This window comes from Astatotilapia calliptera, chromosome 9, assembly GCF_900246225.1.
Source record: "Astatotilapia calliptera chromosome 9, fAstCal1.2, whole genome shotgun sequence".
NCBI lineage: Eukaryota > Metazoa > Chordata > Actinopteri > Cichliformes > Cichlidae > Astatotilapia > Astatotilapia calliptera.
The window spans coordinates 18306320-18415354 of NC_039310.1; the positions used below are offsets into that span (position 1 = coordinate 18306320).

The following is a 109035-nucleotide window of genomic DNA, read 5'->3' on the forward strand; positions in this document are numbered from 1 at the left end:
TTAACATTCATAGTTTAGTATGTTTTTTTTTAAATATTTCAATTTAGTAATACATATTAGATATGTTAGATATTTACATATCTAACATATCTACTTACAGTTATAAAGTTATAAAGCTGGAAAGTTATATATATAAACAATATAAAGTTTTTAAAAAAGGACAAAGACACTAATCCATCAGACAAGAGGAATCACTGATTAATGTTGCAGGTTTTTTGTATAAGTCCAACATCCCACCTTAATTTTTTCTTGCAATGTTTGCAGCAGAAGCACGCTTTGTGAAAAAAGTATTTGTCTGCAGTTATTTTTTCCATCTGATAGACTGGCTTCAGACATGCTGAGCACATCTCTCGAGAAGCCGGTTGAAACTGAAGAAAAAAAAACAAGACTGACCTTAGTGGAAATGTTTTTTTTTGTTTTTTTTTTAAACCAAAAGCATTTATAGTAAACCACAGTGAAATGAGAAGTGAAAATCAAATATATATTTTGATTATAATGCAAATCAAAGACAGTTTTTAAGATCAAAATAGATACAAAAGCAAAAACCCAAACTTTAAGCCTTATAATTGATCTCTTTTCATACACAGTCATATATGTGACAGCTTTCACATAACGAACAGGTAAAACGCTGCCAATGTGCTCCTATTCAGGCACCGATTTATCAGTCTGATTGATTGGCAGCTTCACTTCTGGGTCTGTGGTGACCTGAATTGTAGATGGACTGATTATGACATGCCTTGTGGACGATGTCACTGTTTCTGTCTGAGAGTTGACCACAGTGGAGGTCCTGGAAGATTAAAACTTTGTTCCGGATCCTTCGGTCTTCTCATGTTTGTCGGTGACTGGTTTAGTTCCTGTGACACAGTCTGTCTGAACCTCGAGCGTGCTGAGCTGTCGAGGACTGAGTGGGATGGAGGTGGATTGTTTCTGACCTTCTTTTCGTGGGTCATTTCTGTTTTGAGCAGGGCTGTTGCATATCAGCGTCTTTGTCGTCCGAAAAGTCTCCTCCAACTTTTGGCTCTGCTGACACGTCGGGCAGATCAAAGCTTCTGGTGGTGCCAGGTCGGTTTTATTTGTCTTTCTAGCTGCTGATTGGATAGTGATAAACGCAGGTGAAGGTGGAGGATTCGACTGAGGTTTCCCAGAGGCTTCATCAGTGCTCGCATCTTGCCTTGCTGAATTAGTTGTGTTTCCCTGCATGGTAGCACTTTTCAGTGATTTTGTTCTGCTTGACCCAATGCTAATTTTATTATCACCGCCAGAGGATGGGGATCCTTGTATAACCCCAAAGGATTCTTTGAACAGACGTGATAAGCCAGCAATATCTGAGTCAGATTTCAGTGTAGAGACGGCATAAAGTGCCTTCTTTATGGCTTCCTCTACATCGAGGATTCTTGCTAAAGTCTCCTCTTTAAGAGTCGTGATTTCCACACTCGCTCGCTCAAGATCTCCAAAAACGTGTGCCATCGATGACTTGTTTTCAGCGCTTTCTCTTGATACTGGCAACCTTTCGTCTTTGTTGTCAGCTCTGACCTTGTTTTGTTTCTTTTTGTTAGAGCTGACAACCCAATCGGGGACGTTCTCAAAAACTCTCCTCAGAGACCTTACATCAACCTCACTTGTGTCTTTTTCAATTTCTTCAACTCGGCTCAGAAAGCTCTGCAGTTCCCGCTGTTTTCGTAAGTTGTCAAATATTTCCATTGCTGCTGGTATGTTCCCTCTCACGATCTCATCCATGTGAACTGACAGTCGCTGTCGGCGCTCGTCGTCAGTCTCAGTTCGCCCTTTCTTTTCCCTCATCTCGACTTTGCTTTCTTGCTTCTTGATTTCTTTCTCATGCTTGTCTCGACTGTCAGTGGTTTCTCCACAGGTGTCACATGATTGATTGCTTGTAATTTCTGCCACATCTGGATCCACATGTGCAAGAACAGACATTTCTTTATTTCCAGCCACTGGTTTCAGGTTTTTGTTGTCTGGTTGGGGGATTTTCAGTCTTTTGGGCTTTACAGGGGCAGTCTTTGTCTTTTTACCTCCAAATTTCTCAAATGCATCATGGAAATCTATGTGACTTTCATCTGCTTCACTCGTATCACTTTTGGCTGCTAAATCCTGGGTTCTTTTCTCCTCTGCCTTGATATCAGAATTATTTTGGGTTGACTCGTTATTGCTTTGTTTCTCCTTCAGATGTTCTGGTTTAGGTGGAATGGCTGGTTTTGGACCAGTAGGCTTTTTGCTTTTCTCTAAAATGAGTCTCGTTGTTGGGTTACTCTGGGTTTCGTTTTGGTGTGGAGGCTCTGGATTTGCTGCAGTTGCCTCTTGTTTCACTGATATTTGACTTGCTTCATTTTCAGTCACAGTGAAAAGCTCGTCAGCACTGGTCGTTTGAATAGACACCACATCCACGTGTTGAGCTTTTTCTCTGTGAGGCTTTGAAGAGTTTCTGTATATCATAGCTCCTTTAAAATCTCCTCTTGTGACATTAACGTTAGATCTTTCTAAAGATTGCAAAGCTGCTTTAATTTTACCATGAAAAACAACTTCCTCATCCTCCTGTTGTGCAGGACTTGTTTCCAAACTTTGTGTAGTGACCATAGGAGTTTCTAAAGGTTGTTTCTGCGCCCCCCTTGCACCTTCCTGACCTTTGTTGCTGCACGATTCAGGAGTGTGTGTTTCCTCAGGAGTAGCATCTTTGTGGCTTGTTTCTATATTTTTGTGCTGGTAATCTGTTTTCTGTGCTGAGGTGAAGTTTTCTTGAGGAAATTCTTCTTCTACTCTTGAGCGTTTCACAGTATCTGCTGTAACCGAGGGAAAGAGCTCCTCAGATGATTTCTGAATAATAGTCTTTTGTTTTTCTTGTGATGACTGATGCAGTGCAGTTTGGAGGTTAGAGATCTCTTCATTCTGATCTACCACCTTGACTAATTGAGCTTCGTGGGCACCAAGCTCGTGATCTTGTTTCTCAAACTTTTCATAGGACTCCTGCGTCGCAACTTTGGGACATGCTTGCTCTTGTGCTTCATCAGTGCATTCACTGCTTGTACTATTTTCCTGCACATGAGACAATACCCCAGAACTGCATTCTGTAGAGACATTTTGACCTGCGTATATATTTTTGTGGATCTTTTTCTTTGCTTGGTGTTGACTTGGGTCTCCAGAGAACATGCTTTTAAGCCTCTTTACATCCACGGGTACCCACTCAGTAGTTTCCTGCACTTGATCACTTTCCTTTTCATGAAGAACTTCCTGTCCAGCCATAGTTTGGTTTTCAGGGAGTTCTTGAACTGCTTCTTCAGTCTGAAGACTTTTTAAATACTCAAAATCTCCCTTTTCAATGCAGCTTTTGAATAGTTTTACACTCCCCTTTACTTTCCCTTCAGGTGTTATTGATCCTGGGCATGTTTGTTCTTGAGAGAGTTCAAGTAGATCACCTTGGACTGACTTAGTAGCAATTTTTATTTCTTTATGGCCTTTTTTACTCATGTCACCCCTTTCCAGCTCTGATTGATCACATTCAGCACATTTTGGAGGGACGAAGCTCTTCACATCCTTCTCATTATGGTATTTGTAGAGGGAGTAAACAATGACTTTGGCACAGTTGTTGTCATCCTCTTGGATTACCACTCCTTTTCTCAGAGAGTTATCTTGATTGAGAATATCCTCAACAAGCTGAACCACACTGGCAGTTCTGAACTCCGTGTCCTTGTTCGCATTGAACTGATGTTGTTGAACAGGTGCCGTCACCGCCGTGGTCTCGATATCCCCTTTGCTGTCCTCCTTTAGGTAAGTGACCTGAGGTTTTAGGTTTACCCGTGGTAGCAGCTGGAGTATGAAGTTTTGGGCACCGCCTTCAGCCACCTCGTCATGTTTTATCTCAGGCCCACTCTCTGATAGTGTAAACTTAGCTTTTTTAGCAATCATTGTCTCATTGACCTCAATGATAAAGCCAAACGATTGGATGACTCTAATCTGGTAGAGGAAATTCAGCGTTTCCTTGATGTTCTCCACCATTGTCTCAATTTCATCCTCGTTCTGACGTCTAATTTTGTCAAATGGCATTGATTCAAAAAGATGGGTTCTGTTTTTAACATTGGTGGTCGTGTTGTCCTCACTTGCACCGCTACCGCTTGTGATTTGAGTTTTTGATGTATGCACAACGGAGGGCTCTCTTTGTATGTTGGTGGAGATAAAGGGGTTGTTTTGAAAAAGAGCTGCCCTTGTTTTAATAATTTCATCATTCTTTTCCAAATCGGATAAGCTTATAGACTCCTCTTCAAAGAGTGCTTCCTCAGTGGAAAACTCATCATTACATGAGAAGTCGCGTTCAGTTCTTTGACTGACATGAGGACATGGTTGTTCACGGGGCTCTGTTGCTAAATCATTGCTTGTGCTTTCATTTTTTCTGTGTATACTCTCACTGCAAGCCATTTCAAATAGCTTTTTTTGTTTTTGGACTTCCTTTGTCTCATCCCCGTTAATAGAAACCTTTCCCTGGATTTTACCCAGATTTGGCCCAGACATGTTCACAGACTGACTCTCAAATATCCTTCTGGTAGCCTGAACGTCTAGTCTGACCGTCTCTTCCTCACACTCTCTGTCAGTGTCTGGACTAATACCAAGAGATTTTTCAGCTTCCATAACCTCTTTAGCACTTTCTGCACGAGGCGTTTCTTTTGTTTCCTCCAGAACAGCCAGCGTTTTACTAAAATCACATTGTTTCTCACGTCCCCCTTCCATGTGCATCTTGGGGGTGTAGTGAGACACTTTGTTACTCGAGCCACAGTTCTCAAATATCAAGCGTTTCGAAAGGACCTCTCCCTCGTATCCAGTTACGTCAGCTGTCATCCTCTCTGAGCTCAAAACTTCAGCAAGCTCTTCATCTACAACATCATCCAGCATCTTCACCTCTGGATGGGTGTGCTTCAGGAGACGCCTCAGTTCACATTTCTGCCTCTGTTGATATAACATTTCTTTGGAAAGCTGGGGCAGATTAGGTTGCGGAGAATTTGTCCTACAGCTTTCTTCTAATTCTGGCTGATGTCTTGCTGAAGGAGGTAATGGTAAATCCTCTTTTTCTTGGACACTTGAGTCTTCTGACATCTTAGAAGAACAAAGGAATGTTTCTTACTGTTTCATCCATTCAGAGAAATTCATGCTCAAGAGCAGTCACACCTACTCACAGGAATGAGAGCCATGCCAGGTGATTTGTTTTCCTCATGCCACGCGTTAGCTGCTTAGCTGAACTCCAAAGCAACCAGCAAGTACAACCACAAATGCAACCACAAAATGAGTAAAAAATAAAAGCGTGAGGAAGTCTGTGAAGGGAATCTGTTTCTTTATTTTGCAGGTAAGCAGCATATTTTGGATTTTTGAGCCAAAGGGAACACGATACTGCTCGCTGTGCAAATTCAGTGTGCACAGAACAATGTGCATCAATCACAACATCATGCAACACCACAGTGACATTGCACTTTACCTTGATTTGGTTTACTCTTTTCCCAGACTCACGTGACACTTTTCGTTCCTGCAAAGAAATAATAATAATTAAAAGAATTACATCAGCATTATTGTTTGGCTGCTGCCAGAAATTCACTTATCAATAATTAATTTATGATATATTATGATGACATATAGATACCAAACTTCAATGTGTAGCTGAAAATCTACACTATAAAGGCTGGTGGAATAAACCTTTAACTCTTTATTTTCATTGCCAAAAAAAATTTTGATTTTTTTTTTTTTACCTTGCATAAAAATCTCTGAGATAATTCTTTCAGTGTGTAAACTTTAAACAAGTTTACTTTCTATAGTTAACGGTGAACTAAAAAGAAGGGGAGATGTGACATGTACCAATTTTACAGGACTGTTTGCTGATTCCTTGGTTCCCGCTTTGGACAGATAGAGAGCTGATATTGCTTTCACCGAGACAGAAAGTTTCTCCTTGGTTTGGACAAAAGAGCTGTCTCTGAAGTCTGCAGCTGACCTCCTCTTTTCATCTGCAGAGACATCAGACACGGGAGCTTTAATGTTAAATTTTGTTATGGCTCTGTTAAGAAGTCAAACTGATCAGGGTTGTCTCGTGACGTTTTCATCATCGACACGCAGCCAGATTGGAAATAAGTCGTGGCTCGTTTAACAACATATGGCTGACATCTGTGTTATTAACAAACGGCTCGTGCTATTTGTTAATAACACAGGTCCCAATTCGGGGTCCAGCACTTTCGAAGCTGATATTAACAGCTGTCATGTGGCCGAGTTATAAATGTACTGCTTGTTGTGGAGCAGGAGAGATACCCGACTCTGCTGACACGCATACTAGTTAAAACAGGCAAGTCACTGCAACAACGGTTGACTAAGCATCGAAGTTCAAAGGTAAACAGACGTGTCTCAAAGCTGTTTATGAAAGTACAGATACTTTATGAAATCATGAGTCCACAAGCTGGAAAACACTGCAAAAAAGGCTCTGCGACCAAAGAAGAAGAAACATAAAACTCATTGCAGTATCAGTTAACTAATATTACTAATAGCTACTAATATTTCAGATTTGGGCAACTGTTAAAAATGTGAATAATAGCCATTAGTTTTCAGCTTCTACCATACATACTGTATTAAGCTTCTTTAAGTGCATGTGCCACTCCTTTCATTCAAAAATACAAATCTCTACTCACAGAAGAAGAAATATTCCCAGTTCCTTTCTCCCTATCTTCTTGGTTTCTTCCAAACTTTAGTTGTCTGTTGGTTTGTGTCGTGTCATGGAGCCTCTGCCACTCGCTCCTTCTTTCTGTCCCATTCCTCTCCCGGAAACAGCTGACCCTTTCACCCTCCTGCACTTATTCTGGTCTTGTAGCACACCAGCTATTTCTGTCTGGTTGTGGAGTGGCTTACTATTCCTACACCAAGTTGAGTCATCCAAAGCTTTGACAGAACTCGCTGAAGACAGCTCTCCAAGGCACGTCTAACATCTTTGTTTATTTTTGTTATGTTTTTGTGCCCAAAGATGTTTCTTTCAGAACAAATTTTTGAAAGAGCCACATATGTTTATTTTCTTTCTGATATTTTCATCTTAAGCTGAATCGTCTTCAGCAGTTTGTTATTTGACCCTGAATTTATAGAACCAAACCATATTCATCATAGTTCACTGTTTACTCATTACCTAAATCAAGGCGCTGTATTTCCCGGTTTTATCAGCCGGTCTTTTACCTGGAAGCTTGCACTTTGAAGCTCGCTGTAGCTGCTTTCATTATTGCAACGTGTAATTTATGACATGAACTCGCGTTGTTTGTTTATGTTGCTACTCACGTATCCCTAATCAAACTGTAAAAAGTTTAAATCCGAGCTCTGCTGATAACTACTCAATAAAGAGATAGTCCTTTAATCTTAGAAAAGTGAAACTATTGTTCTGAATGCTTTAAAAAAACATTAATTTTGTCCGTTTCTTTAACATGATAGCAGGCAGGGTAATATGATATTCAGGCTGACACAACCAAAGCTTTGCTGAGCTAGAAAGAAGATACTCACCAGCTTGAGATGCTGCAATTTTTTCAAAATCAATACCCCCTATTGTTCTTTTCCTCTCTGGCCAGTGCTGATTTACTACCTATAGAGAGAAACAATAAAACATCACTGCTGCTAAGTAAACTCATTGTGCATCATAGTTTCTATGTGTCAATACAGTTGCAGGAAAAATCTAAGCATTACTAGAAAAAATATGCTATTACATGAATGAGAAAGAAGTAAGGATTCATTAGACCTAAGGCAGGTCAAGAACCACTGAAGTGTGTGATGGATGAGCCGATCTTTTGTGAAACAAGTGCTCAAAACGATGTTCAAAATGATTTTTCTCACAAACAGCTGAAAACACCTTATTAACTATTAAGCAAACGGGAAAATGAAGTGTTTTCAGTGTGTGTGGTAGTTCTTGGCAAGGGAAACGCTGTGCAGCTAGGAGAGAGAATGGATTCCACCAAATGTTGGGAAATTCTAAATGCGTGTGTCTTTTTCTTCTTCTTCTTCTTTTGGCTGCTCCTTTTAGGGTTCTCACCGTCTCTCTAACATCTTTCTGCATCTCATCCTTCACTGTATCCATGAATCTTTGGTGGGGTCTTCTGCACATGTCCAAACCATCTCAGCCTTGTCTCCCTAACTTGTTTCCAAAATGCTTAACCTATCCACCAATGAAAGTCTTAGCATCTTCAGTTTTGCCAGCTCCAGTTTTTTCCCACTACCACTCTGTAAACCTTCTTTTCCACTCTTGCTACTATCTTTCTGTCACAAATGACCCCTGCCACTCATCTCCACACAAAAGATCACTCCAAAAGTTCCAGCTTCAGTTTCTTAAAGTATTTAGCGGCAGCATAATACTGAAAGTGAAAAGGTGGTGGTGCAAAATACTTCAAGATGACTGAAGCTGGAATTTCTGGAGCGAAATCAATGAAAGCTTTGTTTATGCATCTTTGCACTTCAAGAAAGAAGAAAGGAATATTTGCTGTATTTACAAATATATAAAAACCCTGATATTTTTCACACATGCTTTCATCGGTAAATATTTGAATTTTTTACCCTTTAAACTAACTGTGGGTCTATTAGGGAATCTTAAAGTAATAATGAGGTTGTATTTACCTTTCGAGTTACACGATCATCCTTCACATCAGTTTTATCAGCGCATGTTTCCATTCCCTGTTCCTCCACAGCGATCTGTACATCCTCAACCTCTCCGTTCATCTTTGACACGTCTGTCGTGTAACTTGATGTGAAGTCTGCAGCTCTAAGGCTGGTCTTTGCGTTGTTTTTAAGAGAGGCCTTTGACTCAAACAGAGCTCTCAAGGCCTCTATGGACCCTGTGCTGCTTTTAAGGCTGCTCATTGATTTGCTGCGGGTCAAATTGGTTTTGGCTCGAGACTTTTCCTTCTCACTGTTTTTCCTCATCAGAGACTCCAGATGAGTCTCTTTACTTTCCAGTCGAGATGGCGTTATCTGAAAAGGATACACAAGGGAGGGAAGTGTGTGTAAATCCAGCTGCAGTGATTATTCTTTTTCCTGCTATGCCATTGATGCTTTTCATTAATTGGACAAACAGCTAAAAAAATCAGAAGTTACCTCCTTTAGCACCTGGTTTGGCTTTCTGTCATCGTTATCTACTGAGGGTCCTTGAATGGATTTGTTCCCTTTCACAGCAGTTTGATATCTGTCACAAACACAAACACCACATTAATGATTTGATGTCACTAATGACCTACAAGTAGCTTAGAGGGGTGCACAGATACAGAGAGACTGATGCTTTTTTTTTTTTTACCTGGCCACCAATTGGGACACTGACGTCGTCTTGTCCCGCAGCCCCGCATCCGTCCAGACTGGCTTATCACATGACGAGCTGAGGCTCTTCAGCGATTGGGTACGCCTAATATTGCTCTTCCATTCCATGATCAGGTCACGGGTGCACACAGTTTGGATAAATCGCCTAGAATACAGACGCATAATCAATAACATTTGATTATGTTTACATTTCAAGTCCCATAACAAGCATTTATCTTCACTTCATTCAGCTCCACTAACTCACAGGTATGAAATGCCTTGACATCAATAATGCATAGCTCTCAGGGAGTGAGAGAGAAGGATTTGGACGTGTGCCTTTCAATTTAACAGCGATGCAGAGTGCAGCAACTGCTCGATGTAAAGACACGAACTCGAGTTTGATGAAAGCAAGATGACGGCGTAAGTAAAGGAAGTTTTGAGAAGAATAGTTACCTTACAGATGTCGGTCAGTGTCTGCTCTCTGGGAAAATCAAAACACTTCCGCAGCATCACAAGACCTGCACACGGTATAAAGGCTCTGCGAGCAAAGTCCTTTTTCTTCCTCATTACCTTCGACTGTAAAATGTTCGATGAGTAGCAAACAGGGTGTACTCTAAATCCACTGACGTTATAAATTAGGAAAACTTTTATCCTGCAATCCTCATTTTGCTCTGCTATTGCATTGTGTTGTGGCTCCTGCGCTCTCAGGGGAATCATTGATGTTGGATTTCAGATTAGCCCTCTGATGTAATTGTGTGATCTTTGAGCAGCAGTACTCTCTCTATTAAGTAAAAATTAGATGTACTTTATTGATCCTGAGGGCGCCTGGGCCATTACAGCAGCAATGTGGACAAAGGAGAAGCATAGAAGGCATTATTAAATCAAAGGAATTATGATGATACTCATCTTTCATGCTGACAGAGCGACCTGGTTACAGATTTACAGATTTATTGCTATGTGAGAGTAGCAGTAGTATTGTGACTGTCCAAAGTTTGCACTGTTGTGTTCAACTGAAATTTTCTTAAGCAAAATAGAGAATCAGGAAGGAAGAACAATAAGTTAGATACAAAAAACAAAAACATTAAAAAAATTCACATGTGTGCAGAATTCCTAACGTTAACACACCATTAAAGCAGTTTGGCTGTTCATGGAAACGGCTCATTATGAGGTTATGAGGCCCTTATGCTTTAACTGTGAACAGTTATGCTTGTTGAAGACAGGCCAGTGTGTAGATGTGAATGTATGCAAATCAGCGTGGATCCGAAGTGGGCCAGACTAGTGAAATCCCCCCTTTCTGTCACTGCAAGCAAGTTTAATGCGTTTAATCCCCGAAGTGCATTCTCAACTTAGTTTTTCAAGAATTGCTCTTGTGGTAAAGGAAATAAGTCTTTGAGCACTACGCTTGGAAATGTAAGAAATAAATGTGTAGCTCATTAATCAGACTGACGTATATTTCTAAAACATGTTTGTGTTAATTCACAAAAAGATTTTTTTTTTATAGATAGTGAAGGAAAGGGAAATTTTCTGTCATTTAGTTATCGATGAATTACTGTGGTGTCGTATGAATGGCCAGGTAGAGACGTTTAAAAACTGTAAAGCTGTAAAAATACAGTAAAAATTCCAAAGTTGATCCAAAGCCATCCAGTGGGCCAGATTGGAGTCTTTGCCAGGGTCAGTTCTGCCCCCCCGGCCTTATGTTTGACACCCCTGATTTAAATAATTTTAAGGAACTTTTTAAGCATTTACACCGTTGTCATTTAAAAAAAACATTATTTATAAAATTAATTTATAAAAAGTCATTAACTTTGTAAAAACCTCTTTGGAGGCCCCATTTACAAGGCTCTTATTTTAAATCAGATTCCAAGTTGCTGACTTTCCTTTGGTTTTAGGAAGCCAAGGGAGGAACAAGTGTTGAGTAAATGTGTCTCCACCCAAGAATTCCAAGAGCTCCTGACCCCAAAGTGTCAAATGAGAGAAGGAGGAATCTTGCTGACAGCATCAATACTAACGCAGGACCCCCCAACCAGAATTCACTGCCACACGCTGCATTATAATGTCTGTGAAATGTGTACGCAGACTGCCAACCTGTGAATAAAGCCCATATAAACCACTGCTGGCTTTTCCTACAGCCATAGCCACAGTGTGTATGCAGACACAGCAACTCCCCATCCCCCTCATGTTAAATAATGCGCAATTTTTGATAACTGTGCCATCTTATGGTGAGATATATTTACTGCAGTAAATCCATACGGGTTAAGTAATGTGTTTAAAGCTGCATTTAAGGTATTGATTTTTTTTGGCCACTTGGGGGCAGTGAAACAACCTGAACATTTACATATTATGGCTAATTTATTATTTGCTGTTTTTCTGTATTTTTGTGAGTCTGCGCTGTGAAACACAGAGCAGTTACATTTTCCGTCCACCTATATAGTTAAAATATACACAAATTGCTTTGATTTTTAAGGTAATCTGACTGCAGACACGTCTTTTAAAAAATAATTTAATTGTATTGAATTAAGATCTTCTAGTGTGTAAAATTTAATTTGAATGTGGTGGTATTTAGATTCTTACCCGATCTGAGCACATTTTTCGTGTGTCTTTTTTAATTAATTAATTAAATAAATTATTGATTCATTACCTCCATTTCACCAAGTAGATGTTATAGACAATGGAAGCTTTTGTCAGAGCGCACAATTCATATTCCCCCTCTTTAGTCTTGCTTTCTGCTAATCAGTCTTCAAACAAAGAGAGAGCAACAGCAGCAGCACACACCCCTGGGGCAAAACTGTGAGAATCAGCCTGGTTGTCTCTCCCCCCCGCCCTCCCCCTCTGACTACAGCCCTCATCCCTCCCATCTAAAACCCACTCCTGTCTCTGAGGCACCAGGGAGATGAAAGGGAATATGCAATGCGCCGCCTTTGACTGCGAACTGTGCGGCGTTATTAGGGGAAGTTTACTGGCCTTGTCTGCGTTTTAAACACACTTGCTTACATCAGGCAAGTGTTTACAGGGAGGTTCCGTGGTTGATTGGTTGGTGGGAGCCTTTTAGTACATGCAGATTACACTCCGTGTCTGATCCGGGGCTGCAGAGAGCACCAGCAGACGCACACTGATCTCTCTCTTACTTACTGTCCTTTCTCACTGTGCACAAGCAACTAGGAGAAGAAGCTCGGCCATATTTCAACCCGATAACATTCGTAGACCAGCAGAGGGCGCAAAAGACCACCGACAGGCACAGCTGTGTATGTTTCTCAGCCACATTCGGGTTATGTGGGAACATTACAGTGAGGCTATTCAAGGCCAAACTAGGTTATTGCAGTGCACCAAAATAACTCACAACATACAGCAGCGAGAACAGACAGCAGAGAGCTGTGGAAGATAAGGTCAGCGCTGCTCAATAAATTACGTCGTGCATGAAAGTATTTAAAATAAATAAATAAAAATCCCAGACAGTGAAATTCATTTAGATGCAGGGTAACTCTTCGTGTACCAGACAAATACTCCCCTAGTCAGGCGTTACCTCACTTAAACCTGCTGCAGTCGTGCATTTCTGATGGGCCCTGTCTGCATCACAGAGGAGCCAGACTGTGGTGTTTGCTCAGAGGCTCGTGCACGAGAGTGACACACGCGCGCGCGCGCAAAGACACATCACGCACCTCATATGGCCAGCTGTCATGAGTTTGGATAATATGCATGCATTGTGACACAGCGTGTGTGCGTGACTCAGTACTGGCCTGTGTGCGCGCGTGTGTATGTGAGTCATGCTGCCGCTACTAGTGATACTGCCCAACATGTAATTGAGGTAATCTAGCTGCTGTTCATTCAGAGTATTCATGACATATGTGGAAAAAAAAACAGGCTTAAAAGATTAATTATTAATCATTAAAAATTAAACAAGTAATTATTGTTACCACAAGCTTCTGCTAAGCAGTGTGCTGCACCTTGGATTATTTCTTTAAACACACATTCTTTCAGATCATTTTTTGGCACATGTTGGGATATCTTATTTATTCAACAGTCATTTCTTGGCCAGATCACTTTGATGCCAGTAGGAAGCCCAATTAGTTAAAAAAAAAAAAAAGTCCCATCTGTAGTTTAGATCTCAGTCTTCCTTTTAGACTCAGACCACCCTTGAAGAGGCTGAAACAGACAGCTACAAAGAGAGGTAACTTTAGTTTGCTGGTTTTTCTCTCGTGGTCAAACATTGATGCTGTGTTGTTTTGGTAGTTTTACATTTTCCGTGGCTTTCGTGTTTAACTTGTTTGTTCTGGCTTTTAGGCTAAAGGTGACTGCGTCGGGCTATATGAGTGCATTTCTTCTGTGCAGTATGCAATCAAAAGTCTCTGGATTAAATGTAGTAAATGCAACACATTCAGATCACTTTGATTTCTTTTTTCTTTCATTTTAATCTCATGCAATAACTTAGTTTGCTCAGTGTGTTACTGGCTTTCCTAACATTCAGACATTTGAGACAGAAATCCAACATTTCTAACGAGCTATACAGCACAGATTTGTCAGCATCTTTGAAACACATCTGCTCCGCCGCAATATGCATTCTTGTGCGTTCATCTGTTCTTCATGATGTGTTTTTGACGTAAGAGCAAATGTTCTGTGTGTGCATCCAAAACAGAAGTATTCACACAGAGAAAGAGAGAGCAGATGATGGTTTCCGGATCGTGCTGCCAAATGTGTAAAAGACGTGGAGGATGCACTGTGTGATGATTTGGCTAAAAAATAAGAAATGCAAGATTCATTTTCGTACTAACATGACACTTCTAATCTAATGTTTCACATATAGTGCTGTCAACCTTTAATAAATGAGATTAGTCATTGATCCAAAATGCTGCAGAGAGAGTAGTGTCAGGGACTAGAAAGGGAGAGCACATTTCTCCCATATTGGCTTCTCTTCATTGGCACCCTGTCAAATAAGAATCACATGTAAAATCCTTCACCCCTCATACAAGGTCTTAAATAATCAGACCCCATCTTATCTTAAAGACCTTGTAGTACCATATCAACCCAATAAAGCACTTTGCTATCAGACTGCAAGCTTACTTGTGGTTCCTAGAGTATTTAAAAGTAGAATGGGCGGCAGAGTCTTCAGCTGTTAGGCCCCTCTTCTGTGGAACTGGCTCCCAGTTTGGATTCGGGGAAACAGACACCCTCTCTACTTTTAAGAATAGACTTAAAACTTTCCCTTTTGATAAAGCATATCATTACAGCTAGATTAGGTGACCCTGGACCCTCCCTAAGTTATGTTGCAATAGGTTTAGGCAGTTGGGGGCTTCCCCTTTCTTGTTCACTCACTATATGTTTACACCCTCTCTGCATTCAATCATTAGTTATTATTAATCTCCGGCTCTCTTCCACAGCATGTCTTTTGTTCTGTCTTCTTCACCTCACCCCCAACCTGTCATGGTAGATCGTTTTCCTCCCTGAGCCTGGTTCTTCTCCAGGATCCTTCCTGTTTAAAGGAAGTTTTTCCTTCCCGCTGTCGTCAAGTGCTTGCTCTTATGGGGTCCTTTGATTGTTGGGCTTTTCTCTGAATTATTTTGTCTCTGCCTTACAATATAAAACAAATATAACTGACCTTGTTCTGCCGATTCATGTACATGACTAATTGTGCACTCTGGATCGTTTTCTTGGGCCTGTGAAAGCACAGGTAGAAAAGTCACACAAGCACAAATCAAAAATGACTGTTTTTTTCCCCCCTTTTACACTGATCACATATTCATAAGCAACACCAGCACCTGACAATTAGGTTTCGTCTTTCATTTTTTGACTTGATTGATAGTGAAACTTAGCCTACTGCAGTTTGCAAAGTTGTTGCCACAGACAGGTTTACGCTGAAGAATGGGCGGAGTGTTGAAAACACTACAGCGGAACTGATTTGTCAGAGTTTCGTGGAATATATACACTCAGCATATAATGAAATTTATATTGGTAATGATTACGATGCTGGAAACATATTAGAAGACAAAGCATCATGAAAAGAACTTTATAATATTAATGTCTGTGTCAGTAATAAGAAATTCCCTCTATAGATTATGTCAACTGCTTTTGTGATGTTTTGATTCCACATTTGAGCATCTTTGTCGGTTTGTCTGCCACTGACTAGTTCCTTCATTCTTCTCTCAGTAAAGAAAGTGAGGGGGAGGAAGAGAGAGGGACTGCAGGAGAAAGAATGAAAGAAGCAAGATAAAGGTGTATATATTTATTCTTCAGCTGAGTCACAAATCAAAGGGAGAGCTGGAGAGGAGCCGAGGCTTAAAAGAAATCTTATTTTAATGCAAGTGGAAACATCAATACCGATCTGCGGCTGCTGAGTTTACATTACATTTTTACAGTTTGAGTCTTAGTTATTTATGTGCTTCTTATTAGGCAAAGTGAAAAACTATTTAAAAAACAAAACAAAACATAAAGAGCTTAAAAAGCTTTTGTCCGCCATAATTGCAAGGAGCTTGTAGTAGGAGTCGATGCAGTCACTGATAATATTTCTGCTTCTGCGGAGAAACAGTACAGGATAAACACGATTTTCTTCTGTTGCCAGAGAAACTCCACACGTGTTTTTTCTTGTACATAATGGATTCTAACTATGTGTAGCAGTTTATTCAGGCAAGCATCATGTTTTGGAGAACGGTGAAGGAAACAGAACAAAAATAAAACTGAGAGTTACCAGAGTATTTCACAGATGATTTGTTTCCAGTGCCTCAGGACCTAAGTGGGAATCTATGTGTCATTAGGAAAGTCTTTCCAGTGCTGAAAAGACAAAAAAACAAAACAAAAAAAAAGTTCAGGGACAGGCTGTCAGCTTCTACCGACACATGGCTATGATTTGCAGGAGCACTCAACCCCCTCCCTCCTCCCCACCCTTTCCAAAGGAGAACATGAGCAGTGCTAAGAAGCAGCACATTGTGTTTGCGTTCCCTGCCCCTGTCCTGCATGTTTTCCTGCAGGTGTGTAAGCCAGCGTGTTGTGCTTGAGAGAAAACGTGCGTCAGTACAGCTGAGTGGGAGTGACTATAACCTTTTTTTCCCCCTGTCCCTGAACAAAACCCCGCCTATTTCAGTGTGCCCGCGCACATGGGTAGTGCCGAGCCCGCGTGCGTGTGTTTTGTGTGTCAGCAAGAGTGTATGTTTCACACGTGTGACCGCTGTGGAAGAGCCTGGTGCTCTAAGCTGCTTTGCAGAGCTTAGGAGGGCAGGCGCTTGCTGGCTACTCAAAGGGCTGTGCTTGCTACATGCCTGGAGGGGGTGACGGCATAGCTGAGCACTGGAGCATGGTGCCCAGGGTTTCACATAACAATGCTGGGTCAGGGGCAGCCCACAGAGGCCCTGCACTGAACTGTACATGGCCACAAACATAGCTCTTGTTCAGCAGTCGGAGAAAGTGGCAGCAATTTATCAGTTAATGAAAGTCAAAGTACTTCCTGCTCTTTGGTGCATTGGTAGCAAAGTACTACTTTTTAATCACGAATGATGTCTTTTCACAGCGTGTGATAAATGTGATATCGTTGGTGGTATTTTGCTGCTCATATCTGATGAAGCAGGTAAAAACTGCACAGTTTGCACTGCTCTACATCTTGAGTTAGTGCAGATGTACTTTATGCACACACAAACACATAAACACAAACGGATAGCACGCATGCAAACATGTACGCATGCAGTGTACACTTTTACTGGGAGCATGGAGTCCTGCAGGACTTCATGTTCGCTGCTGTTGATAACACACACACACACACACACACACACACACACTTTTTCTGCCTCTCCCTAGATTCAGTTCATGTGGGGAGCTGGAATATCAGGTTTACTGTCTGTGTGCACAGTTTGTACTTGCAGCGTCACCTTTGCTCCTCCTCCGTCAGCACAAGGCAGCACTGCATCGGGGCACTCTATGCAACTCTCCAAGGATATGGCAACCAAACCACTGGCGGGCCCTGTCACCAGTGGGAATAAAGGGTTGCCAGGAGATAATTATCACAGGGAGTTAAAACAGGCCTTTGTATGCATTTGGATAATTGGTTGCATATGAAGAACAATGAATCCTAAAAGTGTTTAATGAGTTTTTATTGGTCAGTGCTGCTGGGCTTTTGCTGGCCAGAGTATTTTGGGGCTTTGTGTGTGGTTCATTCATGGTTTCATTCTGTAAAAATGTGCAATTGTTGTTTCTGCGCATTCCCCTCTTCTGCGGAACCCCAGACGACCCTCCGGTGGCGCCAGTCGAGGCTGGGCCCTGTGAAAGAGGATGGGAAAGAGGAGGAGGAAGACAGGAGACACGAGTATGAGGGAAATGAAATATATTAGGACAATAGAGTATATTAGGAAGCTGGAAAAAAGAAGACACATAAGTGCTTAATACTACAGCCCAAAATTTCAATACTAGGAAGGAAAATCAAGATGCATCTGTTTGGTTCCCTTCTAGTTTCTGAGAAATGAATTGCTCCTGTGTGTACGCTCGCTTTTATCTAATAAGCCAGTCCCGAAGTTAGTTATTGTTAGTTAAGCAATCAGCTGCACCGGGAAAGACTTCTGTGGTTTGACTGTGGGCCCAGTGGAGCCTTGCCTTTTGAAATACGATCCTGCACGAGAGACGTCACACGGCGCAGCTCCTGGAATGTCCTGCGTAGACTGAACAAACACAAACAGAGGCCTGCTGTAATCTCTTATCTCTGCCTGTGACACTTTGTACTGCAATACCATTAAATAGGCAGATATCTCAGAGAAGCTGCATTATTGATCTTTTATAGCTGGAGAGGATCATATTATCTGCATATGCAGGGAGGTTTTGTGATGACACGTGACACTCGTCCTTTTAGCAGTTCTTTTACACTTTATATACAGTCACTGGTCATGACCAGATAGGTAATTTCATTCTTATATACAGTTATAAAGTCATCTGCACCAGTTTTGTCTTTGTTTATGAAGCATTTGAAAACTCTTCTTTTTTTTTTTAGAATTTGACAAATAATATCTCCTGTTTATGTCTCCGTTTATGTCATCAATCTTTGATTTATTTTTGGGAAAACTGTGATAATTTTAACAGAAACCTTGAGTTACATGGATTTGGAGAATGGTGACATAATGAGGACTGTTGGTCATGATGTCACGGCCTTTGCTGCAGAGATCTTTTGAAGGATTGTGTAACTGCACATGCAGAATCCTTCTGTCTCACATATGTTGCTTCTTTGTCCTATTTGCACTCGTATCACGAGCCTATGAAATTATAGGACCTCTCACGTATAACAACAAGTGGAATCGAGGTCTTTAGTAAACAGTTAACGGTCTCGGTTAAAAAAAACAAACAAATATTACAATGCTCAAAAGCTTTGATCTAAAACCCATTCTACACAATGCTATTCATGCTGTTTTGTTGTGGTTGGATTTGCTGCAGCACTTCCTTCAGGATCTGTTTTGGTCATACCAACCCTCTCCACTGGAGGCACTGTCCCACAGGCTCTCTGCACAGTCCTTGCTCATGAAGGGCAAGATGCTGTATACAAGATACTGTAAACATGATGCAATCATATTGAATGTCACCCAACTATTGCAGTGTATGCTCTCATTTTATGTGCATGTTTTAATGACTGAAAGAACAATAATGTGTAGCAAAGCTTAAGAGGTCTTATTTTTTTGCACAGGAGAATAATAGAGGAAACAAAATGTAAATTCAACAAAATGCAAAATGCTGCATATATAATCCAAAACGTGTCCACAGATTGGCAACTGGGTTGCCTTTTCTATTGTGATTAATACTGCATCTGACCTCAGGTTGTCCACTCGGACATGTGACGCTTTGAAACTGCACATGCAGAATCCTCCCCTGTTACACAAGGCAATCACCAGATCTGTGCATGTGTTTGTGTGCGAGAGTGTTTTGAGGGCTTGGGAGCACATGACCAGTACAGATATGATTAATTACTGCAGCTTGAATGGACATTCAGACAGAAAATGGACTTTATTTGCACATCTGTGTGTACTGAGATAAAACTCCTCTTTACACATTAACACACCCAGTTTATATCAAAGTTTAACATTTACACTCAGGGCAGCTTTTTTAATACTTGCCTCATCCTTATACTCACCTTTTTCTCCTGATTTATTTCTCATATTTAAATCACGCAATCTGAGGGTTTATCTCACAATCTTTTATTTCATATTAATAGTCAGCCTCCAAGGCTGATTATTAATATGCTCCTGGGATATTAGCGGGCTGCAGTGTAATTAAAGCACTGCAAAATCCAGCCTTAATTCATGACTTCTTGTGTGTTTGTGTTTTTTGTATATTTTTTGCATTAGATTGCATAGGATCGACTCCATGGTCACTACTATGCAAAACTACTAGTATTTTATGCAATCTTTTATGCAATCTCCTTTATGCAATCAGTTTGCATATTGTTTATGTTTTGAGAGTTAAAGCATAAAATAATCATGCTGAAAAGGTAATGTGACTCGGGACACGTCTTCCTTTGGTTGAAATCATGCACAAAGATGTCAGAGAGTCAGACATAAAGACGTCATTGTTGTTGCTTCAGTCAGCAGAGGGAAGTTGGAGAAAAGATGACAGACTGTTGGTTGTGTGTAGTCTTGCTGAGCTCTGGCTGTATGTCCCTCGACTGCCGCTCTCTTTTTCTCTCCCTCTCTCCACACACCTCCGCACCATACTCTCTCTCTCCTGAGGCACGACTCTGGTCACCGTGGATATTAATACACTGCTCTGCCACTGAGTGTGCTCAGCACAGAAGTGAAAATATCTGACAGGCACTATTTATAGACCCTGCAGGCGGACAGGCAAAATCCACAGCAACACGATCCAGCCTATTCTGGAGTCGTGTTCCACAGAAATCGCCTCAGCAGAAAGGAGCTGCAAAGCCTGGGGGCCGGGAGCACAACTTGGCCATGGTGGGGTTTTTTTTTTGTTATAGAACGGTGGTGGCAGTTATGGGTGGGGAAAGCTGTTGTGGAGTGTACAAATGAAAGTGACACATTTGACTGTAAAGAAAAACAAAAAAAGTGAAAATGCACGCGCATTCACAGGTGTGTACTTTTGCTTGCTTCTGTGCCGTTGCCGTGAAGTTGTGCAGACATTCATACAACCTTGGTGAGGATTTACACAATGTACAGGATGCACGTGTTAATGATGAGGACTGTGTGTGTTCCAGCTCATGCTATTTGGCTCACATTTCGATGTTACGCATTATTAAAGATGAATCACACACACCAGCAGCATGAGAGTGTAATCTGAGGCAGGTCAGCTTGGTGGACAGATCTGCTTCAGGCATCCTGTGTCATCCTGAGAATTGGGACACAAGTGGAGAGGCGAGATAGATGAATAATGAAAAGCAACTTGGGTGCATGTTGTCCTCTGTCACCTCCCTGATTATGCAAATCTGAGAAAGAAAGCGCTAATACACAGGGACTGAGGAGAGGTACAGTATCTCCTTCTCTTCTCAGATCTACTGTGGAGACCTGCGCAAGGCTGATCTAGCCTCTTTCATCACCTGTGACATTTTAATAAGAGGTTCTTATGATGAGCCTGCAGCTCTGTCCCAATAAAACTATTTTATTTTTTCTAATTGGGAATCTTTTCATTTCAAAACATCACCATGCTAATCATGTGGCTGCTAGACAGTACCTGCACTCTATTGTACCAAGGCTCCCTGCAGCTGCCTCGGGATAGTTTGAGCGTCATACCCAAGCACAGAGTGAGGAGATTTTCTCCTCTTATCTCCCTAGAACAGGAGACAACAGAGGAGAACTCACAGAACATCTTTTTTTCTTGCAGCTGAGGTACTCTGAAATGTTAGTCATCATGAAACATGGGAATCTTTATGATGCATATATGTGATTGTGAGACACTGACTCTCTATTTGCACTCTGTCTAATGATGGGTAATTTCTGTCTTTCTGCAAGCGCTTTCAAGTCTGTCTTTACCTCAGATTTTTCCAGACTCTCTCTGCGGCTGAGGATTCAGTGCACTGTGGGCTTAACTCAAATCTCCAAAAATGTACAGATTGATTGATAACGTACAGAAATGTATTGTTTCAGAGGATGAAACCATATGACTGGCGACTGCACTGACATCGACTGCCACCGGGGGTTGGTGTTTAAGGTTCTCAGTGACACGCTTTAAACACTATTTTGCAGATATGTCAATATGCTCTGTATCTAATAGTTTTCTTACTCTCTGCATATAAAAACTTTAAAACTCATATACTGTATATAAAAGATGGAAGTGGCCCCATTCAGGTCATCCATCATGTTTGAAGCCTCCAGATGTGACCCTCACCATGTTTCTTTTTCTTTCTTTTTTTTTTATAGCCAAACATGTCCATATGTTGAGAAGAGGCTAATGCTGCAAATTATTAGGAATATTAGCACAGGCTAGCTAGCTTGATAATTCACTATTATATTTAATAGCATAATTTTTTCCCCCACTTATCCAGTCCAGTTATTCCAGTTATCATAAGGCAGAGCTGGAAACACTCCAACAGTCAATTTAAAGTCAGTTAAGTTAACATACATGTCTTTGGACTGTGGGAGGAAGCTGGATTACTCACAGAGAAAAACTCCACACACAGAGGCCCCAGCTGGTCAGTGGGTTCAAACCATGGACCTTCTTGGTGTGAGGCTAGCCGCTGGAAAATATTCAGCAAAACAAATTAGCATGTTTTATACGGCTGAATGCTGAATAAGCTGAAATAGCAGCCAACTGGCATTCAAAGCAGCTTTGTCTTTATTAGTAGCAATCGTCAAGTCTCAATGGGTGATTTATTTAAAAATAAAAAAACTGTCCCTATTTGTTGTTAAGTTAGAAATTATTTGTCCATGATTTTTCTCATTAATAAAGGTGGGAGTTTATGGAAAATATATTACTTTTAGTGCTAGCCTGAAGACCCACTGCTTCCACATCAGCTTTGTCTTTTAGCAATGTGTTATTTTTTTTCATCAGCTCACTGTACTTTATGTCTAGCGCTAATTAGCATAAATAAGCATTTTTTATGTCTGTGATGACAGATGCTCTGACAGTAAAAAAATAGTCAGCACTATGCCTTTATACATCAGCACCAAGGTTTACCTTAAATCACCCCACAGTCTCACTGACCTACTACCATGCCTGAGACTAGCGTTGTTTGAAACTGGTGCAACATACTGTAAACGAATATACATCTGGTCACACACAGGTTTGTTTTCTCAAAGTCTATTTTTTTTTATTTGTCATCAGAGGTAATCTTCCTTCTCTTCTCCAGACATTTGTGTAGCTTTTTTATTCTCACCTCCTCCTGCTGCTTTATCATCTCTCTTGCCCTTTGTCGCTGCAGGAGAACTGAACTTGACGTTCAGAAGTTAAGACACATCTCAGTTTCCCCCCTCTCTCAAGGACAGCGTCTTCTTCTTCTGAACTCCACAAAACGATGTGTTGCTATTTATGTGCATGCGTGTGTCTGTGTGTGTGTGTGTCACGCAGGGAGATAGACAGGGTGGCAAACAGATGGACTGGCAGACTGGTCGTCTGCTTGTCGACTTTCAAGACTCACCAAACATCGCCTTTTTGTGACTACACTGTGTACTTGCAAGTTTGAAAAAAAAGAAAGAAAGAAAAAGAAATGGGAGGGAGTGAGCCTCCTGTTATCTGAGAGCGTGTGCTGCCTGAGCATGTGGAGGGAGTCACATGTTCCTTGCCGTGCTTTCCAAGCCTGTCTGCTCACCTGGTGGTTGCCATGGGAACAGCCAGACAGCGGCAGACTTTGCACCAGCCTCCTTGGGGGGATTGTGAGAACAGAGAGGAGGTTTAAGAGCGAGGAATCTCTTTAAAAAAAAAAAAAAGCTTCGGGGAAAAACCTCCAAACTTTTTGTTTTTTTGATGCTTAAGGCTCTTAATTCTACAGGAGTTTGGTGTTTTTGAAGATTTCAGCAAACCTGTTTTAGTTCAGGTTTTAACAAGGACCTTTGTTCTATATTTTTTTTCCTTCTTTTTGTGCAAGCCATAAAGTTTTAAAACACTTTTAAACGATTGACTTTATATGAATATCCCACTGTGTGCAGTAGCTGCTGAGGAATGTGAGCTTTTGGGAATTTGTTTTAGACAAAGGGAGTAATGTGTGCACACGCTGATGCATTAGACCTCCCTAACACTATCATCTGAGGTTAAAACACACATGCTTTGTCGTCACTGCCTGATCATTTGCATTCTCAAGACGGGGGGTGAACAGAACAGCTCTGTTGTCCTTTTTTTTCATGTGTCCTAAAGACAACTCGCAGATGGACTGAGGCGGTGAACGCTGCCGCAGCACTGAGCACTTGTTCTTGTGGTTTGGGGATTTTTTCCCCCCTTAATTGTGCCTCCAGTTTATTATGCTGACACTTGAATAGCAAGATGTTCCCAGCTTTATCGCACCAGTTGCACACTTCTCTCCTTTGTGTTTTGCCAGCTGCCCTGAGCGAAAGGAGACCGGTGAGGGGTGTGTGTGTGGGGGGGCTGACTGTAAGGATGTGTCTCTTAATATATATATATATATATATATATATATATATATATCTCACCATGGTTCTGATCACTGCTGTGTCTGAATGGAAGAAGAGTCAGCACCAGCACCTTTGATCCTCTTCTCACCACTACCAACCCTCCCTCCCCTTTTTTTCTCAGCTTATTCCTCCTTCTCCCAGCTGCGAGCCCTCACAGCCAGGAGAGGACCACAAAGTAGCTGTACACGTAAAAAACCAAAAAAAAAAAAGAGCAAAAGGAACTTGCAGAAGATGATAGAAAACCAGAAGACAGACTGGTTGGACAGACAAGCAAACCACCAAATACTCATACTTGGGGAGAGATAAATGATAAGTGGTTTGTGATAGGGCGCTCTGTGGCACGGTCCAGCTGAGCCCTTCCCGTCTGCCCATGTGGGATTACCGCAACACAAACATGTGAGGCTGTCCATCGGTCCCACAGGATGCTGGGAGACACTTACATAAAGCAGCTCCCGTTCTTGGTTGGTGCACTCTCACATGAGGGAACATGTGAGACAGGCGCTCTGTGTCGCTTCCGCTGCTTTCACCCTTTTCCCTCTCCTTTGTCTGTCGCTCTATCTGGGATGGCACTGCGAGACTACAGCACAGACATCCAGACGAGCACCAGTCATTTATCACTTAGTCTCGTCGCTCACTGAACAGCCAGTCTGCTGTCTGCAGAAGTTGTCTGACCTTCCAGCCAAAAGATTTAGCTTTTCACACCCGTCTCTTCCAACCTGTGCCTTCAACCCCTTCCCCCTGTGCCTCACAGAGGATGGCCAGAGGTCAGTGTGCGATGTGCAGCTGTAGGACAACAGAGAGGTTGAAGAGGAGCAGGGGCAAAAAGTGCTGAGTGCAAAGGAATGGCCACCCACATGACGTCACAGTCACAGTTTGAGCTCACAGCATTGTGCCGGTGCCAGACTCCCATGCTGCCTCACTGGTGTAAGCGGCACAGCCTCAGATAAACACTGGAAGCCAGCCATGCTCGGGACATAACACAAAGCTGCTGTATGTAGTACTCATAGTAAAAAAGGGATTTTAAAAGATTCTGAACAGTAGTAAAATGCTTAATTATTGATTTATCTCTTATTTTACTTTTATGAAGTCACTCATATGATGGTTCACTAGTTTATCTTTTATATTATGCAACCTAATGCATTAAGGAAATTGCAAAAGCCAAGCCTTTTTCAGTTCAGTACGTTTTTGAATTTACACTCATGGCAGGCAGCGTTTTTGAGTTCTTCTGTGACATCATAGATCAAAGCTCATACCCATCTCTATATTTTGATTCGCCTTGAAGTTATACACTATCGCAGCAATCAAAATTGGCTACGTAGAAGTTCCCCCACATACTTTTTTTATTCAGGACTGGAGCTCCTCATGACCCGCACACTCCTGCTACTTTAACTTGTCTGAAATTGTTGCTATAGCAGCCACTTCACATTTCTAACATCATGGGCAGTGAATTTTGAAAACGTATTTCACAGCTACAGAAGCCACATGCTACCCCGAGAAGCCCTCTGGCAACCTGCCACGCCACGACTTGGCATCCCGGCCGAGCTTGTACCTTCACATGCAGCATCAATAGCACGTCCAGACCGAATTAATCCTCGGCTCCAAGAAAAGCGGCTGCATCGCCTCCTGTCACCTGTAGAGACACTATGCTGTCACATTCATATCCTGCTTACTTTGCAGGGGAAAGATCCCTCAGATAGTTATCTATCTGTACACATATTCTGGGCGTGCTTCCCAGTCGGCAGATCGCCCTTGGCACAGGCACAAGCAGTGATGCCTCCCTGTCCTTTATCTACTTTCCTGCAGCTTTGCTTTAGTGTGCCACCATGAACTGAAGACTGAGGCTCCCGGGCAAACAGGCACAGTACACAGTGAACTAGACAGATTATCTTTGTCGAGGGAAGAGATCGAGACAGATTATCGCATAACAGTCATCACCATCACTATTTCACTCCCTCCAGGGAACCCAGAAAAAGTCTCTGACTTATACAGATTATTATCAGCAGAAGATAGTGGTTAGCTCATTAGGAAAATGCTTTAACAAAGGGTTTATTCAAGGCATCCTTCCTATTTATATGTTGTACACCAAGTACATGCCACTGATCTGTCTCTGACAGATTCCAGACATATCACACTGATAATCTAATTTCTGGTTGTCAGACATAAATTGTTGGACTGGCACGAAACTATGAATATTTAATGAGAAAGTCTGAATTAGAGCATCAACAGTCTCTGGCTCACAAGACAATGTGTGCAGACTTTTTAATCCCAGCACTGCTGCCGTTGCTGTAGATTTCAAACACTCAGCATTTTTTGCTGATCGCTGTCACATCTGTCTCGCAGAGTAAACATGCTTTCATTGTAGCTGTGATTATTGACACGTATTTGCTTTCCAGGCTGCTGCTGCCTCAGGGCACTTAGAGGTAAGCGGTTGTAACCTCTTCAGGCTGAGTGATAGGCATGGAGAGAGCTGACCGGACTTGATAATAATTTATATAACAATGCTTTCCAAAATAAGTTACAAAACTGTTCATTAAATCTATTATTTAATGTGAAATATTAAGAAGAAACTGCTGAATTAATAAAAAGCAAGTCTAAAGTAATGGGTTTAAATAAAAGAACCTAAAACATGGCAAAATGTTAGTTTTCCTGATCTCTTCTGGGAGTTCTGTAACTGATTCAGGACATTAATAGCAAAAGTGAGAAAAAAATGGGACTATTGTACAAGATCCTCTTACTATACTTTAAATGAGTGAGACCCTTTGGAGTAAAGCCTGCACTGCTCATGACCTAACTGAAATAAAGTGTTACCCTTGGCTTTGTAGCTGACTCCCCGGAGGCGATACCTTCCTGAGATTACCGCACTTCTTGAGTTTCGGCAGTTGCCATCTGCAGATTTATATCAGAGTATTAATCATTTGCCTTCTCAGAGGTGGATTGTCGTTGGATATTTGCCAGAAATTCAGAAGTGAATTTACTAGCTGCACTATAGCTGTCTGTTTTAAAGAAATCATAAGCGTTCATCCCCATCGCTGCCAGCTGGACCCATATTTAAGTGCTTCTGTTTTCATGCTGTACTTTAAAACAGAAATGGAGGGGAAAGGGGGGCAAAATCGGCTTATAGATCGTTAAGGGCGGCAAAGAGTCATGATGTCTTGGTTGTATGGTTGCCGTGGCAACCGTGACATCAATGCAGACTCGACAGAGGAACTGTGGGATTATTTTCCACTTTGACGGTTTTGATGTGTGAGCAAAATCTCAACTCGTCTTGAAAGTCAGGGTGAAATGTACACTTTCAACACCGCATGTAAGATGAGCACTATAGTGCGTTTTTTTCTCTGTGAGTTACTGAAAAGTCTGAAGGAGATAAGGACCTCAGCACCGAGAATGCTTTCCTTGGTGAGCTGCATGCGTTCGCAGTTCTTGCAGTAGAACAACCTGACTTTTTACTAGATCCCAGCAATCTAAATGAGGGCCAAAGAAAATGTTTCCCTCTCCACAGTATTTAAGATTTATATATATATATTTTCTTTTACAAAAAGAAATAATAATTTAAAAGTTATGTAACATTTTACAGAGATAAAAGTAAAATAATTAATAAAATAATAATATCACAAATATCACAAATATCATAAAATAATATCACACACATGAGTTTCACTTCGTGAAAGCAGTGTTTCAGTCAAAGTCTCAAGTGGTGGAATTCAGACTTGTTGATCTTGAATCTTGCTGAACTCAGTGGTGAGTGAAAGCGTAGGATTTATGACTTGTGGATGAGCTCCAACATGTCAGAGCACTAATATTATGACTCGGGATGAGATCACCTTCACAATGGAAGATGGATTTTGAGGTGCTGTTCTCTCTCCCTCTCCCTCTGGTATGAGTCATACTCTACAGGAAATGTGTGCCATTACGAATGAAGGCTGTCAGAAACCTTCACCATTAGCTACCTAATTAGAAAAAAGAATCATGCACACATTACAGAGTCCCTGGTGCTTCTGTGATGATGAAAACTTTAGTCATAGCAATGACGAGACCCAGAGAACTCTGATTAAAACAGGAAAAAAGTGATGCAAACAGGTGCTTCAGCTTAGAGAGTGATTCAGTCCCTAAATTGTATAATTTTCTTTACCTTCTAAACTTTGATTTTACTGTGATACCAACATTGTAACCTTGAGTTATGATATTGGGATCTAAGCTGCTTGTATTAGGATGAAATTGGCACACAGCAGAACGTGCTTTCCCCCATATGTGGTAATGGATAAATAGAGAGAAGTTAAAAAAGGAAACAAGCTGCACCACTGTGGTAGACTGAGGTACTTATGTCATCCCAATGGCCTGGGGTGAACCTATTTATAGGAAGTGTTGCCTTTTATATCAATGCCAGCAACAGTGGCCTTTTATTTTCCACAGCACAGCATTAGTTATTGCTTGTTGATGTGGCTGGAACTTAATGACTCACATGCCCCACCACAAAAACATGTCAAAATAGATCTGAACACAAAGTTGCAGTGGGCAGTCTTTCAGCTTTTGGATATTTACTGTAAAGATTGCAGCACCTCATTTGCCTTTGTGTTGATTGTTTTCATGGTTCACAGAATGCAAAAACAGGTAGGCTTTCATCTTTCCCCCCTAAATACCAGAAGCTAAAAACCAGAATCACATTTCCGAAAATACTTTTTTCCTGGAAAAACAGGCCACCAGCTATAGAGCCTTTGCAAATGAAAGGTTTTTCAATGAGGGATTCTGTTTGCCTGAGACTCTTCTGCTTGTTTTTCCTCTGAAATGTGATAACCCCTCGGGATACGCCACTTAGTCTTCACCACCTTGGGACTTCCCGGGAACAGAGGGCTGCATCTGCAGAACAAACAGAGTGCCATCCTTGCTGTCTTACTACCATCCTGCCAGCTGCCCTATCTGAGGGTTTCCATGACAACATGGGGACATATCCTCAAACCAAAACACTGCTTCACTTCAAAAACAGTTCCTCCTTACAAAGAAAGATAATTTCCTTGCAAGTAACAGCCAAGTATTGGCAGCATTGTACTGTCATTTTACAGTGTGTCTAGTTTTATCTACTATAATGGATTTGTGAAATTAATATAAGCTTTACAGTAGAGCCTGACTGATATCTCAGCCAGTCAGCATTATCGGCCTATGCTTGCTATTAGCTCGTTAAATAAGTCTCAGCAAATATTTTTATTTACTGGCCAATAATTTTAATTATTTCAAAGATTTAAGACAGGGGCTGTCTTGTATCTGCATCACAGTACAAATGTGTAATTCAGAACCTGTGTGACAATAAAGTCGATGTCAAACTCAAATTTATTTATATAGCACATTTAAAACAACAACCATTGACCAAGGTGCTGTACAATTAAGATAATTAAACGAAATAAAAACATAGGGAGACATGATAAGAGTTAAGAAAAAGAATCATAAAATTAGAAGATTTGAGTAAGAAATAAGTTAGAAATAAGATAAATAAGTAATACAAACAAAAAAATGAATTTATTTTGATCCTGCATTGTCATATTATCTTAGTATACTTTTAAATAACTAGAAAGAAATTCTGGGGAAATCCATTTGTTTTGTGTGACTGAAAGAGAACAAAAATATTGTAGCGAGCTCAGACAAGGAGGAGACGGAGGTATCGTTTGGTCTTGCTTCCCGTGAGCTAGCCAGGGAGCACAGCCGTTTATTAACATCTGCAGAAGAACACTGCCGCTAGCTAACTGCTCAGCGCGGCAACAGCATAGCAACAACAACACACAGGGCGCCCTCTGACCCCGGAAGGACACACCGTCGCAGCCAGAGGGCGTCACCCGTCACTATGGTAACATAAACAAAACATCACAAACAGAACCCCGAACAGCCCTGACCCGCTACATAGCCCCCACCTAAGGGGTCAGTCGTCCCCGACGACCCCATTACCCCACACAAAGTCCTACAAATGTCCAGGTGCCTTCTTTTGGCGCACCGGCCGGTCTCGACCGGCGGGGGGAAAGTCACTCGGGTCAGAACATGGGGTTCCACCATCATCCCCTGCCCCAGCGTCTGCCAGAGCGAGCGTTCGGTACGGTGAGAGCCTGTCCCGGTGCAACACCACCATGCGCCCCAGGCCCGGTATGCGGATGCGGTAGACCACTTCTGTTAGCCGCTCCACGACCTCCACCGGCCCTTGCCAGTGACTGCACAGTTTGGGGGACACTCCTCTCTTGCGGACCGGGCAGTACACCCAAACACCCAAACTCCCCTTCGGCACTTGGTGTCGTAGGCTCTTTTCTGTCGTACTCCGGCGCTGGCCTGGGCCTGGCGGGTGTAGTCATGAACCACCTGCAGCCGCTCCCTCAGCCTTCTGTAGTAGTCCATCTCTGGCCCACCATCAATCTCCGGCTCGGGGGGGGGGGACCCGAACACCAGATCCACAGGCGTCCGGAGCTCCCGTCCAAACATCAGAGCGGCAGGTGTGCACTGCACAGTCCGGTACGACCAAAGGACCAGGGGGCAGATGTCGGTCCCAATCCCGCTGGTGGCGGCTGGTGAGAATGGCGAGCTGGGTGGCCAGCGTGCGGTTGAAGCGCTCAACCAAGCCATCGCTTTGTGGGTGGAGCAGTGTGGTTCTCGTCTTCTCCACCCCCAGCCGCCGGCAGATCTCCCCAAAGACCTTCGATTCGAAGTTACGCCCCTGGTCACTGTGGAGCTCAGCCGGGACCCCAAAACGGGTGAACATCTCCTCCACCAGCTTCTCGGCCGTCGTCGTTGCGCTCTGATCCGGCACCGCGAAGGCCTCTGGCCACTTCGTGAAATAGTCCATAGCCACCAACACATACCGGTTCCTTGACTCTGTGACGGGGAAAGGCCCTAGGACGTCCACTCCCACTCTTTCCATTGGGGCCCCCACCAGGTACTGCTGAAGGGGGGCAGTGGAGTGTTGAGTTGGGCCCTTCTGTGCCGTGCAGGTGTCACAGCAGTGCACATGAAGTTCCACATCCCGTCGACAGCCAGGCCAGTAGAACCGTCCCCTGAGGCGGCGGAGAGTTTTGGCATTCCCATAGTGTCCTGCCCCCACCGAGCCATGGACCAGCTCAAGCACCTGCGACCGCAGCGACTGAGGCACCAACAGCTGCAGGAGATCTTTGCCCTGACTGGGGGCCCGCCATCTCCGGTACAGGAGGCCGACGTGGGTCTCCAGATTGTTGTGCTGGGAGTAGTAGGTCTTCACCTCGGGCTCCTGTCCTGACACCCCCGTCCAGGCGGGGCGTTGCGCCGCCTCCAGCCAGGCCCCCACCTGAACCAACGTCGCGTCGGCCTCCTGCTCCCGCTTCAGCTGCTGCATCAATGGGAGCCACCCCCCTCCGCCGGCTGTGGCCTGAGCAGTAGCCACCCCCAGAACCTCCTGGGCCCGCTCCTCTGGTCGCAGGCAGTAGCGGCACTCGACGGCTACGCAGGGCAGCCTGGAGAGGGCATCAGCGTTGCCATGCTGTCGACCTGCCCGATGCTGGATCTCGAAGTCATAGCCCTGAAGGACCTCCAGCCACCTGCCCTTCTGGGTGTTTGAAGTTCAGGAGCCAAGTCAGAGATGCATGGTCAGTGCGCTGGAGGAACCGGCAGCCGTGCAGATATTGCTGGAAGTGCCGCACTGCTAGCACTACGGCCAGCAGCTCCCGCCGGGTCACACAGTAGTTCCGCTCATCTCGCCCCAAGGCACAACTGAAGTACGCCACCACCCATTCTCCAGCCTCGTCCTGCTGGGAAAGGACTGCCCCGACCCCTACATTGCTAGCATCAGTGTCCACAATGAAAGGTTGCCGGATGTCGGGGTAGGCCAGGACTGGGGCTCTGGTGAGGGCCTCCTTCAGCTGTGCAAAAGCCGCAGCACAGGCATCCCCCCAGCCAAACAGCTGTCCCTTGTCAGTCAGGCGGTGGAGGGGGCTGGCCATCGTCGCGAACCCTTTGATGAACCGACGGTAGTAGGAGGCTAGGCCCAGGAAGCTCTGCAGTTCTTGGACATTCGAGGGAGTCGGCCAGTCCCGGACCACAGCCACTTTTGCGGGATCAGTGGCGACACCTCGAGCGCTGATCACATGGCCCAAGAACATGGTCTCTCTCGCCAACAGCCGGCATTTCGCGGGGTTGAGCCGCAGCCCAGCTCGCCGGATGGCACTCAAGACCTCGCTCAGGTGAGACAGTGCACTGTCGAAGTCGCCACCGTGCACCAACAGGTCATCCAGGTACACAACGCAGTGGCTACGAGGGATATCCACGAGCACCCTCTCCATCAGCCTCTCAAACGTCGCTGGCGCATTGCAGAGCCCAAATGGCATGACCCTGAACTGCCACAGCCCCTGTCCAATGGTGAATGCAGTCTTAGGCCTTGCTTCGGGGGCTAGCTCCACCTGCCAGTAACCGCTGCATAGGTCGAAGGAGCTGAACCAGCTGGAGCCGTTAACGTAATCTAGGGCCTTGTCGATCCGCGGAAGCGGGTATGAGTCCTTCTTGGTGACTGCATTGAGACAGCGAAAGTCCACGCAGAACCTCGGGCTGCCATCCTTCTTCCCCACCAGAACCACGGGTGCCGCCCATGGGCTATTGGACGGCTCGATCACCCCAGCCGCACCCATCTCGCGGATCTTCTCTTCCGCTACCTGCCGTTTTGAGAGGGGCAGCCGGTGTGGGCGCAGACGGATGGGCTGAGCAGAGCCAGTGTCGATGGTGTGTTGGACCAGACCCGTCTGCCTACTGTCTTTGTCACTGGCGGCAAAGATGTCCACATTCTCGTCCAGGAGGCACCTCAACCGCTGGCGCTGGTCGACGTTGAGGCCTACGCTGCTGCGCTACCAAAGGTCATCAACAGCCTCGATGGTCTCGGTTGAGGGAGGTTTGTCGGGCTGAGAGGCTGAGGCTGAGGCGAGTGGAGATTACCCGGAGCCACCGGCATCCGAAATCTGCTGAGCGGCAGCTGCCCGACGCCTGTCTCGTCTGGTCCCCGCTCCCTGCTTTTGGCCGCGCTGGAGGGCAAAAGTCTCTGCGCCAAGAGTGATAGCCAGCTTGCGGTGTCGACGCAGGCCCCCCAGCGGCTCAGCAGATCCAGGCCAATGATGCACTGGTCTTGAATGTCGGCAAGCCAGAAGTCGTGCACCAGCATCAGCTGGGTGTCTGTGAGCAACCAACCCTTCACCAGTGGCCCGGATGTTTCAGGGAGCACGCCAGGTCGTATCAGGGAAATGGTAGACCCCGTGTCCACCAGGGCCTGGCATGGCTGGTCCTCAACACAGCAGCTCAGGTAGAGTCCCTTGAGGTACCCAACTTGGCCCACCACTGTGCATCGTCCTTGGAGGGGGGCAGGAAGCTGGAGCGGTGGTCCCCTCGCTACACTGCTCCCTCCTCGAGGCTGCGTAGTTCTGGTCTTCGGGGCTGGTGCTGGGCAGTCACGTGCCACGTGGCCAGGCTCATCGCACCGGTAGCCGGTCGGTCGACGAGGATGCCTCCGGGGCACCGAGGGTTGCAGCTGGGACATCTCGGCGACCTCCCCCTCCCCGTCGCAGTCTGCGGCTCTGATTTGGGGGTAGTTTGGGGGGGCACCTGCTGGTTAGGTCGCGAGGTGAGCACCGGCTCGGCCCTTTCAGCCTCAAGGAGCGCCTCACGGAGGGTCTGAGGCATGGCCAGGTGGACGTGTTTGCGTAGTCGCTCTGGGAAAAGTCCTTGCAGAAAAGCATGAAGGCTAAGCTCCTCACGGGCTGCTGCTGGAAACTCCGGGTAGCCACGACGAGCATACAGCAACACGTCTGCTGCAAAGGTGCCCAGGCTCTCCCCCGGTCGATGGCTCCGGTTGGTCAGCTGCTCTCTGCTCTGATCAGTGGAGTGCCGCTGCCCGAATCGCCTCTTGAGTGCCGCGGTGAGGGCCTAGAGCTCATGCTGCTCTGCCGGGGCTAGGTCAAGGAGTATCTGCAGTGCATCTCCCTCTAATGCTAGCGCTAGGTGTGTAGCAGTCTCCTCTTCGCTCCAGCCACTATGTCTGGCGGCCAGCCACACTTGTGAGAGGTAGGGCTCTAGCGGGGTTAGCCTGTTGTATTTCGGTACCTTAACTGGCGTGGTAGGCATAACTGCTCGCGGTTGGGGGCTCGGCGTGTGGGTCGACAGCGGTAGCCCATAAAGCATTGCCCTAGCATCTGTCGCGACGGGCCGCCACCGCGGTGCGCTCACGCCATCGGGACCCGTCGGGGGACTTACATGGCCGCTCACATCCTTTCTCTTCAATCGCGAGTTTCCCAAGCGGGGAATGTTCTCCTTGACAGCTTGCTCCAGCCTCTGAATGTCTCTCTCCATTACAGCGAGGGTGAGCTATCCCACTTCTGACACCAATGTGGCGAGCTCAGACAAGGAGGAGACGGAGGTATCGTTTGGTCTTGCTTCCCGTGAGCTAGCCAGGGAGCACAGCCGTTTATTAACATCTGCAGAAGAACACTGCTGCTAGCTAACTGCTCAGCGCGGCAACAGCACAGCAACAACACACAGGGCGCCCTCTGACCCCGGAAGGACACACCGTCGCAGCCAGAGGGCGTCACCCGTCACTATGGTAACATAAACAAAACATCACAAACAGAACCCCGAACAGCCCTGACCCGCTACAATATCGACTGACATATTGGATTGTAAAAATACTAGTACTGGTCTTACAAATCGTATATGATCCAGCCAGTGTTATTGGCCGATATTAGCCATTTCCTTATAAAGTGGTATCAGCAAATAATTTTAATTTAGAGAAGAGACACTCCTCAACCATGCTGTGAGTGCTAATGCTGCATAACTTGTTCACCAGAGTAATCCACAACACAAATTTGTTTTACCCTGCATTGTCATATCATCTTAGTAAAGAATCAGAAATAACCACACATAAGAAATTCTAGTGATATCTGCATGTTTTGCGAAAAAAAAAAAAAACAGAAAGAAAAAAATATCGGCCCACATATCAGATTTTTATCATTAAATATTGGTATCGGTCTTAAAAATCCAATATTGGTCAGGCTCTGCTTTATGATAGCATATAGTGAGGTGATTCAGGTCCAGCTCTTATCTCCATAAATAGCTTACTAGTTAATACAAAGAAATGTATTAAAGTTGTGTACATTAGATATACTGTATCTAAATAAGCTTTGGCAAGCTTTCCTACTCCTTCAATGCAACTACAGGAAGCCAGCAGTTTTCAAGATTTTAACAACTTTAACTTCCAGACTATAAACGTTGTCCACAGGTAATTAATCCCAATGAGAGTGCTGGAACAATGGAAACTACATCCCAAAAGCAAGTTTAACTACGATAAGCATCTGAAAACTACTCAGTTAATAATTTAAACACCAACATTAACATTATCAGGATTCTTTGATTCTGCTTGCTACATTACTTTTTACAATCTTCTTAATTTATTTACCTAGGCTGTGTGAAAAAGATTCGATGCAACATCATTTTGCTGACTTCAGTTACAGGTGGAGACTGAAACTGACTTAACTGAAAAAGAAAAAAGTATAATACTGCAAATTGCTTGTTATGAGTATATTGTCAAGGATATCCATGTTTGCAGTAATTATCTGTATTAAAAAAAGAATATCACGCTAATCCTCACTGCACTATATAGTATATTCACTTGGAAAAACCCAAACAAATACTGCATTGCTTTCTGTCTCTAAGGATACAGTTAGTATAACCCCTCCTTCTTTTATTCCCAAGGACGCCAGGTGGGACCATAAGGTGGAGGATTTTAACGTATAATAATACACAAAGGCTCAGCTGCTCCTGACCAATTGTTGCTAAACCCTGCTTCCTTCACCTACAGTAGCCCCCCCACCCACCCCCACGCCACAGAGAGTTGCTCAACACCGCCTGGCGAGAGTGTCAGTCACCATGGTGATAGGACATGCACCAGCAAATATTGTTGGGGGAGATTGCTCGAGGTTTTTTTCTTTGCACACCCGCTCAGACTGGGGAAAAGCCTTAACACAGATTGACCGGGGAGCCTCCAAGTCTTGCCAAATATAGGACACGGATCAACTAGGATTTTTCTTCTTACAAGTTCGCAGAATAGACTCAGGCTTGAGAAGAGCCAGTGTTTCTGTGTAGCTCGAGCTTATCCTCAGAATTTGTGTTTTAGATTGCTATCTTTGAGAAATACAGAGTAAGATACAAGGGCATAGAGAATGAGGATTGGAGGGATCTATGCGCTTCAGTACAAAGACAGTAAAACTGTGTCACTCTGCTCCTGCTCAGCTCAGGGTTTATTTCAAGTTCAGGCTGACGTCAGAGCTGCTGACAATCCGACTGTGACGACGACTGACTCTGTGGAGCTCGTGTACGACTGACCCGACACTGGTTGTGCTCTTTCTTTGTCTCTGCAGCATTTTGTGACTCTTTTTCTCTTTTCCATTGCACTCTCTGTCATGACTCATATATGCCTCAATCTGTACGCCCAAACACAGACAGATTCATGACTGGATGATTTCTAGCTATGCTGTGAGTCAGCCTCAGCACATGCCTCCTCCGTAGTGGTGTGGGCTCAGCAAGTGCTGGCGCATCTCTGCTTTTGTCATCAGTTCTGCGTGTGCCCGAATGGACTGTACTGCAAACTCGACCATTGAAAAACATTTTTCAAAAGTACCATTGCAAAAGATAGATTTTTAAAACTTTAAACTTTATATTTTTGTATGGTGTGATTATAGCCACTTGTCTTGTTGTCATCTGATTTACGCATTAAATTTTTTGTACTACACATGTAGCTGATATTTGCACTACAGCTCATATCGCACAGCATAAAGTGTATCATACTGAAAGCAGCAGGCACTACACCCAATAATAAGGTGAGGTACTTAAGTGTTTGGCAGAGGGCAGCATGTGTTGCACAATGTGAGGACCAGTGTTGGTCAAGTTACTTGAAAAAAGTAATCAGTAATTAATTACTGATTACTTCCCCAAAAAAGTAATCCAGTTACTTTACTGATTACTTATTTTCAAAAGTAATTAATTACTTAGTTACTTTTTAAAAACACGATTTACAACCTGAATCGGTGATAAAACGATAGATCTTTCAGCCCAATTCTACTTTTTCTGCATAATCCATCATACAAAATGTAATCAAATGGAAAGGTCTCTCTGCCCATCTCTGGTGAGGACATGAGACCTTTGACCCCTAGCATAAATTGCATTAACTGAAATTAATGACACAAAACAGATGTAAAATCAAGACCACCTCTCTTCCTGACCCAAAGGCATGAACTTTACAAGGTGTAACAGTCTGGTGGTATGAGGCTCCAACACATTAAATCCTGCAAGTCCTGCAAGTTGCGTGGTGGAGCCTTTGCAGATCCACCCGGCTTTTCCACCGCATACCACGGATGCTCGGTGACACCCATTGCGGCAGCCAGCTTGCGTTATTCTACTGACAGCACTCACTCCCATCAGGCAATATACAGGAATGTGAATGATCTACAAAGCAGCATCACATGAAAGAATCTGTCATGTACTATGTGTCACCATAAAAGGCTTCAGAAACTTGTTTGTTGGATCAGCCTTTCTTTCCCAAGCACGCCAGTCAGCTTCGGGTCCCCGAGAACCTGTCACTGGTTGTCCTTTTATTGATGGGTACTAACCGCTGCATATCTGGAACAAGCCAACGTGAAATGTGATTGTGGAAATGTTTTTACCTGCTTCTATCATATGAACTTCAAGAACCCGTGAATTCACTCGCTGCCTAGTCTGACAACCAGCATAAAAAATGTTATTCACTTAGTCTGCCAGTGGCTGTAATGGTGTAAGCTGTAATATACACACACATGCTGTTGCGGTCTGGGTTTCTCTGTGTGAACAGACGAGAAATAGGAATGGAAAGTTTTAGACCAGTTGTTCAACCATTCAGCTTTCAGGTTTTGTTTTTTTCAGTGGGTATTTCATGTTTGAGTCAGATGTTCCTAAGACTTCCAACACTCTGTTTTCCTGCACCTTATCTTCTGTACACTGTACTGAGGATGCTCTGTTATAAATACATATCACATGCAAGCAGCAGCGAATCAGAAAGCAGTCATTTTAGCGCCGAGAGCTGCAGAGAGGAGTACGCTCCGTTTCATGCGACACTGAGGCCTGAGGCTGGCTGGCGTGCACGAAGCAGGTCAGGCTGATTGTTACGTGGCCGGAGCTCAAAGGTCAGAACTTTCGTAGTTTTCGCTGGTATCAGGCTCCAGCTGGGTGTGACGTACGGAGCGCACACACGCACGCTTTCTGTTGTTCTCTCATGTCTGCAAGTGCGTCTGCACACACGTGGTACAGGACGTGCACTCAGATCAGAGTTTTCTAGTTAATGAATGTCAAAACCTGATGCGGAACAGCTTGCTGGCAGTTTTTAGCTAGAAGTGATTCAGAGTGGTTTTTGGCCACTTTATCTTAAATGCACATGAAGTTTATCACCACGTAGTGTGTTTATGTGTGTATGATGCCAAACTCCCACTTCCCTTAGGCTGCTGTGTTTAAAACCAAAAAGGGACAGATTAAGCACAACATGTTGCTGAATATGACGCTGTAGAAGAGAAGATATATTGATTTTCCACTGAAAAGAGACTCCCCCTTCTCTCTTATCAAATATGTTTGTTTTATTCTGTCCTGTTGCAAACAGAAGAAGTAAAAAAAGCAAAGAGCGACTGTCAGAGTAAATGCAGTAACTGTGTTTGAGCCCTTATTTGTCTTTTAAGTCACTTTGTTATTGCTGCCAGTGTTAAAAATGGAGGTTTGATGTTTTTCGAGTGAAATCTGATAGAAACAAAAACTCAATGTTAAACTTTCAATTGAGTGTTTTAATGCCACGTATTCATTAAAGACCAAAGAGAAAGAGGTTTTGCATAACGGTGGTTTTCACAAAGTACCAGCAGAATATGCTTGCACATAAATAGCTTCAATTATAGATTTAACATAACCCAAACTGTGCAACAGGAGCTCAAACAAGCCAAAGGGATCAAGACACAGAACTAAAGCCACTGAAAAGAGTCTGAATCAAATTAACAATGGAAGCGATTTACATTCTTCTCAATACTTTGCTTAAAAGTTGCCTCTCTTTGCTTTAGTAGCAAGGCTTCTGATTTCATAATCATCTTTCAAGTAACGCGGTGGGAGGTGAAACAATGCTTTGATTGCATAAGATTTCTCCCGGCATCGCCGCAGTAAATCAGGTCTCCCTGAGCTGATGTAAAATATTAGTGAGCCATTACCCAAATGGTGCCGTTACCTCAATGAAGCCGGAGAAGAGAAGATCCCATTTTTATGAAGCGCAGGCACTACAGACCAACCCCTGCGCTGCAAATAAAATAAGTTTATGGTCGGCTGTAGATGGGCTCATCAAAGATGGTCTCTGTGTATTATTCATAAGATAACTGCTCGTGAAAGGTATTGCGATCTCGTGGTTCATAAATCTGGGCAGACTGTCTGAATGCTGATGACTGCTCTGTTTAAAACTCGATCGGCTGCACGTGTTTTATTGACTCATCATGTAGAGTCTGCGGCAACACAGACAGACACCTGTCTTGGGAATTTTCATGTGTGTGCCTTCAAGATTGTGTGCGTGTAGTCAGTGGTGTTCCTGGTGTTTTTCATTTCCCACACACATGTTGTCAGAGTGGCCTCTACACAGACATAATTCAATCTCTTCTCCTCAAGTAGCTTTCTCCCTCTTTCCCCAGTGGGCTTGGCTCCTCATAGAGAGCTTTTAGGCTCCTCTGACTCGCTCTCCCCTAATTAGCTGATCACAGGGAGGCAGGTCAGAGGTCAGGCTCCAGGGGAAAGGTCTCCCGTCTCCGCGAGGGGCCATTCTATCTTTCAATAACCCCCATCATGTGGGAAAGGGTATGGTTTCTGCGACTGATTATTTGACAAGAGGCTGGCTACAATTAGATTTACAAACCATAAGGGTGCTAAAGTAAAAGCAAGAGCTTTGCTAGCTGTGAAGATGTCAGCTCATATCAGCTCTACAGCTGTGTGTGCTTTTTGAATTTTCATTATTTAGTAAGCAAGTCACTGCTTTGCACAGACAATCATTTTATAATGACATCAGTGCTTCACAGAAGCAACAGCTTTCCCACATTCAGAACCAGAGCCTCATGGCTATTTGTGAATTTGTTGAGATTTTGTGATGTGGTGGAGACATGCTGTGATGTACAGACAGCCCAGGAAAGCTCATTGTGTCAGTCGCTCCGTCTCCAGGGAGCACGTCTGGTATGTAAACAAAGAAGTACCGCACGATTGTAGAAATATTCTCATCACGACCTCTCCTTAAACCTGTGGCATGTGTGAATCGCACAAAGGCACACACATTCACACAGGAATGTGCAACTACACCCCTGGACACACACCCATGCACAAAACAAAGCGTCTCTGCCTAGAGACAAAACAAAAAGAATATATAATTTGTTAAAGAAAATCTCACTGTAAAGTTTACACATTGGCTTTGAGCTGAGGCGTCAAATACTGCTGCCTTGTGAAAGCGGCTCGTTCCTGAGAGACAGTCACAAGATGTCCTTTGGTGTCTGTGTCCTAGTGGGTTTATGAGAAGCATGACTGAGACAGATATTTGTAAAGGACCACTGGGTGTCACGTTTAAAGGTCTTCAGTGTACATGGTTAATGCTGGCATACCAGAATTCAAACCAGAACTTTTCCTGAACCTAACTAGGTTCAACCTCTAAACCAAATGGTTTTTGGAACCTAACCAGGACCAGCATGTAAAGACAAAACAAAAGAGCAAATGCAACGTAAAGTACTCAGAGAGAGTGAAACAAAAAAGAGCAAAACACAAGCTCCCAGTCCTGATAAGAACTGCGGTCTCCTGTCTGACACGCTTCTCTTTCGCCAACCGGTCACAGCAGATGGCCGCCCTCCCTGAGGCTGGTTCTGCAGGAGGTTTCTTCCTGTGAAACGGGAGTTTTTCCTTCTCACTGTCGCCAAAGTGCTTGCTCATATGGGTCATATGATTGTTGGGTTTTTCTCTGTATGTATTATTGTAGGGGCTACCTTACGATATAAAGCACCTTGAGGCGACTGTTGTTGTGATTTGGCGCTGTATAAAAACAATTGAATTGAATTATAAATAAAATTGCATTGAATTGTTCTGAACTAATACTTTACAGTTTTAAGAAGAAATAATAAGTTAAATGCCTTGATGTTATAATAAATGATGTAATTATCTCACTTAGTATTAATTAAATATGTTTGAATTATGTTTAATCTTTTAAAGAACAAGCCATTTTATAATAAACATTTTAATATACAATACTGTTCACAAGTCTAGTTTTCAAACATAAAAACTCACCAAGCTCAACAAAAAAAACCCCATTTTAAATGGTATCTTTGGACACTGTTGCATGTGCACTGTCACAAAAATGCCTAATTTGTTCCCATTTCTTTAAATACCAGAGGTAACACAGTTTTACTGGCATAAAATAATATTTTTCTTGTACCAACAAGGTGATTCCCAAAAAGAGATATTAGCCAAAAATAGCATATTTCAGCTCAGTATAAAACTGTACAATGTGTGCTTTATAAAATTTGAGGAAACTGGACAACAAAAGCAGAAGTGGCTCGCCAAAAAACTATCTACAGCAGTGGAACAGTATCTCTAAGTCATGTTCTTAAGAAATAGGAAGAAAGCCAGAAAATTTGCTGAAGTATAATCAGAAATGGTCTCAGTGGAAGGATGGTTTTCAAGAAGCCATTCTTGAGGGAAGGAAACAAGAAGAAAAGGCTGAGGTATGCCAAATTACACAACTGGATTGAAAACCAGTGACAACAGCTCTGAGTGATGAATCCCGATTTAAAAATTTTGACTCAAATAGTCGTCAGTATGTGCCAAGGAGGTCTGGAGTAGATACAACAGTGAGTGTCTACAGCCATCTGTAAAACACGGTGGGAGGCTCCGTCATGGACTGGGCTGCATTTCAGCCGTTGGTGTTGGTTCTTGTCAAAACTGACAGAAATATGAACTCAAGTATATTACTGCCAGTGCAGTAAAAGCATATCCAGAAATATACATTTTATATACATTTTTTATTTGTTTGGATTTTTAATTAAATGCATCTATTCGTTTATTTCTATTCTTAAAAAACAAAAAACAAAACTGGAAGGTTGTTGTTATATCTATGATGTTTTTCCCGGAAGAGATGCTTTCTGCACCTGAGGATTCAATATTATCAGCTGAGCCCTGTGATGTACCCAGAGGACCACAAACCAGTAACCACTAATGCTGAACAGATGTTCATCAGCTGCTGAAAAGAGATGAACTCTTCCCGCGTGGTGGCTGGTTTCACCGGGGCTTTAGCTGCATTAAGGCGTCACTGCAGTTTATTCGCTTGCTGCCGTATAAAATCACACAATAACAAGGTAAATGGTCATGACCTAAATTCAGCGCCTGTCTTCACAGCCGGGGTAATATGTTTGCAACATATGAGTCAAATTCTTAAACTGGATATGTGCATGTGTGGGAGGTGTATTGACACTAGCCTGTGTGATGTCACCGATGTTGACCGAGATCTGGTAACCGATTCTCTTCTTGCTCTCAATCACAGGGAAGAATTGCTCCTTTGACCCAAAAAGAGATTGAGGTCCATTGAAAAAGACTCTCCTGTGACCAACTGGGCTACACAGACGAGCCATGTGGGAGGACAAGGACAACAGATTTCTGAAAAATAAAAATAGATAGCGAGATTGGGTTTACAAGGAGCAACCTTGTTTCATTTTTTTTATTCAGTTTGGATTAGCATATCATTGGCATTTTTCAGAGGAGGAATGATTTATCAAACTATACAGTAATCAGGGAAGGTGAGAAAGGAAACCTTAATCAGCCGGTGGATAGGAGGACATATGGATGGCTGATTAGGAGCATTCACCTGCTGACTGAGATCCACATCCTGAATTAAGATGCCTTGTGCTCAGCAGGCGAGGGATAGCATTCAGTAGTTAAATGCTTCTATAAGACATGCATCTTCTCCACAAGGTGGAAATCCAGCTTAAAGTTCAGGGTCATATGATAGGAAGGAGACAGCTCAGATCTACAGAAATGTAGGTTACAGGATGTGCGCTACTTTTACACAACAGGCTTGTTATGTTGTGTTTATGTAAGTGGCCCAGGCAGTGTCGGTCAATAGACCTAATCCTGTATGTGGAGAGTGGCTGTCTTATCCAGAGCCATTTGATTGTCTTAACGCAGGTCATTTGCTGAGGTGACCCACAAAGCAGCTCAGACCCAACTTACTTTCTCTTATGAACTGACAGATGACATTAATAACAACTGACTTTTTTTTTCTTTTACTGTCACTTTAAAGCCGCAATACAGATTTGAAAAGACTTACACATCGTTTCTCTTAAAAATCAATAACTTTTGAGGATTAAAACAAACTGTTGCTCAGTTCATTGCAATCAGTGTTTTTGCTTTCGCAGCTTTTCTTCATATGGCCACACCGTCTGCTTGCATAGCCTCTCTGGCAGAGGTCCAGCTCACTTGCAGTTCTGCTGCCGTTTCATTGTCCCCTGGAACAGTGTTGGGAACATCTGTGCAGCAGCAGCTACATTTTTATATAGTTCAAAGCCATTTTCCTGCCATTTTGCTCTACACATTTGCAGCTCTTTTGGATGCCTTTTGGTTGTACTGGAATTTGATTTTTGTGTCTCTTATATCACTTGTGTTACACCCCGGCCTAGGCAACCGGGGTGCAACGTAGAAAAGCAAAGATAAGGAAAATAAAACTACGAAGAAAAACACTAAGGCTCTCCACCAAAATCCCAAAAAGTGTCTCAAAACGAATTTATTTACATCAAAACACAAAACGTCAAACTATTTACAACGGGGGGGAAGATCGCGACCATGACATACAGAAACACAGGGCTTAAATACATAGAAGGAGCAATCAGGGAATGGACCACAGGAGGGAAACACAGCCGGGGCAAATTAGAACTAACGAGACAAGGAAACGTAAACTGAACACACTAAGATGACACAGACTTTCAAAGTAAAGTAGGAAACACATAACAGTCACGCAAAAACAACACATTACCAACGCCAAATCGTAACATACCCGGAGGAGCACCTAGACACTCAAATCCCCACACAATTACGGCCACAGTCGTAACACCCCCTTACCCAAGAATTAACATTAACCCCAAAATGTTTAATTCAAGGAGACAGTGCTCTAGACAGGGTGTCAGCCAATACGTTAACCTTCCCTTTCTTGTAGCTGATCTCCAAGTTAAAATCTTGCAACAACAAGGACCAGCGCATAAGTCTTTGATTGGAGTTGCACATTTGGGAAAGGAACATCAGTGGGTTGTGATCGGTAAACACCTGCACAGGCAGCACACTTGACCCAGCATAGACCTAACATACCCCCCACCCAAAAAACAAACATTTAAAACATACAACCCCAACGAAAAATGTTCGTTCCATGTCCAGCCCATACGGCACCGGCCACCGTCCCGCAGGCGACGCTGATGACTGGACGGGTCCTCCAGTGGAAACGGAAAACCGGAGCGGGCCCTCGGATCCTCCAGCGAAGACAAACGAAGCTGATGAAGGCTGGAGCGGTCCCTCGGACACTCCAGCGAAGGCGGATGAAGGCCGGAGCGGTCCCACGGACCCTCCAGCAGACGACGAAGGCTGAGGCGGCCCCTCGGACCCCCCAGCGAAGGCAAATGAAGACTGAAGCGGTCCCACGGACCCTCCAGCGGAGGCAGATGAAACTGATGGAGGCTGGAGCGGTCCCCCTGACCCTCCAGCAGACGACGAAGGCCGAGGCGGTCCCTCGGACCCCCCCAGCGAAGGCAAATGAAGACCGAAGCGGTCCCACGGACCCTCCAGCGGAGGCAGATGAAACCGATGGAGGCTGGAGCGGTCCCCCTGACCCTCCAGCAGACGACGAAGGCTGAGGCGGTCCCTCGGACCCCCCAGCGAAGGCAAATGAAGACTGAAGCGGTCCCACGGACCCTCCAGCGGAGGCAGATGAAACTGATGGAGGCCGGAGCGGTCCCCCTGACCCTCCAGCAGACGATATGTTACACCCCGGCCTAGGCAACCGGGGTGCAACGTAGAAAAGCAAAGATAAGGAAAATAAAACTACGAAGAAAAACACTAAGGCTCTCCACCAAAATCCCAAAAAGTGTCTCAAAACGAATTTATTTACATCAAAACACAAAACGTCAAACTATTTACAACGGGGGGGAAGATCGCGACCATGACATACAGAAACACAGGGCTTAAATACATAGAAGGAGCAATCAGGGAATGGACCACAGGAGGGAAACACAGCCGGGGCAAATTAGAACTAACGAGACAAGGAAACGTAAACTGAACACACTAAGATGACACAGACTTTCAAAGTAAAGTAGGAAACACATAACAGTCACGCAAAAACAACACATTACCAACGCCAAATCGTAACATACCCGGAGGAGCACCTAGACACTCAAATCCCCACACAATTACGGCCACAGTCGTAACACCCCCTTACCCAAGAATTAACATTAACCCCAAAATGTTTAATTCAAGGAGACAGTGCTCTAGACAGGGTGTCAGCCAATACGTTAACCTTCCCTTTCTTGTAGCTGATCTCCAAGTTAAAATCTTGCAACAACAAGGACCAGCGCATAAGTCTTTGATTGGAGTTGCACATTTGGGAAAGGAACATCAGTGGGTTGTGATCGGTAAACACCTGCACAGGCAGCACACTTGACCCAGCATAGACCTAACATACCCCCCACCCAAAAAACAAACATTTAAAACATACAACCCCAACGAAAAATGTTCGTTCCATGTCCAGCCCATACGGCACCGGCCACCGTCCCGCAGGCGACGCTGATGACTGGACGGGTCCTCCAGTGGAAACGGAAAACCGGAGCGGGCCCTCGGATCCTCCAGCGAAGACAAACGAAGCTGATGAAGGCTGGAGCGGTCCCTCGGACACTCCAGCGAAGGCGGATGAAGGCTGGAGCGGTCCCACGGACCCTCCAGCGGAGGCAGATGAAACTGATGGAGGCTGGAGCGGTCCCCCTGACCCTCCAGCAGACGACGAAGGCTGAGGCGGCCCCTCGGACCCCCCAGCGAAGGCAAATGAAGACTGAAGCGGTCCCACGGACCCTCCAGCGGAGGCAGATGAAACTGATGGAGGCTGGAGCGGTCCCCCTGACCCTCCAGCAGACGACGAAGGCTGAGGCGGCCCCTCGGACCCCCCAGCGAAGGCAAATGAAGACCGAAGCGGTCCCACGGACCCTCCAGCGGAGGCAGATGAAACTGATGGAGGCTGGAGCGATCCCCGGGCCCCACAGTGATTGGACGAGCCCCCATATGTTACACCCCGGCCTAGGCAACCGGGGTGCAACGTAGAAAAACAAAGATAAGGAAAATAAAACTACGAAGAAAAACACTAAGGCTCTCCACCAAAATCCCAAAAAGTGTCTCAAAACGAATTTATTTACATCAAAACACAAAACGTCAAACTATTTACAACGGGGGGGAAGATCGCGACCATGACATACAGAAACACAGGGCTTAAATACATAGAAGGAGCAATCAGGGAATGGACCACAGGAGGGAAACACAGCCGGGGCAAATTAGAACTAACGAGACAAGGAAACGTAAACTGAACACACTAAGATGACACAGACTTTCAAAGTAAAGTAGGAAACACATAACAGTCACGCAAAAACAACACATTACCAACGCCAAATCGTAACATACCCGGAGGAGCACCTAGACACTCAAATCCCCACACAATTACGGCCACAGTCGTAACAATAACTTTTGAGGATTAAAACAAACTGTTGCTCAGTTCATTGCAATCAGTGTTTTTGCTTTCGCAGCTTTTCTTCATATGGCCACACCGTCTGCTTGCATAGCCTCTCTGGCAGAGGTCCAGCTCACTTGCAGTTCTGCTGCCGTTTCATTGTCCCCTGGAACAGTGTTGGGAACATCTGTGCAGCAGCAGCTACATTTTTATATAGTTCAAAGCCATTTTCCTGCCATTTTGCTCTACACATTTGCAGCTCTTTTGGATGCCTTTTGGTTGTACTGGAATTTGATTTTTGTGTCTCTTATATCACTTGTAATATCTGTGTACCACGTATTTTAATACCAGACAGTTTTTGTTCATTTAAATCATCACGAACTTTAGTGATGATTGTTGGCTGACATAGTGATGCTTTTATTAGCCTCTTCGGACATCCAACAAGCAGAAAAGGAAATTATGTAAATGAGAAGTACTGTGTTTAGTGAATTCAGCTACAATAAAATGCAGTATAAATGATTATAAAAAGCAGCACAGGGAAGAACAACATCTTTGATTGTCACCAAGATGGTGCCGCGGATGGCTGCCTCGAGGTACTTTGCTCTTTTCTGCTTGTGTTTCTGTGTGTTTACTCTGTTTTTTGCTACTATCCTCACGTTACTTTTGGACAGTCCTCTCTAGGTACCCATTGACTCCGGTCACCGATCTCCGATTCTGTTTCCCACCAGTTATCTCTTTCCTATTAATTGCAAACTACTAGTACAAGCAAATGCTACTGTATGTTGGTTTTAATTTGTTTTTGCTAGGCAACATGATGATGACATAAGTTTGTGGATTTAAATTATATGTTAGTAAGTGAAATTCAAATCATACGAAGCTTTCATAAGGCGCTGTATGTGCATAAACACCACAGATGGGGAATTTAAGCCTGTCGGTAGGTTGTTGCTAGGCAGCACGATCATGTCATAAAATATCACCCATAATAAGTTTTGCAAAGATACATGAGATGTCATTGTCACAAAATTAAAATGATACAATGCTTTTATAAGGCGTCATGACCATAAATGCTTCAAACATTTACCTTTAAACCCGTTGGTAGGTGGTTGCTAGGCAACATGATGGCGATATAGATAAGAACCTTCACAGGCCAGAGATGTACTTATGTGCCAAATTTGGTTGCTCCTGGTAATGCCAAACTGACAGATATTTTATGAGGCAAGCTTTGCTGAATCTGTGTTAAACCTGGTGAATACTCACTTCCACACACCCTGGATGCCAGAGCAGGGATTAACCCAGCTCCATCATTGCAGGTTTCTTTGACTATGACCACTAATGATGGCTAATGTTAGCTAACTTTTATTTTATGATGTCACTAATGTTTCTAAGGCACATAACAGAAGTGATTTCATACCATGTGTTGTCCTCCAGCATTGTTCTATAAATGCCACTTGTGGTCAAAATAGCCACTGGTCAACAAAGTGAGGCTATGCAACTTTGCAACAGCACGGTTGCTACAGGATGATTTAAATAACACCCTGTGTTCTAACACTAAGCAGACATGACTGGTAATTTACCAATTTTGTCTCAGTATGGTCACACATACTGCAAATATCTAGTGAAACCTGAGTAATTTTAGCTAATATTAGCCATTATATGCTACTTGCCATACCATACCAAGTAAGGCTGGAGAAGCAGCTCTTCTTGGTAAAGGCTACTCAACTGAGCAAGAGCGATTTTTTTCAGCTTTTTGTTTTCAAGAGAATTTTTTTCCCTTTTGTTTTGAAAGCTTAGCAGTGCAATTTAATTTTTAATAGAGTCTGTGCACTTGCTTTCCTAAATAATAAAAATTCCAAATATTTTATAGTGATTGCAAAAATCTTAATTCAATATATGTGTAATTTTCTATCATGATGTATTTTGGGTTTTTGTGCATTCCTGACCAATTCAAAATACTATATTACACTGATGTAAACATTTGGGTTTTTGTAGCATTGCCCCCCAAAAAACATCATACAACCAGATATATGAAATGTGTAATATCTTAGTATAAACTGTATAGCACCTGTGCAGTCAGCTAATCTGCCTGTTACTCTGCATCTGTAGTGGGAGTTGTATCTGTCCTCCTCTCACTTTGACCCTTCCTCTACATGGCCTCCTCACACTCAGAGTTGCATTTCCTTAAGAGGACATGTCATCACAACTTATTACACACACAGAGAAAGGCAGTGGAAAATAAGTAGGCCATACTAGCATTATCTGTTTTCCATGCAATGGTTCAGAGCAAAGCTGACAAGGGCTGTATGTGCAGAGGGGGATGTCAGAGGTGGTAAATAGACAGTGACTTAATTTACACAGAGCCGAAATAAAGACTCCCTACATGCAAAGTTGTCATGTACACAAACAGTGTTAGCTAGTATATTCTGGTTGCATTTATATTTACTAGTCCTTCGTGGTTTATATTTGGTTGTATTCTTTAAAATTCTGAGCAGTGTTACATCTTTATCAGCCTTTTATTTTTCCTGTTTTCAGAGTGGGTTTATTTTTGTATTAGTGCATAGGGGGATGTCTTCAGTACGCTGATGTTCAGGTACGGTGAGAGCTGTCCAGGATAACAATCAGGTAGCAGATGGTCCACTGACCTCCCCATATGTGATTAGGCTTTTTAGCACAGGCTTTTCAGAAGATTTCTCATTTGCTGCTTATTATACTGTCCACGGCTCTGTGTGTATTAGAGTGATAGGCACTGGCACAGATTCGGCTGGCTGCATGAGGCAGTGCATGCATCTGTTGTTCACTGATGTCGGAGAACCTATAGTATAATAAAGGAATATTGAAAAAGATGACTGTAGTTTCTATTTCTCTTTCCATCAGCTAACAGTGGTGGTGGTGTGGGTGGGGGTGCTGTCTATATTTGTCATGCACATATCTGTAAAATATGTGGGGGAATTTCAAACAGGAAGGGACACTCTTTTGTCTCCTAATCCTGATAATCTTAGTGAAATCCCTCAGTATCGACTTTGATTAAGTATTCAACTGAATATCCAGCTGGCCGTTATTAAATGTTAAAGGGGCGTAAGCCTAATTAGGCGAAGAAGTCCACTCCTGAGGCAATCCTGGTTGAGAAGCCCTCATGCTGGCAGACTCCCGACCACCATGCACGAACGCTATGGCTCCTGTGTAACTCAGCCTCTCTTAACCTCTTCCAGGACTCTTTTCCCAGGGTTCAATTATTTAACAAGCACCAGCTTGGTTCAGGGACCGTGTGACTAAATGTTGCTTTTGTTGCAGTCTGCTGCGGCGCATACTTATGCACACACAGCTATTTTGTCAAGTCATTTAGAGTACGAGACTCAACGAGCGCTTGTCACCAATATGTAGCAGCTTCAAACTAGTTGTCGCAGGGTTAAATGAGCAATTGAATCCGCAACTGTAATGCATGAGCTTATATCTGTGCCTCGGGGTCAATCATGGTGAAAGAACAAAACCTGTTTATTTTATAGTTGAACAATCACTGTTACCGTGGTGCTGTTACCCTTCTCTGCATAATCATAAATCCTCACGCATCCCTTGTTTCCAGGGAAAACTCTCAGACAAAGACAAGAGAATGATGAAATGCAAAACAAACAAACTACAAAAAAACTTCACTTCATGTCCTTTTTATTTATTATACCATAGATACAATGGTGCATTCTTTAGGCTATGCTCAGTTCTAATTTCCCTGTAGGCAACATGCTCCATTTCACTCTGTGTCTGCCTTTAAAAAAGGCACCCTCCCTTACACCCCACACCACTCCTCTGTAACCCCCTCTTCTTTCTCTACTTCCTCCTGTTCAGCAAAATGCTGATATGTGCGTTGGAGTGCTTATTTTTCTCATCCATTACCAGATTAATTAAAGTGTGGCTTTTGCCAATGCCCAGACGGATCCTCAATACTCCAAATGAGCTTAATCACCATGCACTCCCTAATCTCGTGCTAATTTAAAGAATTGCCTGGAACATACTGATGACTGGACTCTCCCAATTTTATACCAGAAAGCGTTATCTGGAAAATTCCCTGCGCCGACTAGTTCCGCTCTGGCACCATCAGCCGCTCTTTGGTATTTCATGTCGAGTAGAGCTATTTGATGGGGCTTTTTCGTTTGGATATGGTGCTTAAAGATTTCACTGTGTTCTGTGACATGTAATGCTCCCCGTGCATGGGGATAGGCTTGTGTTCTGGGGAGATAGTGCACTGTGCGCAGCCTTCTAAGACGCCGTGTGGTGCGTGTGCACGCTAAAGCGGGCATTCTTGTAGCTCTTTGTTGTCCACATGTCATGATGGATTTGGTCATTGCCGGCAGTGAGCAAGACTGACACGAGAGCATGCAGCATGCCTCCAGGAAAGCACAAGCTCAGCCTCTTTCAGAGCACTCATATCCCTCTGTCTAATATGCAGCAGTCACTGTAGAATAATAGAGATTAAATCATAACCTGTCATGCTTAAATCATATTACTCCTCAAGTGATGCACCACTTCCCTCCCCCTTTGTTCATTTTGATTAATTGGTAGTTTATCTCCTCATTAATTGTGTACCATTGTGTATTTTTTTAGTATTCCCATAGATAAATAATCTGAATGTGTGCTTATTTAAATAAGTATAACGCTTCCAGGCAAATTTGTAATTCCAGAGGGGGACGTATGTGCTGAGCGGATAGCTTTAGGATAACAGAGATAGCAGTTATAATAGACAGATAATATTTTTTAAGTAAATATATGTAAAACATGAGGACATTGTTTGTATCCAGGTGTCAGGCTACTCGCAGTTTTCCCCTTGCATTCCTATCTGGAGACGGGCAGCTGATGCTCAGGGCCTTGACCCACTGTCCTCTGCTGCTGTGTTTCACTGCCTTCAGAGTGAGCCTTTAATCCTGCATACTCTCAAACCGCCTGCCTCATATTTGCATAAAGATATCAAAGAGACTGAAGGGGAGCAGCCACAGGGCTTAAGGTATATAACGCTGCAGTGTGCTTCGAGTCTAGCCTGCTTAACAGTTTCCTTTTTTTCCACCTATTATCTCCCTTCGTTTTTTTTTTTTTTTCTTAATTGTTAGGGCTTCTAAACAGAGGAGGTCCCTGATTCCTGCGGGTGTGCTTGTGCTTGTGGATACATTTGTTTAAAGTGGCAAATCACCTGATTCATTAACAAGGACAAAAGCCCTATTGGTGCCATCCATCTCTGACAATTGGAAAGCCCCCCTGAATAAATCATTCATCCCTCTGTAACATGTGAACAACATGCGTGCACAAGACACCTAATGGATGTAGGATGCGGATTGACCCATTCTTGCTGCCCTTGTGTTTGTGTATATGGGGAGGGGGGAGTTGCATGTTTGTCTGCATGTGTGTGAGAGAGTGCTGAGGACGAGAAAGGCATTGGTCTTATCTTTGGTTTATGCGTGGATGACCATGTTCAGGCCTAAGGGCAGTGCGAGAGAGTGAGAGAGTGGGGTCACATTCTGCCGCTGTTGGGTGGAAGCCCCTGCCGTGCCGCAAACACCCCCAAGGCTCAGGCAGGGGGACAGGAGTATGTGTGCATGCATGCTTCTCCCCCCACCCTCCACCCCCCCGAATACACCATCTGCTAACCCACTACTGAGCCACCCAGGATGGGGCCCGAGGAGGAGCAGCTGGGGGTGCTGCAGGGGAGGAAGGACTTAAAGTAGCCTCGGCACTGGCTCTCTCCCTCTCTCTCTCTCTCTCTGCTTCACGTGTATCCTGCAGGATTTTACTCAAAAAGATGCGCTGAGATCTGTGCAGACAACCCAGAGTGTGCAGCTGCAATATTGGACATTAGATCCTGATTAACACAATGTGGAAAATGAAATGGGCTGTGTAGACTCCTGCTGAGATCAGGATAGAATTACTAAGGAAGGGCCAACGCGATGTAATCCCGCTTTCACAATATGGCCATGCGCTGGTCCTTTACAACAGCCGCTGGGGGAGTCAGTGATGATTGTTCATTAGCAAACTCAGTAGGAGCTAGCAGTAGACCAATCTCCTAAAGATCCTGAACTGTGCTCCTGCCTGCAGCCTAATCTGATGCACATTCACTGGTGAAATAAAATTAAGAGAGAAAAAAAAAAGCGACATCAGTATGAAGTTGACGTGGTTGTGAAAAGGAAACCATTCTTTCTTATGTTTGTAAACAATGTTTATTTCATGGCATTTGAGCAGCCGGTTCTGTCTTTCTTTCTTTTCTCACAGTTTCATGTGTGAGTGTGTCTGTGAGCACACAAAGCTCATGAGCAGAGCCTAAAGTCATTAATGTTAATGTGTGTGTGCATCCCTCACTATTCCCTGTGCGGCTCTATATATAGGGCTGTAATGATAGCCAGCTCGGGGAGATGAGAGTAGAGAATTAATAAGCCTTGGTAGAAGATCTCTACACTGTCTCTAGACAATGCCGAGGCTCTCTGTGGAAAAGCAGCAGAGATGAGATGTTAAGAGTTTTTTTTCCCTCTTATTTCTTTCTCTGCCATCCCACTGAACGAAGAAAATGAATTGATTTCTGGTGGAGGCGTGCACGGTCCTATTTTAGCTGGAAATTCATTTCTGTCTCAGATTCATCTTGAAATTCTGAAGCGAACGTCTGATTTATTGATGAGATTTGGGGAGCAGCGTAGCATGGGTCATGTTATAAAGGAAAGGGTTCCGGGGTTAAATTGAGGATTAAATCGGAGTGCCATTACACATTAAAAACGGCTTTTTCTTCTTCTTATTATTATTATTAAATACAGGAGAAAAAGAGGATAAGACAAATTAAATAATTAGCTTTTAGCTGACAACATTAGGGAATTATAGTGAAGTCAACAGCTCTTTAGTGGCTCAAAGCATTTCAGAGATAGAGAAAATCTTTCTTTCTGTGCCCCAGTGTTACCTTCAGTCAGTGTGATTTGGGGACAGGACCCCTCCCATGTTTCCAGTCCTGTGATCCAAAGCCAGATGAGCCAACGTCCAAGCAGCGAGGGTGAGCTGGGGATAAGATGCCCTAGTTGCTATCAGTGATTGACTGTCTCTTTCTCCCTTGGGAGGGTGTATGTGAGTGTCTGTATGAAGTGAGGATGAGGCACAGCCCTCGGGTTCCCAGGGCTATATAACACGCTGCGTATTGCTCCTCATCTTAGGGCAGCCACAGCCCCGCTTCCAGCGATCTGTCAGCTGGGTGGAAAATGTATAATCTACCCTTTGACAATAGTGTCTGTGGTGGTGCTTGGTAACTAAGCTATCACTTTGGAAATTGTTAGTGAAGTTGCAGAATTGCTGCATGAGACAGTATCGATGTCAGGGCTGGGATGGGATGATTCATCCTCACAAACGTTGGTGAGCTTTAACCAGTGGTGACAGGTTTTTATTTCTTTCCTGCCAGTGACCTTTTCTAACCCAGCCCTGGACAATCATGGCATAACCACTGCAAACTCTAAAGTACGGAAGCACAGATAATGTCTTTTTCCTGTCACAACTTAGATTATGAAACAATTACACAAATTAAAGATTTTCCACCTTCAGTGGATAGCTACAGCAGACCTGAGATGTGAACGCTTGATGACATTTGTGTTTTGCACATGGCAATTTGAAATGCTGCATTAAAGGTGATTAAGGCATTGGGGATGTAATAAGGAACTTATAAACAGGGTTAAAAAATAGTAGCACATAATAAACAGGAGTCATATGAAGCTATTTCAACAGGAGAAAAAATATCACATCATTTAATTCATATTTAATATATGAATGAATGGATCAAACCGATATTAAACAGTAAAGTTGAAGATTTTTGGCTGCCCACCAGCACGAGCTGGGAGTTGGCTTTAGGTGTTTAAATTACACCCACGTAAAACTCCAAACCTTATCTTAAAATGAACTTTTTAGTTGTCCCTCTAATCCTTCTCTTGTTAGCAAAGAATATTCTGTCATGTTTTCTGGAGTGAGCTCAGCACTTGGTTTGATCTTTAAGGCAGCATGATCTTTTAACAATTGTACTGGGAAAGAGTCTGACCTTTTTTTTTCTCTCTTGTCCAGCCTCAGTTTTAAGTGCAAACTAGACTGTCCCCTGTAGAGGACATGACCGCTTTCCTGTCCACTTCAATCAATGAATTTGCACAGGTCTTTAATCCAGACAAAACATTTTTTTTCCTTTCATTTTTGTGCCAGTGCCTCTCTCGGCATCTATTCAACCATTATCATTCAACCGAGCAAAGTCACATTCAAACGCTAATCAATTGATCAATATTTGCACCCCTGTTGGAATTACTGCGAAGCAAGTCTAACAATTTATAATGTAGCCGACTACTTTTTTTTCTTTTTTAAAAACTATAGGCAGTTTGTCCTCAAATGTCTGACACTGATGCAGAAAGTAGTGATGGCTCATTTGTTTCATGTAAAGGTTCAGCCATGTAAGGTGAAGAACTGTTTCCAGTCAGAGATAAAGTGAGCTGCACGTGCTCCTGACGACATGAGGAGAGCGGGCCAGAACAAACAACCATCACCTGTTTGCTTTCTGTACATCGCACACTGCTAAAGAGTGTCTGAGCCTCAGGCAAACATCAATTTGAAGCAAATAACGGCACGATCGAGTATGCCTTTTGCGTGATGTTTCATTGTCGTCATTACAGAAACACTAGCTACCTGAAAGAGAGCAGAAGCAGCACCGGGAGACTAAGACCCGCCACGTTGCCCGCTCCCTGTAAGGTATTTAAGCCTCATTCTTCTCTTGCCACAAGAGCCTTTTATTCCAGGCCTCCCACCGACTACAGCCACACCAGCTCTTAGTTTTTCAAAGAGACTTTAATCATTTTAATATGAAAGCTGCTAAGTACCCCCAATAATCACTTTGATGAAATGGAGGACATTTTGAACAGCCCCCCCTCCACATTTCAGCTTTTCACCCCTGCCTTTCATCATTCTTTTCATCATACCAGCTCCATTGACTAATGCTGGATCATGATATGCTATGTAATTTACAACCTTACAGCCATTCCTAACTCCATCTCGATTCATCTCTGTCTTTGGCTTTGTCTGCCTTTTCAAAATCTATGCATATTGTTTTTTCCTGGAAATTTGTTACATGCAATACTCAACAAACGGAATTCACGGAAAGTAGATTTTAATTTGTTTACCCCCTGAAAAAAACACCCTTAAAATCCACAGAAATGTGGCTGCTGGAAATGAAAGAAGAGATTTGTTTTGCTTGATAAATTGGTGGCGTTTGAGTCTCATGCAAATTGTGCAAACTGGATCACATAATGGCAGCCTCGGGTTTGTAGTATTAACTTCTGTCCAGTTCACTGTCCTGTGAAAAAGTGACAGTCAAGAATAAATTCACCTACTTTTAAAGTCCACTTTGTACCAGCTTGAGCTCTTGCAGAATCTAGGACAAGGTTTGTCTTTATCTGCAGAGCAGAAGTGGAGCAAAAGTGGCAGTGACAGAGTTGGAATATTAGCTGTTCTGTTGCAAAATACTGCTGTTTTCTCAGAGTTCAACACTGTTGTTACAATTTCTCCTCATCTGCCAGTTGAAAAATATACTTATCAGCTGTTAGGTAAGGCAATCATTTTGACTAAAGCTGATGGTGGTTAACTATAAAGAGCATTGTTGTTCTTTTATATGCATAAATAATTTGAATGAACATCTGAAAAAAGTCTCTTGTGAGTCGCTTCTTTTTTTTAAATTAACCATTTTGTCATCATGGCATGGTTTGTGTGTCTATATTTTACACCATAGTAAATGTTAAAGAAGGGAAAATAGGAGCTTATTTAGGTTATTTATTGTGATGATTCTCCCACTGTGTTGTCAGCAGGGGATCCTCTGGGTCTGGTGGGTTGTGGGGGTCCCTGGATCTATCTTGTTTTGATACATCCCACAGATGCAAGATGTGATTGTGTTCTGGAGATTTTTGATCAGCATTTTTTTTTGTTTGTTTGTTTTTTTGGTGAGAGAGGTGTGTGTCAAAGTGGAATCCACGTGAATCTCACGACTCAAGACTTTCCCAGAACTCTGCTTCCCAACAAGACAATCGGTGTTACTCACCTCACCTTTCAGTGGTTTAAATGCTGCGACTAGTCGGTAGACATGATTTGTTATATGGTTATTGTTTCATTCACTTTTTTACCAAACAGAGTCCAAAGTCTCATATTTATTCATATCCAATTAAACTTTTAATCGTTAATACATTATTTTCAGTCTTTTTTTTAATCAGGTTTTTCTCTTACCTTGAAATAATACAATACTCAAGCTTTGTATTATTGTGATGAAATCTCATTAAAATGGAATAAAGGGGGAAAAAATAATAAAGCCACTGAGAGTAGCTGAAATTGCTATTCAGCAGAATTCTGTGAAACCATATAAATATCAAGAAGCTAAAGCTGTTCCCATTAGAGTTATATTTAGCGATCCTATAAAAGTGATGCACAACTTGGTTGCTTTTGTTCCAAAAGGAATTTATGCATAGACAGCGACATACGGTGCTTGCTACCTTTCACATATCATTTTATGTATTACTGCAATTACAGTGATAGAAACCAAGTAGTGCAAATGAGTCTTTGTTGACTTATTTATCACCTCTTGTGTGTTACCTTGGTATCTCTCTTTGCCTTTTGGCAGTTGCACTGCCTTGTGGTTTATTTATACCACATCTCATCATTTATTAAAAACTCAGTCAGTGGGGCAGGCGGAAAAGCATTAGGGAGTGAAGTCGACAGGCTGCTAGGGAATCGTCCTTCCCGTGTGCCAAGTGGGGCTCCTCTTGCCCTCGCACTGTGCGCTTGGCGCCAAAAGCCTGCAGAGCCAGAAAGACAAAGGGAGGATGGTCAGGAGTGCCAATGAGTGTAAAGACTCTTTTAAACAATGAAAAATTGTCCCTTTCAAATATGAAAAGCATGAAGGGTGTCAGGAATTTCAGGCCCCACTCTATACATTTTTTTCAAAATGTGTTTTTTTACTCTCCTCGAGGGGCTTGCAGCCACTGGCATCAGATGAGAAGCTGAACAAACACGTCTTTGCCAAACAGACAAACGACCACATCTGCTCTGCTAAGAATGTGAAAACTATAAAAGACTAAGAAAGTCCGGAAGTGTGTATCAACAACAGTAGACATTTATTGTATGCAGAAGTTCCTGCCTTTTGAGGCCCCTTTTTGAAAAAGCTGAAGTTGAGCCGGGGCTTGACATCTTATTTCTGTTTAACAGTGGAAGAAGTTTCTTAATTTTGAAACTGCCTTTTGAGTAACTCGCATTATCACAGACATTAAGACATCTACATGTATTGAACAGTCTAAATGAAACTTGATCGCAAGTTAAAATTTCCCATCTTCAGGTTGACCTTCTTTGCAAAGAAGCAACACTGAGGAGGTAACAGTAAGTCTGAAATATTTTGCACCACGTGAATGTCATTGAGTGCTCTTTAAACTTCCGCATGTCGAGCCAACTTGGGTTTTTTTATGGATCAGAAGAAAAATATGTGCTCTTTTCGTTTCTGTGAATCGACCCTTTAATGATTCATGCATTGCTTTTTATGACTCCCTGCTGTCGAAAAAGCAGAATAATAAAAATTCTCAAAATGTCCCAAACAGCACTGAGAAAGGACATAACCTCAGCGAGGAATGTCGCGCAAGTGTAAGACATTATATGGAGACATGGAAGGGAAAACGGGAACACCCAAAATTACCAGCCCTGCCACTGCAATGCCAAGTGCGAGCTCAGAAGTGCAGCTGTGTGAAGGAACGTGGCTGTGCTTACGTCTGCTTAAACACAGGTGTAACCTGGGATTGTGTGTGAATCTGTAACACTAGTGCAAAAACGTCACTGCTAGCAGTATTAAACCAACTTTGATTATGTAATTTAAGCTGTGTGGTTCAGTGACCTTTGGCTGCCTGTGTCCTTTGGACTCCCAGAGCACCTGCCTGCAAGCTGCCGACTCACCGTTTGAGGCACGTCTTTCCTGTGGTCTTTAACAGACTGCTTTTCCTCTGCAGGTGCAATCAGCTGTCATGACTGGCAGAGAGATAAGACCCTGACACAGATAGCGTAGAGAAAAGATTAACACGTCGCCGTGCTTTGCTCTGCTTCTTTTGTTGGCTTTGTGTCGCGTTTCAGCCAAAACCTCAGAATTTTCAAGTCAGTTGACTTGAAAGGGTGAATCGTGAGTGCGGCAGCTCAGTAGATCATAACCTCTTTTGATCGAGTGCGATATTGAAAGCAGGTGAAAGGTAATGGTACTGAAGAGTTCATTAAAATAAATAACCTGGCGATGCATTCATTTAGTCTGTAGATAAGCTTGTTTGCCCCCTGTAATGCATGAATGTTCAGGGCCCTTCTCACTTTGATCTGTGTGAATAGAAAGGCATCAAAGGAAACAGGGTGCACTGTGTCGGTGTGCATAATGACTGGGGAGAAATCTCATCACAAGGAAATTGTTTAACACGTAGTAGTGCTGCAGATTGATGGATGTGCCCTCTGCATAAATTGCCGCACTAACACTTCAATAATCACTGGCTGCTATCATAAAGGTAGTCCCTACGACTTTTCTTAAATGTCACACTATGTTATTGCCACACTGTCAGGGTGTTGGCAAAGGATATAATGGAGCAAGGCTGTCTGTTTTCATTGCACAATGTGGCTGCGAGCGAGCCAAGACATTCCCATTTGCAATTGAGAGTGCTTCCAATGTCGTATTTACATATAAAATGGCAGGTCGTGTCATCTTCCCTCGCTGTTAAGGCACTTGAAGACCTACACAAAACCTCATTTGAGGGCATTTACAGTAGAGCGTGCTGGATGTTATATCACACGAGTAAATGTGGGGAGTGCGGGAGCAAAATTGGCTACTATGATTTATAGATGCAGGGATTTTTTTTTTCCCGCAGCACTACTCACTCCCAGCTTTGCTTTTCTTTGCAATGTAAACAATTAATCCTGTTCTTAGAATATGAAAACTGCAGCTTACTGCTCATTGGGTGGAGAGAATAGTCGCTGCTTTTACATAGGAGGTTGCTCACGAAAAAGCTACTGACTTTTTGCTATGTGTCGGAAAATAAGGATAATGTGAAGTGTGGACACGTTCTTTAAATTTGTTATAGAAATAATGATATTTTTACAAAAATGTTTTGCAGGACAAATACCAAATTAAAAACTGGTATCATATGAGTCTCACTTTAAAAAAAAAAAAAAAATATATATATCAAACCTCACAGTATGTGTGATGTATGGAATAAAATACGTTTTTATCCTTTTTTTATAGCTTGTGCGCAGCTGTCCGTGGCCTCCTCGCTTGGGAAAGTTGAAATTTCAACCCCTTAAAATAAAGGTATGCAAATTTACTCATCACACAGTTGTGGTTAAAAGTTTTCATACACTTATCAGGGCCATGCATGTCATAGTAATTTGAGGCTTTTAAGGATTTCTTTGAATGCTGTACATCACACATCTAGAATGACTTTAAAAGACAAGAATTGGGTGCACAGGTTTGAAATGAATTTGAATTTTCAAAAGCATTCATACAGGCTAAAATATATACATACACCCCGTTAATACTTGTTTAAAGCTCCCTTAGCAAATTGCACCTCAACCACACAATTCTGGTGTCTAGCTTCTGGCACAACTCTGGCTGGATTTTGGGACACTCTTCTGTGGTTGGTTTGCCGCTGGAATACCACGTTGTGTCTAAGTTTCAACTTTCTAGCTGTTGATTTGAGGTGAAGTGAAAGAATTTGGTGGTACTCATCCTTGTTTATTATTCTGTCAACTTTGTTTAGTGCACCAGTACCACTGGCAGCATAACAGCCCCAGAATGTAATGTTACCACCACCATGCTTGACAGCTGGTACGGTATTCTTGGGTTTAAAAGCCTCACCTTTACTCCTCCAATCAAACCTCTTGTCATTGTGGTCAAAATAGCTCAAATTTTGTCTCTGAAAGGCACTTGGCTTGTCCTTGTGGGCAGCTGCAAATTCTAGTGAACCTTGAAAGTGTCAACATTGCTTCACCATGGACAGTGATGCTGGTGTTCTATTCGTTTCCAGTTTATGGCAGGCTTGAGTCTTGTTGGTTCCTGGGTTGTTCCCGAACATCATCTGAGTGTGACAGTCAGCAAAGCTGTGACACATCAGAATAACCTGAATTTATGTACAATCCTGGAATCTGCAGTTGTTTAAAAAGGGTTCCCTAAAGCTTGTGGAGCCCAGACTTTAGCCCTATTAAACTATATGAAGAAAATATTTGTGGATTATGCTTAAAAGCTGGTTCTTTGTGAGGAAAATAACTAATTTTCATGAGCTCTACCAACTGTCTTTTCATTGCTATGAAAACTGGTCAAATATCCATCCAGAATTATGCCCAAAGCTTGTTGATGGCTACCAAAAGTGTCTGATCAAGGTGCAACTTTTTAAGGTATTTATCCCCAAATTTGCAGGGGTATTGGTATACCTTTGACCCAGTATGTACACTTTTAAGTCTCTGTGTAATCCTGCATTGACTAAAGAAAATCCTAAATGTTTTCTAAGTTATGCACCCAATTTTTTTAAGTCATTAAAGATGTTCTGTAAAGAAAGAAATCCCGAAAAGCCCAAATTTACCAATGCATTCATGACCACGGTGAGTCTATGTAAACTTACCACAACTGTACACCAAATGACTGTTTTTCATGTGTGCGCTTGTATTTTTTAGAAACTTGCCAAGATGAAATTCCTATCATGTTGTCACACGTGGATTTAAGATGGCAAAGGTAGATAGTTCATTTACATTTTAATAAAGTGTCATTTTCTTGTGTGTAAATGAACAAAAGAAAAGTGATGAAATCACGTTTTGCTTGTGATTTACTTGATAAAAAGTCCTCCAGGATCATAAAAGGATTGAGGATACTGAGCTTTTGTTTTAATAAAATGTTACTAAATCTTTTCACTGATTCTGACATATTTTGGAATCTAAAGTGAGGAGCAGTGAGCACAAACAGTCTTCACCATACACAGACACATAATTGATGCTGTTTGTATGGTTTCACTGCTTAGACATTTGATCTATAATCCTGATTGCCTACAGCCTCGCCGCTGATGTCAGACGATATAGATCAGGACGTCAGTGGTTGTTGACGAGGTGTTGCCTCCCGCATTGCTGGCTTCCTTTCCCTGGATGTCCTCCAAGTTACCAGGTAGCAGGCAGTGGGAAAAACAAAACAGATCCCTTTTCCCTCTCCTCGGTTTCTGACTTCTTTGAAAATTCCCCGGCATCAGCAAGATTGTTTAAAAAAACATTACCGTGGGAGTGTGCGCTGGAAAACACCACCCTCCTTGTCACGTTAACTTCTCGCTAATTTTAAGGGCTTGGTCTCGTATTTTCCTGTCTATGGTTTTTACCCTCAGTTTACACACTGACGTCGTGCATTCCATTTGTAAGAATCACCTCCTGAAGCAGACGTTCTTGCTTGTGCATGTGTGTGGGTGATGTAAACCTTGCAATTATGTGCCAGTGACACACACTTTGTCAAGAAGGAGTCTCAGGTCTGGGTTGTTAGAAAGCCAGGACTCATCAGTTGTTAGATCAACATGATGTAATTGAGCTTTTTAAAGCGCTTTGCCGGGCCGCCTGTGCTGAATCTGTTACAGATTTGGTGTTTTTCCTTCATGCATTTCCATTGGACATCGTGTTCTGATGAGTCTGTTGAGTGGCTTTGATATTGCAGCTGAAATAGCCAGACTAATGCCAGTAATAACTGGGGGAAGATTGAGAGGATAACATTGGGAAAGACATCTAGTGTGTCTTCTTTGCCAAAGGGAAGGGGTCTTGGAATAACAGGCTTAAGATTAAGGAAGAAATATTTTCTCTTTCTGCTCACTCTACTGGTTGCAAGAAATATTCTGTGGGAAAAAAGTCAAAATCTTCATTATGTTTGGTGACAAAAAATAAAAAAAGCATACTGTAACCTTTACAGATTGAAATATGTTTTTTCTTAAAATTAAAACTTCAGTTTGTATTTTTTATTTTTGCACAATTGAAAATGTCTCCCTTTTAAAATGTTTGTTTGTTTGTTTGTTTGTCTTTAAACCAGATGATAAAACTAAATCATGTTTTGTATAGACTTCCTACTCCATACTCCACTTGGATGTTGTGGACTCACTTGTTGCTTTTGAAATGGTTGCTTTGAAGTTGGGGGCCACGAATAGTGGTGACAAATAGTAATGACATTGTGCTTAATTACAAAGTGATGTAGGCACCTATCAACCTTGCTTTTATATAAGAACATAACCAGTTGGCAATCAGCTGAGTTGTTATCTAATGCAAAGAGACAAGCCGGAGATGAGGTGCAGTTATCGGTGCACCCTGCATTTAGTCTGCAGTTATTTGCAAACCTTCACCAACCTAACTGAGAGCAATTGCAGTCAGTCCGAGTCAGACCACAACTGGTTGGAGACAGGTTGCCTCCCACCAGACAACCTATTTAATCACCTTGTAATCAAAAGTGGTCGCCCAGACGTTGAGCTTGCAAAAAGTTTGCATTAAATTCAATTAAATTCAATTTTATTCATACAGCGTCAAATCACAACAACAGTCGCCTCAAGGCGCTTTATATTGTTAGGTAGACCCTACAATAATGCATACAGAGAAAAACCCAACAATCATATGACCCCATATGAGCAAGCACTTTGACAACAGTGAGAAGGAAAAACTCCCTTTTAACAGGAAGAAACCTCAGACAGGTCTGAGAAACCTCAGGTTCAGGGAGTGGCAATCTGCCATGACCGTTTGGGGTTGAGTGGATGAAGACAGGACAAAAGACATGCTGTGGAAGAGAGCCAGAGATTAATAACAAGTACCAATGTACCAATTCACCAGGCAACCACCAATTTATCCTAGTTGCAAAGAGGCTGCTATCATAGTTTTGTTCTAGAGTGAGCAGTTAGCAGCACTCTACTGTCTGTGCCTTATTCAGACATGATCACAGTGAAAGGATCTCGCTGGCCTTGAGATTACTTTACACGTGTGAAGTGGTAATGTGCAGTAATTTGTAGTGTAACTTGTGTAACAGTTAGTCTTTGCACCTTACTTACAAGATGTCTTTCTAAGAGATGCTGTGATGTGAAGAAAAGAGGTCATAAAGTTCTGCAACGCACCCAAAAAACAATCAAACACCATACACGACTTAAATTTGGCTGAACACCCCTTGGAGGTCGTCTCCGTGGACAGCTCTGCGGTGCTTACAGTGGGGCTTCTATTTTTTAGTCAAAATTAATATTAGGGGTTTTTTTTCTTTTTAATTTTTAGAAACATATTGTAACTTTGTGATCAGACCTTTTATTTCATGCTCAAAGGAGGTCTTGAATATGCACAAATGTCTTGGCAATCAGCAATCAGGACAACAGTCCAGTCTAGACCAAAGGTAACCCATCAATACACCACTTATTCGATGAACAAGTCCACACTGTAATATTGTGTGAATACCACTAATACTAATAGTAAATAATGACACTGATACACTATCATTGACAGATTTTTTTTGTTGTTTTTTTAAACCAAACTGACCACAGAGCCAGCTGAGAGGAAGCTTTGTAATGTTATTAAAACCCAGGGACTTTCCTCAGTCTTGTTTTTGAAACCAGTAAATGATGTTTGAGCTTTCCACCAAAATTTTTATGTTTCTTCTCTTTAGCTTATGGAAATAGAGTCATCCCATTGAAGTGTCTCATTGTTATAGGTTGTTATCATTTTTTTTATTTACTTCTGCACATCCCCACACAGGGGATTTCTGATAAAGGGCCTGACCCTGCAGCTGGGCCCAGTTTATGCGATGCTGACTGCCAGGTGGCAATGAAGCAACTGGAAAACCCACAATAAACCCACAAACGCTCATTCCCACAAGAAGAAGAAGTTCTTTATGAGCCGTTGTCAGCACATCTGCCTTGTGCTCATTGAAAAACGCTAGATTTTCTTTTAATACGGTATCTGTTCTTACTCTTTTTTTGGCTTTTTTGGTGGGTGGATGACACTATTTTGAAGATACATTTCACCCCAAAAACAAGGATGCATGAAATTGCTTTTTGTTTTTCAGAACATATGATGTAAGTTAAGTTTTGTATTGAACCAAGAGTAACTATTTCTTCATCCAGCAGAATCCTGCCAGCAGGGTATGTGGGAGTTGAGTCAGTGTCACTTTGCCATAATCACCATAAGCTAGTTTAAAATAACATACAGAGCTGAAAACCCCCAATTAGAGTTCAAGGCCCTCTTGTCACCGTGAACTAAATCTGTCACGCTAATCACAATCTTGTAAATTAGGCACGCTTGTTTGCCTGCCTCTTTTGCTGCCTGACAACTGTCTGTCTGTATCATTTGATCTCTTCTTTGAAATAAAAAGAAGAAAAGTCTGTTTTATTCCCAGCACCTGCCTCAGTATATTTGTTGTTTTCACTACAGACTTCAGCGTATCTGCTTCAATTCTTTTGTGTATTCCAAGGATTTCAATGAGTCCTTCCATCCATCCAATCTCTTGCTGAGAGTCGCTCCCAGGGCTGGTCTGATGCAGACCACACGCAGAGCTTGTGCATGACGGCATTGACTTCTCATTCACTCTGCTTACTCTCCCAGGACTTCCCTTGGAGAGGTAAAATAGGGTCTGCAGCATTATTTTGCCCCTTCCAAAACCTCACAGTGAGTTTCGGCATGCAGGATGGATGCATGGATATGTTTTGGGATGCGAATTTTGAAAATTGCGCACAACAAAAGTACAAACAAAACCAGCCTGAGGTCTACATTGACAAGTCCGCTTTGATGTTGCATACTCTCCCAGTGATGTCAACCTGCCTCTATTAATGCCGTTGTCATCTACAAGAAAGGGCTCGGTGCTTGACAGAGAGTATTGCCAGCAGAAGACCGTCTAGGAGCCAGAGCATTAGCATAGAGGCTAGACAGGTCCACTTTCAAACCCAGTCACCCGAGCTGTCATCTATCAGCTACCGCCGCTTGTTGCTGTGAGCCCCTGTCATGGCTGGGTCTCAAAATAACTACAAAATAATATTCAAAGAAATGCCTGTATTCTGTAAAGATATTTCTTCTGCAAAGCTCATCTCTCTGCCGTGCTGTAATTGGGGTGTGACCTAAATATCTGACTGAAGCTGCACTTGAACGAGTCTGCAGCCTTATTGACCTACATTCGAGGAGAACATTGGTAAAGCTTTGCAGGAATCGATACACCCCAATGTCCTTGCACTGCACAGCGGGATTGTCTGTCTGAATGCAATTCATTTTGTTGTTGTTATTTTTGTGTGAGGCTAATAACTTTGATTAATTTACTGTGTTGCTATGACCACATGGTGTTTGTTACCAACCTGTTGGCCAGCTGAAAAAAAACAGGAAGTGTTTGATTTTAAAACCTTTTTCTCATACAGCTTTTAATTTTTTTAAAAATAAAGAAATAATTTTGATTTTAAGATTTGTTTGGGTTAACAGAGACTTTCCCTTTTGTCCTCTTTGTGTGGCTGTATCAGCTGCTATTCATGACACAGTCAATTTGATTGAAGCCTTGAGTTTTCTTTTTGGCGTGTTTATGCTTTGAAAGGAATCTTTCCCCCCCAAGTGTTTCACTCATTTTCATGTGGTCAGTTTTTGTCCCTAACTTTGTTTCGGCTTAAACCCTCTGTGATCCTCAGAGATGGTGTCTGCAAACAGCACTGATCGCAGACAAAAGGAACAGAGTGGCAAATATAGCCGTTCTGCATTCATACTGCAAATGTTTAATGCTTTTCATTATTTATTTAGATCGCAATTTAGTCTTTAAATGGCTGCTGAACTTTTGCACTGTACACTTTATTCATCTGTACAAAAAAAGGGTTCAATTACATAAGTAAAATAAATTTTATTAACACATTTACATAGTAATGAGGTGTCTAATCTGTTTGGGTAAAGGGATTTACATAAATGTAGCGTTGTACGTGTCGATATTCAGACAAGCAAAAGACTTTTGATGACATAATCACAAAATCTTAGATTTTGTGGGGGGAGAAAGGATTTATGAGGCTTTAAATGTATAATCTAACTGTTAGGAATTCATCAGTGCAGAAAAGGTCTAAAATTAAAACAGAAAGACAAAGGCTTGAATCCGAATTCATTAGGGGTATTCCCTGTGGCTTTGTAATTGATCGTGACAGATCCACCTCCTGATGATGACAGCCTCCTTCCTACTGTGAGCCCTCACTGAGTGGGATTGATTTAGGACTTCCTCCATGCTCTTCTCTGCCTTGGCAACGGCAGTAAAATCGGCTCCAGCCTGATGTTTCTGTGTTCTTAGCCCTCCAGCTTGGTTTGGTTTGCACGCGCCCTGTAATTAGGAACATCCTCCGGGTCCTGTAATGTCCATGAATTAGGAATTGTTCTTTGAGGAGATGGTCAGCAGTGGCACATGAGGTTGGAGACACTGTAGAAATGTATAAATAAACCTTTGTTCTGTGCGGATTTTAAATTACAAGGCTGTTTTCAAAAGCATTTATCATCTGGAAGATCTAAGGTTGAGACTAAATAGAAGTTTGACACCTTGAGCCTGTCTTGAATGAATGCTAGCTGTTAGAAAAAGTAAATAAATAGAAACGTCAGAAGCGCTGTTGTTTTACTCAGTCTGTATTAAAGTGTCACTTAGCAACTCTTTTAATGAAGCAATAAAAAAGCAACTATCCAAATAGGACAATGAACCCGATCCAGTTCCTCAGTGAAGTTAGCTTTTATAGTTGTGAATAAAATGTTACTTGAAGGACTGCAATCAGAGTTGTCAAGAACAGCTGGAACAACTTAATCCTCTGACTTTTCCTGCCGTGTTATCATCACGTCTGAATTTTGGGTTTTGATTTGTATGCAAAATTACTGCAAAGTGCTATTCCCCATCAGCCTCACCTGTGCTCAAGGTTTAGCGCTAATTAGCAAGCGTGAGCCGGGTAAGGTGATAAACTGAGATGGAATACATGTTAAACACGGGGGTGCCAATGGAGTGAGACTATTGGGGAGCAGGCCGGTGGTGGTGGAGTGGTGTCAAACTAATGAGCTAATAGAGAGATTACGACAGTTATGCTAGTTCAAAACAGAAACATTTCAACAAACGCTAACTGTATTTAAAGAGAAAAACACTGTGAAGTCGAAATGAAAATTATATTTCTGATGGGTGACACGGTGCACTAGTGGTTAGCACTATTGCCTCACAGCAGGGAGGTCCTGGGTTTGAATCCATTTGCTGACTGAGGCCTTTCTGAGTTTGCATCCTCCTCCCGGGTCTGCCTAGGCTCCCTCTGGGCACTCTGGGTTTCCCCCCACTGTCCTAAGACATGCATGTTAGGTTAACTGGTTATTCTAAACTGGCTGTAGGTGTGAACGTGAGTCTGAACAGCTTTTTTTCTTTCTGACAATAGACTGACGACCTGTCAGGGTGTACCCCGTCTCTTGGCTAATGACAACTGGGAGAGGCTCCAGCCTCCCCTACGACCCTGAAGTGAAGAAACGGGTGAAGATGGAGGGATACTTTCAGCTTTGGTTAACAGACCTTTACTACCTTTTCCTACCTCCTCCTACCAGGTAGGAGGAAAAAAAGAAGACCATAGAGAGGATTCGTGGATGTAGTGAAGGAGGAATAAGATACAGAAGAAGATGCTGGTGATGGGGTGAGACGGAGGTAGATGATCCGCTGTGGTGACCCCTAAAGAGAGGAGCTGAAAGAAGAAGAAACTATAACAGAGCTCAGCACTTTCTGACTCTCTGTAACAAAAGATTTAACAGTAAAACTGAAACCCCTCACCTTTCTACAATAAAATAAAAAACCGATTGTGATCTGTGGACTCGTAAAAAAACCGTCACTTATTTATCATTTTTAAAAATGGCATGTTTGAAATCTTTTTGTGTGTGATATGTCCCTTTGAATGTTTCTTTAACTGCACTTTTCTAAAATTTGAGAAAACTCTTTCGTTCACCTTTCCTCAATGTCACTAACTGTTCTAATCAGATTTCCCTCTCACCCCCTTCCTGTGCGCTTACGTAACATCTCTCTTGAACCATTATGCATGATTATTTACACGTGATCTCAACAGTGAAACGTTGTCCGGGCTCTTCCACTGTTAGGAAGTCGCTTTTCTCTGACCAGCAGCCAGAATTACAGGCAGGAAATTGAGAGCAGAATCGGTGCCAGAGGGTGTGTGTGTTTTGTAGCAAAGGGTGTTTTGTGGAGACAGCAAGTTGGATTGTGGATCCCTTCCCCCGCACGGCGCCATGAGGCCCACGCACAGGAAGCTTCTCCTGCTAAATACAGCCACCCCCCACCCCACCCCACCCATCCCCTCCGATCTACAGGTCTGCACACACAGAGAACACGCAGTGAAAGTAGCCTCCCATTTGCCCATCCTGCTAATTTGCCATCCCCCATCTACCCAACAGCTGTAGCTTGTAATGAGCTCTCAGTTTTAGGATTTCTTGCACCTCATTGTTTTTGAGATGATGTATTTCTGCGTGTTAACGCACATGACCGCGATCTGACCCCACTCGGTAATCACACAGACACAGCTCCGGTAGAGACCCTCTGACCCTTTGTGCCAGAGACCCTGTAAAAAGGCAGACAGGGTCTATGGTTTCGGAAACAGGATTCTTTACGACCTTCCTCTTTTTTCATGGTTTGCATTAGAGTTACACCCTTTGCCTTTTTGGATTCTGTGCAGGGCCTGCTAATCAGCTTTTAACATACTGCTAAAGACATAGGCGCTGCAAAAATTAAGCCCTAAGTACATCTCTGTACCAACACCTTGGTTAATAATGTTGTCTCTGTCCACACTAGAACATTTTTCTAATCATAAGCACCGGAACAGACTGGAAGAGTAGCTGTTATCTCAGCAGAGTGCTGTCTAGCTAGCTGCATGTCAATCTCTTCAGCTCTGGGTGAATAAAAGAGAATACTGTGCATCAGCACTCTGCAGCCAGCAAGTAATTTAGAGGCATGACATTCTGGATTTAGTGTCAGACAAATGAAACTTTTTTCTGGGAGATTTCAGGCAGTCGAGGGACCTGTTAGCAATAATTATGGAGCATTCACGGCATTTACACCAAACCTACACCGTAAATTGTTTAATTTAATCCCAGAGGTATCCCTATGATTTATATCCTTTTTGGATGATTTACCTTTAACAGCAATCTTTACTGCCTCAGGAAGAAGTATGACCATCAAAGAAAGTGGTGGAAAGAAAGGGTGTGTAAATTTCATGTAGGGCACTAAATCCAGTTTAACTCCAGTTTAAACCATAACAATAACCTCTTCTGATTTTAAATCAGATTTTAAGAAAGGTTTTTGACTGCTCAATGAAAGCAGAGAAATCTAGTAATAAAACACTGAGTGGGCAATTCATTTTCCCACAGAGCCACAGGAGAAACTGGAACTGTTGTGGAGGGCCACACCAATAAGCTCAGTTCTGCTCAATATTATTTTTATTTCTCTGTAAACTGCTCCTGGTAAGGGTAAATGTTACAGTTATGCCCTAAAGATGGCCCCCTGGGAAAGTCAATTGCCTCCCCCTCCTCCAGGCTGATCTAACAAGTTGTTAGTGAGTGGCTAACAGTTTCTCATTGACACGCCCAGCAGATAATGAGCAACATTAGCATTAACTTCAACAGGTGTGATCACTAGATGAATGCATACAAACAGGTTTTCAGAAAGTTGGCTTCAAACTATGCGTTGAGGACAAAGGTATGGAAGCTTGTTTCAGATGCTGGGAAAAGAAGGAACGAAAAAGATATCCAAATTTGCTGGTTATTAGCTCGAAATTTTACTTTCCTAACTAAACCTTCAGAGAAAATAACGAAAAAAAATAAACTTGTACTACAAGCCTCATTTAACCATTCACAAGCACATAAGCTCTTTTTTCTATGAATAAGCATATTCAGATACTTTTATTGTTCAGTGTCTTTGTTAGTGGCCATTTATCCTTTATGTTTAAAATATGCTCAAAAATCGGAGAAAAATCTGATCAAGAACATAACAGCCTTTTGTTTCGTTTTGTTTTTTTGTATAATGAACCCTTGTTAGCATCTTTGCTTCTGGTGTTTGTCTTTTTTTGAGTCAAGGGGAAAAAAAGATAACTTTAATCTCTAGGTACGTTCTGAGTCACTGTTCGAGCCTTTTCTTTTAGGCAGTCTTTGGGTTAACCTGTGTGTAATGTAGGCCAATGTGGCTTTACTGTTTAAAGGAAATGACTGTGCTTCTACTGTAGCCGCTGTGATGTGGACAGAGGTTTTATTCAGCGATAAAAGTGTTTCAGTACCAGTAATAAAATCTCCAGGAGAAGGCAGGTCCGTGAACGTTTGTACAGTAAAGGCTGTTTGGCTTGTTGAAACTGGCATCCTACAGAATTTGAGAGTCGGTTATAGACCAGTCACAAACATTTAACTGATTGTTGATTGTCAGATTAATCTTGTTGCTAGGATGTCTGCCTGTTGGAAATCTCACTGCGGGTTTTACATTTATGCTGTTATGTGGCCTGAATGGCCTTTTTAAATTCATTCAGCTTAATGTGCTCCTCAAAAAAACTACGCCTTTCTATGGCTAGGAAAAACCCCATGTGTTTGTATACCGTTTAGTGGTGGGCAGGTAGCATACAGTGACAATTTAGAGCCTTTTCCCTGAAAACAACTGCCTGCTGTGCCTGGAAATTATGCTGATGTGTGCAGTCAGACTCAACCAAAATAATTAAAATGCAGGGCATAAAACCTAAACAACAAGCTGAAATATACTAAAACGACACGCAGAGCAGAGAGGGGGGCCACTGAGTTAATGCTGTGTGTGTTAATATGAATGATCTCTTTAATATCACATGCAGTCATCTAAAATTAATCCCAGGTTTTGCATTATCTTATCTAGAGATACGGCGCATGTTCAGCCCAGATTATGAAGTGATAGTAGTAGCTGTTGACCTTACTACCCAACCTGTGTTTTACTATCTACCACTACTGTTTGGTGACTGCACAGTCAAAAAAATACATATATGTGGGTTTGTTCAATCCAGAGCAACAATATTTGTCCTCAGTGATCCTTCAGTCCTGTACAGTATGCCTAGCAGATGCTGGCTGAGATGTAGCTGGCAGATTGTGGGTGATCTAGGCGCTCTGCGGGAGGTTGCAAATGAAGGAGATAAGCAAAAAAACACTTTAGGATAAGATGGGACGGATGAGGTTAAAGCCTCGGAAGACTGGGATAATAGGAAATGGGAAGAAATTTCAGCTGAGTGGATGACTTGATGGCAGACCGCTTCTGAATCAGTGTGTGCAGAGCTTATGTGAGCGATGTGTTGTATGACTGCTACCATAAGGATGTGCTAGAAGTGATACCAGTGGATCAAAGTGAAGCAAAAAGACTCTGATGAAGGAGTGCTGCAGCTGCCTTCACTGAATGGCTCGGGTGGCCTGATCTAAGCTCAGTTTGTCGTTACATTGAACTCAGCAGTAAGTGGCTTGTCTTAATGTGATTAGAGCTCTTTGAACCCTTGCAAGACCCCCCCCCCCCCCCCCCCCCCCCCCACACACACACACACACACTTGTGTAACCTTTCTCCCTTCCTCAGGTGATAGTGTGGGTGGTGAAGATTGCCACACGCAAACCAATTGACTCAAATATTAACGGTCCCACTTTTATTAAGAGCTCAACAATGATGCCTTCATGATTTTGTTATTAAATATAACAGCCTGAAGTAGCAAAGTAGATGATTTACAAAAAGGATTTTATCTCACAAATGAGCTCAGTTGCCACTTATCTGTGCCATTAAATCCCTCCTTGATAACTGGGGCGTTTGGTGTATTTTCCATAGGGCATTCCTGGTTCTGAGCATTATTGACCAGTGGCACACAGGCATTGACAATCAAACATGAAGAGAGTAAGCTCAGCTGTTTAAGGTACTCATCTGTGCGGTTTCTGCTGGTGTGTATTAATGGGGCTTTGGAGTGCTCCTGAGCTCCGCAGACTCCTTATCCCCATCACTGTTGTGTAAAGAGAGGGAGCCTAATCCTATCTGGCCTGCAAATCCTCCTCTGGGGCCCAGACTGTGTGGAAACAGGCAAACCAACGCACAGGCGCCTGGCTGGCCCACTCTCTGTGTCTTTTGTACACTTAGTCACACAAGCACAGACGCTCGCGCACACATCTGGATAGCAGCCAATTGCGCCGCAGTCACAGGTGAGCGCTGTAGATTACCGAAAACAAAGAAAGGGATTGTCAGGATATCTTCCGCATCACCTATACGCTGTGGTGGAAATTGTTGCCTCTTCTCTGTGCGTGTGTAATGTTATTGATGCTATAAATAGAAACGTAAATCAGCAAATTCAGGACTCTAAGCACCTGGACTACATCTTCCAGCTTTACATCAAGGTTTTAAATGGATAACATGTACATAAATATGAGTCCTAATTTCAACTCTTTGGTGAGTGTTCTTTTACTGTAAGACAGTCGATTATTACACTGCGGCCAAGCTAACCTGACCAAATGAAAACAGTGACCTCCTGTCCACAAGCCGGAGAGAACAGTTCTCTAATTGTTGCTTTGCTGCTCTGCTCGCCTTTGCCAGCCAGCTACATTATCCCTAAATGACAAACACACAGTGTTATTTCGGGCAGTCCGCAAAACTGCAGGAGTCAGTAGGACTCTCCAGTAAAACACAGACAAATGATAGTCTGCCAGGTTTGGTACACAAATCATCCAGTAGAAATAAGCAGTGTGCGTCCAAAGTATCCTTGTGTTGAGACAAAAGTGCCTTCATTTTACAAATACAACTGAAAAAAATCTATGCTTTGATTCTAAATTGTAGGCTATCATGTGTGATAGGGTTTCGCTCTGTTTATTTTAGTCCCTTCTGTGTTTGTTTTTGAGAAAAAAAAAATCAAGCTCATTTATTTTTAACCGGAGCAGTCGTGAGCATCACTCTGATCCTCTCCGATCAAATGTTTGTGAAGTTTTGTTTGCAGAAAGCTTTGCTCTCTAATACGATCAGGTGGAGCAAAAAAACAAACAAACATCCAAAACGTGTCGTTTTCAGCTGAAAAAAACGTTTCCTGGGAGAGCGGTCACTTTGTTTTTATATGACAGTAGGTTCTACTCGTTTAGGAGAATGGAAATTACAATGGGAGAAGGGGAAGTCCCTTCCTCATTTGACTGACAAACATGACAACCAAAATATCCAGTTGCTTCTGCGTCATCAGCGAAAGCTTGCACAGTTCTGAACCCCTTTCACCTGGAAGAAATTGGCATAAGTCACGCAAACAACTAGTTTCATGTTTCTGCTTTGAAATATTTTAACTGGGGTTTTTTTAAGAAACGTGTTTAGGTTAAATATTTTCATGTCAGACAGAAGACACATTAAATAAATACAATTAACTTTACTTCATTATCAAGAAATGTCAGCTTTTAGATCCATTGTTCTTATGGAGCATTAAGGCAAATCGAGCACCCTTGACTAAGTCAGTGTGCAGCAGAGGTTCAGAAGGTGAGACTTCAAATTGTTCTAGCAGATATTGTAATTGATTTACAATATTTGCATACCATATACAATTGTGTATGTTGTTACATCAGTCTATAGGCTTATTAGCTGTAAAGTATGAAAGGATTTACCTGAACAGTTACTGTTACCCGCAGCTGTTGAATGGAATGTATTGAAGTCAATGTACTTATCCAATGTTAACTTCAGCTCCACAGCAAAAACACAGGTAAAACCTTTGTAACAATTTTTATTATGGTTCTTATCAAAAGTTAATTTTATCTGTGTGTACTGAAAGCATAGAGTTTAATTTTTAAACATCTTGCCTTAAAAAATAACAGCTTAATCTTCTGTGCCATTATATCACTATGGGGTGGCTAGCATATGTTGCTAACTTCTGGAACTATAGCGAGGCTCTGTGATCTGCCATTACTGTAAACCAATGGTCCATTAGAGTGAGATGACACAAATCTTCCATTCAGCAACTCTGGGGAAAACCAAAGTTAGCCAATGGATTCTCATGACCCTCTATCACTTTATGTTTTTTGTATTTTGCTTTGCTTTGTTTTAACTAACTAGTCTGTTGTGTTGTAACTGCTTTTACTTTCCTTTTCTGCTTAGTAAGATTCAGAAAAATGTTGTGGGTTGAATTAACATTCATGCTGCATTCCTTTTAACTTTCAAGTCAAATTTCAGAGGTGGGAGTGACACTGCAACTGAGCTGTCATCTATCCGCTACCACTGCTTGTTATTTCAGTATTGGTAGCTGAAAAAACAGGCTTTGTTCGCAAGGTAGACCCATTTAAAGATCTCTACTAATACCTAGAGTACAACATTTAAAGCTGAACATTGGGAAATACCCAAGTTTCGAGTGGGATTGAACTGAACTCCAGATTTCCTTCTTGAAAAATCAGACAAGCTCCACTAACCCCTGATTTCAGCGCACATAAGCAGTGCTAAAATTGTAAGCTAGGCTACTGCTGTGTATTTGTGAGTCACTAAATTAGCCGCACACAAGGCGCGGACCAGGTTCTATCCATGAATGTGTTGCAGTGACACTTTCAAGTTACAGACATCGCGTTGTATTGCTAAGAGGGGATGAATGGCTACATCAGCTTGGGAGCAATGCAAAGTCTGTTTTTCCATGCATTTCCGACAAACACTCCTGGAATGCAGTCAGCTCAGGAACAACGTCACTTTCAGCTCTGACAACCAATTCCAAGGTAGCGTAAAAACACCACTGCACGGCATTTACAACTGAAGGCCGGTTGGTTTTCTGTGTGTGCCTTATATGGGAACCACAAGTTCCTACAACTGTTTTCCATCTTGGATAGCAAAATCGGAGTTGGTGTTGTGTAGTAACACAGAATTAAATGTAACTCCAAGGGTCTCGAGCTTCCACATTTGAAAAGCAGGGAGTGTCATGAAGCCACCACGTCACAGCATGGCAAACAACACTTTGTGCGTATCCCCGGATGACTGTGGCTTTGACATAATAGGAGTATTTGACAGCTTAGGAATGAAAACAGGTTGGGCCAGCTTTTTCCTCATATTTCAGAATGAACTGCTGTGACACCTGGTTGCTTTAGACCAAGCTAAGCTAATGAGGCGTCTGCCATTTTTAAAGTTCTATCCTACATGAAAAAGGTGTCATGTTTTTCTGACTGCGTTTTGCTCTTATTAAACAAGTAATGTGGCGGTGAATGACGAAACGGCAGGGGCTGTACCGCCGAACGGGACATATCTTTGTCACAAGATCGAGAGATCATCAACAGAGAAATCATTCCATCACATCTGAGTAAAATTTGCAATTTTATTAATCCCTAATCGCTGCCTTGAATTGGAATTATTCCTCGCGGATTAGCTCCCCTCTTTATTCCTCTGAGGCTTATACTCCAATAGTCAATCTATCTCAGCTCTGCAGAGCCCATAAATTGTGGCTAAAGAGGGTAGACAAACACAGTGGGCTGGCAGTGTGGGAATCAGGCGATTTAATCCTTTGTCATTATCTGGCAGGCCCTGCCAGCAGACATCTGCTTGTGAATGCATTTTAAAGGAACACTGAGAAAACTGGTGTTACTTAGGTTGGAGGGGAAGAGACACACCCTGGTCTCTTTATACCACTAATATGCACTTCATTGGGTTTGGCTGTTCTTCTCAACAATGGAGAACGGCCCCAGTCGTTGATAGTTTTATCTCCGAGTGGCAAAACAGACGCCAGAACCTGCCTGTCTCACTGCCAGCCTCAGCAGAAAAAAAATATCACTTCCTGTATCCTGCCGCGATATGGTGGGCAAAACTGATGAGTCAGGTTTGTGGAAAGGTGAAATGATTAGTCATGCTTGAAAACAAGAATCTGGAGCAGTGAAGTAAAACGCTATGCGGGAAAAGTTTATTTATTTCATTTTCTTTTTCGTTGACAGCAGCTGACTGGGCTGTTTCGCATTCAACAGCACACAGGCGAGGTCCAGAAGTCAATTTGTGAAAGTGGAACTGAAGCGTAATCTAGTTGAGAAGGTGTATTTGACAGAAAAACAACAGCAGGAAAAAAAACAATAATGTATGAGTATAAATTAAAAAAAACAAAACAGGGGAAGCTGATCCTGTTTGTTTCTTAAAAATGACCGTTGGAAAGGCAGTGTGGCAAATAGAGGGAAACAGAGTTGGTGGAAAGGATACTAATCTAGACGTAATCCCCTCAGCATCTGCCGCTGATGCATTAATCAGACAGAAAGGAAACATGTTATTCTGTAATGCCTCCTCTTATCTGAAGCCACTGTTGTTGAATTTTGCGGCATGGATAAGGGTCACGCGTTTCTTTATTCCAGAAACAACAGCAACAACAACATTTCACACTTTCCCAGCGCAGTTTACACAAGCTGATCGCATTTATAACAGCACTTTGATTGAAAACTATATGTACATACATTTATAGATATATAAATGATTTGCAAAGGATTTCCAAACAGCTTTGTTATTAGATTATAAAAGATTTAAAAGCTCACTCCATCTTAAAGGAGTCTTATTAAATTCACTGCCTCTGCCATCCTGTCAGCAGCAGACCCTGTGCGCTGATCTGACACGTATTTGCTTGTGAAAGTTTAACAGCGCGGAGGTGATCAAAATACACGGCGCTCTCTAATCACACCTGTAAGTGGTAAGCCCTCCTTCCCTTGGTTTAATTGAAGCAACTCCCTATCCAAATCAGTTACAGACATATTAATAAATGTATCTAATGATTGTTTTTTTTTCCCTCTGACTGGAATGACCCAAGAGGGTTAATTAGAGTATCAGGGCACCATTAGCATAGCGATGTTGATCAGCTGGTTGTCAGTGTGCCTATCATTACACCTATTCTCACTGAGCAAACACTTTTCATCAGCAATATCACAATTGCTATCATAAATGGGCCCCGCACTGCTGATACCAGGGCTGATGCATTCATGGCTGATTGCCTGTGCTTATGGATCCATTGTGTGAGAGGTGGGAGCATCATATTGTTTAGATGATTAACAGTACCTGGGGTAGGATGCCTAGTCACTGGTGGGATCTTCGCTCAGTCTTTAATCATCACGAAACACACGCTGTCACTCCCCCTCCCCTTCCTGTGCTCCTGTTAGTTGGAGAGGGGCTTAAGTGGGGGGCCCGAAGGCGATACGTATGCAGAGAACGCTGGTAGTGTGTGATGTCATGTTGGGGCTGAAATGATTAAAGTAGCCGCAATAAACATCGACTCTCAAACACATCATGAGATCTGGTGCCTTAATCCTCCATCAACAAAGACCCCGGGCTCCTTCTACAAAAAAAAATAAATAAAAAAACACAAAATGTGTTTACACAAGCTGAGGTCAGCTGCTCGCTGCTGATTGGATTCACTTTGTTGTGTGTTTTTCAATCTAGAGCTACAGACACGAGTGTTTACAAAATCGATGGGCAGTTAGGTCCAACGTGCCGACCTCGATTTGCATTATAAACCTCAGCACACGCAGGGCTTCAGATTAAGATTAATCCACTTCATGACGACGTGCCCATTGATTATGTAACGACATAATTGGGATGATGATTTACTCTGCCACCGTTGACCATTAACGCCTGCGCTTAGAGGGCAAAAAATGCCCGTTTTGTTTTCCGTTTCATCTCTTGATTAGTCTCATCGAGATCTTAGATCGACTGAAGCTTTTCCCATGCAAGAAAACAGTAACCAATACATACTAAAACAACAACAGCAACAATAAAAATTACAGTTTTCGTGTGGTCGCTCGCGCAAACAAAAACACATTACACAGGAGCTCGGTAGCTCTTGATAAATGGAGTCCTGCGTCTGCATGTGATGTGCAACTCCCTCTCCATTTCACCCTGACGACCTTCCTCCTGGTACACAAATATTGCTCATTACACGGAGGTTTATGTGCTCGATATAGCCATTGACCCTCAGCCTGCCTCTGGCTCCTGCCTTTCCTTCTCTCTTCCTCATCTCCTCACTGTCGATGGCTAGTTACCAATGGGGCAGTAAATTACAGCGGCTGGGCTGGGATTAAGTACGAGAGGGGGGCTGTCTGCGAGGCAAGGTGGAAAAGCAGCACACACACATATCCACACACAGATGATTGTCTTTTCGTATGCCAGACAACTCCACATTTTTTTACTGCTCCTCCCTCCCTGCCACCTGCAGATTGTGCTATCAATCATTCCAGTTTCCTGTTTTTACTTTTATGTTTGCAGATGCACACTTTGGGGTAAACATGCAACACTCTTTAGTGGCGAAAAAAAGACTTTTGTTTTGTGCATCTGCTCAGATAATAAACGTGGTGGAGAATGAAGCTGTGTGTACTTTGAAGAGACTACAGTTTGTTAAAATTGAAAAGAAGGTAATGTATTGCTAAAAAAGATTCTGCAAGTATGAGGGAATTTGTTTTTTGCTTTTCTTAAGGGAAAATTTTACTTTTTTCACATGCACATTTCTGAAACAAGTGCAACTACCTCAACAAATATCATAGTTGACTTTTTTTTTTAAAGCTGCATGTGAAGATAAGCAACTTATTATTGTGGCTATATTTATATTTGCCTCTGCAGTGCATGTTTGTGGTAAGAGGAGCCTGTGGTGTTAATATAGGGGATGACCTCAGCAGTGTCCTCTTCTCAGTTCCTACTATAGACCGACTGTACACACATGGACTCGAGCTCAAGGCAGCTGATGGAAATAGAATTGCTGCAGGGATTTCTCCACCAAATGACCTGGAAAAGCCTGTTTGACTTGCGGGGAAATAAAATATATGTACTTCCTTTACGACTTTGCGATGGGCTCTTAATATCTCTGGAGTCATCTTTGCAAGATTTCTTGCTTAATTAAATCTGATCGTGTTGTTTTTTTAAGGAATAATATGAAATGAGAATTGTCGGCATCACAAGATCAGGGGAGCTTTAATGTCTTAAATATCAGGACTGTGCAGCGTTGTAGGAACAAATTCTCTCCATGACTAAATGCTAAACCAATTCAAGACTGCTCTCTTGGTGTGACTCCAAACTATTTGGCATTCCTTTCTCAGTTTTCTCTGCTGAGCTCTGCCAAACATTTTAGAAATAATTACATGTACTTCTGTGAATACTCCTAGGATTCGCTTTCTCTCTCTCTCACTCTTTCCTTCTTGCTTTCTCTCTTTCTTTTTCCTCACATGCACAAGACAGATATGCAAGCATTCATTGTGTTTGCATGTTTTCATGTGCAAGTGTATGGAGTGGAGTCGGCGTGTGGGGTCTTTGTGTCCAGGAGTGAGAGACCTGCTCCAGTGATTAATGGGGTTCCTGTGTGAGGCACCACAAGGCGCCGTACACAATCGCTAGGCCAGACCGCAGCCCCGCCAGGCTTGTCCTTCACATGAGAGAAGAGAAAGGCGGGAAGGAGGAAGGAGGGAGGGTGGAGGGGAAATTTTTTTTCCCTCGTTGTCCTTTACTCTCTCGTTCCTTCCTTCTGCCCATCCATCCTCCTTTTTTCTTCCCCCTCCTCCCTAAAACTAACCACTTTAACCACCCACTCCCGCCTTTCCTACCTCTTCCTCCTTTCCGCTGGACCCCGTCCTGGGTTTAGCTCACCCTGTGTGCACGTTAACATGAGTTCTCACACGTGCATATACGCATGATGTGGAAAACATTTTTAAAAGACAAACATTTTTAAAAGGGGAGAGGGGGGCAGTGAAGGGGAGAGAGAAAGAGATAAAGTGAAACATTGGCTTTTGAAGACGACGCTGAGGTGGAGGGTGAGGAGCTTGCTGTGAATCCCTCTCCCTCTATCCAACCTCCCCTTCCCTGTGGTTTTGAGTATGTGGCCCCTCTTCTCAGTGTTAAACAAGTCTTTTAAATAGGCTTTAACCTGGGCCCACCCTCAATGGGGCCATTGTGGGAGCGGATGTGTGGACAGTAGTGCTTGGTAAACACTGCTACTTGTCCCTTTCTCACATTCTGAAACCATTCAGTGCCGGCTAGCCCGGAGGTTGTGTGTGTCTGTGCGTAAGTGTCAGAGTGGGAAAGGGGAAAGCAGAAATTCACAGATTGACAAGAAGCTTTACTTGTTTGTTTCTGTGTATGTGTGTGTGTGTGTAAAATTAATCACATACAAGTCCTAAATTTAATCTAAAATTCATATACAAGACTCCACCAAGTCCAGCAGGCTCCTTAATTTGGCAGTCAATAAATCTGAATGACCATCAAGGGGTCTGTAACCAATTTTCCTGCCCCGAGATCCACCTAGTCATCTTTTTGTTAACACTAAATGACTCTGGACTTATTTAGTTAACCCACGTCAGTGTGCGGCTGGATTTCATTATCTCTCCTCTCCCAGGGTCTCTAATTGGGCCTCACTGTTGTCGGCCTGGCACCTGCAGTTGGCCTGCATGTCACTGTAGCCCTGGTAACAACAACGCGCTGTGATGCTGATTCTCCAAGCTTCAGCGACTTGCACATACCCCCCCCCCCGAGTCCCCCCCCCCCCCACCTGCTCCTCCCCTGCCGTTCCCCCATTACCAGCACCACATTGTGCTCCGTCGCCTCGAGTGAAAAAACTGCCACTCGTTAGGAGTTGTGTGGTGATTTTTGTTTGATGACAACCAAGGATGGGATCTAGTTAAGTAACTCTCACAACGAAAGCAAGCGAGCTGCACTGCTCAAAACACACACACAACACACTCAGCCTTTTTTTTGTGTTTTTTTTTCAGTGGGCTCGCTCGTTTTTTTTTTACTTCCTGGCACTGATGACTTCATAAAAAACAGTGCACTCTGACATTGCTACGCAGACAATGAGAACTGAAGAAAAAAAATAGAGGAAGTGTTCCGTTTGTGATGGGAAACACAGCAGAGTGTGATTTCCTTGTATGAGCGAGAGTTTGACGTGACGAGAGACTTCCATTGCGTTCTGCCCGTGTGTAACCTTCTGTTATTGAGAAACAGCAAATTTTTAACTCATTCAAAGCCAAACGGTTTCTATAAAGCATGCAACTGCTGTAAAATAGCAGAAGTAGAGTGTAAGAACAATCATAATGATAAATAAAAAAAATTCCAAAGAGTGGAATTTTAAAATGATTTTACGTTAATCTCGGAAACCACAACCGCAAATTCTAACAATTGCTATCAGCTCTGCATCAGTATCAGACGAGTCACTGGCAGCCGAGCGCTTCCTGTGCTTTAGAAGCCTCTGTCTTTTTCTTTGAAAGCACGTGTGCTGCATGTAAACATTTCAATGAGGAAGTACTGCAGTCAAAGGAAAATAAGCTGATGAGGGGTTTCGGTTTTGTTGTCTGGGCACTCAGTTGAGCTAATATCTGTGCGTGCACTCCCACACTACATCTTCTGGAGCTGTTGCGTGTAAGCCATAAAGCACAAGTTGCCATGTATTGATTTCTGGGTGAAGCAGAGGAGGAGGAGAATCATCCAGAGCTGTAAATTCTGGGAGACATGTGTCCCGACAACACCGCTGTCTGAGTAGTTTTCACAGCAATCGAGGGGAGCGCAACGGCAGCTCAGAGGTCTGCAATGATCACGACGTCTTTGTGATGAAGTGGCCAATTGAGGGAGCCCCGTGTGGAAGTGTGGTTCGGCACAGGTGTGTGAATGTTGACCTCTGACTACTGCTGAGTGATGTGATTTAAATGGACTCTTGTTCAAAGCAGGAGACCCTTCATTTCTACCAGTGTCAGTCATTCTTAACTCTTTCAGCACCTGTTTCCCATGCTTCATTTTCCCGATTTTCTTTTTGTGTATTAACACTTTCTCCAACCAAAACAAATTACTTTAAAAAATCCCACAGCCATTCACACGACTAATCACAACAGCATGTTTAAGCTTATCATACTGGAAAGCTCCAAACATGAATGCATGTACTTGAAATCCATTTTAAAAAAAAACGTGGACCTGTTTTAATTTTTGCTTCGTCACTTTAAAAAACTGTTTACACCTGCATGATTACTGCCTCTGCTGCGGCTCTTCTTGCTACGTAAAGTTTATCTGTGTTGTGCGTAAATATTCATTACTAGAGCTCAAACATTCAGGGCATTCTTTTTAAACAACAGGACATTTTCAAAACACACTAACCTAAATTTAGTTTCCCCATAGCAGAAAACGGATGGATGGATGGATGGATGGATGGATGGATGGGAAGCCTAAACAATTAGTCAAATGATTAAGAAAATTAAGCTACAGAATAACAGCTAAGGATAATCACCATTTGGCGCTTCCCTGTTGTTTTTCCTAATCAGGTATCTACAAATAATAAAGGCACTCTCGACTCTTGAAGTGGCTGATTTAATCAGCTCAGTGCAGCCATTCTTCTGATAGCCTATTAGGCAATCAATATTATTATGTCAGGAGGGAGTCTATAGCACATCACACAGATGAATAAAACATAGACCGAACATCAGGGAGAGACAATCCAGGGTGCATTAGTCAGACAGCGCTGTGACGTTGCCAAGTAAACAAAACACAAACTGGCAGGTTTTTGTTTCTTGCCCTAAAGCTAAAGACACATAGTACACAAACAGCATAAGAGCACACGCGTATACTGTATGCACTGAGGGAATTCCAAACATAGTGCTTGTTTGTTGGGGAATGAATGGAGGCATTGAACGGCGAACATTTCTTGTCACAGTGCAGTGGTGACAAAGGAAGACGGGAGAGGCAAGTTGCTGAATTAATGAATTGTGTCTGTCTCAGAGCTGAACAACTGAATCTCATGAATATTGCGTTACTATTCAGTTCACATGGCCCTGCAAGGTATAAAAGAAATATAATACTACGCAAACTCATTTTATGTAAACAATTAACATCAGTGGGTTAAAAAAAAAGAAGCAAAAAAAGCCAACACACACTTGGAGTTGTCTTTATTGCATCTCCACACTCATCGTCATTAAAGGTGGAGGGAAAAGGAAGAAAGAAATAGTGACCACTCCTTTAATGGGCAGCTGATGATGTCATATCACTACACAGATTCTTTGGTCTCCAAGTAAACCAGCTCTTCTACTTGCTGATTGGCTGACTGGCTTTGAGAGGGGGAGGGTGGTTTTCTTCCCCTTCTTCTTCTTCCTGCTTCTGGATTAATCCCTTTGCCAGAGTGAGCTCATCTCTCCACTTCGTTTTGCTGTCTCTCATGTAACCTCAACAATTATTCTTAATGCAGTCATGTCCAAGTGTACAAAACTGGATGATTTAGAGGGCTGTATTGTCCCTAGAAGATGATGAGGTGTGCTTTCTGCTCAGGTTTTTAAAGTAATCTTATTAACTAAACACTTAGGTGGCAAATTGCGCCTTCTGCTTGAAATCCAATAAGTTTGCCTCTTGCAGGCTTTTGTTGGCAAAGTCTGCTTCCTCGAGAGTTCCTTTCACTACTTAAGTCTCATCCCCTGTAGCCCTGCCGCTTGTTTTCATAGCTGTGATGAACGGCGCCCTGAACTCTTGCACTGGTTGCCCTCTGCAGTGAAACACAATGCCATGTGCCTCTATCACACTCATGTCTGGGGCTACAGGTGACCAGCTGTCTGCTTGTATTCCTCTCCTCTGGGACAGCTGGAGCCATCAATCAGCTCACCCCCTCCAACCCCACCCTCCCCGAGCCCCATTGTGCCCGTCTGCCCGGTCTGACCACCACAGCAGCACCGTCAGACTCATCTCATCTGCTCTTTCGCTCCTCCGGGGAGCACTTCTCAACTTCCACGTAGTTGCGAATTCATGCTTGTTTCCAGGCTTTCAGGACAAGCTGTGCAAATCTCTCACTGTCTCTGGTGTTGGTTTTTGGTTTGAGTACTCATTGATGAGTTTGGCATTTGGCTCCCATGAACTTGCCCTTCATCTAACAGCTAGTTTTATGATGCCTCTGATGGTCATAAATTGATACATTGTTGAGCCCACTCCACACAGCACGTGCAGTCACAGTCCTTTCTCCCTCTGCAGATGGAAAGCATTGAAGCCCATTATTGTGTTCTTGGAGGGGCGTCTTCCACCATGAACTCTTTGGCACACTTTTAAAGAGAGTGGCCTTAATGTATTCAGGCCTGATTCACAGTGGCTTTGGCACTACCGCTACCATCCCCCCAGCCTACACACACACACACACACACACACACAACTCTTTTTCTTAAAAGAGAGAGTAAACATGTGTGAGTCGCACTGTTCCTTGGAATTTTTTCTTGTTTATCGAAAAGGGAATTGATGAGCCTGACAGGGGACTTCAAAGGGGGACATTAAAAAATTCAGTTTACCTCAGGAGAACTTTGTGAAGGACACTTGATCAAAGAGCAGAAGGACCCAACAGTTGCACACTAAAACTTTTTATGTGACCCAGATTTGCCTGTTGCATAATGCTTGTCTGTCGGAACAACATTGTTGAACCTGTGTCAGTTATCTGAAGTTTGCCAGAACTGCTACTATAATTAGGCTAAACCAAACCATAGAAGTGGCTGAGCAAGCGTGTCTCCAAGCTCTCCGAGCCTTGTCAAACAGAGGGCTAATTGTGAATGTTGGTAATTATTAGCTATTTTATAAAGAAAGAAAGCAGAATTCCTCGGTAATGGTGACTGCTGCTTCTGCTCATGTGACTATCAGTTTCTCCCTCTGGTCTGTGGACAGTTCATTGTTGTGTCTTAAAGAGCTGCAGGGCGACAGGGAAACTAATTGGGTGGAGCATGTCTGGACATACTGACTCCCAGGCTCTCTACTGGAGCGTCGCTGTGCCACACACGCACACAGACACACTCACCTTACTCGATTATACACCTTTGACGTGTGAAAACAAAAAACAATCATTACTATAAAGCATGCAATCCAATCAGCGATAACAACAGAGACTCTCTGCACAGATGGCAATATTAAATGTTTATTTACATCCTCAGTTACTTAACCTTGTGCTTTAGAAAGATGTAAGTTAAAGGTGCCTGATATTTCTTTCTGATATTTATTCACTTTTATTGTAACTGCGCATGCCCTTTTTTGTTTGTTTTTACAAACAAGCTTCGTGATGAGCAGTTATCCGTGGTTTTTACCATGTTTATTATCACAAAGCCATTCAGTCCTGATCCAGCGCTAATTTATGGCTCCGGTGAAACTGCTGCCTCCAAAGCAAACGACGTCAAGTAAATCTACGTGTTTGCATTTGTTGGGTGTTATTTTAGCACCACTTATTCTAATTTGAATAGAGAAACTCTGTGTTTTCAGCGAGAGCTGCGGAGGGACTGTTTCTGCTGCCATTCGGCTTGAAGTGCCTGTTTTTGGCTTTCAGGGTGGGGCTCTAAGGGAGGCCCTTGGGCACAGTAGGTAGTGAGAAAGGGGTCTTCTTTAAGGAGGACACAATTTGCATAGGTCTATGTACACAGCTTTCGGAGACCTCTCCCCAAATATCTGAGTCGAGCACCTGTATTGACATTGGCAGAACACTTTGTCTCAGGATTCAGGTCCAGCTAGGAATGAAAGCAAACCACCACAGCGCGCTCGCCGTGGGCAGCTAGACTCGCAAATACCTGAGAGGACTTTATCAACTGGGGTGGGGAGGGTTCGTGACGCTGCTACTTCATGAGAAAAGGGTTGCAAATGAATCCCATCAGTGATTACGACACATAGAGTTGTGTTGTAATCCAACAACTAAAAGAGATGATGTAAAAGAGTTGATGATACAGTCTTGATCCCTGGGGACAAAAGACAAGGTCAGCAAATGAAGTTAAATGTATTTAAGTGGGGCCTTTCTGCTGTTATAGAGTTTGTTTTATTTAACTGAGAGAAAGAAAACAAAATTCAGAGAAAACTATGGTCCTAAAAAGTAAACAAATGAAAGAAGGAAGGAAAGTAAGATGAAATTAAGAGGAAACTATCACCCCAAAAATAAACAAATGAAAGAAGGAAGGAAAGTACAAATGAAGTTTAGAGGAAACTATTGCACTGAAAAAGACTTGAGGGAAGAAGAAAGGAAAACAATATGGAAATTATAAGGAAACTACAGCCATGAAAATGTAATAATAAAAACACCTATTTCTTTTCAAAGAAATAGGTGTGTACATCCATTACACAAGATGGGCATGCAGTTTCTGGGGCTTTCAAACTCATCTCATTGCCCTAAATAAACATCAAGCCACTCAAGTTACTTTGTTAACCAACTTAGTTAACTAAACTGTTTTCACCATGTAATTTAAAAAAGAAAAGAAAGAAGAAAGAAAGAAGAGAAATCATTCCAGGACAGTAGTTGTGATTGCTTGGTTATGATAAGAGGTGGCGTTTCCTCTAAAGCCTACTTCACTTTTGCGTTCCATGTAAAAAGAAACTGAGTCAGAATTTCATGCAGCTTACTCAGTGTTTTCCTTTAACTGGAAATAAGCCACAGCGTATACAACATTTAGGCACCACCCACGTTACAATAGCAGGACTTTTATCTGCCTGGTGATCACACAGTTTGTGACTGCTCATCAGCTGCTAATATAGAGAGGAACCTGGGGATTCCTATAACTGCCTTTAGAGTGTATAATAGTGAGTATGTATTTAAAAAGGGTGATAAAAAGAAGAAGAAAAACGTATTTTATTCTGTTTATTTCATCAATCTATTACTACTACTCCCAGGCTATTATTATTATTATCATTATTATTATAATTAGTGACCAATTGAGTTTTCTCACGCAGGTAGTAAGGGCTCAAACCAAACACAGAAGGACGGGCAGGAAGCGGCGTGGGCAGCCTCCTTGTGTCACCGCCTGCGTCAGACTAGACGCCAGGAGGGAGTTTTCCACTGACGAAAAAGCCTGCGCTTCTCGGCAGTCTGCTACAGACAAGGGAAGCGCTTCAGCTGGTACGGACCCCGTGCGGCAGAGAGGCACAGACAATAGGAGAGAATAAAAAAAAGGCTGTGTGTACGCGGGGGATAAGCGCTACGTTTATTCGTGCCATTTGGATTACTTCCACCGTTAACACCCGTCGGCTGTTTTACCCAGCGTGACTATTCGGTGACTGATGGTGATCGGATACTTGAACTGGTGGTGAGTACAAACAGAATCGGGAGTTTCGCTGCTGGGTTATTGAACACCGTAATTTACGCGTTCAACCTCAGCGGAGGGAAGCAGGGGGGAAGCCAGATAGTTTGACTGTTTATTCTCGTGTGTCAGGAGTCGTTTAAATGCCCTGTGCGGTTTGTGTCTATGCGTGTCATCTCTGGTAGGGTTTTATTCGCTTGATTTCTTTTTGAACACTTTGCCTGACGCTTTATTGGAAATGGACGCGGCTGTGGTGGCCCCCGCTAGTTAAAGTTGAGTTTTAATGAATTGTTTTCTGGTGGCAGCACACGGGTGCTGGTATTCACGGTAACTGGAAAGAATTAAAGTCATTTAACTGATTTTCTTTTTAAACGCGAGATTCCACGACCCGCTTCATTCACTTGGTGATTGATTGATTTATTTGTTTTTAGATCGATCGCTGATTAATCAGCGTTTTACAAACTTCACGGCTCACGCCGGGAAAGCCGTGCTTCCCACCGCTGTGGGTTTTCGGCTGCGGATTCATTTAGGTGATCTGAACTGTTGATGAGGTCGGCTTTGTGTATTCAGCCCGTGCGGAGTTGTTCTTGTTCACCTCGGCGGCGCTGGTGCGCCTCTTGTAACTAGAGCGACTCCTGAAGGCACTACATCTGAGCACACAGCTGACAGGGCTGCTGTCATTAGAATTAGCATTAATCATGAGGCATGATCGGGTCAGCTGGGGGAGAGAGCCGGCTGGACTCGTACGACGTGCCTATTCGACCCGATATAATTATAGGTTTTTAATTTTGGGGGGGATTTTAGCGATTTGCCACATGCAGGTAACAGTTCAGTCTTTGAGCCAGGTGTGGACAAGGAATGCGGAGCTCCTTCATTGTTTGATCAGTTTTCCATCACGGCATGTGGACCTTTCTCTTCTTTCTTTTAAAATGCGTAAATGACTGAAGTTTCTAATTCATTTAAGTACTATAAAGAGAAAATGATGTCAATGTGGTTTATTTTTATTATTATTCTCATCCAAAGGTCTTGATTTATTAATGTTATTATTTTTTCCAGGTATAACACTGCCCTCTGGGGCTTTTATTTATTTATTTAATCTCTGGACAGTGTCTGTTTTCGATAAAGCGCCTGAGTCGATTTAATCGTCTCTAGCGCGACCTCACCCGGATCATTTTTGGAATCATGTTTTTTGGAATTAGGCTACAGAGAGCTGAATGATCCTTTGTTTACTGAGAAGGAATACAGCACTCGGTGCTGTGCATTTAATGTCCAAGGAGGTTTCAGATGTGTTAAATAAGTCATTGTCTCTGCTTATTTAACATCATTTTCCATTTATAGCACACATTTTGCACCCACGTCCCTCTTTAAAATAACAATTGACCTGTTTGCTGCCTCCTTATTAAAACTGCCAATGCACTCCCAAATCCTCTCAAATGATTTGAAGGAATTCGCAGCACAGCGAATAACATCCCCACATCCTAACTGCCTCATCTCCATCGTGTGATCCTGCATTCAGTTTGCCTTGTGGTGCCTGCAGCTGTCAGACACAGCACAGATAATCTGGATGGCCACTTCCTGTGCACTGCAGTGCATGTTTCACAACCTCAGGAAGCTCATGCACACTTTTAGTATCTGTCTCCCCAGCTGGGAGAGGCAGCAGCCGCATGCTGGGTTCAGACAAGGTTCTCTGTGCCTGCTTCATTTTGGTCACGCAGGATGGCCCCACGCTTTTGTGCCTGGAGACGAGGGTGGAGTGGGGTGTGTGTGTGTGTGTGTGTGTGTGGGGAGGGGGTAACACGGAGCCTGCTGACAGCCTCCAACACAGCAGCCGAGAGCTCCCATCTGCTTTGTCCTCTCTCAGCATTCCATACAGCAAGTGTCCCAGACTGGAGCATGACCCCTGAACCCGAAGCCACTCCCCCTCCCTCCACCCAAACACACACCCAAAAGCTGTGTGTTTTCTGCTTGTGAACTGCTATTCTAAAGAGGTTTTCTCAAAGTTTGCTGCTGTGCACTTGGCACAGTTTCTGTTATTTGCAAGCGTGTTACAGAAAAATCAAAGCTGCATGTCATTTTGTCTGCACAGTGAATGCCATTCGAGGTAAAGAGTGGAAAAAACAGTTTTAGCCTTCCCTTTAAAGCAGGAGTAAAGCAACCCAAACAGTGGGTAAATAGTCCTCTGCAAGCATCACCTGGACATTTAGGTTTGCTCTGCATAACAGATTAATGGCAGCCTGGGGCGTGTGAAGTCCACGTGCAAGCTAATACCCTGTCAGGTGTGGCTAGGAAAGGTGGCTGGCTCAAGTGTCTAGTGGGAGTAGGACTTTCCAGTGGTTAGCAGTAGAAAACACATCTGGGTTAGATAGAGCCTGTGTTCTTCTTCCACTATTACTGCGGGAGCAGTGCTGCCAGAATGGAATTCCTGTGGCTTGGAAACATGACATTATTTATTTGTTTTGTACAGTCCTCCCTCCTTCTTCCCACTACCTCTCCTTTTTGGAATCGCGCTGTGCACGGGTCAAGGCAGAGGAACAGAATGTTTCTGTGGCACAGTCACAGCAAGCTTTGCGGCTTCGGTGAGAACAACAGGCTTATAGGAGGAGAAAGCGGGAGCGCTCCCTGCATTGTTCCAGCAGGTGGAGCGCTTCTGACTAACAGCTGACTTCATAAGAAATGAGCCAGTGTTTCCCCCAGCTGTGCAGGAGCTGGAATCCAGCCCATCCGTCACCTTGACGGCTTTGATCAATTATCTCCCGTCCTCTCGGTGTCAGAACTGGAAGTGAGAGGTGCAATACCTTGAAAGCCTGCAGGGGCTGTCCTGCCCAGCCACGGTTCTACACACACGGGAAGGCTCCCAAGCTTATCATTATCACATTTTATGAGCACTCAGTCAGTCATTCAGACACTGCACAAGGCTGTCAGTGTGCCATGTAAATGCTCCCGGCTGGCTAAGATTAGTGCAACTTGTCGCTCCCACCCACACGGTTATCAGCTGCAAAAGGGCTGGACAGGCGGTGCGAGGGGGCAAAGTCAACTGTGACTTGTCCTGATGGCTGAGGGGCAGACGGGAGCAGTTCAAACAGGGTGAAAGTTGATATCTGTGCAAAACCAAAGATGTGTATAAGAAAGCTTTTATGATTTGGTTCTTTTTTTGTGATTCTGATTAAACTAAAGCTTTCCGATAAGTTAGTTTGATAAGATTTACCGTGGCATTTTGCCTTTTAAAAGTAATTCAAACTCTTTTACATCCTTCTCAAATAATTGAATACTCTTTCATAAAAGGGTTTGAGGGGCTGTCTGCAGATTTAAAATCAAAATGAATTGAAATTCTAAAGTCGTACAAACAGCCCCGTAGCTGGATGTATCAAGATAATCTTATTCAACTGACATAGTTATGCATCTGACTTGAGCTGTGTAGTGCTTCTGGTGACAAATCTCCTCGCCAGAGATTTATCTTTCCAAGTCTGTGACAACTGGCTGGGGAGCACCTCGGTGGATGCGTCCTTTATCTGCCTGCCTGTGTGCGGTTGATGGAATGACAGTGATGCATAATTTAGCGCACGCTGAAAACATGCTGCGCTCCTTCTCTGGCTCGGCTGTCCGATCACATCCATTCTCCATTTAGAGCAGACATCCACAGGCACCGCTTTCTTGACGAGCCAGCGCCGAATTCCTCTCTTTTTATCTTTGTCCCACCCTTTTGCAAATGAGTCACTACGCAATGTCTTTTCTTTTTTTTTTTTCCTTTCTTCTTTTCTTTTCTTTTTTTTTTCACCCCGGGTCCCTTGTTCCATCCGCTGTCTGTGCTCTCTTGGCCTTGTTCAGTGGGTGCAGCGGCTGAGCAGGCTGAGAAGCTCCAGATTGACTACAAGCCGTCCCCTTGCCAGGATTAACCTCTCGCCATTGTTTCTGCCCGTTGAACAGGATTAACAAATCAATGTGTCAGGTAGACTGCAGTCAAGAGACAATGACCCAGTTCTGACACCACTGCCCCCCCCCCCCCCCCCCCCCCACCACCTCTCTCTCTTTCTCTCTCTCTCTCCCTCTCCCGCACCCCCCCCCCCCCCCCCCCCCCTTCTGCCTCACTGCAGCTTTTAATTAAAAAGACTTTGCTTAGCTGGCGCTATGCACTCCCTGGAGGATGCTTCACAGCTTTGTTTTTTTTTGTGGGGTTTTCTTTTTCTGGGAACTGGAGCTGGGAATGGTGGCAGAATTGTAAGGTGAACCCTCGCGTGCTCTGCGTGCACAGAGACGTGAGCTTTGTGGTGTTTTTCAGAACACACATGTTGTCTGATAAGGGAACACACAAAGCAACAGATGCGGCACCCAGGTGTTTCTAAATGGTTTCAAGACAAATCCCATCATCATGTCATAATATTAGTTATACGTGTACAAGGCATTTTGAGATTATTTTTTTTGCACGAGTAAGCTGAAGGATAGGATGGGGGGGATTCAGTGCCCCCCTCCTTTTTTTTTTTTTTTTTTTTTTTTTCCTCCACTCTTATTGTCTGTGTAATGTGAAGGCTACAGTGTGGAAGGGAGCTTTTTTTTGTTTGTTGCAGCGACAGTGTGAGTTGGCTTGACCTATTGCAAGGTGATTCATTCATCAAGCGTGCACTGGGGACAACAATATCTGACCGCAGCAATAACAATAACCCCCTCCCTGTACATCTGCAAAGATGCACCCACTGCCTATACGAAGGTGTCAGCCTCTTGCCCTTGACTTTGCCTTTGTCCTTGTCATAAGGATTTTTTTTTTCATAACTGCTCTCTGTTGCATGCAGAAAATGGCTCTTTTCCTTGTACACCAGCTTCCAGATCTTCTTCTTTTTCTTCTGTTCTTTGAGTAATGACATCCCGATGAGACAAGCAAGACATGCAGATCGCAGATGGATTCAAAGTTCCTATAAAGTCACTGGAGCATTTCTGACAAATTGGCTGTGTGCTAAAGAGCAATGGTCACATTTTAAGCTGTTGGAAGGATGTTTGGGTGTTTTACGTGTGTGCAGTACTGTGTTTAGTAAGAGTATGTTTTTAAAAAATGACGAAAATCAAAGTGATTCAGCTGCAATGTTGAAAGATTTGTAAGCAGTTTGACGGTGAAACGAGGTAAAGCCTCCTTTTCCCATTCCACATCATCATCATCTGAGGGAGTGTCTGTGCTGGAGCACGGCCCGGTTGTGTCCTACCTCTCCCTTCACTTCCTTCCTCCCTCCCTCCACCCTCTCCCTCCCTCCCTGGTTAAGATAGCAGGGGCTCGTCCTCGCAGTGATGATAAACTGTGCCGTCTAGCAGCAAGCATCGCCTGCTAATCTTCCCAACTTCTCAAAAGTTGGGAAGATTAGATTGTTTGGTGTTTGCTAAGGTCACGAGACACATTTGTATCCCTTAACCATAAAACACAAAAGCAGCAACCTTGCTTTTCATCAAATCTGCTCATTTGTCATGTCAGCGGTTGCTCTTTTTGAAATTTTGCCTGGAAAAAGACGGGGATTTAGTCGAGCTTTGAAAGTGTTGCTGCCCGACAAAAATAAACATTAAACACATCGACAAATCTTATACTTGGAAAGGTGATATTGGGCAATATTTTTAAAGATTAGAGGGCAGACAGCACTCCCTCCCACTGAAAGCATTATTTTTTTACTTTTCTATCTTTTACTCAGCTCTGGATATGTGGACAACAAAACATTCTGCCTATGCGTAGCTGCGCATGTATTCAATGACTTCTATGTGGACACGTTACTTATGACCAGTGGCAAATTGCCCTTGCTTTCCTTCGGACTGCATATTTGATTGCAAGGGCTGCTTAAAGTGACTGATTAGAAAATAAAATGTCAGGTCACCTCTGTTTGGTCGTCTCTCTTAATTTATGCGTTTGCTGAGCCGATGAGATTTAGAAGAGGGTGAAGGGTTCGCTAATTGTTGACTTAGGCAAATGGAACTGATTGATTGCTTCCTGTGCCATTGTTCTCAACTGAGAGTAGCAGGAGACTGGTATGCATACATGACTCACTTGTACCATTGATTTTGTTTAAATAAAAGCCTGACAATGTACAGTTGATAATTTATTGGGTTAATAAAATAAAGATCCGGTGATGATTTATTAAAATAACTGTTAGTAATTTGCTAATTCGTCTCCTTCTCTCCTCCTTGCTGCAGATCTTTTGCGCTAACGCCATGAGTGGGCTTCTCAAGAGGAAGTTTGAGGAGGTGGATGAGGACCCATGCTACTCCTCACCGTCGCCCTCTTCCCTTTCCTCTGCCTGCTCAGGCTGGGACTCGGAGGCGGAGAGCTGCTTCTCGGACACCCTGGATTCCACCCCCAGCAACCCCAGCTCCCCGGCAACAAATTTCAACAGTGAGTATCTCTCTCCAGCGATAATAAATCACAGAAAGAGCTGATGGCACATGTTTTTATAATGCATTCTCTTGCCTTTAACATCCGCTGAGACTCTGATAACAAACTTAGATAAATGGGGGAGAGGTTAAGGAATTTAGGCAGCTGGAAGGCCATGAAACACTTCACAGAAATGATTTCAGACTTCTGCAATGAATACCTCTTTTGATTTCATGCCCTAAAGCTGCAAAATGGCTAATCACATTATGCACTGGCTGCTCACCTTGGCTGTATCGCCACCTTCTTCTCAAAGCCCCGCATGCAGGCACAGCCTCACCTTTTCTTGCATGATGTGGGTCGCGCGGCCTTGGGCCGTTTTGTGTCTCGACCTGGGTGCGTCTGCTGAGCTTTAGGGGACGGACCGGCTTGGAAAGGGATTGCAGTGTACGGGAGAAGGGCAAACAGTTGTGAGGTTTCCAGGATGGTGGGGCAGGCAGCCAGGAAGAGAAGCATGGCAGGTTGCCAAGGCTGGGAACACACAGAGCCTTGTCTGAAGCCCGGGCGTGCACCCAGCACAGGTGCTGAAAGTGAGTGGGTGAAGGGATACAAAAAAAAAAAAAAAGGGGGGGGGGGGGGTAGGACAATCAAGAAAAAAAGGCGTGCAGACACATCTGAAGGAGCAGATTGGCTGGATCATTATAATCCAGTGTTTACACAGAAATTGTGAAGTGACTGCTAGACACAGCAGAGAAGATGATGGATGTGAAGCTGTACCTTGGTAGTTTATTTTTATGTGTATTACCCCAAGCAGCAGATCAGACCACATAGTAGAACTATTGTGTGCCGCTTACCTCTATTAAGGTAAAAGGTTACTTTTCCAAGCTTCAGGTATCACACCAGCTTTCTGTGTCTTTTAAGGCCAGTTCAGGGCGAACTAGAAGTCTACAAGGATCTCCCCACCAAATAATAATTGTAATGTCCAACACATGTGGCTTGTAGATTCGAAAAGTTCTGGTGACTCAGGCAGAAGGGAAAAAGTTGCTTGTCTCTAAAAGAGTCTCTAAAGTTTTGTTGAATATTCCTGGGTGGAGGAAGTGGAATATATAATAAAACTTGAATAATTGGGCTTTTTTCCCACATATGGTTCTACTTTGGCTCCCATATGGTTTTATTGTATTTGTCTGGGTATAGAAAGATCGTGAGCACTTTTTAACAGCGAGAGAACCTTTGACCCGTTTCAGTTACTGGGCCATTTGTGGGGATTGTCAGCTAGCAGCGAGACCCGGGTGGGCAGGTTTTATTCTTGCCCTTAGGGCTACACTTCCACCCTTCACCCCCATCTGGAAGCCTCAAGCATTTACTCCCCACTTTTGTGATCCTGGCGGCTCTGTTTCCTCCACTTTCCTGGCCAACAAAGGGAAATTCCTGGGTTGGGTGTTTTGTTTTGTTTTTTTGTTTTTTTTGTCGCACAGTAGGGCAAGTTACAAAGCTAAATGGATTCTTGGGTTAGTGTAGGTTTCACTTTACAGGATGTAAGCGTGTTAGAGTCCTGTTAGCAGTGTCTTTTAATTGGGTACATGATAAGGCGGGAGCAATGAATCAGAGGGGTGTCCTTTTACAGTCTGTTCAGCAGCATTTATACACCTCTCAAGTACAAGTGCTGGGGAATTATGCCATCTAGTGGCACGAAAGTAAGAATCCCCCCTCTTTAGAGCATCCTCTCTTACTTGTGCATCATGTATTCTAATCCTGCCTCTTTTTTTTTTTTTTTTTTCCATCCATAGCAACGTCCATCCTTAAGAAATCCAAACGAGCGCGGCGGGGCAATGTGACGTTTGACCAGGTGACGGTGTTCTTCTTCCCTCGGTGCCAGGGCTTCACCAGTGTTCCCAGCCGAGGAGGATGCACTCTGGGCATGATGCAACGCCACAGTGCACTCCGCACATATTCGCTCGCAGAGTTTGCCGTGGAGCAGCGGCTCCTGCGTCGGGAAAAACTCCTCAACAGACTCAGGGAAGAGAAACTGGAAGCTCTCAAACTGAAGGTGTGCACCATAAAAGAAATGCAGTGGTTAAGGGATCTATGAAACTGTGCCTGTTCAACATGACAAATAAACTTTGTTCCTTTTGTTGTGTTCAGCTGACAAAAAATGGAACCCAGGAGAGCGAGGAGGCCGAAAAACTTACAGTGGATGACATCCCAGAGCAGGATATTGACATCAGTGGAGCCAACGTCGACGAGGGCTCTTTTCTCCAGCCTTACACGTCCAAGCGCCGCTATGCGCTGCTCAAAGCGGCTGGTGTGAAGAAGATCGACAAGGAGGAAAAGAGGCAGCTGCACGAGCTGAGGCTCTCCAGGGAGAACTGTGGTTGCGACTGTCAGGGGTTCTGCGAACCTGAGACTTGCAGCTGCAGCCTGGCTGGCATCAAATGTCAGGTAAGAGCCCCAACAATTTCATGCTATCAAGAGCACCCGGGCAAGACACAGCAACTTAGGAGTTTCTGTTGCATGATTTAAGAACTTTTCTTTACTTCTTGCAGATGGACCACTCCTCTTTTCCATGCGGATGTACCAAGGATGGATGCGGAAACATGGAGGGCCGCATTGAGTTCAACTCCACCAGGGTACAGACGCATTATATCCACACTATAATGAAGCTGGAGCTGGAGAAGAGGCTGGAGGAGCAGTCCAGCACAGAAGAGGATGAGGAGAACACAACCGGTGCCACCCCCTTACCAGCAGTGCCCTCCTTCCCCTTCAGCTCAGAGATGACAGCAGCTGGGGAGAACAGCTGCAGCAGCGATATGACAGACTTGTCGGACTCTCAGAGTGAGGACTCGGAGGCAGGCGAAGGTCCGTGTGAGCCCAGCGCCCAGCTGGATGTTGATGAGAAAGGCCTGAGCCGCATACTGTGTTTCAGTGACACAGAAAACTGTTCGAGAAGTAGCAAGGACAGCGGCGATAAGAGCGACAAAGACACTTGTTGCCCAGAGCAGCAGCAAGAGCAACAGCAGCCATCTACGGAGGCGTTTAGTAGCTTTAGTATGGTGGACTTTGCAGATGAGAATGACAATATAGACGCTGCACTGCTGGACTCTTCGGACGATCAAACAGACAATCGAGCAACAGCCATTTCAGAACTTTTGGATGAGAATGCCAACCAGGGAAACGCTCTCTTCCATAGCTGTAGTGTTCCACACACGCCCTCTCCCACAGTCGATCGCTCAGCTAGCTACGACATGGAGCTGAGCCTCTCGTCTGAGTCAGACCTGGAGTTTTTCGATGGCTTCCCCTGTTTGGGGCCCACCTCCCTCTACAACTCCCTCAAGGAGTACGAGCACATGGACAACTTTTTTCAGTTTCAGTTGCCTAGTTATCCCAGTTTCCCTGCAGCCAGTGACCCAGGGACCTGCCTCCTGGAGTCGCTGATTGGCCTTTCAGAGTCCGTCCCAGAACCCCCCGCCACTTTTACAGACAATCAGCTGTTGGAGGAAGCCATGAAATTGTCTGTGATGGAGTCTGTGAAAGTTTGACCCACGCAAGGTGAAAAATTTGTGGACAGTGCAAGAAAAACGCAGGTTTGAAAATGCACATAAGATGTCAAAGTGTTGGAGGAAGCTGTGATTGCGTTTGATTTTTTTTTTTTTTTTTTCCCTCTCGCCTAATAAACGTTCAAAATTCCAGACTTGCCTTCAAAATTGTAAGCAAAGCAGTTTGGAATGATTGCTGTGTGAGACGGCAGCTAGTGTTGAAAGAGATACTAAACGTATATCAATTTGATCAGGCATATTAAAAATAATAATAAAAAAGATGTGGTGGCTCTCAATTCCTAAGAAAGCTTGTTTAACCAAACCAAGATCACCAACCATACGCTAAATGGGAATGAACCCTCTGGGGCCAGGTTGGGAATCTCAACACAGCTGAATGTGCACCTCAGGGATTTTTTTCTAGCTTTTGGAGGCAATGTACCTTTGCTGTGATGGCCTTCATATGAAAACCAGAGTCAAATGGTAACCTGTTCGCGCCCTAGATTTTAGGCTAACACCCGGACGACTTGAGTAGAAGGGGTCCTCCTCGTGTTAAATCCTAAAGCTAGTGGACTCTTTCTCCTCAAGATCTCTCCCAAGGGTCTTTTATGGTACAAATAAAATCCCTCTAAAATCTCCTTGATCAGCACTTTATCTGTGAAAAAAAATAGTTATGTATGAATAGGCATTGTTTTGGTCGAACGGGATCGATTCAACAGTTAAACGCTAACATGACGGAGTTTCATATTTATGAGCAGGGTAACTAGATATAATGCTCATGCCATTTAAAAGCTGTAGCTGTATTGTCTTTTTACTTTTGTTTTAAATTATTTCCTTTTATGAATTCCTTTTATTTATTTCTGATGAAGCCTACTTTCACTCAAGCAGCACTGTGGTTTGATATTTCACCTGAAAGTGCAATCTTCCTTCCTGTTTTTTTTTTTTTTTTTTTTTTTTTTGTTTTCCTTGTCCATATCACATTTAGGCATTGTTATGGGAAATGGGATCACAAGTCCATCAGCAAGTATTTAATATCTATTCTCTTTTACAGTTTAACTATTTTCTTTTTTTTTTTCTTTTTTTTTTGGATAACTTATTATGTCATTATTTCACTAGTTATTTAATTTAAGACGCCTGGCAATAAAATGGGGTGTTGTAAAGTTTACTGGATGTGCCTGCTTATCGGGGGGAGCCATGCATGCTAATAGAGTGTGCACAGCGCTTCCATTTAAGCTTTGGGACTGAAAACTGTGGAATCTCCCTAATCACTGAAACTAAATTATGGTTCTGTTGTATTGCTGCCTATAATGTAAACATAGAAAATTACACTAATATTTTCTAACTAATTTATGTAGAATGACAAAAGAATTCTAATCACTGACAAATTGAATATTTTATTAAGCAAAAGCGAGTAATTTTCAATCTGGGTCGACCTTTGTAATATATGAATTATAGAGAAATGTATACTTATGAAGGTTATTGCTCTCCAGCATTCTGAAGTATTTTTCATAGGCAGCCTTATGGTTCGATATCTTAGAGACATGCCACTAAAACTAAGTAAATTGCGAAGATCAATTTGATTGTACTCTGAATTTCTTTGGAAGTCTGTGACTTGGCTTACGATATGTTATGACTTACACATGTAAAGGGTTTTTGTGCATAAAAACTGCATATATTATACAATTTTTATCGCACGCGCAAACCCTGAAAATTGAAGAGTTGCCTCATTAATTATTGAACGAGACCTTTCAAAGGTGATTGTGCTGTCACCTGTGTGAAGAGCCGAGGGACACTAGAGAGTCAATGTACATATCTCACCCTTTCTACAGCTGTTTCAACAGCCTTTCTGGACCCTTTAGAAATTATGCATGCAGGTCCTGTTTGTTAAAACTTGTTCTGATTAATTGTATACTTTGAAAAAGTGCCGAGTGCACATTTTGGAACTGTATTATTCGCTTTTTTGCCTTTTTTGATTACTTTGAAGTCCATCCAATATATGTTCTTATGCCATGAAGAGGGCACTCTTTTTTTTTTTTTTTGCAAGCAGGCATTTGATTCTCTTGTATAAAACATCAAATCTCATGAAGAAATGGCAACAGTGAGTGTTCAATGTAATGTATTACAGTACAATTTATATTGTTTTCAAAGAAATTGTCTTACTTTTTTTGCCTTTTGTGTTGTACATATTTCTGCTTGAATGGTCCTGCAGAGCAAACAAAGCTGCTTTAATTTTTTAATTTTTTTTTACATACTCACACATTAACCTGCTGTTCAGAAACAGTGTCTTTCATCTACGCCATTTTGACAGCCTGTCCCTCCAAATAATAATAATAATAATAAAAAAAATGTTTTCTAAATCTTTGACTGTTTTTTGTCTTTGTAAAATGCTGAAAAGTAAACTTTTTGCATTGTTGGGGGAAAAAGCATGGACAAAAACTCCTAGGGGTATTATTTCTAGCTTTCTTTGGTGGGAGGGGGTATACTTGATATATTAATAATATATTTTAGCGAATAAGCCAAAAATATGTGTTATAATTGGTTTAACCCTTTCTAGACCAGCAAATAATTGCAAGAAGTGTAGCGGTTTGCACATCTGTTTGCCAAGCAAAGGGTTTCTGGTTCAATTCCAGCCAGAGACACAAACCCTTCCTGGGGTCAGGGTTTGCATTAAACATGTGAAGCTAAAAGTAGCAAAAGTAAAATAAGCACACTAATGTACTTTCAAATTATGTGTAGCTCAGGTAATCTACAGTACACTGCTACTTTACACCAGTGGTGGTGAAACCTCTAGCAAAGGAAAAAAACTAATTGTGCTCTCCATACTGCAGTTTTTACCACTCATTACAATAAAAACACAGGATCCAAGTTAATCTAGTTGTTCATTAGAAAAGAACAACGATTACATTACAATTGACAATTTGTTACTAGATCTGTCAAACAGGACGTATTTGGTGTTTTACACAAATGTGTAAACCCTGGGACGACCGTAACGTTTAGTAAAATGCTTCTGTGCGAAAGTTCAGGGGACAGACGCCATCTTTACTTTTAAGATTAGACTTAAAGCTAAATCTGAAAGGACTGTGATCCTGAAGTATCCCTTGGTTATGCTGAAGCAAGCTCAAACTGCTGGGGGACTTCCCACAGGTGCTTATATGCCACGGCTGCATGCCTTTACATTGTGTCATCTCTCTCCCATAGTTTGTGTTTTTTCCTGTCTTCCTCTTTCCCAATACAGCTGCTCTTCCCTGAGCCTGGTTGTGCTGGAGATTTTTGTCCTCTTAAAAGGGAGTTTTTCCTTCCTGGCGTCATGTAGTGCTTGTTCATAGAGAATCATATGACAATTGGGGTTTTCGGGTCTTTACGTTAGAGTAAAAAGAACCTTGAGGCCTTGTTATGTTGCCAAATGAATAAACTTGAACTGAATGAAAAATTCAGAGGGATCTAATTGCTTACTAAACTTTTTTTTTATATTAGTTTAGCTTCTATTTGGGAAACCATTAAGACCATTTTCTTCTACTGTATTAAAGAAAATTGACATTTCTCCTTAAATCTATTGAAACAACATTCCTGTTAGGTTCTAATGTAAACCACTGGAATGTATCTGTGGTTTTTGGTCTCCATGGTGTGGAGAAAAACACTTTATATGATGTCATGCAGAAGTCTCCTGACTACTACCACAAACATATGGCCAGAAATTCCAGACAAGAAGGAAATGTTGAGCCTATGACTACATATAGCATTTGGCCACAATTAAAAAGAGAGGGAAAAAAAGGTTTTCTGCTTGTTGGGACAGGGTGTTCAGGTACACCATGCAAGAATATTCCAGTTGTCCTTGTAATTCACTGCTACTTAAGCCTGTTTTTTTTAAAAAGAGGTTCTCAGTTTGAAACATCCTTAGAAATTTTCCATCAACTAAAACTGTGGTTCGGGAGGTCAGGAGGTCACAACCGTAGCCGCTGTGTTGGTATTCAAACAAAAACTGTGGCACATGTATGGACTGGTCGCAAAAGGAGTACACCAACAGCAAATGCATTCAGTAGAAAATGTGTTTCTGAAATTGTGGGAAAGTACCGGAATGCCATTAAAAGGATCTGATTCTGAGAGAAAAGCAGGACGTTGTTTGGTCAGAACATGAGGTGGTTTTGCCACCCTTTGGCAAATTCAAGAACTACAGGCAAATATCTGCTGCGCAGAACATGAATGAGATGCACATCAATTTTATTTTGCAGGTTGCATTTGAGAATTGTAAGGAATGCGGTGCCATTTAAGCAAGACCCATAACCTGAAAAAATAAATAGATAAAATAATGAGTCACGCTTTATAAGATTATAGTCGCCAAACAAAAGCACAGAGGCATCAAGAGACTCACTGAAAACATCCAGTCTTCAAAGGAAGAGACTCTGGTGAAGACCGTGGGTTTGAACACTTGGTTGCACATACCAGATGGGCCGTAACTGACAACACCGTGGACTCTCCAGGCTCCATCAGTAAAGCAGTTCAGAGGACCTCCAGAGTCGCCCTGGGACAGATAACAATAAGAACATAGCGTGCAATGACTGTGAGAATGTCTTAACACAGTATTGTTGTTAACAATATGATAGTTGCAGCATGAGGCGAAACCTCCTCTACCTGGCAGCCTGCTATGATCCCATCCCCTCCGGCACACACCATGGTTTCTAGAGCAATGCTGCCCCACCACTCGGGCTGGGAGCAGACCGAGTGCTCCACCACATTGATGGGAGCCACCTGTAGGATGGCAGGGCTACCTCCATCTGATTCAGTGGAGAAAGAATGCAGGAACCTTTTTATTACATCCACATATAGGGTGTGTATATGTGTACATTTAGCACCCAGGTGTACTCACAGTCTACTAATCCCCAGCCGGTGATGTAACAGGTGAAGCCATGAGGCAGTGTCTGGTCCGGGTAGGGGAGATTAGCTATAGCCACGTAACCACTGTCATAGATGGGACCAGCGAGTCTCAAGAGAGCAATGTCATTTCTAAGAAAAAATAACCAAAGATAGAGTTGTATAATTTTAATAGTTGCTTGTTTGCTGAGATTAACATTTCATATTTAAATGAGGCTTAATTGAGAGAGGTGATCTGACATGCTGCCACTTACCCATAACGAAGATCACCATTCCAGCCAGGGTGGACTGTAATTTTTTCCACATGGATGAACTGCTCACTGCCTTCTAACTTATACAGGTCATACTCACCCACCACTACACGGTACTGACTAGCATCTGGGCTGAGAAGGACATGGAAAAAACATAAGTACAGTGCTTACTTACACTCTTTTGTTCAGCCCAGGAGACACCAAGATCGACTTTAAAATATTACAAAATGCACAAAGGAAATGGTGTCATTAAGAATAATCATGGTCAGAGCCCAAACCTGAGGATGCAGTGAGCTGCAGTCATGATGTGGAAGCTATCAACAACAGATCCTCCGCACATGTGGTAGAATGAGCCATCATAGAATTGATCATACTGCACAGAAACCTGTGAAATATTAAAGATATATGAAAATATGGTGGAGATGGAGTTTTTTTTCTAAATCTAGCATTTTAAAACTACAGTACAAAACCTATTTGCATCAAAAGATAGAAAAATAAAAATATCATTAGTGTTCAGAGGATTTACCTGCCATTTCCATGTGTTTGGTTGAGCATTACTGCCGCCTATCACCCTCTCATTGTCAACTTTGTAGTTGAGAGGTTCTTTGGCACAAATCAGCCCTTCAGCACACACATGGACAGATGTGGTAATATAGTTTTAACGTTCAGAAAATATAGGCACAGAAAATTATTTAAGTCAGGTGGGCTTACCAATACAGGACAGAAGAAGCACAAGCCGCATCATGTTGGAGCACTGATGACAAGCTGCAGTTTGCTTTTATACCCATTTGAGATTGGGAAACCGGGCAGATGTTAAGTTACCAGCCAGTATCAATAGTCCATGTGGATCAATTCACATTAAATGTACTGCTATGAAAAGCTGAAAGTTTGAGAAGTGTGAGACTTTGTGTGGCAATCCACCACTGTGTGAAACTCTTACAAATACAGACTTATGTACATTTGCATTTCATTCAACTCAGAAAACTTTAAGGACAAGAGAACTTTATTAATTAATTAATTAATTTATTTATTTTATCATGGTGGGAAAAGAACAGGTGCTGTCTAGTGATGGCAGAGTCGACCAAACCATCTGTGAAAGGTGTGCATTCAAGACAAATATTACAGCAGATAAAAGTCTGAAATGATCGACGGCCAAGGTAAAGAAGAAAATGTTCCGCTGCCTTCTGTCTGTACACTGTACACTCAACACAAAACAGACAAAAGCAGAATATTCAATGAAAAGTTAAATCATAATTCAATAAAAATACACACGTGTATTCATTATAATAAAAAATGTACAGTATAACTACCGTATACAAAAGTGTATACATGAGTTCTTTTTCTTCTGCTTATCTAATTCTCGGTCATAGGGGAATTAGAGCCTATCCCACTTGTTATGGAGCAAAAGGCACAGTACACCCTAAATGGATCAGTCTATCACAGAGATACAGACGTCCATTAACAGTCACATTCACATCTATGGATCTAACACATTCACACATGTATTTGGACTATGAAGCCAGAGTGCCCACAAGCATGCAACCTCACATGACCTTCTTGCTGTGAGATAACAATGTTGACCATCACGATGTTTTTATTTAAAGATAGAATAGATATATAAATGGCTTCTCCATCTTCAAAGGAAAGACGCCATACAAAGTTAATTGCATCGTTCATGAGGTTCACTGTAAAAATGTTTTTTTCTTTGTTTTAGACTTAAATAAAATACTCTCTCTCTCTCTCTCTCTCTCTCTCTCTCTCTCTCTCTCTCACACACACACACACACACACACACACACACACACGTGTGTGTGTGTGTGTGTGTGTGTGTGTATTGAAGCTCCCAGGACCCGAACTTGAAGGACAGACGAGGGGCGAGAGGAATATGAATAAGAATAGTATTTCGTTTTCATAAATGTTGTCATCTTTAATTACTTTTCCCACAGACATGCGCAGTAAGGCAACAAACTGTCAAATCTATGTAATATTTATTTATTTATATATTCGGTAATTTATTGTTTTGTTTTTTTATTGCCTAAAATATCTAAATACTTAACAGGAAGTGGCATTTTTTTTATGAATGAGCATGGCGTTATGTTTTGCTAAGCAACCGCGTAGAACACCCTGTAAAGGACGGCTAATCGAACTCAGCTTGTTTGCTGCTGATATGAAAATCGGGAAGAAGAAACTCGATTTTTCTGTCATCATTATTTATAAGCTTTGTCTGGCTCTCCAGCGCCTGCTGTCAACCTATCTCAGCTGCTGGCTAGCTAGCTTGTATGCGGAGTGTATGTACCAGTAATGACTCCTGAAATAAGTCTGCTTTAGTGACATTTAGTCAGAACTAGTAAAACGTAACTGCTGAAGGCAATGGGGTTACCGCAGAGCTCGTTACTGTCGGACGGAGGAGCTAATTGTGGATATCATGTCCACGGGGTACGTTAGAAAGTAGTGCAAGGTTACACGTCACGCGGTTTGTTAGTCCCTATAGCTCACTTTTCATACATTTTTTGCTTAGTGACTTGTTAACTGTGCTTTGAACCATAATTGCTGCTTTATCTATCTACGCAGAGCCTGACTGTAATTGACAGGTTATCGTGTAACTGTAGTTACTCGTGAGCTCAGCTTGAATGGTGTCCGCCCATGATGATGTTGAAGATGAGGTGGCATTTGGCACACTTCCAACCCCCGTGCCTTTGTTGGGAAATGGAATAGTTTAACAGTCACTATAGAAACTTTCTTTAGTTATGGCACGTTTCAAAGTTGCATATAACATATTAACCGCGCGAGAAAGCGGGTACCTCGTCTCATTGAGAAGTCCCAAATTTTGGACACTGCAATATCTTAGGTTGACACAGGGGGGGCGATAATATCACTGTGCTGTTTGTCAGTCAAACCAAATGTCAAGTTTTCTGTTCTGTGTTTTAAATTATTATTAATATTTTTAATTATTTAAGTAATTTTATTTTATTCTCAGGTTCAAGAGGACTCTCCTGCTCTGAAGGCTGGTCTGGAGCCTTTCTTTGACTTCATTCTCTCTATAGGAAACGCCCGACTTGTGAGTAGGCTCCTGTGTCACTACACTCCTGGTTAAAATGAGTAACTAGGTGTCAAATATTGACTTCTTCTATCTTTATGACATTTCAGGTATGAATTGTAATTGAAAATGACGAGTTGAGGACAAAATGAAAATGCCAAAAAAGCCCTGCAACGTAGCTGTGAATGTGGCATATATTCAATTGTATTTGAAAGTATGCTAAAAACTAAAACATTTTTAAATTCTAAACTTATTTTAAAAGGCGTTATGAAGCTGAATAACATATTTATAGATCTCAATCAACTTAATAGGACAAAAGCAAGTTGTAGTCTGTTTTGAAACCATCTTCAAGACCCATTTTTCTGTATATAAAGCAAAGTACTCGGCAGGTAGGACACAGCAGGCAAACACCGATTTCCATAATTTTGAGGTACTGCCTTTATGAGATAATCCAGTGTTTTTCAGTGCTTTATTAATAACCTCATTTGGAAGAGTGGCAGTAATTACATTTCATGTTCTTTTTCATGAAAGAAAACGCATCTGCACAGTTGCAGCTGGAGTAGCCCTTTTTCCTTTTGTTTCTCCAGAATAAGGAAAACGACCTGCTGAAGGATCTTCTGAAGGCAAATGTGGAAAAAGCAGTCAAACTTGAAGTGTATAACTCCAAAACCCAGCGTGTGAGGGAGCTGGAGGTGACACCCAGTAACATGTGGGGCGGTCAGGGTTTGCTGGGGGCTAGTGTCCGCTTCTGCAGCTTTGAAGGAGCCAATGAGAATGTGTGGCATGTCTTGGTAAGTTAAATCTACCTGTCTTCGCTCAGGTTTCACCCTTTGCTGGTTACTGTAGGTTAAAGGCCTTTGCACACCGAATGTATGCGGAAAAATGGCTAAAATTCTGATTTTAGCCATTTTTTCTAAAAAAAAAAGCCTGTTTTGGATCCAAACCTGCCGTATAACAGATAAACACAACAAAAGTCTTGCTTTGTGTGAAAAAATGAAGTTGAAAGAAATGATGAGATGATTCTGATGTTTCTAAACAAGAAAAAGAAGAAAGTGAGAATCCGGGTTCATCCAATTCTCAGGCGAGGACAGCAGCAGGGAAAATTTCTTGGTTTGATCCAGGAGTTGAAGCTGTATCTCGACTGCTTTCTCTTTTTGGCAAAATTGCAACCACATCTGAGGACGTACAGAAATAATTTTAGAGAGCTGATTTAGCCGGAGCAGTGTCTGGCTGTCTGTCTGAGGTAAAATAGTATTATTTTTACTATTTCCATATCATTGCACATTCAGTACTGGTGCATACGCTGAGCAATGAGCACACTTGTTGCCAAATGTAGTGGTCTGATTGGTCAGATCTGTTTATTCCTATGTGGAAAAATATGAAAAATCGAGCTTGATCCGAACTATAAAAAAAATAAATCCTGCAAATTTGAATTGAACAGTTGCCTTAAGAATAAGTGAGTCTGAAAAATCATTGCATTCTGTGTTCAAAGGCCTTAAAATTGCAAATGTTAATAATTTTGGTAGATTTTAGAATTTTTAAAAAAACTTTTAGGAAGTGGAACCAAATTCTCCCGCCGCTCTCGCAGGCCTGGATGCATACAATGACTTCATAGTTGGAGCTGACCAAGTGTTACAAGATGTAAGATTTCTTGTCTTTTGACTTTTATTCCAAATAAGAAATAATTGTTTTAACTAGCAGACATTATTAAAAGAAATAACAAAAACGTTATTTTTGTGTGAAACGTCTGCAGTCCGAGGATTTCTTTTCTTTGATTGAAGCCAACGAGGGGAAACCTTTGAAGCTTTTGGTGTACAACACTAAGACGGATCAGTGCCGAGAGGTAGTGGTGACTCCTAACGGAGCGTGGGGAGGCGAGGGAAGGTTGGCATTGATTTTTTTTTTATCTTTATTTAAATCAAAGCATGTAGATAAATATTGCCATGTCAACACCCGTGGGTTTTTTTCCCTATTTTTTTAGCTTAGGCTGTGGGATCGGCTATGGATACTTGCACAGAATTCCAACTCGTCCAGTTCAGCCTAACGCCCAGAATAAAAATGTTCTTCAACCAGTGCTCACTGGCAGCAGTGAAGAGGTAGCTGCAACTGAGCACACTGAGGTGAAGGTTGTTGTATCTTATTCTTGCTTATTTATTAAGCTGTGCAGGATGTAATGGCATCTATTGGTAGCAAGGGATCATGTTGAGAAGTACAAAAAGAATAATCTTTTTTATGGCTTAAAATGAGACCTACATATCTACTACAGGAGGGATCCACCTTCTACACTAGCTCAGTTTTTTTTCAGTCGGGGGTGACGACCTAGTATTCACTTACATTTTTAGAAGCGGAAGGTGAGGCCAGGTGTATTGACTTTGTTGTAATCTGCAACCTCACCACTAGATGCCACTGTATCCCACAAACTGCTCCTTTAACTGAAACTTGCTAGAGGTATTTGTGACCTCCAGTTTTCTCTCCTTAGGTGCCTTCTACCGATGAATGTAGCCCATCTACCGAAGCAGCACTGAATCAAAATGAGAAAAGCATGCAAGATCAGTCTTTAATTTCACCCACTCAGCAGCCACCAGACCGAGGTAACAGGATCACTTCAGGACATTTTCATCCATTTGACACATTATGCATTTTCACACGGAATAATGGGCATTTGCTTTGTACTTATTTCAGATGCTTTCACCATACTCGATGCACCGACTTCAGATTTATCAGCCACTGTTTCCACTAACGAGGAAGGCAGCAGCTCCATGTTTGCTAATTATGGAGATGACTCAGGTGATCAGAGTAGCTTGGGTAAGTACTTCATACGTGATTAAATTGTGTGGCTAAATAGAGCAATTACGTGTTTATGATGGCATCCCGATTGAGAAGAAAAATAAGCACGATTAAAACCAGCTATTGTTGATACGCCTCTCAGTTAAGGAGTCATTTAATGCAGTGGTTTTGTATTAGTCTATTTTACTGCAGAATAAAACTACTCCAGCCAAATGTGTTAAGTGTTTTTTCACAGATATACGTTTTACAGCAGGTAAAGTGGTCTATACTGAACACTTCATTAGGTAATGGATTGGACCCCATTTTACCTTGAGAACATTTTTAATTCTTCATGGCAGAGATTCAACAAGGAGATGGAAACATTTGTCAGAGGTTTTGGTCCATATTGAGATGACAGCGTCACACAGTTGTTGCAGAGTTGTGAAGTCCCTTCGACTAAGATCTGGTGACTGGGGAGGCCATTTCAGTAAAATAAACTTATTGTCATGTTCAAGAAGGGAGTTTAAGATGACTGGAATGGCGCGTTATTGTCTCAGAAGCAGCCATCAGAAGGCGGGGTACTGTACTGATACTAACGAGCCCAAAGCGTGCCAAGAAATTTCCCCCACCGTCACAACACCACCACCACCAGCAGCATGAAC

The 109035-nt window shown here is 42.8% G+C and overlaps 4 protein-coding genes and 1 long non-coding RNA gene across 9 annotated transcripts in view; 3 read left to right on the forward strand and 2 right to left on the reverse strand.

Moving 5' to 3' along the window:
• Nucleotides 1-547: 547 nt before the first annotated feature.
• On the reverse strand, nucleotides 548-12890 carry LOC113029365 (xin actin-binding repeat-containing protein 1). The gene is made up of 8 exons (XM_026180197.1): nucleotides 12809-12890; nucleotides 9290-9454; nucleotides 9094-9181; nucleotides 8617-8970; nucleotides 7516-7594; nucleotides 5848-5993; nucleotides 5474-5521; nucleotides 548-5097 (listed from the first exon to the last, which is right to left on the reverse strand). The coding sequence occupies exons 2-8, from the start codon at nucleotides 9415-9417 to the stop codon at nucleotides 796-798; spliced, it is 5145 nt and encodes a 1714-aa protein (XP_026035982.1). The 5' UTR covers nucleotides 9418-9454; nucleotides 12809-12890; the 3' UTR covers nucleotides 548-795.
• A 509-nt stretch (nucleotides 12891-13399) lies between these two features.
• LOC113029776 (uncharacterized) lies at nucleotides 13400-68431 on the forward strand. Of its 2 annotated transcripts, none has more exons than XR_003273495.1 (3): nucleotides 13400-13453; nucleotides 59876-59941; nucleotides 68016-68431. It is a non-coding gene; the product is annotated as an uncharacterized LOC113029776 (long non-coding RNA). The 2 variants fall into 2 exon arrangements; XR_003273494.1 differs by lacking the exon at nucleotides 13400-13453 and adding an exon at nucleotides 54377-55329.
• Nucleotides 68432-87008: 18577 nt separating this feature from the next.
• Nucleotides 87009-99807, forward strand: csrnp1b (cysteine-serine-rich nuclear protein 1b). 2 transcript variants are annotated; one of them, XM_026179646.1, is made up of 6 exons: nucleotides 87009-87089; nucleotides 87240-87592; nucleotides 93746-93944; nucleotides 95708-95967; nucleotides 96063-96359; nucleotides 96464-99807. In XM_026179646.1, exons 3-6 carry the CDS (start codon nucleotides 93764-93766, stop codon nucleotides 97454-97456), a joined length of 1731 nt encoding a protein of 576 aa, XP_026035431.1. In that variant the 5' UTR covers nucleotides 87009-87089; nucleotides 87240-87592; nucleotides 93746-93763; the 3' UTR covers nucleotides 97457-99807. The 2 variants fall into 2 exon arrangements, with proteins under 2 accessions (XP_026035431.1, XP_026035432.1); XM_026179647.1 differs by lacking the exons at nucleotides 87009-87089; nucleotides 87240-87592 and adding an exon at nucleotides 88368-88484.
• A 1844-nt stretch (nucleotides 99808-101651) lies between these two features.
• Nucleotides 101652-103315, reverse strand: LOC113029230 (elastase-1-like). Its single transcript, XM_026179996.1, has 8 exons — nucleotides 103282-103315; nucleotides 103097-103191; nucleotides 102849-102955; nucleotides 102574-102702; nucleotides 102315-102451; nucleotides 102080-102222; nucleotides 101820-101969; nucleotides 101652-101732 (listed from the first exon to the last, which is right to left on the reverse strand). The coding sequence occupies exons 1-8, from the start codon at nucleotides 103313-103315 to the stop codon at nucleotides 101715-101717; spliced, it is 813 nt and encodes a 270-aa protein (XP_026035781.1). The 3' UTR covers nucleotides 101652-101714.
• Nucleotides 103316-104720: 1405 nt separating this feature from the next.
• The window catches only part of LOC113029807 (Golgi reassembly-stacking protein 1-like), a 6045-nt gene continuing 1730 nt past the window's right edge, over nucleotides 104721-109035 (forward strand). Inside the window, exons 1-8 of one of the 3 annotated variants that reach the window (XM_026180820.1) lie at nucleotides 104721-105006; nucleotides 105548-105628; nucleotides 106195-106398; nucleotides 107162-107248; nucleotides 107361-107491; nucleotides 107589-107733; nucleotides 108087-108198; nucleotides 108290-108412. In XM_026180820.1, coding sequence (XP_026036605.1) covers nucleotides 104941-105006; nucleotides 105548-105628; nucleotides 106195-106398; nucleotides 107162-107248; nucleotides 107361-107491; nucleotides 107589-107733; nucleotides 108087-108198; nucleotides 108290-108412 — 949 coding nt within the window. In that variant the 5' untranslated portion in view covers nucleotides 104721-104940. The remainder of the gene's footprint in view (nucleotides 105007-105547; nucleotides 105629-106194; nucleotides 106399-107161; nucleotides 107249-107360; nucleotides 107492-107588; nucleotides 107734-108086; nucleotides 108199-108289; nucleotides 108413-109035) is intronic. The other 2 variants (XM_026180821.1, XM_026180822.1) reach the window with 2 other exon arrangements.

Coding starts and splice junctions, on each gene's coding strand:
- LOC113029365 (XM_026180197.1), bottom strand. CDS start 9,417: ATGGAATGGAAGAGCAATATTAGGCGTACCCAATCGCTGAAGAGCCTC. Junction 9,182..9,289: donor GTGTCCCAATTGGTGGCCAG/GTAAAAAAAAAA, acceptor TGTTTGTGACAG/ATATCAAACTGCTGTGAAAG. Junction 5,522..5,847: donor CAAACAGTCCTGTAAAATTG/GTACATGTCACA, acceptor ATTTCTTTGCAG/GAACGAAAAGTGTCACGTGA.
- csrnp1b (XM_026179646.1), top strand. CDS start 93,764: ATGAGTGGGCTTCTCAAGAGGAAGTTTGAGGAGGTGGATGAGGACCCA. Junction 93,945..95,707: donor CCCGGCAACAAATTTCAACA/GTGAGTATCTCT, acceptor TTCCATCCATAG/CAACGTCCATCCTTAAGAAA. Junction 95,968..96,062: donor TGGAAGCTCTCAAACTGAAG/GTGTGCACCATA, acceptor TGTTGTGTTCAG/CTGACAAAAAATGGAACCCA.
- LOC113029230 (XM_026179996.1), bottom strand. CDS start 103,315: ATGATGCGGCTTGTGCTTCTTCTGTCCTGTATTG. Junction 103,192..103,281: donor GCTTCTTCTGTCCTGTATTG/GTAAGCCCACCT, acceptor TGTGTGCTGAAG/GGCTGATTTGTGCCAAAGAA. Junction 102,956..103,096: donor CAAACACATGGAAATGGCAG/GTAAATCCTCTG, acceptor AATATTTCACAG/GTTTCTGTGCAGTATGATCA.